Source organism: Numenius arquata, chromosome 14 (genome assembly GCF_964106895.1).
Source record: "Numenius arquata chromosome 14, bNumArq3.hap1.1, whole genome shotgun sequence".
Taxonomy (NCBI): domain Eukaryota; kingdom Metazoa; phylum Chordata; class Aves; order Charadriiformes; family Scolopacidae; genus Numenius; species Numenius arquata.
Window position 1 is genome coordinate 5,236,831 of NC_133589.1, and position 104,707 is coordinate 5,341,537.

Below are 104,707 nucleotides of genomic sequence, written 5' to 3' on the forward strand. Positions count from 1 at the left end.
CTGGGATGGAGGAGTGACCTGGGCAGGGTGCGGGAGGCCAGGGGAACAGAGCAGGCAGGGACAGCCCGCTCCGGAGGCTGCCTTTGGGGAGGGATGGGTGGAAGGTGCTGGGTGAGGACCAGCAATGCCTTTGGGCACCTGGCAAGGGGACTCCTGCCTCCTCTCCTCTGCTGGTGGGTGCTCCCAGCAGCTGAAGGGTTACCTCCAAGAAGCCTATAAATCCACTCACTGATTGCCTGCTTCATCATTTCCATAAAAATAACTGTCCTGAGCTGTTTTTTTCCAGGCTCGGCAAGCCTTGTGGTTAGCATTGAGGAGGTAAACAATGACTGAGCTGGATGAGGCCAGCCTGGGGATGGAGATAGCACGAGCAGTTCCCACTCCACAGGGCTCCCAGCAGCCACAAGAGACTTGACAACTCATCGGATGAAAAAAGACTGTTGAAAATGCTGTTGTGTTTGCTCTCCTGGTCTGCATGTCCTGTCCTCATGGGTGACAGCCGGAGAGCATTGAATAGAGAGGGACAGGAACAGGCTGTGTTGGCCGGGGGGAGCATGGCCCCAGCTCCTGCGGCAGCTTAAGGAGGGGGGACCATCACCCCTGCCCCAGGTCTGAAACCACCGCCCGGATCTGTTCTTCCACCACTGGAGGGAAACATCTCGCCACCACAGCCAGCTCTGCTGAGTCCTCCATTTAAAAGTGGAAACAGCCAACATATCCCACCAAAAAAAAAAAAAAAAAAAAGCCCAATGAAGTCAAACGAATGGAAACCTCCACTAAAATCCTTCTGCTTGGAGGTGTAAAAACAGCCCTGGAAATGGCAGGGCTGGTTCGACCGGCACATTTCAGAGAGGGAGGCTGTGATAATTGGAAGGGGAAGGGTATGTTGGAGGCTACGAGAGGGTCCCGGTGAGGACCAGTCTCTGCATTTCTGCTGTTCTTTTTAAGAGACACCGTGCTACGTTTTTATGAGCAGTTCTCCTATGAGCCTTACCTACATACTAAACACCCTAAATGTCTGTACAGCACATTGTTATCTATTACACCTGCAAAAGATGCAGCTGAAATCTACACATAACAATTAAAAAACCCGAAAGAATATATTTAAATAGAAACCATTCATTTCTTACATCTCAGCACATGAAGGGTTAACGGAAGAGGTTAAAAAACACACCGGAAAGAAAATATATTGACAAAATAAATATTTTAACCTAAAATAGGGTACGATTAGAACTTACAAAGGTCCCCCAATAATAATTTAGTGTCATTGCATCTCAAGCTGTGATTCCTAATATGCCTAGAAAGCGCTGGGATGTTATTTCTTATGGAAAGCGGATCAGGCTGCAGCTCCATTCCCTCCTCTCCCAAGCGTTGGAGCCACACGAGTCCTCTGCCCACTGGCACAGAGGAAGCACTTAAGAGTGAAAGCGAAGGAAGAATAAATCGAGATGGCAGTTTTCTGCAGTGAAAAACCCCTTCCCTTTCCCCCAAACAGTTTCCACCGCTCAGGTTTTCTGCAGACCACAAGAGGATGGGGAAGATGAGAGATCCTGATACAGGACATTAGGGAAGCTCTAGCGCAGCTCTTACATTTGCTAAAGATTTGGGCTAAACCACACACTCTGTCCCCTTCGGTGCTTCCAGGCCCTATGTGCTCAGCCTGCGAGAGGCATGTCTGGTGGATTTGGGCTCCAAGTTTAACTCACAGCAGGGCTGTGCTTTTATCAGACCCATAAGGGTGCCACCAAAAGGACGTTTAGCCATGACCAGGCTGAGCACATGCCTCCTGAGAACAGCATCTCCCGAGCGCTGCCCTACTTCCAGCAAAGCCACTGCTTGTGCCGACGGCACCTGCCACCCCCTGCAAACTGTGCCCTTGCTTTTCAGAGGATAACACAGGGTGTCAGGGGGGACCATGGAGTGCCCGAGGTCACAAGCACAGAGGACAGTCCCTTCAGTCCCTTGCCACACACGCTTCTTATCTCCCCTCAGCCCCAGCCTTCTTGTCTCATCTCTTTTCCTCCCCGGTCAGAGGAGCAGTCACAGACAGCTCTGCGAGACCTTCCTGAAAGGGACCAGATTCTCTCTAAAGCCATGACTTGGAAGTCCCAGGACAGATTTAGCATGACAGAAAGAAGCTACGTTAACAGCACACACACCCTCCACGCCCCCTCCCCTTTTGCTCAGGGATGGGGGGAAAAGGGCCAGCAAATCCACAGCAGTGGGACTCCGCGGGGGGGCTCGGTGACAGCACTGGTGATATCCTTGCCACTCAGCATCATTTGACAATGTCCCCATGCTTGAGCAATGCGATTATCTCCTCCGGCTTGGCAGGGAAGCTGGATTAACATGCTTAGAATCACCTGATGTGGCCATTTACAGGGTCAATGTGTTTCAAGGATTTAGAAGAGAACATACACACTTAAAACACCCACAGAGCTTTTTGCATTGACAGGAATACCAGCAATTCATTCTGTGCTGGCAAGACTGCTCAGGCAATCACCAGACACTGTCTGAAATCAAATCAGCGTCACAACAGAAGTTTCCTCGGGTTTCTGGGAGCTGGTGGCCACATCTGACGTGTTGCAGCAAGGCAGGGTCTGGCAGGAGCTGGCAGCAGGGTGTCTGGCAGCCAGTATCTGAGCATTGGGCTCACCTTGTGTTGAACAGCGAGGACAGTGGTCGAGAGCGACAGTGGATACGTGCAGCCTGTCCTGGCACTTCCCATTAGCCACAGAGAAGATGAAATGGAGAGAAACCCTCTGCAGACCCAGAGAGAAGGGCTACAACTAGGAAAAGGGCCAGCAAGTGGGGAGAAGAGGCAGCTTGATCCCCAGGCTCTCTCCATCCTTACACTGATTTTTCCCTGTCCACTTGCAAGCCCTGCTGCTTTCTGCACAGCACAAAGGTGTCAGGGACGAGGTGCCAGGGGACAGCAGGGCAGCCTTGCCTGGTCCCAACTACATATGATGAATCCTGAAGAGGATGCAGACAGGGCAGGACAGAGGCGAGGCTAAACAGGGACAGCACAGAGTGACATCTGACCTGGGATGGCCTGGAAATCCTGCACCAAACAAGGCTTCCCTCCAAAGATTAATGTGACCGCTCCCAAGGACCATCAGTGCTGCAATTGGGCCATTTGGTAAAAGGTTTTTTGTGTCACAACCTACCGAAGCGTGGCGTACCCTAGAGAGTATGTCATGAGCCGAAATAACTGTGCTCAGATAAAAGCTTCTATCTCGCTTTCACATCAGCTGTTTATAGCATGGCTTCTTGGTCTAGAACAACTTCTGAGAGAGCTCAACACACATCAGCATCCTGGGAAGCTCAGACATGCCGAGTCGGAACAAAGTGGCTGGTTGCCCAAGACAACAAACACCCCAAGGAAGAGGGGCTGGAGCGCTGCTGCCTGCATGGGCGTTCATCTGATAAAGTTCCCTTCTGTCAGGACAGGAGATTCTCCCTGCCATGCAGCGCCCAGCTCTCTCTTTGATCCTGCCATCCTGCGCCACTGGCTTCCTACCAAAGAACATGCTGGGGGATGCAGGGATGGCTGGAGCTGCCTGCTCCAGCTCCGCTTGTCAGCCCAGCAAGGCAGGCACACATGCTGGAATCCCTTCTGGCGGCTCCGGGAAGAGCAGCACTCTTGGCCATGCCTCTGGGCAAGCAAGGGAATATGCTTCTTTGCACAGACAGGAGGGAGACTGCAGCCCCATAGGAGCTGGGAGTTAATAAAGGGGCAGAAGTTACCAAAGGACACTCTAAAAATTACAACTAGCACGGCCACAATCATCCAATGCTTTCTCAGGCCCAAACCTAGAAGGAAATGAGGAGTTTTACCTCCAGCACAGGCAGACATGGCTAATCCCTCCACGGTAACCGTCTCCCTCAGCATTCTCGTACAAGCCTCTGTGAGGTTTGCCTCTTTTTCTCATTCCTACCACCAAGAACCAGCACGTCTATCCTACCAGGCATGGCAGGGAATCCAGGAACCTCAGTTCACACCCAGTCCGTGAGCAAGTCCCATCCATCTGCATGGATGTTATTTACATCCGCTGAGACAAACGCAGAGCTCTACAGTCACTGAAGAAGGAATCTAAGGTAAGGAAAAAATAACCTAGCTATTTTAAAAGGCAAACCCACTAGAAAAAATCCTCATGTGAGAATGCTCTCCCGAAGAGCAAAATGCTTCATGCGCTAACGTTACAGCATCCATTTAGCTCAGCGTTTTTCATTCTTGTCAACTGCCAGAGCTACTGGACATGGCCAACAGACTGCTTTCAAATTAGAGCAAGCCCAGATAAAACACAAGGAAAAAATACCCTGTGAGATTTAGAATACGAAATGCCGCACGAAGTGGGGAAAAGGGACCACCATATGGTACCGGGAGATGTGTGAGTGGGAGAGTAAAGGATTTTAACTTGTGAAGCACATGTTGAAAGGGGAACAGTTGTTCCTTGCTGTCGAATCCAACACGAAAGCCAATACATTAACATTTTATCTAAAAATAAAGACACACTCCTCCTGAACATTCCAGCTCAGTCAATTACATGCTGATCGACAGAGCAGTCTACTTGGCAGGACCTGCCTACAGAAGAGGATGATCCCTACATAAATTGAAGGGCAAGGCTGCTCTCTCCCCTCCGGGCTTTTGTTTCAACACAGTGTGACGTACTCATGCATTCTGAAGGGGTTTTCAGCATCAAGAGCTGGTTTTGTGCAGCTGGGATAGGAAGGAGGGGATTAAGCGAGTGCTGGAGAATTGTGGTCTGGCAGGAATAGTGTTGGACTTAAATAGAAAGAGTCAGCTTGTGGGGGTGGATTGTTTGGGGAGAGGGGGAAGAAGAAGCAATCTATGAAATAGCGGGGGAAGGGGGTCGTTGTTAGGCAAGTACTGTGAGAGGACGAAGTGGCCGTACAGGGACATTCGCCTGTGGAGCAGGGGGGCGGGAGGGAGGCTAAGAGCAATCTTCACAGTGCAAAGAGGGCATCCTCCGAGCGCTCCTGCTTTTTCCGGCTGGAAGGATTTGTCGGAGGGGTGGGGGCTTCCAGGGGAGGGGAAGGCAGATTGGGAACCATCTCCGCCGCTTTGGCTCGCTCTTCTAAAAATTTGTCAAACTCTGCAATGCAAAAAAAAAATAAAAAAATAAGGAAGACGGGTAAGAACTGGGGCTGTACATTCAGCCCTGGAGACGGAGATTAGCAGGGTCTGAAATTCCAGCGCGTGGCGTCCCGTCGGGCTGTGTTTGCAGGCACACACACCTGTACAGCCCGACTTCCTCAGGAAAGGGCACAGATGTCCTTTGAGACACCCTAGCTCAGGCAGCAGAGGGAATCAAACCCACGCTACGCCATCGGCTGTGACAGAAGCAGGGAAACATCATTCCAAAGGGCTGAGCAGCTCGGGGACATGGACACATTCCTGCTAGCACAAACACAGTGCACAGCCAAGAAGATGGCAGGAGAGCACTTACAGCCAGGAGAGCTCCTCATACCATAAATACTAACTTTTTGCTCTAAAATGCTCTCTTCCCACCTTTCCGATTGCAGAAGCATTTGCTGGGGAACATTAGTCTGGGAGAAGTCAGCACCTCAGCAGGGATCAAAGCAGATAATTCCGTCTGTGCACTAACCTGAGAACGTCTCATAGCCACAGGCATCTCTGCTTACCTTCACTGGTCACTCCTTCTTCCAGTTCATCTCCTTTCTGCAATTGGAACAAAAAGGCATGTGAACACACAGGCAGTGCTTCACCTTCACTATTATCCTCTACACATGTTTAATGCAACCGGACAGTTTCCACCACTTTTTTCCACATGTTAACTATTTGAGCAGGGCAACCTGGGGAAATGGCACGGCTCCCGCGTCGGGAGGCCAATGGTGACTGACACTTCACTGCGCTGCGAGCAAGAGGACGAGTGCTAGAAATACTTCTGAAGATTGCTGGTGGATACCTAAACTTTCCCCGTTGGACCTGAATGGCAGCCCAGCGCTGTTTCCACTTCAGACAGTAGGCCTAGTCAAAAACTGAGCTGTGTGAGTCACACAAACACCGTCTGAGATGCCATCTTTTGTCACAAAGTCCTTTAAATGTCAGGACTGCGGTTTGCATTGTGTCTTCAAATAAAATGCACTTCTAGCTGACAAAGGACATATGCCGCAAAATAGTTTGGGCCCAGTGTTCCTCCTGTGGGAGTTCATTTCTGACTTCATACAAAAATATAGCAGCTTTCCTGGTGTCTATGCTGTACAAAGCCAAGGCAGGGTGGGTTGGATGAAGGATGCTGATGGGCAGTTACAGTCCATCCATGAGATACAGAGGCTGGGATGCCAGAGGGTCAGTGCATTTCCACCAGCTGTGTGAATGTCAACATAAGAATTTCCAACAGTGTTTTAATAAGGAAATTAAAAGTCCACGGATGTGGCATCTCTTGTCAACCTATCAGGATGTTAAAAATGGATGAAAATAGTACTTGAAAACACATGCTGAACCTCCTTTGAAAAAGAAAAGTGTTTGTACCCTGCCTTCTCTACCAGGAGAGCGGGAACATACTGATTGGCCTCACAAAGGTTTTTAATGCCGAAGAATTAATGCCACTAAGCATCTACCAGCTTTCTACTGCACAGAGGCTCCCAAAGGTACACCCAGCAGCCACTGCTTCCCATGCAGAGGTACTGTTTGTTCCAACATACCCCAAAAAGGGTAAGGAAATTAATAACGATTAGCTAACCTAATCTGTAACTTCCTCAGCTGGGAAGCAGAGAACTGAAATGCAGCATTAACAAAAAAAGGAAGGGGACAACCCAGAGTGAAAAATAAAAATCCAGTCCAAACTTTCTCAGAGGGCATCTCTATGGCACACCCACAAATCGTCAGGATGGGGACCCAGGTACCCAGTACAGTCCCAGCTGCAGCGAGTGCGATCCCCAGGCTTGTTCAGGCATTTACACAGCCCTTCTCTGCTTTGCTCTCTTTGAGCAAGACTATCCAGGGGATGAAAGATGTACAGAGCTACCTCGCTATCTCTCCATAAGATCTTCTCTCCTGCTAAATTAATTTAAATGGCAAAGACAAAAGTTTATTGTTTAAGCAGAGTGGACATGCTACATCTACTGTATTTCTTTAACAAAATGAGGCCAGTTTGTAATTAAATTTGAAAATAACTGCCTATACCAAGGCCTGAAAAAAACTACCTGCAGCTGAAAACCAGTGACATTTCAAAGACAGGCAGTGGATCTGCCAGACTCGAACATCGAAACCCAGAACCTGTTTAAGCGCTTCTTAGGCTTTGGAGAGCAGAAGCGTTTTCTTCCTTTGAGTACAGTCAGCTCCTGCAGTGCCGGACCAGAGGGCTGACGTGCCGGAGCGTGCCTGCAGCACTGCTGCCAGAGCCGGGGAGCGGAGCCCAAACCCTCCAGCTCCCAGCCAGGAGCCCAGCAGGCAATAGCCAGGGGCTGGGGGAGACCTTAAGGAGCAGGGAGTTATCTAGGGACAATATCTGAAGTCATAAGAAGTAATGGAAGGAGATGATCCTTAGGGATAGGGTGACCACAAAGAAACAACTCAGTTCACCGAAACCATGTTTAAAAGAACAGTCTGAAATACAACCCACCACCCGTCCCCAAAATGCACTTGGTTAATTTGAGTCAGATGCTTACATTAAAAAAAGAGACTGGAATAAATGTGTCCTAGCTGTACCACAGCTTAAACCAAACGTGTACTGGTACAGCAAAACAAACTCCAGAGTGAAGGAAAAGCTACTTTTAGTTCTGTCGTTTGTTTGTTTGTTTAATAATTACCAGAGAATAATCATCTAGGAGAAATTGAAAGCTATAAACATTGAAGAGAGACTGTTATAAATTTTTATTATTACTCTTATGAAACGTGTCAAGATTGCTTGCCAATTTTACAAAGACATCTTGATTTGCAAGGAATCTAAGCCCTGATCCAGCATCTCTTAAAAGCATGCCTCAGCGTAAGCATGCACTTTGATCCTCTCAGAGCTAACGCAGCCTTAAACATGTGCTTTAGGTCCGGTGGAGAACACAGGAAAACTTCAGCACATGTTTAAATGCTTTCCCGTACAGGGACCAGAAACACAGGATTTCTGTAACGCATGCTATTCTGTGATGTAAACATGGAGAAGTGAAAATAAAACAACTCAGGAAAAAATGCTTTGATTGAATTGCTGACCACGACCTTATCTCCTCCTGCTGAGGGAGTCTCCTCAAAGGGAAATAAGCCAAATGATTCGGAAGTCTCACTGCCTCCCATTATGAGAAGTACCACTAACTCAGCAATGCATTGAAAGTTATCTGTAAAAGTGCTAGTGCCCATGTGAAAAATGAAAATATAAAGAGTCTCACCAAGTCGGTACTGAGCCACTCCTCAATGTCATCCATGACAGAGGACTGTGCAACAGGGATCTAGGGAGTGCAGCGAGAGAACAGCAAGGCAGGCAAAAACCAAAACACATCCACAATCATGGCCACAGAGCGATGGAAAACGCCAGAAATAAGATTAAAAACAAAACAAAAACAAAGATGTAAGATGTGCTGGAAAAAAAAAAAAAGGCAACAAAATATAAATGGCATTTCAAATAAAGAAACACTTGGAAAGGAAATTATGAACAACAAGGCTAAAAAAAACCAAGAGAAAGATTATGGGGAATGACGTGACTGGATGCCAGTGTAAGACGGGTAACTTCTCGACCACATATTAAAACCATCAAGATGGACTGATGATTCTAATCTTGATCGTGAAAAGCTTTTAAGGGTAGAATACTGGATATCAGTTAGGTTTTGAAATGTTAAATTTACACCTTTTATTTTTTTAAAATGGGTATTAGCCACAGTAAAGGGTTAGCAAAAAGAGGGGCTCAAAGTCTTCAGGCAACACTCCTACAAAAACAATTTGCTTTTCTCCGCAGGTGGAGGCAGTCAGAGCCCTGGGTACACAGTCATGTCTCCTTCCAGATCCTCCTTCCCACCACACCACCGAGCCTTGGCAAGCCCAGGCACACCGGTTTAAAGCCAAAAGGTCCCGGCTCCCTGTCCCCACTCCTCTGCCAAAGGTGGCCCTCTGGCAGCGGAGGCAGCAGAACCCAACGTGTGCCAGAGCAAAATGTGGAGTCTCAAAGGTGAAGGTGAGGAGGAGGATGGGGCAGCAGGTCCTGGGGCGGGCAGAGGAGGAGAGCACAGTGTGCGCTCATCTCAGCTCCTGCTCCAGCACGCTGCAGCGCTGCCGCAAGGCTCACGGGAGCCTGCCCGTCAGGCCTCCATGGATGGTTTAACAAAAAGCATGGAAGGTTTGCCTCTTCCCCTGCGATAAAATCCCCCACGTTCTGCTGTGCGATTGCAACAGGCAGCGCGGATGCGCCGAGTGCTGAACTGCAGCTTTTTCACAAAGTGCCACAGGCAACTGGGTCAGCGAAGGGAAATTACTGCGTATTAGGTGTAGAATTTCCTGACTTAACTCCACTGCTTGAATACAACAGAGGGCTGCAGAAGTAAACAGGAAAACAGCACAATAGAGCGCGTAAGGACAACCTGAAAAACATTTGGAAAGCAATGTCAGCCAGGCAGGTTGCGGGCGAGAGAACGGCAGCGGAGCAGCGGGGCTGGCAGGGAAGAGACCTCACAGCGCTGGAGAGGCTTCTCCTAAAGAGAAAAGGTGTCGGGGGCTGTTCACAGCTTTGCCTGAGACCTCTCACGGGAAGAAGAGCTGAAAGAGGCTCTGCAGCTGAATTCGCTGGGAGATGTAGTTTTCTCAGGGACTTCCAGCAGAGGAAGACAGACAGGGACTGAATTAGAGGCAGCAGCACAAGCTGATGCTGTTTAGCAGAGCTCCTCAAGAACTCTTTCTTCTAACCAAGCGGCCCTTTGCACTGAGGGGGTCAGTTAAGCCCTTGCCTGAGGTGAGGTCTGCTAAGGTGGGTTAGTTGTGTGAAGGACTGGAAACCCAGGGCTCAACCCAAAGCGTCTACCACCAAGAGAGGGATCGGGAAGATGGCTTGGCTCCGACTCTGCAGGTTGCTGAACAAAGTAGGCGTGACAAATCCAAGAAGGGTCAGAGGTACAAGCTGTCATCTTGCTTTCAGCTAATACATGAAGATCCCAAACAGAAAATAAGTTCCTGCAGTTTCCTTGGAATGGGCCAGATTTTAGGATAATTGGCTCCTTTTTAATTGGCAACGGAGAGCTGAAGCACGCATGTACAACACTAGCGCAGTGTGCTGAAGCCGCTGCGAGCTGGCCATTAACGAGAGGAGGGCTCTGTAGACATCTTCCAACAGGTTCCTTACCAAGGACAAGTTGCATCTTGTAGAACTGCCTTGTTAGTTTTACCAGCTTTGGAAAACACTGGCTTCAGAGACACAAAGCAACGAATTTATTCAGCCTACAGCAACGTAAAACCTACTGCAGAAGTTTCACTGCTGTCTCTCTCTTGCATTGCTTAACACTGTGGACAATAAGCAATGCTCTGAAAAGTGTAGCCTTCAGAGCTGTTGGCTTGTTTGCAGCTCAAAAAGTACTTACGTTTCTTTAAGGATAAGAAAATCTGTATGGAGAGGAGGAGCAAAATAGCAGGGGTTTTTTTTGCTTTTCTGTAAAATAAGAGCAGCTGTTCTAAAAAGCGTGGTGGTACTGCGGTCCCTGCTCTAGGAGGAACAGCAGTTCAAATCTTGGTCATGCTGAAAACACAACAGATGACTGAGCAAGTAATGGATTCCTGAGAATCGCAGGATTCCTGAGTTTACAGGAGTCCTTGAAGAACAGCTCAGCAGGATAGGAGTCTGTGCTACTGTGTTTTGTAAGATTTAATTTAAGAAAAAGGAAAAAAAAAAGGAATTCTACTTTCAGACAGACCTACTTTATATAACAAACAAACAAAAACCTCAGAAGTGCAAGAACACTTCTCGCAGGTCATATACAAGAAGCAGAGAGAGCTGTAAGATAAACATTGAAGCATGTCAGCCTTTTGCTATTCAGCACTGACCTTTTAAAAAGCTTCCCCCATCTCCCGGCACACTTATAGAAGAACCAAGCGTTTGTATCTATTGCTCCTTCCATGCTCAAACTTCCAATTTACTTTCCTCAGACTCTGAGCCCCATTTTCCCCATAAAACACGGGTTAAATGCATCAGGTTCAATTTGTTCAAGAATAAAGAGGGGGGAAAACTCTCCAGAGTAACTGGAAGTTTTAAAATATTTTGACTATAACATTGTACCATTTATATTTCATTTGAAACTGACCACACACAGAAATTTGTTTTTTGGCCAGTCAGTTGTGTATTTGGCATGTGCCCCCCTTCCAGAAGCCTGAAAAAAAAACGTGGAGGGGAGTTTTGTTAAAACTAATCCCCTAAAACACAACAGAAGCGATGTAAAAACAAATTAGCTAGTTTACACATTAAAAAAAAGACAACAGTTTCTGGGAACAAACAGCAGTGGCAGTCGCAGACTACATGGAAACGGCTCCAGAATGGGATACCGTCTTGTTAATACTTTGATTATGCAAACACACACGGTCTAGTGAAGCTCTCAGTCTTGGCAAGACAGCTCCCTAGATAGTCACTGCTGGCTGCAAGAGCTGTTTTTATAACGATATTGTGATTTCTTTTTTAAAAGTCTACACTCAAATTAAATGGAAATTAAGCCAAAAAATATTTTGGGGTACTTTAAGTAACTGGCTTTAAATAAAAGTTGGGCTCATTGTTCAAATTCCCTTTTTTTTCCAGTCTTTGGAAAATCCTACAAATGGGATCATCTCAACAGTCCTGAAAGGGAAATGGACAAGGAGGGTTGGGAGAACAAAAGTGAGCGTTCAATCCCACAAAACCCACAGGAACCTGGAATTCAAGTTCATACTTATCTAAGTTAGATTGTGTTGGTGTTCTCACTAGCAATCAAAAGCCAAGGAGTATTGCCAATATATTTCCTCAGAAGTCATAAAATCCAATATTCTACCCTTAAAAAGACAGTTTAAGGTTATTATTATCACATTTTATTTCTATTAAAAATGATCCCACTGGAAAAGAAGCAGGTATGAAATGACAATTCAGGTCTCTAGGTGAGCTCATTAATGTTCTTAAAATGTTTAACAAGGTTCATGCTAATTGTTGCTAGACTCCTGTCTTGTAGTAGCTTAGTTAATTCCACTTCTTTCTAGGTGTTTAACAAAGCTGACACCAATACTTGGGTAGCTGCTCTACACTCCCCCCCGTTAGTAATAGTAAAGAAAGGACTATTATTCCTACGGCAGCAGAATACGAGCTCTCAGCTGCACACTACCAGTCTGCTCCAGCTCCCTACTCCAGTCTTGCCATCTATTTAAAGCTGTTGGGATCTTGAAATAGCTGCCTGGTCTCGATATTAAGAGCACATTTGACTTTACATGTAAGGACTGAATTAGCTGCTTGACTACTCATAGCTGTGTTTACACACAGCACAGGGGAAGGCAAGAGCTCAGGTGTTCCCCAACACAACGCAACAACCGGCCAGTCTGGATGTGACAGGCACGTCCAGGCAGTGAAAGCCTTCATTCACGTGGGCTATCAGATTGTCCTTGTAAACTGCTCCATAAAATGCCATGGCTGGACAGGTAATGAAGCCCACGTGGTCTTCAGAACAAGGGAACACACCTGCTTGCCTTCAAAAGAGAGAAGGGTCCTACCACACAGAGGAAATCAGATCTTCACAAATTTATTTTCAGTTTGTCCACAATTCAAGCACGTTAGTCTCCAAGAAGATGACATATTTCAACAGTCTCATGTTACTCAAGGCATTTCCAAATCTTAGATCCTATCTCTCTATTGAAGGCATACATAGCAGCATCTCATTTTAATTAACAACATCTCAGGAAAGGTTTCATTTAATCTTTACTCACATATCTTTACTACAGAGAGGAATCTCCTCTCTAGCCAGCTATGCTTCTGGTGGTCAAGATGAAATGCAGAAAGCTGTTCGTATCGCTTTGGGTGAATTCTGGTTCAGTTCCATTCCTCCCCTGCCACTGTCCCAAATAATGTCTGTCCTGACGTGGTGGCTTAAGCAACACCTGCTTCTCGCTTTCATAACAAATATCCATTTGGCACGTGAGTGGGGTAGAAGATTATTCTAACAAATGAATAAATTCATGCAAATCTCAATAACTGCCCAAACTCATGAGAAGGGAACCGGAATTACCTGCACTAAAATGTGGTGGCCTTATGCTAAAGTCTGTGCCCAAGAGCTGCCGATACAGACCTCTGTATGACACAACTTGCAAAAACCCAGACTTTACGCTGCAAACAGACCTGGTGCTGGAACAGCTCAGCTAATACCAGTCACGTTTGAACTAGGAACATTTTTTTCACGTCTAATTTTGTCTACAATAGTTTTGAAGGCATAGCTGGAATGGATAAAGGTGTGGTTTGTGTCTCCGTGGTCCTGGCATCCCCTTGCCAGCAGAACCAAGCTGTAGATTAAGCTGAAATAGAAACAACACTGCCAGATTCACAGGGAGAACGCACACGGAGCGCTGAGTGAGCCTCCCTCTGCAGATGTGTGCTGGTGAACTGGGATGCACAGAAATAGCATGGGAAGAACTCAATCCTAAACTTATGGCAGTTTGGAAAGAACAACGTCAGGTCAGGAGGAATATGAGCACCATCCCTCCCAGAGCAACCCACCAAAGCAACCTCTCCACCAGGTGGAGAATATCCTTCCTGTGGTCTCAGTGTTGTACAGGCATGGGTAATGGCAATGTCACCTCGCCCCTCTTTGCACCCTCATCTCAAAAGTACAAAAAGTTCCCAAAGAACGGGCACATCAAGTTCATACCTGGGATGCCAGTTATTCCACTGGTATTGCAAAGGCTACAAAGTCGTATTAATAAATACGGTTAAGAACTACAGCCGGTTAAGAGAGAAACAGAGTTAATGATTAGTTTAGTTTAATTTTAGGTATTTCTCTCTCCTATTTAGCATACAAACAAGGTGACAGGCTTGTAAGAGCAGCGACTGGCTGGACAGCCAGACCCCCTTCCCTCCCCAAATCCGTATGCCTCCATGAATGCTGCAGTATCCTTTTTTCCAGACTGAATAACCACAAGCCAATGAAGGAATATTGTGTTTGTTTTTTTAATAAAGCAGTGGTGCGAGTGGTGTGAACAGCAGGGGTGCCGATTTCATGCTTCCCTGCTCTTGTAAACAGTGGAAAGGCAAAGAAGAGGAACTAACTCAATCACTGGATTATTCATTATGGATGAACATCTAACAGTGGCATAGTACATCTCCGAACAGCAAGAGCCTCTGCGAACCACAGTCAACAGCATCAGAGGCAAAGCAAGCGCTGCTCACTTTATGGCTTGTCACTCTCTTGTAATGAGCTGTGGGTCTCCGACAAGCCCTGAAAGGAAACTCTGCCTCCCAAGGACAGGTACCTACAGCTGGGCTTGCCCCGTGTGCCAGCAGCCACAGAACTGCCTTTGGGTGCTTGCACGGGCAGGCAGATATGACCATATATATATAGGTGTGTGTGTCCAGTCACTGGGCACCCACCAGCCATGCAAACTTCTGAAAAATTCACAAACTGGCCCTCAGAAATAATCTGGATTAGCCCTAAATCTAGAAGAATAAATGCAGAGTGTTTCACAGAGTTGGTGCATTTCAATATTACATGCTCTGGATTTTCTCAACCTTAATCTCTCTGGGATGTTTATCTCTTTAAGTACTGGACAGCTGAGTCTGGGACATTCGAGGCTCTCCCTGGAGTGAAGAGTTCCTGCTCCACGGGTGTCCTGACACCTAGCCCCACAGGCTGTGCTGCAAACGCACCCCATCCCAAGGGGAATTCTGCACTGCATCTTCCTGCACTCAGCTGCAGTCAGGACTGTCTCACAAGGCCTTTGTACAATTAGGTCCCATTAAGTGTTTGAGATTAGTACCAATAAAGTGATGGATTGTGTCATCCAAAAATACAAAATTGGTCTTCGAACTTGGCTCTAAGGCACGGCTGAGGCTGTTTCTGCACTTAAAGCAGGCTTTTGAACTTCTCTCTGCAAGCATGTTGATGAAGGACAACTTCAAACAAGGTCAAAACGTGCAGTCTCAGTGATCTTCAGAAGCATGATTTTATCAGAGCACTGGCATCACTAGACATGGGAATTAAATCCTTAAAGCCAGAAACACTATTGTACCTTCTGGAGTCTGAATCCTAATGGCAGTGGGGTGGAAGGTGTCAATCTGGGTAGCAGTTGTCCTACTCCCTTCCCTTCATAAAGAACTATCCCTACGTTACTCAATTCAATTAGGTATGATCCTACAACTTCCATGTGTTTATTCCAGACCATGAAGTTAAGCACTACCAGGAAAGACTGCTTTAAAGACACACAGAAAATGTCCTCTTTATGAACAAGATCCATGAGACTTGTGTTTATCCCTTGAAAAGTGGATACTGCATAAATAAATCAAGACAGTATAAGGAACCAATTGGATCCCAGGCCTCTTCTGAAGGTGATGTGGGATCCTACAAACAATTCAGTTGGTTACAGGCCTTTGTGCTGTATAAACCAGAAATTGGTGCAAATCTCTCCCTTTGCCCCAGGTAATGATGTAGGTGGGAAATAAACTCCTTGTACTGTCTGATTTCAAGTGGTTCAGTAGGGCAGGACGAGAGGTGAATGGAGGATGGTTATTCTAGGAAAAGGGACTGGGGTGGGCAGTAGGAATTGCTTCACTGGTGAAGTCCTCACCATTCCTTGTGTAATTAGCCACTTGTCTATGGGCTCCATGTCTGAGTTCCCACCTTTACCTCTCCTCTGTGTTGAGAACAGAAAGGTCCATAAAGAGAGAAACCACAGCAACAACCCATGATAAAAGCAAAAACAGCAGCAAGTTACAAACTTCACATACACATACACACACCCCGAGTTGCCTACAGCAGCTTCTGGCAGCAGCTGCATTTCCCTCTGCTGCCTGTCAGCTCTGTCCGTGGAGGGGCAGACCTCACCCCGACCTCTGCACTTCCTACAGACAGTTCACAGAATTTTAGCACTTCCTCCATGCTGATATTAAAAAAAAAAAAAAAAAAAAAAAAAAAAATCACTGACTAGTAGTGAGGCTGATGTCTGTCACCTTCTTAGAAGAAGAAAAAAGTGTAGGTTAGACAACCCACTAAAATCAGTCAGACTTTACTGAAAACACTAGTATTGCACACCGTAGAGTCTCCCTTATTTATGAAGCTGGGAGGTGCAGCACACCCTATTTACCTCCTTGATCTCAGCAGACAGACTCTGCCCCAAACTCCAACAGCGCGACAGCTCTAATGACGGCGTTGAGCAGGAGGGTAAGCAATGGCAGTTTGCTGCAGTGTTCTGGCAGCCTTTCAAACTGCCCCTCTCCACGAGCGGCAGAGGTTAAAAGGAACCGCTGATGCATCCAGTTCCTGGGAGCAGGCTGCAGACTGCATGGCACAGCAACACAAAGGCTCTCAAGATGGCTCCTTGTCCTTCAGCATCTCATCCCTGAACCAAGGACTGGATGCAGAGTCATCTCTAGCTCTGGGGGGGTTTGCTCGGGACCGGCAGAGCACAGCGGTTCCAGCCCACTGGTCCTGCCAGAACTGGGCTAGCTCAGCAGAGAGCCACTGGTGTATTTATGTACCTCCATCCAGATGCCTGTATACGTGGGATACCTCTCCTGTCCCCATTACACAGATAATGGAGAATCAGCTGTAATCTTTTATGTTTCATTTCAGTCCTTGTGCTGAGAAAAAAAAAAGGGGGAAATCACTCCAATTTCATCTACTATCTGTGGAACACTAGAGAATTGTTTCTTGGACACCTCTCCTCCCAGTTGTGATCACGCAACAACTCTGTGGCAACAAAAGCAATTCCCAACATGGAAAAGCAATATTAAGAAAGCAGTGTATTTTTAGCTCATCTTGTTTCCAGCTGCTAAATCATATTAAAAGACAGCTAATGCCACGTGATCAGCCATCTCTCTCCAGACCATTCTGAGAACGACTACATTAGAAACGTCGGATGTGCTGAATTTTACCACTGGACAACTGTGCTGGAACAAGATGTGTGTGAAGAATGTGTTGCAAAGCTTTTGGCTCCTCCCTAGAGCTGTTCTTAAATTAGCTCTCTACCCAAATGAATTTGTGTCTTTCGTTTCCTGAGTACTGCCAGTATTTTTGCTACACATGCTGGGGCTGGTGACTTTAGGAAAGCTTAATTTTTATTTCCTTTAAGAAGAGACACCCACGAGCCTCACAACACTTAACAAAAAAGTAGTGTTTACCAATTACCGAAAGACTGCATTTCAAAATAAGCTATTTTGATTACATGATACGGTCATCAGGACCTTTGAAAAGAGGCTGAAAGTCTCTACAACATCTCAGAGCCCAAAGTTCCACAACCCATAAAGCGTTTGCTCCAAAAAACTTTGACCGTCAGATTAGCTTAGACACAGCCCTTTGAACTGACAACACTTCAGGCAGAGCGGCAGCTACGCTGGTGTGATTGACACGTCGCATCGGTGCCTCAAGCAGAATTGGCTGAGAACAAAAGTGTTAATAAATAAGGACACGACCCTGTGGCCACCAGGGGAACACAGCCCCCTTGACCAGTAGCTAAATGCAAGGCCCTTAGCATTTGGTTAGCCAGGAACAAAGAGCAGAATCGCAAATCCTTTCCCAGGTCCTGCCAATAACACAGTTCTGTGATACCGGGGGGCTTGGACTGTCACACTGGCTTCAGGAATTCCTCTCTCATCCCCCTTTAATATATCTCTGCCCCTACCTCCCCGTGCTTCCCCCTGTTCTCTCAGTACTGCTGGGACGAGTTTTTCTGGGCTGAGCTTGAAACTGGACACAGGGATGACCTGCATTATAAATTACCCTTTTTGCAGGAGGAGAGGGATAGGAACAAGCAGACAGATTTTTGGGGTGGGGAGATGCTCCATAAGAAATTGTTGTTGAAGCCCTGATACCACTGAACTGTGGCCCAGGCAGGCAGGCAGCTGTGATCTGACCCCAGCTGGCTCTGAAAGCAAATTCCCCCTGGCTCAGAGCAGAAGCTGCCAGGCATGCCAGCTGCCCCCAGCGCTCCCAGTTCAGCTTATGAAAGAACCAGGGCGGGATCAGCCAAGGCATGGGGAGGCAATTCTCCACGGAGGGAGGTGTGCGCATGCTGCTCCAGCTCTCCCATGCTACACTGGCTCTGCCGTGCTCCCTAGTGGTCAGCACAGACCAAAATTAGCCCAGGAAAAGGCTCTGAACTTGCTCCGTCATCTAAAAACTTGCTCACAGCTGGAGTACAAAAGAACAGGACAGTTTTAAAAAGCAGGCTGGCAGGTCGAGGGATGATCTGAAAGGTCTTTCTTTCACTTCTGCCTTCATCAAGGTATGCAGACAAAGCTGGCCAAGCTTGCTCTCTTAAACACGTTTCCAGCATCAGCTGCTGTGAGGTGACAGTACATGGGCCTCTTCTGCCCACAGAAGACAGGAGGAGCCTGCCCTGGGACAAACAGAACAGGCTGGATGCAAGGGCAGTTATGGCAAAGCATGTAAAGCGTTAAAAATCTACATAATTTCTCTCCCTGTAACTTGCTTGTGTATCCACGCACTTAGAGCAAAGTCTAGTAGATCAAGACCGCATCAACTTTCGTAAGCAAAACCAAACCAAACAAATGCACACCAGTGTTCGCAAGACGCTCCCCACTTATTCTTTTCAGCTGGACCCCCCCCAGGCAAGTTGCCAGAACACAGGAGAATTTACCCACTATGATTTTGAGGTCTTTTAGGCTGGTATGCTAAGTAGCAGCTCTTAAGAAATCATTACTGAGCAAGTACGTGCTCCTAGATATCAATTTCAAAATAGCCAGTACTAGCGTGTTGCTGGAATACAGAATGAGAAGTCTCAGTCAAAGCAGCTGCCTACAAGCTTGGATTCCACGCACAGCTCCAGATAACAAAACACAGAGCAATGACCTACCCCTCCTGTGTTCTGTTTTCGAACATCCAGGGCAGACGCTAGTCCTTTGACAGCCTGTGGATCCTCATACGTCACGCTGAAAGAAAGGAACAAACCACAGAACTATATGGAGGCCCAGCAGTCACCCATGCAGAACCCGCTTGCTACTCTGATTTACTCCCCTGGAAATCAGAAAGCACATTCTTTTTCTTAACAAGACTTCAAGTGTACTAAGTGTATTCCAAGAAGAGGAGTGTGCTCCACTCATCAGTTTCAGTACACATGTTGAAGCAAAAGAGTAAGACTGGCATTATGAAAGGCAAGGAAATAGGTTATTATGAGGCACCATAAGCGGGTCCAAGAGGTAGCAGGGGACTACGAAAAGAGGCCTGATTACAGATTACGTTTTGCAAAGCTTTGAAGATGACATTTGGAAGCCTGACCTTGATCCGTGCATAGGGGAAAGCAGAGGGAGGCTCCAAGACAGATGAAACATAACTAAGCAACTACAGTGAAGCATACAAAGAAATGCACTTTACAGAGGTTGGATTTTTAAAAAGCTTCTTAAATGGCTATTCAAAAGGGACACGTAGCAGTCAGGTGACAGAGGCAATAGCATCATTTCTCAGAGCAGAGTGGTGAACCATGAGCTGCAGCAGACGCCAGCACATGCCCACAAATCAGCCCCTGGGAGGAGCCGCGTGTCGGAGCAGGAGGAGCATGTTCTCCTCCAGCCTGGTGGCTTCTCCCAGCCTCTGAACACAACGCCCAGGGGCTCTCACCCACACACCGCGCATCTCCACTGTCTCGTTGCTGCTCCATTTATACGGTGTGCAATCCAAGGGAGACAGAGCAATCCTCCCTCATGAAATCATGGGCTGATACATGCGCCTTGTTCCATTAGCTCGCAGAAGGAGATAGAGGTGCAGTGTGGGAAGACTAGTTTCATGCTTCATTTAGCAGAAGAGACAGAGGGACCTCCATTAGATCTCTCTGCAATGCATCTCCTTTCTGACTATACATTAGGGCTCTCAGCCTGAAATCTCCAGTGGTAATGTACGCCTCTACAGCAGAGCATGTCTTCTGAACACTGATCCTACAGCTGAGGCAGTACCAATAGCTATACTGATGACTGCAAATAAAAGATCCTAATAAATTTGCTGGCTCAAGTTTTCCAGAGCTGCAAAGTTTTTGATAATCTGCTAAGGTCTGAGTTAAACTATTTAGCAACTTTTCTTAGTTTGAGACAAGATATTGACGATGTTCTGACTGCTGGTAGCCACTACATCCTCTAGAATATGAAGCCGGAAGGAGGCAAGAAATAATATATGAAAGAAAAATACCTGAGTGTGTCTTTTCCTGAATCTCACTTGACAGGGATCAAAGGACTTCTTAATAAGTGCATAGATTTATTTTACATTAAAATAATTGGACCTGTTAAATGCCCTTGAAAGTGCCAGATCTGCAGCTCTAGAGATGCAAGCCCTATGCATATAAACAAATTAGGGATAGCATGGCAGCCGGACAAGCTACACTGCCTTGAGAGCCTGTGAGAATCTGACTGCTGGGCCAATGGGAGAGTTTAACTGGATGGTGATTCTGTTTCCAAGCCCTTGATGACAGTAATTCAGTCACCAAAGTACATCCATAACCTTCAGGTGAAGGACCCTTATGCTCCTGTATCTCAAGCACTGGCTGGGTGGACGGGATGACAAGCCTTTATGAGAAGAAGCATCTGCAGATGCAAAGGCAAGTTCATTTCCAAGTTTCCAGTGAGCTCATTAACTAAGACAGTCAAATAACATTACTCAGCCAGTCTGCTCTGCCCAGCAGCAGGAACTTCTCCACTTGCTCATACTAATAATGACTGACAGGATAGGGATTGGATTAGAAGTACAAAAACATACACCAAAACTACTTTTTCAGTCTGGAATGAAGTCAAGAATTTTCAGATTTATGCCCTTAGAAAACAGCAATGCCATGACTCAAACAGCACTAAACACAAACTCCAACATACTTCTTTCGCTGCTCAGCCAAGGAACTGCCTCTTGTCTGTGCAAACATGTCGAAGTCATCACGAGGATTAGGATTACTGTGTTGTAGGGAGCTGAGTGTGCCACTGACGCTGTTTGTACCCAAGTCTGCAACCAGAGACAAAAAAAAGCAAACCAATGAAATAGCAAACCATATGCAAGCACCACTGCCACAGCTATGTCGGCTACGGAGGAAGTCGTGAACAACAGAAGACAGCTATAGGTATCATCTTGTTAACAGTCATGGCACTGAGCACAGTTCTGTCCAAAAGAGGCTGGAGGCTGCAAATCACGCATTTCTTAAAAGACAAACGTAGAGATTTGTCTTATTCCTCCTGGAAGCACCACGCTGTAAGTAATCCTCATAGAGAAGCCAGCATTTGGGAATCGGTGTGTTCCTGCGGCCAAACTCATCCTGAGGTATTTACTATTCACTAACATGGTCCAAAATTTTGGGCCTAGATACTGGTCTGCGCCACAATGCTGTCTCTCAGCTATTGACTGTGAAACCAACAGCTTCAAGTCAAGTCATATGATACTGGGGCAGTGCTCAAAGAGGTGGAGAACTTTCAGTCAAATCAAGTGATCCTATCAAGCAGTCTGGTTTGATTTTATGTAAAACACTTAACAGTTTCATAAAATCCTTCACTGGTTTTATGAAAATTCAAATATTATTTGTATAAGGAGAATCAAGAACATTCACCAGACTGATTTGATGGAGAACTATACCTAAGCAGAAATAAAAGTAGTAGTACAAGTTTTACCATGAAGATGAACCTGCACCCTTTCCTTCAGTCTCCCCTTTGGTTAATAAATCCCTCCCTTTGTGCCACGCTAGTTCCAAATTACAGATTGCTACAGTGCAAGGGATTGGGAAAGCCTTCCTAATCCTGTAAGCCACATACCCAAACCCTCTGAAGGCTACATGGCAATATTAGTGAGGCAGCGGAGCGCCAAAGGGGGCAGAAACTCCCTGACGCACAAGTGAAAAATGGCTCCTCATAAATCCCAACAGCTCACTGCAATAAGGGCTTCTACCGGGTGTTCGGGTCGGTCACAGGGACCTCAGCAACTGCTCAAACTTGTTCCCACAATCACATACCTGTGTGATCACAGCCTCTGCATCCTGTTCAAGATGCACAGACTGGTTAGGCTTGAAAAAGCCCATGCATTGCAGCCTCGTGTTCATTGGCACTAATTAGATCAGGTACTCACCGAGCCCTGCCAGCTGTGAAGAAAGCGAAGACGGGGGCGCTGAGTTTCCAACCATTGGGCTCACTACAGCTGGAGAGCCAGGACCCAAATCTATTAAATTATCTTCTGTCACCTCGTTCAGTACCTGTTGGGACAAAAGAAACACAGCAAGTTACACATGCCAGAGATTTCCTCTTGCAGTACAATATTAAACAGCAAAAAATAATGGGTGCTTCCTAAAAAGATGTCTCTTGCATACTGCGAAACGGACCAGTCTCTTGGATACAATGGTGATGAGTGCAGTACAAAAAGGGTCAGCCACCAAAAAACCTCAGTTTGAGTGCTCAGCACAGCAGGAAACTCTCCTGGAGGTCATCTACATCTCTTCAGATTTAGCTGATGTGTTTGTGTTCTCCATCTCTTCTAGAATCAGACCAACATCAGATCTAAGTCAAACTGAATTTGCTACCATCTTCCACTTTAGGTATAAACTGTTTTCGGAAACAAAACTTCTTTGTTGTGACTAAAGTTACAATGCCTAGAGTCCACACAGACTCAAAAGCAATCAAAAAAAGTTAACAAAGAGAAGAAAATCCATCAAGGATCATAAACACGGTGATGTTTTAGTAGCAGTGTTTTCCTGAGCCAGAAGTTGTCACTTGCGGTTTGCCACATTCTTAGGCTCTTTTCCTGGTACCCACTATGAGCCACTACAGGGCTGGACAGGTGATAGCTCTGGTACCAGTGATATCAGTACAGCTAGAATGGTGTAGCTGCTGATACAATAAAAGCAATTAAGTACTTACTCCATTGCTGGCATTTTGTGTTGAACGTCCCGATCTGTATCGTTCAAATCTGTTTAGAAAGGAATCAAAAAAACCAACATGGACTATCATAAAACCAATACCAATAAACAATGACAAATACAAGTTTATAACAAAGCCATGACATGCTTGCCACTGAACTTAGTTTTTTTGTTTGTTCAAGACGGAACCCTGAAAGCTTTAACTCCAAGCCAGGACAAAGGGAGGATAGTTGCAGAAGTTGCATTTTTTGGCAAATGTGGATATTAAGTTAACTAATCGGATCTTGCAACACACAGGCCTGAAAAACACTGTAGGATTTGTCTTTGATTGGTGGTTTTGGCTTTTTTTCATTACGTGCTTCATGATAGACTATTCTGTTAGCCAAGGGGCAGGAGGAACTGCAGCAAGATTGGTGCTCCCAGGTAAATAAGCTGAGCACCACAGCAAGTCTTACTCCCATTTAACAGCTCCCTCTTGCTGCAATACATGTAAATTAGAAGCCACACACGTGAGCACAGCCCTACCCAGGCAGCACATGGCAAGAGAAACAATGATTAGCAAATTCATTTCTTAAAACATTCTGGGTCAGCTCAAAGATCATCAGGACCTATGTTCAAATAGATTGGGACTTTCCAAGAATGAAAAGTAAAGATGTTGGATAAAAATCCTCATACTTCTTAGGGGACAAAGTCTGGTTAGTCGAGGTCTGGTCTCTTTTCTACTCCTTCCCCAAGCAGCTGTGCATCTGGGGCCGCAAACCTAAACCCAGCTTTCATGAACTCAAAAAAGCAGAGGGAACTACCTCCTCTCAAGGCCTCTCCAAGGCCAGTCTGATCCCCTTCCTTACCAGGAAAAGCACCACAATTTCTCTGAGGTTAGAGTTTTTCCACATTTAAAAGTAGTTTCACATGTAACCTCGCTTTTCAATAAAAACCCTGTTATATTCATATAATCCTGTGGGTTTGCTCCCAGATGGACAAAATACAACAGGGAATCTCAGGCAAACTAAGATGTTTTCTAAATGTAACAGAGGAAAATGCAGACTTAAAGGGCAGTAAAAACAAATTAAGGCCCAAATTTCAATTTTAGGAATCTGTGGGTGTCTACTATTACTGGAAATCCAGCTCCCTTAGCTGGAAACCTGAGACACCTCCCACCTCATATTTCTCACCAAAAGGCTTATGAACCACACGTTCGTTTACATCCAAAGCTTCACAGTGAAGGCTCCTGCTTGAGTCACTGACAGAGCTCGGTACCCAAACGAGAAATCAGCGTGATGAACGTGGAGCTTTCAGAACAGCAGAGGAGGAACTGGAATTTATTGAAATCCTCAGACCAGTGCAGCTATTCTACCACAAACAGCCTGCTAACATCACTCAGTTCACCTTTCAGTGTATAATGGTAGTCATTAAATAAATAGATTAGCCCCAGTCAGCAAAGTCACAGATGGGGGAAAATAGAAAAAATATTAAGGGTGACCAGACTAAGCCTTAGTGACAGTTACACTCTGCCACTTGCAGAATCATGCTCGTGGCATGAAACACATATACCATTTCACATAAAAAGCCAGCATTTGTTTCAAAGTTTGCCCCAATCTCCTGTGAATGACTAAATCAAAGACAAAATCGAGGCCACTGAGTCTTCTTCCCAGCTTTTTCTGTGACAGCACAGAATCACGTACCTAGAGCCCAATTTATTTTTAAAGGCTTGAGAAACAAAGTCCTGTGCTAAGAGCAAGGAACAAAGGGTACTCTTTAGTGCCTCACTCCCCAGGCCTGTCATTAAGGGGAAGATTAAACTTTCCCAAGACTGCTGTATCACGTGTCGCCTACTGCAGCAGATGTGGCTGACAGCGCCTTTGTCTAACGTGTCCAAAGTCCTATGACCCAAGTCCCGCCCCTGGGGATGACTCTCGCAGACCATCTCTTCAAAACCTCAGCTCTGCACAAAACAGGCTTTTTTTTTTTTTTTTCCAAGATTTTAATTGTTACTTAAAAACAAAAGCCTTAAATGCATGAAGGTGACGCCCAGCTCAGGCAGCTCCCCTCGCACCAGTACTGGAACTAGAAAGCTCAGAGATCAGAAGACAGAGAGAGCTCACAGGAGCCTCCCTAAGCCAGGAACCAGCACAAGCATTTGTGCACAGCCTGAGTGAGCAAGGACAACCAGCCACTGTGGCTGTGCTATATTCAGTCCCAAGTCCCTACATCTGTACAGCATCGCATCACAGGGACTTTGCAGACTCAAGTCTCCGCTAGTTCAGAGAGTTTTGCACAAGGTTGCCCTGCATTTTACAGCTATGCCCCACAAAAATTCAATGGCTAGGACAAAAAAAAATAATTATAGTATTAAAGGAAACTACTGAACCCAGAATGTTACCATAAAAGCCCATAAAAAGACTCTGTAAATGCTTTCTGTGGTTTGTTTCTCTGTATTTCGTTATGTTGGACCATTGGCCTAGATGGCCAACTTTTGTCCACTGACCTATCCTACACTTAAATGAAAACCCAGAGTGAATGTAAATAGTTGATGGAAAATGTGTCCCACCTTTCGTATCGGAGGAAGACATTATTTAAATCATCATTCACATGCAGCAGCTCCTCTGTGACTTCTTCATTGGACACTCGTGAGATAAGCTCCACAATTCTCTGCTGCATAGCTCTACAGGTTCGGTTCAGTTCCTAGGAGGAATGCATTGTGCACACACAGTCTGATAAGCAGGTAGCAATAAGTAGATTTAGCTGAGCTCTGTTCACAGCCAAACATCTCCCCCAACTGAGAAACACTAAGACAAGTCTATCTTTGCATGATTAAATGTCACCCAAAAGCACATCTAATCAAACATGCCCTTCAAGAGACGATGGCATAAAAACTCGAGAGCCTATTTACAATTCAACATCCTGATTCTTCTTTAACTCTGAGCACTTCAGAAAATAAATATCTCTATTTTAGTGATCTGTTTTAAGAATAAAACATGTTAATACAACAACTTTCCAGAAGAGAGCTTTCAAGGAAAATTCAATCTGGTCTTTTTGGCAGTATCATCCTTAAAATCTAAAGGATGCACGTGGTAGAGCAAGTAGGAGGAAAGTTCATCAGGGCTAACACAAGCAGCTAAGGATAACTGTTCAGGACACAGAACTTACCAACTACCGGGAACAGGAGGGTGAACACAAAACAAGGCGCAGGAGCATGAAAAGACGAGCACTCCACGCACACTTCAGTACTGAACTATACAGAGAAACATTCCCTTCACCTGAGCAAGTCTAGAGACAAGAGACTGCAAAAAGGCAGTGGGGAGTTCCAGAAGAAAATTTTAAAGAATATTGAGTATTTTTTATTTTAGAAGTGTCTCATGCCAAGAAATCTGGGTTTCAGTTTGCCTAATCAGGAGTTCTCAAGCTTCCAGGACATCTCTTCCATCACCAATTACTTAGCAGAATTCCTTACTCCTGAAAGGCCTCAAGACCAAAGGTCAAAACTGGTACGTTGAGGAGGAACTACAAGAAGAAACGTGACATATTGCATGGTGCCACTGATTAGGCCCACGGTTTTACTTCAATAAGCACTGACATTTCAACTAAAGCATGTCCCTCTGTCATCTTCCACCCCCCCCAGCTCCATTTCACAGCAAAAATTCAGCACTAAACAAGGATGACTTGTTGGTACACAACCTTCGGGATGAAAGCAGAGATGTGTTTGTTTTCCTTGCATGGTCTGACATCCTAAGCTCTGGATAAATTTCACCTAGTGCAATCCAGCTGCCTTAACAGCTTGAGGAATGTGTTCTCCAATGTCAGTTTTGATCCCATCACTTTAGAAGCAGATTGTGACATTTCAGAGGTTTGTTTGCTGCCTTTCCGAGAGGGCTGACAGTACCTATCTATTCTGCTCAGAGCTGGCTCTCCAGCAAGCTGTTTACATTCGATTGTTGGAGAAAATGTCAGGAATTATTTAAGGAGGAGGGCTATATAAACCTCAAAGCAAGGAGTCCTTGCATGCAGCACCCGGCTCACAGCTTTCAAAAGACCAACCATCCTTTGTGATCAAAACCGGGTTCTCCCCAGTTCTGTGACTCAGATTTAGGATGCACTGGTCAAAGAAAGGAACCCGTTGGAATAAAGAATCGTTGCTGTCACTCCATTTTATGATCAAGTTCTTTCACCTTAAAGATACGCTGTAAGGTTACACTGTCAAGATGTTAGTCGTTGTTTCTGAATGTAAGCAAACTGTTTTACGCTGTTTTGGTCTGCTGTGCTTTCCTGGAATCTTCTTTTGTTTTGAGCAGTCCGACCCAAACGGGCAGTAACTGAAAGGCTCTTTATTGCAAAGCCTCTCATCAGCTGCCATGATGGCTCCGAGACAAACACACAATACCGCTGCATGGGAGAAACCAGTTTTTGGATGGATTTCAAACTCTGATGTATCACAGAGAGCAATTCCCTGCCTTCCTCCAAATGTACTGTTGTGAGAGCCCATCCTCCCTGCTGGAGGATCAAAACAGAAGCCTATTCTGAAGCTCTGGAAAGGCAAATACCATGTTAAGGGCAGCAGCTGGAATGCTGGATCACAGTGTTCCTCATCTGTATTGCATGTGGCGCTGTTTTACTTTCCTCGGGCAAAAGGGCACATCGCTACCACTGGCCTGAGGAAACGGGTACAAAGCCTGAGACATCAGCTCAACTAAAACTGTTTTCCCTTTTGAGATAATAAATCCTGCACCGGTTTGAGACTTTCCAGCAAAGAAACCCCTTCTGATTACCCAGTCTACACCTCAGGACAGCATGAAACTTCACCCGAGTGCCTGCCTTAACCTTCAGGAGAAGCTACAGCACATCTTCTGGAAAGACAGTAAGTTCATATATAAGATTTCAAGTAGCAGAGAATCCACAGCCCCTTGGCAATATTTAGTTCAGCTGGAAACATGGAGTGTTTTTTTCTTGTATAGTGACCGGGAATGTTTTGCCACTGTACGAGTGATGATGGAGGATATAAAAGAAGCAGAAATGCTCAGGGCTTACAGAGCCTATTGCAATTTTAAGTTGCTCTGCGGTAAAGTAGATCTTACATTCAACATTGGGAAAAATTTCTAGCTACACGGACAAGAAAGCACTGGAACAAGTTTCAAGGGAAGTTAGGAAATCCTTGTCACTGGAAGCTTTAACAAATGAAGAACATCAAGTGATGAGACTAACCGGGGTCAAGCACAGTCCACACTGATTTTGTAAAACAAGCGAAAACTGAGGCTGTGAAGTGAACTACAACAAAAACCATCCCCCAGAGAAACTCAAGCACAGCAAGGATCAGAATCATATGTGCTAGGAAATTGTTACCTGGAGTAACTCAAGGTCTGAGGAATCCTCTTGTCCAGGTACCATTTCTGTCAGCATTTCAGACATCACTTTTGTATTCCCACGAACAATATCCAGTTCACTGCGCAGCCGGGCAATCTAAATTGGGGTAAAATATAGCAAAATACTGCATAATCTTTTGATTTAAGCAGATTGTTTTCAAGAACTGACTTTGTGATACCTCTGCTTCTGTCTGACTTGATATCTGAGGCTCCAGACATTCTAGCAGGGAAAAAAAAAAAGTAAAGATAAAAAGTTTACCCAGGAGAGAATTTTAGAAAAGCAACAGAAAAAGAAAAGAATTTTGTAGAACCACTCGCTATCATCACAAACCCAGATGTGCTACGCTTGTATGGAAGGGAAGCAATTGAAAACAGCAGCTAAAAACAGACCTCAGCTGCAGTACACCTCGCGTGCCTCACTCAAATGTGGGGAAGGATGTACAACTTTTGAGCAGGGTCTTTGGCTCCAAATCAATTATTTTTGCAGAGGGAAAGTAAGGTCCTATATTAGGCATTTGGAAGGGGTTTAGGGATGCAGGCTTAATTCCTTGTCAGAAAGGCTTCCTGCATCTGCAAGACATTCTACGCCTTTAAAGAAGGGAGCTAATGAGAATAACTGCTATCCTGCAGTTGAAAAAAACCGCACCACCACTGAGTGGACCGGTATATCAGATTGTGAAGTTTCGTAACTACTGCCATTAGGAGGCCATACATACAAATCTAAAGCCCAAATTTTACTGTATAATGGGAGGAAAGACTACTAAGTAGAACCAGATCTAGGAGGCAATTAAAGTCAAAAGAGTTAAAATTAAAGTTCCTTTGCAAATTCATTTCTATTTTGATCTGCTGAAAGAGTCTCACTCAAAAGAATCATCATTCCAATACCTGTTCGGAATTAGCAGTGATGGGACCAGTCACATTCAGAGCTGGGGCCTGAGGAGTGGAATACGCCGTTGGAGAAGATGAAGAATAAGAACTGGTGCTCATCCTTTGCTGAGACTGTGAATTGTGCATATTTGCTGCAGGATCAACTTCAGGAACACTCTGCCACATCAGAAAGAGAAGAGTTCAAAAGCTGAATTGTGACAGCACTTGCTTTGTCAGCAACTTCAGGCCAAATACGTTCAAACATAGAACATAATTGCACCTTGTGGAAAAGGTCAGTGTAGTTCCGAGAACAGACTGGCAGGCCAGCCCATAAACAGCCAGCTGCAACAAAAAATGCATGCCTGTAGCTTTTGACCCAACCCACGTGCACTGAAGTCAACTTACCTTTACAAGAAAAATGAGAAGCAAAATAAAAACGAGCCAAAGATAAATAATTATAAATTATTTAAAACTTGGAATTAAGTTGCAGGCTTACAAAAAATGATGTGATACATAGATACTGGATTTAATTAATCTTGATACAAGAATTGTAGTTTTTCAGTCCTTGATCACCTGCATGTACCACTTCAAAGATTCATTAACTTAAGCTTTCAGAGAGAATAATCAGAACACCTGTGATCATTAAGTTACTTCCTAGCAGCAGTTCTGTCAACTTTACAGACCTAACTTTTCAAAGGTGTAAAGACTGCAACATTACCACGGCACCAGTGAGAGATTCAGACCCTGTGCACCTTTAAAAGACAAGCAGGCCTTGGTCCAGGGTTATCACCAACAGAAACAACCACACTTTTGAGAAAAAGAAGTAAATCGCCAGCATATATCCTGCTGGACTCTCTCTGAACAAATTAGCTGCATTTGTCTGGTGGTTTTGTGCTACGAGACAAGTGTGCAAACCTCCTCCAAACTCTTTTCTCAGACTGATGTTTGACTCGAGGGAGGAGACTCCATTAGCTTATCGGCATGTCAAATGCAGCTGCATTACGCTTCTCCTACATGCCCTTTTTCATTATGAAAAAAGTCCTTCCAGAAGTGAGAAAACGAGCCAAATTCAGAGAAACAGGAGGGGAAAGAAGAGTAGTTACCAACTATTTGGACGTCTTGGGAAAACACCCCCACAATTGCAATGCTGCAGCTTACCCTCTGTGGTGTGTGTATTGGAGACAGAGCATCAAGATCTGCCATGGGAAACTCTATGCCTTTCCTCTTGAGTTCTTCATAAATATGCACTACTCCAGTTAAATCAGGGCTACTTCGAAAGGCATCAGCCCAAGCCTGGAAAACATGAGGGATTATCCATAAATCTTCCAAACCAAGTTCCTGCTCCACCCTGACCTCAAATACTGACTATAAAAGCTTTCATGTAGTTCAGCTTCAAAGGGAAGCTGTAATCATTAGACCTGGTCTAAAAGATCCTGCAAATATTATTAAGACAGTCACGTACGTGTTTTATTCGAATATAAAATAAACAGGAACCCAGTGCATAGTAGCTATGTCTAACCCCTGACATCATCACCATCTGTAAATGCAAATGAAAGCCTCTTCCAATCTCCTCTACTTAGCACTAATTGCATGCTGATCTTTTCTTGCATATCCTATGGCCAACGACCCACCAAAAATAGTCTGTGTGCAAGATTAAGATCTAAGCAAAATTCTGAAGTCACCCAATAATCTTAGCTAATCTCAATTTACTTTGTGAAACATCCTCATTTCTTGCCAAAGAAAAAACACAGCTGTCAAGTCTTCTTCAGGATTTTATTTGGGCCAAACTTAAATAAAAAAAGGTAGTTTCTGATGCAGTCCCATGAGCAGCAGAACTAATGAAGCCTGGGTTCTTCTTACAGAGCGTTTCCAACACTTAGACACCCCGGTGTGTCAGAAAGAACAAGTTTAAAGGGAGAATTTCCCACAGCCAGAACACTCATAATATCTCTCCCGCATGAATTCTCTTGGGTCTAAAAAGACTTCAGTTCACATTTGAGCTTCTCCTTCATTGGGAGCACTAAGTGTTTCTCTTCGCTAGCCAGCCTCCTCTACTCATGACGCTGCCAGGAGCATAATACCTTGAAAGCCTCTAGCCCTTTCACTTTTGCTGGAAATTATCCAAGTATTAAAAATTTAGGGGAAGGAAAAATTGAAATATTATGACTCAATTAAAAATGAAGCGTTCCCCAAACCCCCACATGTGTGAGGCGAAGTATCAGTGAGCTGGATCCAGAACTACTGCGAGACGTGTGTGTGGGCTCTGAACTTAATTCATTTAGTCATCACTTTTACACTAGTTCTTTGACTATTTTTACTTTAAAAGCTGATTTTACCCACTTCTTATATCTGAGAGGAGAGAAATCAAGGATAGCAAAACAAGATAAGAAATAATATTAATATTTAACTTACACTCCTGCTCAATTCCAAGAAAGAGCATTTCCTACCCTACGTGCCCAGGAGACAATCCATTATCAGCTGCAGGCTAAAAATTCTGCGTTTGCTTCTTAGCTTTGTTAAGAGTAAATTAACTGCATCAACTGTTCTGATGAAGTGCAAGTCCAAACAGCCCTGTCTGAGCCAGAGAAAACAGCTCTGACTGCAAAGAGCTGTTTTGTTTCCTTGGAACTGACCTTCCAAACCATCCCTAATTCTAATGGAGATATTGAGTGTACAAGTAATTCTACCCTTCCACTTTCTCTGCATTTTCAATTTACATAAAAAGTCATCTGAATGATGCTTCTACATAATGGTGTTCCCCACTTCAACCCTATTTGAGAGTGAAAAATGTTAGGCAAGGGATGCTCTCTTTAATAATTACTCGAAACTTAGAGGTGAAAGTATGTTGCGTTGCTGCCCCCAACTTTTAATGAGGCTGTTTGCCCAGGAAGAGCTACTAACGCATCCTTTCTTTCACTGGCTTCCTATAAATTTTGTTGTAGGCACTAATGACAGCGAATTCACTTCATGTGCACTCTACCCTTTTTAATATATTGTTTCTTCTGCGACTCTCTTCCCTGCAGAAAGGAGACACCTTCATTTGTATTCTTCTGCCCGAGCTGGCAGCATTATCTACATTAGTGTGTGTCTCAGAGGTCACAAGCAGGACTGGGCGCTATTGTCCTAAGTGCTGTCTACACACATCGTAAGACAATCCCTGTCCTAGACAGCTTACAGTTCAACCAGGCAAAAGTGATATTAGCTCTGCTTTACGGATAAGGAGCTACATCCAGAGCTTAGGAGACTTGCCCATTGTCCAACCAAGTGTATGACAGAGGTGAGATTGAATTCAGATCTTCTAAGACTGTGGACCAGACTGACAAAGGTAGATACTTAAGGATGCTGCTGTATAAATCCCAGTTGGCACCTCAGTGTGCCCAAACAGGTTTATTAAATACCATTACAAATCTGGCCCCTAAAACAGTGACCATCACAAGACAATTTTTCCAGAGTTGGACACTTTTTAACACATCTACCCTCCAAAGAATTTGCTGTGCCACTAGAAGTTTCCACATGCTTCATCTTTGGTGACAGTGCTCAGCTACTGGTCATGAACTCCGAGGTGATGTGTCTGCTATTACCAGAGGGACAGCAATAAGGAACACTTCCAAGGCCTTCTAGCAAGGTGAAGAAGGAAGGATAAGTGATATGCAATACATGCTAATTCATGGACACTGGGAAATAGGTTGAGAGAGTGAGACACAAGATGGCCAATATCTCAAAACAGTCAAGGCTCTAAGTAAGAAATTGGACATCACAGCTTCATCTACCCTTGCTGTGAAAAGGTCCAGGAGTAGAAGAGCTGTATGGTTGGAGATGTATGCTCTTTGCACAGCTTTTTTCCATGCTTGCAAGTGCTATTAATCCTCTCATTTCTGTTCTTATTAATTCCCTGCTATCAAATTGTAAAAAGCCTACAGAAGGGGATAAATGTAACGTTAGTGGAACAGAGCTGAGAAGAGATCAGCACCCTAGAACAGAGTTAGCTCCAACTGCGGGAAGCTCTGAAGAGGAAAGTTGAAGCTGAGCAAAGTGGCCATGACGTAGGGGATATTTTGGGTGTGTGTGTCCACAGGGCAGCCAAAATGAGTGACTGCAATCACTTTTCCAAACTTGTCATGCAATCTGGAAAACAAAGTCCCCTACCACCTCCAGCTAAAGAGACACTAACAGAACCCACCCACAGGCAACTTTCAGAATTCTCAGGCTTTTTATACCAAAAGGCATTTAGTACCGAGAGTGAGGCTTTTAGCTCTTCTGCACCAAGTCTGCTCAGATAAAGCTCTGTTTAATACACTGAGGCAATGACTGCGGCTTTTTGGTTATGTTACAACTACTTCCATCTTAGTCGCACTGATGACTGGGAATCCACTTAAACCCAGGACCCAGCGTAAAACACTGTAGCAGAGCAAACAGTATGGAAACATACAGTTTCTCCTTATGGGACAGTATTTAACCTCATCGGCTGGTCACAGCATGCATCTTCTCTCCCACCAAAGCAGGCAGCCACCGAAGGGCTCACTCAGATGCACAATAATTGCTTTATAATAATTTCATTAATTTTGTGCCTTTTTTTTTTTTAAGCCTTGAAATCAGAGACCAGAAATAAAAGGGACCCCACAGACGCCAATGCAGTGCCCACCTAATTCCCCCACCCAGCGTATTTTCTGTTCAGAAATCACTTATTTACATTGTTATGCTCTAACGATGCCCTCCTATCTGTGTACCCACATAACAAATAAACCAGCAGAAATTCAACTGCGTGCATTGCCACAAAATCCAGAATTATCTCTGGAAAACTATGCTGTGCATTTCTAAGTACCTTCCCACAAGAAACACTGCAGCAGGTTTATATCATTTTAAATACACAGTGTCTTTTAGTCTCTGGTGTATGCAATAGCCTGTAGGAGCTTAGTGATAAAGCTTCCTATAATTGTCAGATTTCCTCCAGGCAGGCACCAGTGCTTCCTCATGTGTTGCTAATGGTTTGTGGAATTAACATGGCTGTTTATTGTTATGCTGCACAGAAGGAGAAGTGGCAGACAAGCCTACATCTGAACTTCCCCACTGCAGGCGAGGATTTGACAGTGCACTTTTACTGCACAATAACCAGAGAAAAGACACCAAACCCATTTCAACTCCTATATGGTCATTTAGTTTCTATAACCATCTTTAAAAGGAATTCAGAATGCTTTCTAATAGAGGGAAACAGCTCCATTTTGCGATCAGGGAAACAGACACAGAAAGGTATGTGTTCTTTCTGTAACTGACAGTGAAAGTGTGATCCTCTAAAATTTCCTGGCCTCAGATGACAAGCCCATCGCAGAAGCAGGTCTCCAGCTTCTAGATTTGACTGTTAAATTGCCGAGCCATCCACTTGTTTTAGAGCAGAGCGGTGCCTCTCTAACTAGAATCCAGGCATTTCTCCCTGGATAAAATATCTATGCATGTGCACGCCTGCTCTTCCCTGCCAATCTGGATATATTGTTTGTTTTTACATATAAAAAACTTGCCACATTTTTAATGATGACAGCATGTTTAGCGATGCGTAGCACTGAAGCAGACAGTCCTTATTTCAGGCAGCAACATATGGAAGCAGAGACAAGCTGTGTACCTGAATCAGCGCTAGTACTTTATCCTGTACAATAGTGGGGGGGTTATTCTTGGGCGAGATGATTTTCACCAGAACACCATCTATGAAGTCACGGTTTGCCACTAAGACATGAAAGCGATGGCCACAGTTCTTCACACAGGTCTCCAACACCTACACACACACAAAAAAACATTCGTTGTTGGAGCAAAGCTTGATCACACACACAGCACCTCTGGTTGGTTTCAGATTTTGTTTTGTTTTAATTTTAAAACTTTTGATGGGAAGGAGAGCAGACAGAGGAGAAATTACACTTTTAATTCGTCTTTTCTTCCCCAATTTTAAAAAAAGCTTACTTTTCTACACACACATTTAGATGTACCTCACCCACAATTAACACAGTGGGTGCTTTTTTCATCTGTGCCTGTTTTCAAGGTAAAAAATATAAACTTTCTTTGTCTTCAAAGCAGAACTTTCCAACCTGTGCAGCTGAAGAGCTAAGTACACAGCATCACATCAAGAGCAGGTAAGACAGAGGACACCCTGTCACAGTGAGATATTATCGTGCTGTGGCACTCCACCATTTCCTATGTACCTGGAACACAGCTGGACCCACTTGCTCTGAGCTATAAGCCATGTTTTAGAGTTGGGAATTCAGGTGAATGATCTTCACTCATTCAAAACACTCCCTTGTGAATGCTCTGACAGGTTATACTTTGACACATTTTTCCCCTGCAACCTAGCTGGAGGCACCTTCCACTTGCCATTCAACTGCCATGGAAGAACAGCTGTTGATTTTTCTCTGAAGAACATGATTAGCATGGAGATAAATCCAATGCGTCACTTCTCCTTACAGCCATGCCTAATAACCACTGCGACTTTCTATCTGAGGAGTCGGTAATTACTCTCCTTCTTCAGCTACCTTCATCAGCCCTGATGACACAGACTCACTCCTGATGAATTTTGCTCTTCCCTGCACAATGGATAATCTCATGGTTTGGTCTTTAGTAATCTGTCAAAGTGACAATCCAGGATAGGAAATGGCAAGAAGACAGAAAGTACAGTCATGCCTCGCCGCAGAGATGCAACAAGAGCTGTGTGAAAGGATCGTACAGATCACCTACCCATAGCTCTACAACTCGATCTAGTCACTGCTGCTCATTCCTCAGATGGCCACGGCGCTGAGCCTGCCCAGCATCACGCGTTCAGGGGTGCTGCATTACCCAGGAAACCCCCAGCTGAAGTCATCAGCAGGAAAGGTCACTGGCAAATTATTTCACACCTTAGCAGTGCTGCCTAAGTGCACAGACTATAATTTACACTTTATTGAGTGAAATTAGATCAGCATAAATTAATTCGAGTTTCCTATGGAGATTCATTCACATGGGAAATTGTGCATCAGCTACTTATGAAGCTGAAAATATGGCAAGTTCATCATCCTCACTTGCAGATATGCCCACAGCTGTTGTCTTGGAGTGGAGAAACAGCAGGACACAGGGAGATGAGTAAAAGGGAAAGCCCCAAAGTGTACACAGACCCATTTGGGCTACTTTACTTTCCTCCGTCAGTACTTGGGATGAATAAGAGCCCAGAAAAAAAGCAGAAATCAATTGAGTCAGAAAAACGCTATGCAAAGCTTCCAGCAGCTCTCCCCAAGGAAGTGAGGAAGCAACTGGAAAGAAGAAAAGGGCAGAGCTGTGGCTGTTAAAGCAAATAGTGTGTTCATTCAAGAGAGTGCCAGGAAAAGGAAAATGACCAAAGGGTTCTGCCCTTTCGAGGCATTCCAGCCTGCCCCCACTCACCGTCAGCGCCAGCATGACCTCTCTGTAATTTTTGTTTCCATTCAACCTCTTCTTCAGCGCTCGAATGGCATCCTTTGGGCTGAAGGAGAAATACACCATTTTTAAAAGACAGCTCAGACACTTTTCACGTGCCATACATATACTGTGGGAAAAGGAATCCTTTACCATTTCCAGCTGGACACAAACGTGTTAACTTCAGATTACTTGATGACAAGCAAACTAGGGTCATGTAGAATTATGTGAGGAGACAAGATATCACAGAAGTCAAGACCAGAGGAATGCCCGGGGCCTCCAAAAAGACAGGACATTGATCAAGCAGGAAAGATTGACAGCCACTCAGAAAAAGGCCCAGGGCGTAAGATCAGTTTTCCTGCAAACTGCAAGCAGCACAGCTTTTCTGATGCTGAAGGAGATGTATCAGAGAAGCTCTCTATTCAAATAGCTGAAATTAATAGCTTTACAGCACTGCAAAGAGATACGCCTGCTGAAAACAAGAAACCCAGAAGTACAGCTCGGCACCCTCTCCAACAACGCATTTTTCATGCCAGCCCTCCCAAGCACAGACCAACCATGGAAACTGCTGCATCATACAGTGGTTTTCTGAAATGTCTAAGGAGCAGGAAAACAAAGCAACTCATATGCAAATTACATTCAAATTATGAGCATCTGCCCCCAGACTCCCTGCACCTCCTCACATGCTGAGTACGACTGGATGAAGATTGTGCTCGTGAATCTTTTGAAGTTTGCTGAAATAGCACATACCCTTCTTCTGTCTCGTTGATAATGTCACAGATCTCCATGTTAAGTGTCCAGTCTTCACTCTGCAGAGAGCCATCTGTGGCCTTTTCTGTAAAGTAAAGAAAAATAAATCTTTTCATATCTTCCTAATTAGGTACTATACTTCAATCCATCTTCAGTTACTCTGAGCTGAAATTATACAGTAAAAGAAAGACAGGAAAAAAACCTTATCCTCACCGACTGTAAGCAATGTCAAACTTTCCCTCCTGGTTTTAGGGATCAGCATAGAGATTTCCAGACAGAATCAACTACCCCGCAATCTCACTACCTTCAGCCCACATAGATGGGCTATTCTTCAAAGACTCCTGAATTCCTGGGAGAGTAGGAAAATGTCAGCTAATTCCATTTTAAACTTCTCAGATGCTGCACTGCTGGCAAGTTATGAGGTAGGAAAATCTCCCTAAAATCAACACGACCTCCTCCCCGTTTTAGTAGATAACACCGCCACATGAATCGAGGGAGGAAAGATAGTGACTTGTAGACAGAATTCAAGGAAGCCCAGAATTTCAGTGTGGAAAGAACCACCAGCATGGGAAAACATTTAGCACGTGTTAATTGAGGTCACAGTATCATTCATGGGCACCCCTTTTTGCCTGGGACTCTTTTACTCCCGTACCGCAGTCCCTCGTATCTGCTTGCCAGGGGGCTGGGCGCTGCTTCCCTCTGTCCCATGCTATGTCCCCGATCTCCTCTCCACGCTGGGGCTATGTACACATCTCCCAAGTACAGCCTGCCTTCCTCCTGACTCCCAAATGCTCCCTCACTATTTGTGTGGCAGGTAAGTCACTCTGCCATCAGACTAAATTCTATGGGGAGGATGACCTACAGCACTGTGACAGTGGCAGATGCCAACTGTTGGCAGTTTAATTTATAGACATCTGCAAGAGTAGCATAACCATAACTTCAAGTAATCAGTTGACAAGAACTATTTCCTCCTTGGGATTTCCTCCTAAATCAATATAGTTCTGTCTAGTGGTGCCTAGAACATCCTCTGAATTTTTCACACTCTTCACTTGCAGTGTTCAAACCCTATCTGTGTTACACTACCCACATTCAGAAATGCTGTCAAGTTGAACGTAAAGCCTTTTGCCAGAGACACCTAAAAAGGGGACCTTCACGCTGAACATGAGCTTTGCCTCTAAATTAGTCTAGGTTTTTCTACAGATCCCTGGCATTCAATGTTGGAAGGTAAACAGGGTAAACAAAAGCATTTTTAAAATTTAAAATAAGCCAAAAAAACCCCATCAACTTCTGCTTTTTTTAAAGCACAAACAAAAACACAGGTAGCATCCTTCTGTCCTTTACATCAGACCTCAATCTGTCCCCCAGAACAATGCAGATTTTGTCTGAGAACACCAGGCTCCAAGGAATTCACACATCTCTTTTTCTGTTTACCAACCACGTTTTTCCCATTAACATTTCTATCACTGTGAGGATATAGATGCCCACAGGCCATAATTATGGGATATTATTTGGAGAAAGACTATATGACTGGGTAATTCAAGTTTCAGTGACCTGTCTACACCAGAAGAGTGGCTAAAGCAGCTCCACCAAGGACAGTAATTACAGAAGTCTGAGACAAACCAGACAGCACATGCAAAATCCAAGCAGAGAGTGCTGAAAAGGAGCCATCTGTCTCCAGAATGGAGAGGACCCTGTGGAAAAGGAGATTCTGGAACTGGAGATCACTCTTTGCAGGTCTCGGTTACCATTCAGAGAGGCAGTTATGCGAGGCACGCAGATCACTGAGTCTCACCCACCGGGGAGGAAATGGAGGTGGCAAAACTTCCAGCTGTGCCATCTTCTCCTCTGGGTCTTTTTCACCACCTCATGGTAGAGTTCACTCTGGCAACGAACACTCTTTCTGTTTGAGGAGGAGCCTCAGAGAGATGCATGGCTTCCAAAATGTCCAATAAATACCGGACAGGATATTGAGCATTTTTAATTTACATCATTTTGGATATGTTGGGCAAGGATTCTCTTAAGGAAGTGTGCAGGCAGAGCTGTTTAATGCTTTCTCGGATAGAGCAATTCATCTTTGTGCACAGTTACTTGTAACAATAGTTTTTTTAGTTGCATTTTGTTCTTCTACTATACATAAGGCTTTATTGCTATAGAATGGGATCCGCCTTCACCTCCATATAGTACTTGTTTCTTAGGAAACATTTTATTTAATATTAGAAAGAAAGCCTTAACAGTCAGAGATATAAAAAAATCACTGCATCTGCTCTGCTGGAGAAGGTGATCTCCAAAGCTGCAAAGGATTTATAAGCACAGTGCCGCAAAATGAGAGATTACGTCTTAAACAGAGGGTATTCCTTAAGCTGGCCATATGATTTATTTCCTTAATCTAAAAACTACATTAACAAATTTGTGTGCTCTTGACAGCATTTGGCGTCAGGCAGCAACTTAGCAATGTTCGTACTCTCTGGTCCGCTATAATCACTTTTTATAAATGATTGTGGAAAACGCTGATGCTGCACAAAGTTGTGCTAGCTGCCACTTCATTCACTGCTCTTGTAAAACCCATTTAGTTAAGGTTTATTTTGACAAAACGTGTATATGGCAGTACTCCACAGCTGAAAACTGGTATTTTGGAGACAGCAGAGCAAAGCTGCAGCCCTGTATGGAGGGTAGCACATGAACACTCCCCTGGGGTCCCCAATAACCTCATTAGTATTTCCCTTCTGTGATATACTAGGGAAAACGAAATCCCCTTTCTCCCAGAAAGTTTGGTTACTGCCTTTTTATTGTTGCCTTTCTGTTCTTTAGTTGGAGTAATAAGTGGCTGAGACTGTGTGGGTTTAAGACGCAACAGTTGTCTTTTTGAGAATTAGTTCTTTTCCCCTGGGGTAATTTTTAATTCGAATAAGAGTTGGAAGCTAATTTTAGTCTCTTCTTCAACAAGAGAGAGCACACAAGCACTTGTCATCTGTAGTCGTTTGTCCTTTGTAAGGTGTGTGACCCAGATTTGCTGCTGCAGCGCTCTCTCAACTGCTAGAAAGGAGTTAACTGACTGCAGAGCAGGCACACGAGTTGGTGTGTGATTTGTTTGAAGAACAGTATTACGCTGCAATGAATTGAAAGCCTGTAGAGCTCTTCCAGAACCAAAACGCAGCAGGTCATCAGTTCCGGATTTCTGACGAAATGGCTCTGCCTGCACTCCTCCTTAAGAGATTCCCTGGCCAATATATTCAAAATGCATTAAATTAAAAATACTCAATAACCTGCCCGGTAGTTATTGGACATTTTGAAAGCCATACATACCTCTGATGCTACTCCTCAAACAGCAAATAGATATGACTGACAAGATTAAACAGATTTCGGAAACTATCACAGAGCTGTGAGGGAATGGCATGCAAATCATGCAAATACCCTTTAAAATTAAAGCCACCCGTTCCTCAATCTCTTTCAAGCTCATTAAAAGGCATCTAAATGGCACTAGTTCACACAAGGACTCTGGAACATGACCAAAGAGTTCCAGGGTGACATAAGAAATGTTAAATCAAACAAGGAAAAAAGCAATGAGCAGGAGACCCTCCTGCTCCTGCCCCTCCCCTCACTGAACCCAAGAGTTTATGGTGTAGTTTAATTGTCTAACGAAAGGGCTGGCGACTCCCAGCTCGGGTGCCAGGGATGACTTGCACAGCTCCTGCCCCGGGAGCAACTCCCAGCGCTGTGTTGCTGCCCAGTTTGTCACCGCAGCAGGGGCCAGGAGTTATTGCCTCACAAGGAGACGTGATACCAGCAGTAAGATCATCACAAAGTCTCTCTCAGAAACAAGATGCTATCGGTTCCTACCACGTTTCCCAAATTAAAGCATAAATGTTCTGGTAGAAAGAAAGACAATCTGGCACTCCACGCCTGACAGGCTGCAGACCTTGGGCACTGCATATGCACACGCAAGCATTAGCTTATCTCTAGTCTGCAAAGAAAAGGAGAAAAAATCATGCTATTTTTTCATTCACACCTTCCCTCTGAGATCTAACTCTGGTGGCCGCATTTCCACACTCTGCCAAATGGCAATATCAGTATTTCCCCACTCACACTGAAATCGTGTACGTTTTATGATGTTCAGAAGGCACTGTTCAGTAGGATAAAGTTTTCAGTGTGAAGTATCTCAGTGCAGACACACTCCCAGCCAAGCCTCTTCCCAAGCAACCTGCTCTGACCGGAAAGAGGTCACCCAAGGAAATCGAGTCAGAAATGCCCATGTAACCCCCATGTAATAAACAGGCTGTGCAGGGCAGGACAGGAATTCTCTTTTAAATGCAGGGCAAAAACCAAAAGAACTTTTACCTTTACCTTTATCTTGAACCCAGCGCAAAAGTCACCTAACAAGGAAATGTGAACACTGGTGGTCCTCGAGAAGCTGCTCTCACAGCCCTTTCCAGTTCACACTACTTTTGCTTCCAAGTTACAGTTCAGTGTTGATCACATTCTTAAAATTTGACTCTGTTCACATGCCGAGGAGATAAAGTAGAACTCCTCGCTCTTCCCTGCTTCCCCCTTTCAATCCTTGCCTCTGACCGTTATGTTGAACCTGCCGATGCAGAGGGCCTGAAGATCTTCATCAGGATTGCAACTGCACCAGTTGAAGTCTGTATGTTCTTTAACTCACGTGCCATACATATGTTTGTGCAGCCAAGACTGAAAAACCGACTGCTGGAAGCACTGAGAACATCTACTCTGGCTGAACGATGACAGCAGACACGACCAGGATAAAAATCTCCCCAAAAGGTCTATCTGTAATCACCAATAAATGACTGTGGTGCTGCGTAATGTTCTTGGCAGAAAAGGCAAAAGTGAAAGCTAAATACTGGACTAGCTACAAATCACATTAAATGAAAACGGGAGAACTGCGCTTTTTTGTATCTGAATACCAGAATCTCGTGAATGAGCACATCTTTGCGCTCAGAGAAATCACAGTTTTCTGTCTTGGGACTTCTCCAGATGTTGCTTCAGAGACTTTTGATTCATATGTTTGGGAAGAATTACACACACAAAAATCATCTTCTGTTTATGCAAGAAGCATGCACATCAATGCACTATATTAGAGAGATCCAAAAGCAAGAAAGTTGAATTCCAAATGTCTCCCCTTCCCTCCAACAGCCTTTGGTGCTCAAGCAGCATAAACCATCTTTTTTTTTTCTTTTCTTGGAAGTTCAGAAGATCTTAGATCTTTGTCTTGCCTCTTAACAGTCCACCTGCCTACCAGCTGTGCTCCAAGACTGAAATTAGCAAATCAAACAGTCAGATGTGTTATATTTCACTCTGCATAATATGTGACAGAGAACAGAAGAAGCAGGCTTTTACTTCCATCCTGCTGGTCTCCCTCCCTTCAGCTCAGTGGAGTTCTCTCAGAAGCAAGGGCTATCAGCTGAGGTCAAATGTAAAATGCTTTTATAGAATGGACAAAGGTCTTTCAGGAAAAAAAAAAAAAAGAAGAGTTTTGCAAGGCAATACAAACCACACAAGATAGCTCACAAGGGAAGATAAGCTATTGAAGGAGACGATAACATCTCTCCTCTAAGCTGCAGTTATAGAATTGTTTTGCTTTAAAGCATCATTACGTTTTGTGGCTGCGGTTGTCTCTCTTGGATTCAACAAATCATCAACGACCTGCATTGGCACCATCAATAAGACCTGGGGAGAGACCATACAGAGGCCATGGAAACATATTTCAGCCATCCAAGCAAAATGAAGATAAGACTAAAGATCCTCAGCATTCACATGGCTGCTGAGTTTGAGACATCTCACTTGGAAGACAGAGATCCACTGGAATAACACCCTTGGATACTGCTGGACCAGTCAGTCTATTCTCCCTTTCTCTGTATTTGCTTTTAGAAAGACAGTCACGGACACTTAGACATTATGGTAACCAACAGGAGGTTTTTTCCTTTTTATCAAAACGCTGCTATTAAAAAATAAATGTGACTCATTCAAAGTTCAAGATCAAAACTCAACTCTGAAGTGACTTACTCATAAAAACCTGCCAGTTTCTTTGTTAGAAAGCACGGCTCCAATAGCATTTTTCAATTAGCCACCTCACTGCTCTGAGTCCTTTTTCTACATTCCTTATTTCACACTGCTCTGAAAATGCTGAGCTTCACACTTCCAAAGAAAAAGCCAGTCAGCTAGAACAAACGGGCTCAATCTGAACTGCAAGACATTACAGAAAAACGTGATTTGGGTTGTTCTGCTGCAGCACTGGTCATCCACTTTGACCGTTGTGATTTTTCAGCTGATTTTAGCCACACTCGCATCAAAACTCTTTGGGATGAAGTCATCTATCCTCCACTCATTGTTTTGCCAAAGTTTTTGTGGCTGAAAAAATGAATAATCATCATTCATAATGACTGTGGAGTCTACGTTAAAATAAAGTAACAAGAGAAGCTGTGGACATGCCCATGTGCAATCAAAAATGAGTATTTAGCTGGAATGCTGTTTGAAGGCACAGCGGCAAACTGGGAACTGTCATTTTCTCCAATTAACTTTCAGGTTTTCTTCTTTTTGAAGCTGCAACCCAAATGCCAAACTTCTTCAAACCTGCTTTCCAGATCACACTTACCTGCAATCATGAATATGTAACATGCAATTACTGTGCCTTTTTAAGGACCACATGGTATTCACAGTTATGCTACACCATTCCTGTGCTTTAGATACACTACAGAAAAGACATCACCCACCATCACCCACAAATTCAGCCTCTCAGGAGCAAGAAACTACAGCTGATTATCGGAGCAAAGCTGCACAGCAGCTTCAGAAGCAGAGCAAGGTGAATGGATTAGTATATATTAAACAAATATTAACAGCTGTATAACAAAGAAAATTTTTTCTTTCATACTCGGATCACAGCTTCACCTGAAAAGGAAGAAAAACAACATAGAAATCCTAATAATAATAATAGCCGAGTAGGCAAGAGAGCATATCAGCCTGATTCGCTTAGTTTATCACATCTCGCAGGTCTCGAAGCACTTGCAGGCTGTAAAACCAGACTGACCTTCCAGTATTGCACTATTGTATCGTACAGAAACGTCCTGACAGGGTAACATAGTCCAAGCAGTCTCTGTACTCAGATGTCATTTATCTCGGGCACAAATGATGGTTTAGTCGTAGTCTTTAAAAGCATTGGAATCTGGATCCCAAGCAGAACAGCATGTTTCTTTACAATAAAGACTTTTGTTATGAATCTTCTCCCCGAAGTTCCCCCATCAGCAGAAATTGTCGCTGCTGGCAGCACGCTCCACTGAATGACATGTGTCTATAAGTTGCTCTCTTTCAAAACAGATGGCAGAAAGAGACTACTGCTTCTTTAAAACAAAGCGAAATCCCTCTGACTTCTTCATTCTACACAGCTTTAAAAACAAAACACAGAAAACCGCCTTCCTCCCACGTACTGCACACTCATTAAAGCTAACGAGTTGACCCATGTACCGTAAATAGCTGTCCTTCAGAGCTAGGTCATATGGCAGCAGGTCCCAGCTCATCAAGTCATTTGCATGATTCAGAGGCACTTTTCCCTAAAACCGAGCCTGCGCTGCACATTTCTTCACCTCTTCCAGCAGTGACCTTGGCCAGATTCCCACCTCACTATAAACCCACGATATTCAACGTATGGTGCTACTTTGCAATCGACAAACCCAGACCTGCTCACGTCGGAAATCAATACGCTAAAGCCTTCAATCAGAAATGTCAAAGCAGTTTTAAAATATATGTCCTGTATTAATGGATTTTAATGGATTCGAATGGAGATGTTTACTGTGTGATTTACTGTAGGGGAGCAACAAATCAATGTTCCTTTATGACATGTCACATCTCATGACAGACTGTCCCCCCGTACTGTTGTATCGGTGGAGATGATGGCTCGCCACTTCACAAACATCTGTGATCTATTAGGCAACACTTCCACTACTCTAATATTATCACACTCTGAGTGTCCATCTTTCTTCTCTAGATGAGAGGCACGAAAGCATAAATTAAAACCTTCCGGGTGACAAAACGTTCTCCCTCGGATTTGCCTTTCTGAATTAGACTGTGACTGCTGTGACTTGTCCGTATGACTCCGTATGGGAGAATTTATCAGCACAGTGTTGTTTAAACGGGTCACTGACTTGGGATGGTCACCCAAATCTCCTCTTCCTTTGCTCACGGTAAGGCAGCCGGTGCTGGATACCAAATCACACCACCATTTAGTCATTTCCATAGGCAGAACCTGGAATGTACCCTACTACCTGCCAAAGAGTTTTTATATTGTTTTAATTTCTCCAAGGAATTTGGATTATTTGGGGGGGGAACAGAAACAGACAGACGGACGCACGACTAACCTGTTCCTTAATTAGGGCTACCAATTCCTTAACTGAGAATCTCAGGTATTAAGACACTGACGTACTGGATTAATAGCATCTGTTTACCAACACTAGAAATACAAAATTTCTTAATAGCTGAGTCTTTGGCTCTCCCTTACCCCAAAAACAACCCAGACAAAGAAACTAGCCAAAGAAGCCAGAAAAATAGTCTTTTTCCAAACACACCTTAGTAGGTGTGAAGCTTTTCTCACCAGAAAGACAACTGACAATAGACAACCCCAGTATTCCAAAAAAAGCTGTTAAACAACTATCTAATACATATACATGAATTTGTCCTAATGCCAAAAAACAACCGCTAAAAAAAAAAAAGAGCAGACACCATTAATTTTATTAGCCTTAACTTACAAATCTGAGAGAATGGGCAGCTGAAAGCAGTGATTTATTTCTCAACTTCTTTGTTAACAAGTACGCCTAAAGGCTCCATTACAGTGGGGTTTTATTTATAAGAGCCACACAGAACATTAGTATGACAGTTCCTTATATAAACTGTTGCAAATTGCTTTTTAAAACATTCCCCACAAAATGCAGAAATATACCACCACAATACAAAACAGAAGAATGTATTTTGACCAGTAAGATATTACCAGGAGGTGAGAGAGAGAGGAATATTCTATGCATCCAGATGCAGTTTTACCACCCAGAACCACAGGCAGAGCGGAATTACAATTCGGTATCTCAGCTGCACAAAATGCTGCAAGCAGCATCATGAGCAAGAAGGTGGCCTGGTCTGTGACCAGCTGCCCTGTTCAGGACTTCGACAGCATCCGGTAATTACAGGTGAGACTGAAAAAATGTCTTTATGAAAAGTTATGGATGATCAGTGTGTCAGTGAGCTATATTTGAAATCTATCAGCTCTTGATGGCTAATTTTGTACTACATGAGTAAAGCAAGTTCTAATAACTCACTTGGGACTTCACTCCAGTACTTACAAGCTACGTGCTTTTCATATTCATAAAACAAAACTAATTGCCTTTCATGGATGAAATGTTCTAAGAATTTTTAATCCACGTCAGCTGCAAACTCTAAAAATCCATCCCCATATATTTAAAACTCCCCCTCCCACCCACTCACATAACATGTTTGCTGCAAACAAACTATAAGGCAAAGATAATCCGTCAGGCTCCTACATTAGTATTATTTATATTATTTAATTTTTTACAAGTTACTTCTAAAGTCAATTGCCCACATTCTCACACGCTTAAAATAAACTGAAAACACTAATTACATTTAGTGAGGGAAAAAAGTCAAAATCTTTCATTCCTACAAAAAAAGCAGTTACAAACGACTTTACTCCTTAGCTACAGCAGATTTTTAAGTAAATGTTCATACACGATAATTAAAATTTATTATGAATGAAACAACTCTTGCAGTAGACAATTCCATGTGCATATTCCCACGCCCAGCTCTCTTATATATCTACAACTACGAAGGTGAGAACTGTGTCCTCTGGAAAACCAGAATTATCCCACACGTAGAAGCAAACGAGACAGGGAGGAGCCTGCAGCTTTTGAGGGCTGACAGCTCACGTTTTTCTAGTGTGAAATGCTTCGGTTTGCTTTGCAATTTTCCAGCCTTCCCTCGCACTGCTCTACAAGATGACAGGAGGCCTGCGCAAGAGGCCGCAAGCTCCGATCCCATTCCAATTCTCCAAGGTCTCCGCGGCTCGAAGATCAGCGTCTGGAACACACTAAGTGTTTTCGCCACGGGGAGAGGGGAGAGCTGGCGCCTGTTCCAGTAGGTAACAGGAATCGCTTTTGCCAACGCTGCTGTCATTGAAGGGCTCTATTGCCAGCTGCCCCTTCCAACCAGCCAAGCTCGCTATGCCGGCAAAAGCTTAGCGGCTAAACACTTCCAAACGATCCTCTCAGGAAAGCCGAGTGCAAATCAGGCAATGCTAATAACGAGATACATGCGTGCAATTCCATCCTGTGCGGGCTGAGAAATGCAGATTTCTTGGCCTCTAATAACCCTATTAAAAATTCTGCTCCATTTCTACAGCCCTGTTTCTCATGTGTCACTGGCGTAGATAAGTCTGAAAAAGACTGGTAAATAGAAAATGTAAATACCGTAAGTTTAGATCAAGTATGCAAATGCCTATTTCTGAGACTGTCATTTTAATTTTCCCGTAAGTCCCCATTCACCAGCTTGTGTTATCAAGTCGAAAGACTTTGTAAAATCTTCAGGTCAGGAACTGTCCCAAAGCATTTCACATTCCACTGCAATCGCCTATAGGACACGATACTATTAGTGTAGCAAAATTAAAAACAATGTAAATGTATCAGGGGACTGCAGCATCCTTTTGGAAAATAACTATATTGGTCCTTGGACAGTTAAAATTCTAACTAGAACACAGATCTCGAGCATGGCTTACAAACAGTTTGGCTTATTTACCATATGGAGCAGGGAAGCAAATCCTGGCAAATGAAAGAGGCTGATCTAGGGCATTCTGGAAACTGCAGAGGATGGAGGGGAAGGGAACCTTCCCAGTGCGGACACATACGATCTTCTGGAACCTACAGAGAACCACCTCTCTGGTCTTTGCTGCTTACAGGTTGTTAAACAATCGCACAGGAGATGTCACAGGATACCAAATAACAACTAGAAAACCTACTTAAGCCTTTTTGGCAGTGTGACACCAATAGTGTCACTGCTCCTGCTTGGGCAATGAGCACCAGTGAAGGCACTAGCCTGGCCCTGCTCACTGGTGGCCAGTTGAGTGAGCGTCACCAGCTCCGGCTGAGGTTAGCCCGTCCTGGGAATTCCCTTATGTTCCTGGGTGAATCAAGACTTTCTCAACTTCTTTTGGGTTTTACGTTCACGCACACTGTGCACGTCCTTCCTCTCAGCCAAGCAGCAGCTTCCTAAGCAACCAACAGCAGTATAATGATGCCTTTTATGAAAGAGTGCCCTTTAGGGGTGCAAAACTCGCCTAAGCGAGGCTGCACCATTTCATCTCCCTCCTGGTGAACATCAAGGGCCTGGAGGTGCTTCTGCAAGCCAGCATGAAAACTGAGGTTTGCTTTAAGGGATGCTACATGTGGAATACCTCATTAGCCGCAGCAAGACTCAGGGCCAATAGTCTTTAAGGAACCTGGTTGGAAGAGGGATTTTTCATTATTCACTGGTTATGCCAAGTCTGTGGCATAGATGGGGATTTTAAAGGCAGTTTTAATTATAGTAGGTAAAACCCACACATGATCAAGCTGCAGTGTCAGAAAACCACCAGAACTGAACACTGACCCATTTGGGTTGTTTGCTGAACTTTAATCACTTTCCAAGTCTGACAGCTGCTCAAACTTAATTGCTCATTATGCTTGTAAATAAAAACTGATCTCACTCTCTGATTAGCCAACCATCTTATAGTTGCCATAACAACTTCTTGTCTAATAAGTGATTTCAGATTTACCATTATTTGTACTAGCAGAAAATTTCACAAAGGTCTGAGATCGCTCTTTTCACTAAAATACCCTTCTAATTAGAAGAACCGAAAAATCAGCACAGAAAGGGCAGCTCAAAGATAATGAAAAAACAAGCTATTTACTACAACAGCTCAGACATGAGATAAGGGTACCCCAAACCCAAATATATGCTGGATCCTGCTTAACCCCCACCTTTCGCTATCAATCATCTTATTATCATACCTATATCCCATAACAACTGCTCAGAAAAATACTAGACAGCGTTCAGGTCACAATTACTGGTCACAACGTGAACACTGATTTCAAGATTCACTCCAGATTAAATATTCCAATAAAGTTTGCATATTTTTCTCTCCTAAGCTTAAATTAGGAACCCAATTAACTGGTTACATTCCTTAATACCCTGTTAAGGAGCGCTTTTTGGTGAACACAGGAGTTCAGATTCTCGACAGCTTCATATAAACAAGGGAAAAATGTTTGTAGTGAGCCCAACAGATGTCCATTGCATCAACTGCAATGAAAGATGTTTTGGAGGAAGAGCTACAATATAGTATCTCACCTCCGGATCACCTCAGTCAAAAACTTATTTCAGGCTTGACCTTTTGGGCAAAATTACTAATTAAAACCTTGCAGAGGTCTGGAAAAAAAATAACCTGTCTTTAGTAAGTATTTGGTTATCACAGCTTAGTAAAATGCCTTTATTAAGCATACAAATGTATTTGTTAGTCTGAGAAGACAAAGTGATGTGGAGCTATGAAATGCCACTAGCCTGTGGGGCTAGTACAGCATAAAGATCTTCCAAAATTTGCTGGCAAAGATGCTCAAGCTTGCTATTTATTTAATCTGTTCAAGGTAGCTTTTTGTGTGTATAGGCAAAGGAGGATGCCCTTTTCCTTCCAAAAGCAAAATAAATGCAGAAAGCTATAACTGAGACAAAACTAAAGTTAAAAAAAAACCCTCAGGAAATACCAGATTTTAAAAATGGATTTTTTTTCTGCATTTACTCAGCTATGGAAGAAATGTGAATTTTTTGTTATTTGGGTCAAATACAAAGCTGGTCACAGTTCTTGCAGTAGATGTATCCCATAAAAATACAGAGGATGTGACATGTTCAAGTTAACAATATCTTCAACATTCCTGACCACATCTGAGATGTAATAAAAGTCTTTCTTGCCTTAAGACCAAGAAACCAATGCTCTGCAAACTTCTTGGGGTTCAAACACAGTTTATAACACCAATCTGGGCCTTTACTTTGTGTACATTTTCTTTCATCTGAATTTGAACAAAGAATTTCTTCCCGAAGTAATCTAACCCAGAAGGCTTCTGAGGACCAGCTGGGGAACAGACTGGCTTACTCTCAAAGAATAAGCAGGCTTACGAACTAAGCAAACTGTTCAACAGGTTTCTTCTGAATATCTTCTCATTTTTGAGTCTCCTGATGCTCTCTGAGACTACGTTGCAAACATTGAGCTGCCAAAGGGTTTCTGTGAACCGAGATATACAGAAGCACGGGTAAATAGTCTATATATAGCCATGCCAGGAATTGTGCTAACAGAGTGTATACACACACAGACTTCTTTTTTCTTCCCTAATCCTTGATTACTACATCATGGGGCCTGCCTTATAATTCTGGCAGGTACAGAACAATCAGAGAGCATACATTTAAATTTAAAGACACTGATGCCAACAACAGACTGGCTGAATTTATTTGCACCTCCCCTTCTTGAGCAACGGGGAAAGTACCCACAGATTGGAAGACCTGTTTACTTGTAGCAAAGGACCTGCTCCTAAGGGAAGAGGGACCAGGCTGTAGCAAAGCCTTTAGATCAGCATCTTTTGTGCTCAAGAATCATCAGTTTTAAAAGATACCTTTCGCACTGACGATAACTGAAACAAATGAGTGAAACAATGCTGAACTGTCAGCAGACTGACTAAGCAAACACAGAAGATAAGGCCTATCTATACTAGATAGGATTTTTATATTCAGCAACAAGTTTCTTTTATGTAGAAACCCAGTAATTCCCCAGGTAGATGCAAATGACAAAGCTGAAAACTAGTTCTGGATGATCTGTGCAGACTCATCATACGGGGAAAAACTGTTATGCAGGCTGGCCTTTTGGGCCACTTTCTAACTTCTCAGGGCTCATACAACTCTTCTTTCTCCCCTGTGTTCTCCAAACATTTATGCTTTTTTATCACCGATACATTCACAGATTTTTAAACCAAAACACAAAGCGTGAAATTATCTACCCATAGTAAAATATGAAATATGAGACAAGGAAAGAGACTGCCAGGCCAAGCTTGAAGAGCACCAGCCCTGCAGGTACCACGCAGTTTCCTTCCCCACGAAGGATCATGTCACCAAAATTTCTGCAACTGCTGTGGTTCTTCCATTGACCGTTATCACTGAGGATACTACCAGATGCCTTGATCACCTTCGAAGAGTGCTTAATTAAAAATCCAATGTGGTTTACAAAATCAAAGGAAAGTCTGACCAGTTTAAAACTGGTTTTAAATCAACTAAGGAAAACACACAATACCTCATTTTTTGATGAAAATTGTTTTGGGTGAAATACGAAATCAGCTGGAAGGGTCTGTGGGGATCTTCTATGTTTTTAGTCAAGCGTATTTTAAATATGCAGTTTAGAAAATCTGCCGGGTACACGAACAGAGCAGTATCAAACTGGGAACGAGCTGTCCTCACACTGCAACCTCTCACTTATAGATTATATTAGAAGCATATGGAATATACATTTAAGCATCCTGTGCTGGAAGAGATAAAACTGCATTACTCAAAAATACATGCTATAATACCTTCATGAACTACAATCTGCTTTTGTGCCTATAAAATAAATCCAGTCTTAGAAACCTAGTATTAAATGGTATTATACTAATTATCCAGCTTCACACATGTATGTAAGTTTCTCGAAGTTGCCAGATTCATGACTCAGTATTTATTTGCTCCCTTAAAAGCAAAGATATCCATTTTCATATTTCATGGAGATTTTCCTTACAACATAATCCATTGTGATGAAGTGAAAGCAGATCCAAATAATCTTATAAAACTAAAAGCACTTTATCAGACTCTCTTTTGCTTGACTAGCACAATTCTACATGAACAGTGGGGGGCTGGATTTTTAACAGCTGACCAGCTACACGAGTACTTATAAAAGTACTTAAACTCTGAGGAGAGGAGTTCTTGTGCCCTCTTCATTGCAGGCAAAGACAAAATTCATCTTTTTGATACAGAATATGCTGTGGGCATCCGATAGCAAGAAAAGTTACTGCTATCTTGTACTGAGAAAAGCTTCCCTTAGAACAGGGCACAAGACTTCAGCGGTTATGGGTAAATGCAAAGGCCTTTTTATTTTATTACAATGCAATGAATGAAACGAGAGATGATTCAAACCCCAATAGCATGCTGCAAACACGTCATTTTATTGGTACCAGATCCTAAGGTTACGGTGTGCACTTTAAACGCTGACTTCTGGCATTGAGAAAAGGCATTTCTGTAAAAAAATGTTTTCCTTACAGCACAGCAAAGTAGTAAGGTTACTCCAAAGGGAACTTAGGCAAATTGTGTATGTGGACAAGAAAGCCTGGGTTAATTCCTCCTGCAGGATTACCACGGGCTGCTCACTGTAATACATCTCTCTATTCTTGCACGTAGCCATCAACTCATTTATTTAGGAACCTTTTTTTTTTTTCCTAAGACTCATAAAAATCTTAAGATATGAGAAATCTGAAGAAAGGTCTTAAGTGCTTCTTTATGGAGAGGAAAAAAAGAGGGGGGAACAAAACAGCAGCTCTGGAAACAGACCCTGTCCACCATATTTATTATCATTTTAACAGCCTTGAATGGGAACTGCAAGTGCTTTGATAAAAATCAATTGAAAAGCTGTCTGCCTCACTGTTGCTTCAATAAAGTGCCTCTGTATCTTTTGCTGAAACCCTGTTTTTGCAGCCTCCTTAAACAATACTCTGCATTAAATCACCGCACTGTGCCTCCTCTGAAAACAGACTCCAAGGCAAGCACCCAGACCAGCACCCCTCATTCAAACTCCTCTTCATCAATGGGGACCAGGGATGTAAACCAGCATCGCCTCATCAACACCCCCAGTTATACAGGATACCTTAATTTCTACTGTATTGTTAAAAATTAACTTTCAGGGCTCTGTGCGTTTAACTCAGGTGTTGGACCTCTCTCTCTGGAAGTCTTTGGCTCAGAATCAAGCAGATTTCAGGCTGTGGCAAGAATGGCTGACTTCAGCAGTACACAAAGCCCTGACCAGAGCCCTTACCAAAACAGACCCTGACGCTCCCATCCATCACCCCATGAGGAGCCCATTTCACACATCGCTGCCCCAACTCAGCCCTTTGCACCTGAGGGAGCCAGGGGTGGGGTGGGGTGGAGGGGCAGCAAAAAGACTTGGTTTGGATTCAAACAAATAAACACTCTCCTGAAGCCTTTGCAAAGTCTCCAGAGTGAAAACCAAAAATACTACAAAATGTTAACTGGTTTTACTGTGTTCTCACGTGTAAGCCATATGGCCTATATCAAATAAGCAGAATGAGCAAAAAAAAAAAGTCACCAGTACTCCGCATTCTTGTAATTCAATCAGCTTGAATCATCCAAGATGTTTTCGCTAACCTACGGTAAGGGTATTTGTTCTAATAACCTTGAATAGAGTGGTGACACTTTAAAGATGGCTCCCTTGAACAAAGAAAGATAAAAACGCATTTTATGGCAGGATGTTGAATCTCAAGGCAAATTCCTGCTACTGCAAATTGCAGCTTTTTCCCCATGTCAGCCCCTCTCCTGATAGCAAGCAGTCTGTCTTCACCGTTTTACTACACATCTTCCTGTACTACTCCTCACTGGTCAGGAGTATTCTTCAAAATAGTCCTCCTCTAAGGATCCAGTCTATTGCATTTACAGTATTAACTGGAAAAAATAAACAGTTCAGTTGTAAGAACTGGGCCAACACCCAATGCCACAGAGGATCTGGTCTGTCCCAACATACATGGCAGCCTGCGAAACCCAGAGCACTCAATTCCACCCTCTAGACTCCTTTGCTTTCCACCCCTCCAGCTTTCACAAAGACTTTCTCTAGGGCTGGTGGCACTTCTTCTAAGTCCTGTGGGATGCTGAAAAGCATCGTTTGCTCACAAAGCCTTTGGGAAGCAACGGATTCTGCCACACAATCCTGGATGAGATTTTTAGCTTACATGTAAAATGATGCTATTACCTACCTCCCTTCACTGCAACTTCCAGGTGAAAAGCAATATGTATCAGGCAAAACAGATTTTAATTGCAGGAATCTCCACAGCAGCTGACTGCCTTCCACACAACAGCCCTGTCAAAAACCACACCCTCAACCCCTCTGCTCGGGAGAGGACCTTGCTAGAGACATATGGACAGTTCAGTGCCCACGGGTCAATTGAAGTATTAAAGAAAAATTAAGTGAGGTTTGTAATTAGTAGCCATGGTGATGGCTTATACAGTTCCTGTTATGCCACCACTGGCAACTAAATAGAGGCTACCATATAAGCCAGTCAAAAAATCAGGTAGCTTTCAGCGATAAGGAACCTGGCTGCCATTTAAACTGGCACTTTAGATGCAGGAGACTCTATCCATCTCCATTACAAATCCTCTGAGCTCATCCTAGCATTACTTTCCCACATTAAGCAAAAGAGTTAACATAAAAAGCCTGTCTAGCTTCAGACATTACCCAGCTAAAGAGAAGGAGAAAAGAGAAAATCCCTTGTATTACCTCTCTCTCAGCTCTCCCCAAACCTTCTCTGACATCTTTGTTCTTTCAGACCTGGCATTTATCTGAAGACATTGTCTAGCCCTAATTAAATCTTCATGTGAACCACTGCTACTTCCTGGCAGAGAACATGCATTCTTGGTGTGCTGATGGACCTACATAATTTTCTGCACTTCTTCCTTATGGTGAGTGTTAGGCCTTGCTTGAAAACATCACAACTGTGTTCAACACAATATGTTTAAACAGAAATACAAAATTATTCAGTTTCTTTTAAAGAATGAAAAGAAACATAAGTGAAAATTACATTCCACAAGCTCATTGAAAAAAAACTGTGGAAACACTGGGCAAATAGCACCGTCTGAGAACAAGGCATGCTTTTGTTTTACTGTTGTCTCGGAAAGGGATAACTGGCAGTGATAGGAGAAGCAGAAAAATTTTTCTTCCAAAATAAAATCTGCAGCTATCTCCTCTCCTTGGGGATGAAAAAACACTCTTAAAAGTGCAGCTGAATTTTGTATTACAGGAAGTTGCATTATAAGCCCCTCACACACACCTAACCTTATCTGATGAAAGCAGCTCCTTCAGAGCATTGTGTTTGAAGCCTCTAAATTGGCAGCGATTGCTCATTCAAAGGGAACAAGGGGACGTAAGAGCTATGAAAATCTTTGCACTCCAGAGTCAGAACAGCAGAAGGCTAGAAAAGCAGATTTTACTGCTTTACCCCCCCCCCCCCAACAATTCTTAAGTCTTAAGGAAACCCCTTTAAACCACTTCCTGATGCTAAAAGAAACTGACAACAAATAGATGAGAAATTATTGCCTTCCCTTAACAACGCTCATTGTCAAAGGCTTGTCCAAGCAGCAAAGCAGGCAGCTGTCCTGGCAGATGTGGTCAGATGGCCAAACACAACAAAGCAAATTCACTTTAAAATCACGTTTAACTTTCACTGTTATTATTATTATCCTCCAACTCTCGGCACTTCTCTCCCTAAGCAGAAGAAATAAACACCCCAGATGGCTAAAGAAAAACAGCAAGCTATACATATGCTCCATATAGTCTGACAAAGCAAGAGTTCGGCCATTTTCAAAGCACAGTGCGAGACTTACCCATTTAAGGGCCTTTTACCTCTACAAGGGGGTGTCTCTGCACATGTGGGTGAGGAGACTACTATAAAAGAACTTCTGGGGTTTGAGGCCATGACCGAGTACTCTGCAAATATTTTTCATTTTAATTTCTAAAGGCACAAATCTTCCATCATCCCATAAATTAATGTAAAATAGCTATAGACTAGACTATACGTAGCTATACGTTATACTATATATAACCCTTAAATAAGGCATCAGAATTACTGCTGCTTATGAAAAAAATCAAGGAAACTAAGAGTGTGGTTTCACTGGAGAGGGACGCTAGCACAAGTATATTCAACTGAGTATCGCCTTGGCTTCTGGGACCATACGCCATGGTCCCCACACTGCAGGAACCTCAGCCAGTCTGTTTTTCTTTCCCACCGCAATGCGAGAGATCTTGTATTTCTTCAGGGCCCAACAGAAGAACGTGGAAGGCAATGACAGCCCACCCAACTGTGGGTAAGTTATCAAACTCTGCAGAAGTGGTGCCCAGGCTTTCTCCTGTGGCCCTGGCCACCCACACCAAAACCAGACTTGCCACAGTTGAGAGCGAACACATCTGTGGGAGGGAGAGAGCAGACACAGCAACCCACACAGACCTTGGCTAGCCACGCAGTGAAAGCACTCTCAAAATAACCTGTCTAATGTCACCAAAGCATTAGCAAAACCACAATTCAAGCTCCAGGCTGAAAATGGAGCACGTACTTGTATCTCTAGACCACATCACTGTCCCTGCATATGCACAGTCCAGGGAGGTTTCAACGCTTTGGGAAAAAGGTGGCTGAACGACAGGGGTGCTCTGTACCAAGGTGCGCACATGCCAGAAAAGGAGCTGGGGGATCCAACAACTTTCCTTCATCCATCAACCATCTTGGAGTCTTTCCTTCCTCAAAGCAAACAGCCTTCCCAAAGCCACCACTACCCCACAGGCCTCTGCTGCCCACAGAGCCCTCCACAACCCACACTAACCCCCAGAGACCCCCCACTAAGGCCTACAGCACCCACAAACCCTGAAACACCACCACCACCTCCAGAGCTCCCACCAACCCAAGATCCCTGCTACCCCTTCCACCTCCCATACCTCCAGAGCTCCCCACTGGCCTCCACAGACGCCTCACCACCTCCAGAGCCCTCCATGAACCTCCAGAGACCCCCCACAACCCCTAAAGACCTCCACTAAACCCCGCGGGCCCTCACAGAACCCCCACAGCCTCCACAGCACCTCACCGACCCCCAGACCCTCCCGCTGCCTGGAGCCCCCCACCCCCTCCAGAGGCCCCGCTGGCTCCCGGGGCTCCCCCGGAGTCCCCGGGCCGCCTTACCGAGGCTCTGCCCCACCGGGGTGCTGAACGGGTTCCCCAGCAGAAACTCCATCTTGGGATGACAACAAACAGCGGCCCGGCGGCCCCCCCCTCCCCCACCCCGCCCTGACTGGCACCCGCACTCACCAACCGCAGCTCGCTCTGTCAAGGATGGCCCGCCTCCTGGTATTCGATTGGGCAGCGGCTGGACGCCCCGTGCAGTCATAGGTCAAAAAGTGTGCCCATCACTGTCAAGCGAGGGGCCCGCCCCCGCGGTAGTCCCGCCCTTTCCACGCCCTCCGGTTGATGGACAGCAGGGACACCGCTACCGGCATTCTCCATTGGGCAACGGCCAAACCATTTTCTAACACTATTGGGCAAGAGGAACATCAATCATACGAGCCTCCTCCCGCCCCGAGGGCACGGTGCAGGCGCTGATTGGCTGACACGGATTTCTCGCGCTCTCATTAGCAGGCAGCCTTCCCACCTCCTCCCTGACCATTGGCGGCTGAGGGTGTCACGTGGCCTCTCTTAGCAACGCGCCTGGGCTTCCTTAGCAGCCGGGCCGCGGACCGGTGCCGAGGCGCAGGTGGGGGCCGGGCACGGTACCGGGGGCGCGGAGTGGGCCCGGAGCCGAGGGGACGCGAGGCCTGAGGGGTCGGGATGCTGGGGTTTGGGTCTGGGTGGGTCTCGGGGGGAAAGGCGGCAACCCACCTGGATCAGAGGTACCCTGACAGGCAGAGTTAGGGTCCCCGTCCCGGGCCCTGCTGGGCCTAGGGGAGTCAGGGATGGGGCCTGGGCTCCGGCTGGCTGTGGGCAGCAGCTTCTCCTCTGGGTGTCAGACCCACTGCTCACCCTGACACCCGTGTTGTTCTCACTGGGTACAGTGAGGTGCTGGCCTCGCTGTGTGATTCATAGAATCATAGAATGTTTTGGGTTGGAAGGGACCTTAAATATCACCTAGTTCCAACTCCCTGCCCTGGGCAGGGACACCTTTCACTAGACCAGGTTGCTCAAAGCCCCATCTGACGTGGCCTTGAACACCTCCAGGGATGGGAGCTTCTCTGGGCAAACTTGTCTATAATGAGAAACTTACCTTTTAAAACTAGATTAAATGGTGCACAGAGCCTTGAATATGTGAAGAGGGGCTTCAGCAACAGGTGGCAGCCATGCAACGGATCATTGCAGTTCACAGGTGCCGCACAGAGTCTCTTTTCCTTGTCTATTTGTCCAGCCAAAATCTGATATTCTTCATGAAAAATGCTCAAACATGGTGTGATTGTGCATGGCCATTTTACAATGCTCAGGCTGTAAGGCTGTGCTTAGAGTTGCATCAGTGCCTGCAATAAAAGTCAATTTTGTCTTTGATACCAGCTGTGAGGCACTAGATCTTCTTAGTGCTCAGCTCTGCTCTTAATTCCTTGGAATTGTCATGCCTGGAAATAGTAGCCAGGCAGTGATTTAATTGCTTTTTCTTTTCTGTCCTTTAAGGTTGATACTGTCTAAAAATGAGTGACTTATACAACGATATTGAGCCAAATGTTATTGATGATGAAATGGTTCAGAAAGCCATTGAAGAGCAGTGTCCAGAGGACATCAGAAAGCTTGCCAAAAGGGAAGGGATTAACTTTAAAGACGTGACGGAGCTACAGCTTAGTTTTAGAAGTGAGTATCAGAATATATATACTTTTTCTTCCTCTTCTTTTGTTAGAGGATAATAGAATTAAGCATGAAGCGGCAAACAATCATGATTAGTTTAGATTTGTTATGGGGAAAGTAATGTCTGGATTTAGTTGTTTTTAGTTGTACCTATATGAAGTAGTTTCATTAGAGAGAGCTGGCTGCTTTTCCTGATGGGTAACTTTAAAGCTGCTTAACTTTATGCTATTATTGTCACTGCTATTCTTATTTAACGTTTATATTGTGGTGACACCTACAGGCCACAGGCCTATTGGGCCCTTTTGTATGTGGACAAATCAAACCCTGGGCAGGCTCCGCCATCGCTGGCGATTATGTGAGAGCTATTTGGTAGATTATGGTGATTACAGTCCAATTCGGTGGCTTCCTCCGGTCATCTGTAGCATTATCACAGCTTGCCTCTTACTGTCAAACCAGTCATAAACTTGCATTCAAAAACTGAAAAGGAAGGATATTTGGTTCAATATTTGAGTATTTTGGGGGTATATAATTTCATGGGCAAAAATCTGCTTTTGATTATTCATAGCGTGGTCCAGTAAAATAATGCATGTATTGGTTGAGTTCCTTAGAACAGACTCCCTGTTACCTGATCCTGCATGTATTTGTTTGCAAATACAAAATACAGACCTCTGTGAATATTGTGTGCCTTCAATTCCTTGCTTTGCACTGTGCTCGCTAAACAATAACAGCAGCATAGCAGCTAATGAAATCTTCCGGGAAGTCATCAGGAGGCAAAAGAGAATTGAGAATGTGACTGTTCTGTATTTTCTGTCACCTTGGTCCTAATGTTTTGCTGTAATGCCAAATGGCCTGCCCTTGTGATTCTGTTTTTGGAGAAAGCTAAATGCAGGGATATTGATTAGTTCTAAACTGCAGCCTTCACAGAAAGAGTAGACCCCCAACTTGCTCTCCTGTGATGAGAATCCCAGGAGCAGGAGAGTAATTTACAAAAGCAGAAGCTGACTACCGCTAGCCTGCAAATGCGGAGAAAAGTGGACTCTCATCCCAAACCTCCCTTTTGGAGCTGAAAAGGAAAATGAAGGTCAAGGCCTCCTAGTAGCGGATTCATAAAGCCACTCTTGACTGCAGGGCCGTAGTCAGCATCCCCTCAGCGACTCATTGGCATCGCTGATGAGCAGTGTGTGCTGGTGCAGGACACTGAGGTTAACTGGGCTGTTTCATTGAAATCTCATCCAGCCAGTGGACCTCTGAGCTCTCTAGGGCAGTCATCAAACGCTATCATAATCTGCTGAAAATCATTTTGGAGGTAAGACTGGATGTGTTTTCCTTGTGCAAGATAGCATGTCTGCTAAACTGAAAACTGTCTCACATGAAAAGCTATTTTATTTTTTTTCCTGTGGCTTTAGATATTCTGCAGATTGATAATCTGTGGCAGTTTGAGAATCTGACTAAATTGCAGCTGGACAACAACATCATTGAGAAAATAGAAGCTCTGGAGAGTCTGGTTCACCTCGTATGGCTTGGTAAGATACAGGCATATGAGGTTGGATGCTTTCACAGGTGCAAAACAATCTGCAATAAAGCCAGGATGTTGCATTCCTTCTCAAACACAACTGATAGGAGATTTCCTAGGGAAGGCTGTCAGCTGTCTGTGTGTTTCCTCATTTGACTGTCAAATGTCAAAATGCCTGAGTATCAGAGCTGCAAAACAATCCTTCAAATGCTTAAACACTGGTTTCAATACATTTGGTGTGGCAGCAACAGGAAGCTGAGATTTCAAGGTTGTTTCCAGGGTTTGTACTTGTATTTGGAGGTGACTTTCAGAAACATTTAGGGAAACACCTCTGTGATTTAGAAGCTCGTATTCTGTTTTCAAAGCTAACGCAGGCATTTCAGAGCCTAGAACCCACATTCTTATATATATATGCTTAAGGGCTTGTCGTCGTTGCTGTCGCAAGAAGTGCCCATGCTTGTAGTCTTATGTGACTACTTTCAACTAAAAACTCAGGATGCTGATAGCAGCATCACACAGTGGTGCAGGTTTTGACGCTGGGCAGAGCAGCGATCTTGCTGCTACAGATGCATAGCTTAGAGCATTCTCTGGGAAGTGCAGGCACATTGCTGGCTGGCAGCATAAATATATCCTCAGCCGTCTTTGAAAATAGCATGAGGGGCTTCAGCTCATAAGCACATCTTGAAATGTCTAATGGGTTCTTCCGCCCAGTTGTCTGCACTGTTCTGCTGCACGGATGACTAACGCACTTGTGAATCAAGAGCTGATCACCACAATGTAAGCAGAGTGTTTTGAAGCACACTCATGTGTTTCGTTTGCCCAAAGGCCGCAGTGGTTCAACAGCTGCTGCGTGTGTCTCTTAGCCATCCGGGGGTTGGGGTAACCAGCCATCCAGCAGGTAACCTCATCAACCATCTTTGGACTCCTGAATCGCTCAGTACTGGCCTGAGGGCAAATACTGCCCTTAGTCACCATGAATGTAGATGTTAGGATAGATGTTCTGGCAGGGTAAGAGGAAATAACAAGTGAAATAGCTGAAGTGAGTAAATCCCTTTGCATTCCTCCACTGACAACAGGGTGATTTTGAGCATGGGACTGATGTATGTTGGTCTTATGGAAATGACCATGACATTAGGCATTGGTATGGCAGGAAAGAGTCTGCAAGAAACAAGGCAGAGAGTCAAATTTGTCACAGAAATACCCCAAAAGGGGTGGGGGGGTATTTTCCCACCACTTTTCTTGTATTTTGGGTTTCCCCATAAGGTAGAAATCGCTTTCGGGTTGTGTATGTGGACCCCGTATGGAATGCCTTCAACTGTTCTTCTCATTGCAAAGAGGAGATGTTGTCTCAGGTTTCCTGGCCTGGAGAATGAGGATTTAATGCCAAGCCTTTCCTGTGGGACACTGAACACCCCCAAGGAAAATATTGTATATAAGCTCCTAAATCAAGAACCAAGCTAAATGCAATATCTGAATCAGGGTGTTCTGCTAGAGATAATTTAACTTTTAGTTGTAAAACTTTTGGTTTCTAAACTCCTCTCCAGACCTGTCCTTCAACAATATTGAAGTAATTGAGGGCCTGGATACCCTTGTCAAACTGCAGGACCTAAGTCTCTCCAATAACAGAATATCTAAAATTGAGCACATGGACGCGTTGCAAGAGCTGCAGATTTTTTCCATAGGAAAGAATAACCTGACCACTCTGGAAGATGTGAGTGCTCCCTGTCTTTGCAAATGTTTCCTATAAAAAGATCAAGTATTCTAAAAATGATATTTGCCACTTTGAACAAGCCCCTCCTTAGAGTAGAAAATTCTCCTTAGGCTACAGAGGAAGTGAAATCCTCAATTATGGTTTTGGTAAGCTGTCCCAGTGTTAAGTACTTACTACAGCTATTTCTCTTTTCAATTATGGACATATGAGGGCCTGGCTCTGTTATTCCTACCAGCCATGGCAAAATTCCTATTGGTTCCCATGAAAGCTGGGAAAGGATTAAGTAGCTCCATATGAGAAAAGGAGGGAGTGGAGACTAGGATTTATTTCGGGTGCTTCTGAGGGTACTTTGCCAATCTAAGGTGGTCCCTGATTTATCCACCCCAGCTAAAGGCCGTCTCTCTACACCCATTGTTTATACATTCACAATGTGAATTTAAGCATTGCCTTTCCTGAAACCATTAAAAACTCATAATTTAATGTCCCTTGTGTTTGGCTGCAGAGCAGGATACATAGTGCAACATAACTGTAGTAAGAGCAATGAATTTCAAGGCTCTGTGTTTCTCCCAGCACTGGGAAGTACAGCATTTCTTTCCTCTCGGCATAGGTGATCTATCTCAGGAGGTTTAAAAAATTACGCACACTGAACCTCATGGGGAACCCTCTCTGTGATGATGAGCGTTATACACCATTTGTTGTTGCTTATCTTCCAGACCTGGTATACTTGGACTTCAGGCTTGTGAGTGACACCACGGTAAGTGTTTCTGCTTGTGAAATAAGGCAACAGCATCTCACAGAGCATTTGCTATATTGGTATGCCAGCAATATTCTAGCATTCAGAGCAGGTTCCCTGCAGAAATTAGGCTTACGGAAACACACACAGTGTTTATTCTGCCTCCACCACACAGCTGTGAACCTGTAGGCCAAATTCTATCAAATCTGACAGAGAGGTAGAGGTGTCAGAGGCATGACGTCTTCACAGGCTTTGTGAAAATCAGCAGCTGTGTGTGGGAGAGAGGTCTGGTTAATGTTGCCACAGAGAGGCTGCAGAGTGAGTGCAAGCCTTCATAGAGATCAGAAAATCTCAGAGGAAATCAGTCATGAGACATGGATCCAGGGGAAGGGAGGGTTGGTGGTCCTGCTGCTCACTGAGCAGTTTGTTTCGGTAGTGGACTGACAGACTGTCTGGGCAAGTAAGTGCCATCGAATGTACTTCCCCTTCTAAATGTCTGGAAACAGGACAGGGCATCCACACCGGTAATCTGTGGGACTGCTTTTTTATCTCGGAACTCAAAGGAACAAAGAAGGGTTGGGTTTGTTTTTTTTTTAATGGTTTGGGGGAATTTTTTGTGGTGGTTTTGGCTTGCTTGTTTGTTTGTGGGGGTTTTCTTTGTAATCAAAGAACATGATTAATTGTAAATTTGCTTGGCACAGAGCAGGAGCTGTACTTGAAATATACATAACTCTTATCATAGGACTGGAAGGGCTTTCCAGGTCATTGAGTCCAGTCCCTGCTCATACAGACAGTATGTCATAGAATCCCATACTTAATTTGTCAAGCTTCAGTTTCAAGCTAATTAGGTTCTTGCCCCTGCTACTACCTTGATATCCGCTCCTCTGGAGAGCCTTTTCCTTCTAGTAAATGCATTAAACTCACTAGCTGATCAAATCAGAGCTCAAATTCTAGAATTCAAAACAATGCCTCCTGATAAAAAAGGGAAAAAAAAAACCAACAACCGACAATCCAAAAACCCAAAACCGAACCAAAATCCAAACCACCTAAAGATGAGGAAATGGGAGAGAAAAGTTTCCCGTGACTGAATCAGCTCAGATGGATTGAATGCAAAGGCAAAGTAATATGCCGACAAAAAATGGGATGAGGAATGGATTCGAAACTTGATAGGTAATTTAATAAAAAGTCCACAAAGAAATAGAGATGCAGATGTCACTTAGGTGCAGATGCATGTTCTGGAAAGATTGAGTGCTTACGCCCAGATCTGTTGAGCAATGGTGGATAATCTAATAAAAATATTTTATTTCTCCGTATTTCTCAGCGAGAAGCTGCAGTTTTAAAGTATCAAGATTTTACTGAGCTGTTAGAACATGAAGAGGCTCAGGCCTTAGCTCAGCTGGAGGAAGAACAGGCAAAGCAGAAAGAGCTGGAGTACCACAAGGTATGTTTTCTTTGGCTGGTTGTATATTGTCTCAGGGAAAGAAGGACAACAGATATTGACTTCTCTTTTACCTGCCCGAATCGACTGTGCTAAAACTGAGGCCGGAATTAATCTCTGGGATCTCTGAATCTCATCCTTTGAATGAAAACAGGAACTGCTGTGGAATACACATGACGTGGGGGGAACATAATTCTTCTGGCTGAACAATGAAACTACAGATACAGATCCTGTGAAGCGAAATAGTAAATCATACCCGAGGATATTATCAGCCTGACGTGAGATTAAGAAAATTACAGGGTCTGAGGGAACTGTTAGCATTTTCAGGGTGCAGTGACTTTTTTTTCTCCTTCACACTAAGTTAATGCTTTTCATTAGTTTTACGGTTAAAGTCTTCAGGGCTTTCAGAGATCACTGTAGTCCTGTGAACAGACTGAAAACAAGACCAGGCAAAATGGTGCTTTTAGTTATGGCCTGGCTCTGTATTCCAGACCTCTGGAAGATCAGACCAGCTGAAGAGCAGGAGGTGGTTAAGTGACAGGGAGGACACCTGAAGCTCTTCCCTCCATCCCTCCCCAAAGTCCACTGACTCCTTATCTGAAAGGCTTAATAGCCGTGCAGTATGTGGCTGTATGTAATAATGTTTTGTATAAGATTAAACAGTGTTTTCTATCCTTAGGCTAGAGGGTTCTAGCAGCAAAGCCACATGTGAACCCAGATGTTTTTGACTTCAGTTTGCAGAATGCTTACATGCCTTGGTTGGTGTATCTATTCTGTCGGTATCACTGTGTCTGCTCCAGTCTTCCTCTGCTGGTAAAGTGCTTACAGGAGAGACACATCCTGAGGACTGGCAGCAGGTTGGCACTCTTTGTTTTACTTATATTGCTCTGATTCTCTTCAAAGGCAGCCTTCGTTGAGTACCTGAATGGATCGTTCCTGTTTGACAGTATGTATGCAGAGGATACAGAAACTGCCAAACTGGCTTCCCTCCCTGGAGTGGGTGACCTGCAGGAGGCATATCCTTCCTGGGTTTAGAATACCTACAGCTAAAATGTAATGCCTTAAGTTAAGAAGGAGGTACATCCACAGGGACTCTTCATCCGTTGCTTTTGTCCAGGGCTGAAAGCTACATTGATCTAAGATCTGAGACAGTCTGTGTTTAATTTTGGAATGGTACCAAAAAAACCACTGTAAGACTGTGAGACCACTGACAGCTTTAAGGCTTGATATCTCGTGAAATATGAGGGCTACAAACAAATGGTTTATATTACTGGCAAGCTGGCCAGCCCAGCTTGAAACATCCTATTTGTAAAAGCGCTCGTTTCTATCACCAAAAGGTCATGAGACTCCAACGTTTTAAATTCTCACCAATGTAATTACCATATTCCTTTTCCTTCACTTGAATCAAACACAATTTTGGTAGCCGCCTTCTCTGACCCTTCAAGAATCAAGGCTTTGTACTTTCTTTAAGCCTGGAATCCACTTAAAGTTTGAAATGAGCTATAAGATAAATCTCTGTCAGTTAGATTGTAAGAGCGCAGTCGCTAAAATCATGTCGAAATTGAAGTGGTAGGAGATAGGGACAGACTAATCAGAATGATATGAGTCGCATATCTCACAACCTGCCAGAGCTGGCAACATGAAGTTTTCAGGCCGGCACTTCTTTCTGATCCTTGCTCCTACACGGGGGATCAGAAAGCGAACACTTTTTTTTTCTTTTTTCTTTTCTCATTCAGATTAATAGAGCATTGTCAAGGCCAGTAACTTGACCTTCCTTAAAATTGCATTACACTGTTGGGGAAAAATGCATCATGGCTTAACTACAATAGACTCTAGAAACCATTCCATTGCCAAGATAATAGCAGAAGAAAAATTGACGTTGTTTTTGTGATGCTACCAAGTCAGTAGTTTATTCTGTGCCCTGGCTGTAGGCTCCAGAGCCGTATTTATTAACTACACAGACACCGTATTCACGCTTGTGAAGACAGATAGGGTTGTATGCTTCGTTCCACTGCTGTGTCAGAAAAGAGTCAGAGAAGTATATGTATTTCCTTTTTTCCCTCAAGGCCTTTTCCCCCCTCAAGTTACCACAGTTTTCTCCATACCCTTAAGGTAGCAAAATCTTATACATAAAATGTGAATGGCTGACCCAGTCCTGCTACAGAGAGAATACTTGGCAGCCTGCTCCCAGCCAGAACCACAGAGTTTACATCATGGTAGCTTGTAACTCCTGTTACTCAAATTTGCAGAGGTAGGAGGAACATAGCATGTTGCTCCACTGAACAAGCAAAATACCTTGACTCTGGTGTCACGTACAGGAAGGAGTTTGTCTTAGTTTGTGAGAACCTATTTAACTATGGTCTGCAAGAGTATGAAAAACGAGAAGCTGAAGTCTCTGATTTCTATGAAAGCCTTCATGAAGCATTAACCGCCAACCAGCAAGAAGGCAGGAAATTAATCCTAGACTTTGAAAATCGGAACAAAAGGGTAATGTTGTTATGCTTTGTTTGATATGTGGTTTCTCTACATCATATGCCAGCTTTTAATTTCACTGACAACAAGGGCGACTCCATTAAAATTAAGAAAATTCTTCTGGATTTACACTGCTGTAATAGGAATCAGTACTTGATCCCTAATGGCAGAATCACAGAGTGGTTGAGGTTGGAAAGGACCTCTGGAAATCATCTGGTCCACCCTCCCTGCTCGAGTAGGGCCACCCACAGCAGGCTGCCTGGGACCACGTCCACATGGCCTTTGAATATCTCCAAGGATGGAGACTCCACAGCCTCTCTGGGCAACCCCTTCCCGTGTTCAGTCACTAATCTTTCTTTACATGTTTCTTACAGTATAAATCTATACCAAGAAAAATTGTTGTTTTAGCTAATATAGTATAATTAACTAACATAATGTTAAAAGTTTTCTAGTACTTTATGTAGGAAAAGAATTTGGGGATTGAAATTTAAACCCTTTGGGCAAACCACAACCAGCTAACACTGACAGCCTTTATCTATACTGGAAATTCTGCCTAGGACAAAATTAACATGTCATAGTGTTATCTTATGGTCCAAAAGGTAAAGGTCCTTCAAGGCTTTACAGAAAAAAAGTGGCTAAACATGGTGGGTTTTTTTTACTTTTTTTGCCATCCAGAAAAGGTATCAGTCCTTCAGAAAATGGAGATGTTCAGCCTTTCTTTTAGTTTAAATATTTTTGATCAAGTTGATGTAAAATATATATATATAGCCTTGTCAGATTTAATGCTACTCCCCTTCTCTTTGAGGCCTCCAGTAGCTCTTCCTTCATTGAAAAATGTGGAAGAAAAGGAAGGAGATTGCAGTGTATTCCGTTTGTTTTCAAGTAATTTTCTGCTTCAGTTCATTTTGTCAACAACAGCTCAAAGAACTTTAACAAAAAAATCAGATAAAGTTATTGTAATGTATTTCTAGGCTTTTTAAAGCAGAAACTATCTTTTTTTCATTCTGCTCAACTACAGCCACCCATTGTGGCTGCTGAGGGCGTAGCTTCTCGCTGGATCCCTTTCTAACCATGTATAATAGACGGATCATTATTTTGTTCCCACAGAAAAAAATAAGGGGGGGGAGCTAAAGCCTGGTTACACCGTCAGCTGAGCGGATCGAGTCCCTGACAACTGCCACCAGGCAGAGTCACGAGCGCTGGCTCCCTTTGAAAACAAGGTCACTTTTATTTAGGTGCCTTGTCACGTCAGGCTGCTGAGTCACTCTGCGCCCAGGTCCTTCAACTTTGCTGACTCATGGTGGAAAACTGACCCCATCAGCTCTGGTCAGGACAGGAGAAGGCAACACATAAAGATTGATATGTATATTCAGTTATCTTGCACCTGAATTCCTAATATATTTTTCCATTTAAAAGGGAAAAAAAAAAGCCAGAAAACCAAAAAACCAACCCAAAAAACAACCAAAAAAAACCCCAAATCAAACCCAAAGAAACACGGGTGAAGCCAGATTTTGGCCCTTCATCTTTGTCTTATAACCTGCAGGCTCAGCTACACACTGAGCTGCAAGAACAGGACACACAGTGTGACAGCTTTCTTATAAATACTGGGGGGAGTTGATGTCAAAACCGAACACCATATTTTAACAGCATTTCCCCATTCATTTAAAATTGCCAGGGGAGTTCAAAAGGTGCAGAGGTCCCAGCAGCCTGAAATCTGTGAGCCGTTCTTTGGGGCTGTTTGTCTCGCTGCAATCCTTTCATGTAAGCTTGGGTAACCCGTAAAATAACTCCGCTCTCTGAAGTTGCTTAAGGAGGAAAGAAGCATTAAAGGCCTTGAACTTTGAAGTCATCGCTCCCAGAGGTGCGGCTTGAATGGCTGGGGAGCTTTTTGAGCCTCCTGACTTGTTTCCATTAGAAAAGAAAATACCTTTCTCTCCCCTTTCCCCCTTTTAGTTTGGGTAATCTAGTCCATTTTCAGCCACGAGCCTTGGCAATGATTTTTGTCAGAATTCTCTATTTTAGCTTGTTCCATTCCCTCTCAGGAGAAGTGGATTACACATCTTAAAACACGTATCATGTTTTCCCCTCTTATTATTGTCTGATTGTTAACTTATTTGGAACAGCCATGAAAATAATACATTGCTCAGCACAAGAGGATTTTTTTTTTTGATCCAAGAAATCATAAATCTTGTCTGATACAAAACTGACGTCAATATTTAATTCTGAAGGGCAATAAATCCTTGTTGTAAGAGGAAGGCAGGCAATGATAGGTGTTCCATATTCAGAATACTAAATCCTGACCCTACGGAAGTCAATCAAGACTCTCCTTGACACGAAGGGGATCAGGATTTAGGCCTGCATTTCTTTCTACGAAGTAATTGTTAATCTCTTCTTCGTGGCCAGCAATGTCAAGAATCCATTATTCATTTTTTTAACTTGAAATGTGTCAGAAGGGGAACCAAAGTTGGAAGCGTAGAAGGGGGCAAAGTCTTCTGCTGACTGGAGGATGAGGGAGCATTTTCACCGATTTCCCTGCATTGTCCCCGGCTCGTTAGCGCAGCAGCATACCTCAGCACTGTTGACTACCCTGTATTTAAATCTGGAGACTTCCTGAATCATCACATTTCATTTCAGCTAATCAGCAGCGGGAACTTTTCTCACGCATGTAACAAGTTAATTAAATTGCAATGGAGTGCTGAACACAAACTATAAGTAATTTACGTATCTCTGTGTTTAGAGGCTGGATGAGATTCATAATGCCAGCAGTTATGATATCGCTGACTCGAAACGAGATGAGTACAGGGAGGACATACTTCAGCTGTCAGACGCACTCATGGCCTTGGAAATGCTGATAGCTGACCAGCTGGAGGTAAGGGTCAAGCACATACCTGGGAGAACTCACATCCAGAATGGGTGTGTGTGTGTCTGTGCAATTTTTTGTTGCTTTACTCCTCTGTTTAGTAGCCCGTTGCCCAAAGAAGGGGGCATAGGTCTTCCAGTCAGGCTAATGTTTTGTCTCCATCTTAGTCTTTTCTGCTCAAAGTTGATCTGAGCGAGGTCAGGCCCAGTACGTCCTTCGCATCTATCCAAGCTGATTTCCTAGACTTTAGAGAAAGGGACTTGAGGTCATTCAGTCGTTTTATAGGTGTGCGTACAGACCTGCATGGGGTATGCATTTGGGGATTCTAGAGATGTAATTCTTTGAAGCTGATCTTTGCTATGAATAAGATTACACACATTCCTGCTCAGCTTACTGCATTTGCTTGCATAATAGCTGCCTTTTTTTCTCCCCAGACTTTTCCTCAAAAACTAGGGCAGGGCTGCTAATGTGCATCTTCATTAAAAAAAAAAAAAAAAAGCTATTTAAAAATTAGCAAATAGGAGCTGGGGCCTGTGTGCAAGCAGATGCAGCAGTTTACTTTTGTGAATGTGCATGACAGAAAGCAGCAGCTCAAAATGGATTCCTCACTCCATCAGGATTGTGCCTTTTAGTGTTTTCTGAATTAGTCCTCATGTATCTGCAGTCGCTGATGGAGTGAGCAGAAACATCCCTCCCTGCATGCCCTTCTGGATTTGCAGGATTTGGGTGGCTGTATTTGAACTGTTGTATGAAGACATTTAAGTACAACTCTTCACACATTCGCCATCAACCGTTTTTGAGAGAGGGCAGTAGCAATTTTAGTTTCTGAGGACTAAAACAAAAGCTGCAGTAAGCCCAGGCATTGGTTACGCTTCTGACAAGAGGTTCTTCATACACACAAGGAGACTGCAGTGTGGCAGTGTGAGGGAACGCAGCACTCTCCATGCATTCCTTAGGTGAGGGTAAAAAAGGATCAGCTGGCGTGCTCCAGACAACAGGTAAAGGTATCAGTCAGTCAGCTTCCCTCCAATAAACTAATTATCATTTTCTGTCCCTGAACAAGGAAAGAAAATCTTGCAGCACTTTCAAAACACTTTAAATGCTTGAGGCAGTGCAGTTTCTGACTGTGCTAATAACAGCAGTGAGTCCAAATTATAATCAGTTGTTGATTCTTCCTAGACTCCCTGACTCCCTTTTATGTTTATGCAAGTTTTCATTGTAATATTTCCTCTTTTTCCCTCTGTTAAGGAACTAATAAAGGATTTTAAAAGTAACATTGCTGTCATAGCATCAACGTTCATTGAAAATGTTAAAGGGATATATCCTTTCGATAGTATGTTGGCCTGGACCTCCCAGTGACATATGTATATCTCACTTCTAAATCCAGAAATGAGCCATCAGTATAGAATTTGATTATTTATTTTTTTTTAATCAACAGAAAAGGTCTTTTCCCGGCTTTGCAGGAATGGTTAAGGTGCCCAGCTTCTTTTTGTTGAGACTCTGGAGAGCACAAAAGGATCTAAGTTCTCCTGTGCTGGAAGTCTGTAGGACTTATGCATCTTTCTCTTCCTTGGGAATATTCCTTTCCTCTCTACACAGCCATGACAAAACTCTGGGAAGAACTGGTTAGACTTTTCTATGTACATTCTTGCCATAGCAGGCAACGAAATACCTACAATTCTTGTTGAAGTTTCTTTAAATTGCTGTGTTCATTTTTGTGTTGTTGATATCTTCTGGTACTGAGATGAGAATACCAAAGCACTTCAGTGACAGGTTACACTACTCTAAATATAGAAATCTGTTGTCCTAGTGCAAATAATTGCACTGTATTCAGAGAGGCCTCCCGCAATTTCCTTTGCAAACCTAGGCCCACTCTCAGTTCTGCATAATATATGGTAGTGAGGATGAGACTCGATGTGTGTGAGGTTCAATGAAGAGCAGAAAGTGTATATCCTGACATCACAGTAGCTTCTGGCAGCAGCCAGGCTCTTTCTCATGGAGGCCCACTGTGTGAATGCTCAGTCTCTGGTTACAGGAGGTTATCTAATCTCTAAAAGTAGAGTGCTGTGGTCAGCCTTTTCCTTAACCATCTTCTCTACGATGACCCAGTGCCGGGACCTGGAAAACCGTCACCATGAAGAGCTGCTAGAGATCTCCATCACTACACTGGAGAAATCACTCAAGAACAAGCTTGACGAGGATTTGCCAGCTGATGTTCAAATGGTGAGGGCACCAAAAAATTAATCTCTGCTAGGAAGTTGGCAAGAAGAGGAGGCCACAACCTCTCCTCAGAAGGGACAGGGTTTCCAGAAAGCTCAATATTGCTAAAACCAGGGCGAAACCAGAGCATTACCTACTCCTCAGAGGTCCCAGCCACTTGGCTGAACTGCAGTGCTGCCGGACATCTCCGCTGATGAGGACGGAGGGTATAATTGCACTGCAGGTTTGCCAGAGCTGGTGGCAGCAGCCCAGGAGAGGTGCTGAGCAAGTCTCTTTCCTGCCTCCAGCACAACTCACTTTTCTGGCTGATTTCCAGGCAGCCCCAACCCAGCAGGCACTTAAGCAGCATCTTTGCTGCATTCGCAGCTGATTTTATTCAGATTCTCCCCACTCCCCCAGGAGAACCTGAACACCGCACTGACTTCCTTGTACTGGGGCTCTGTTTGCCTCGGTGATTTCAAAAGCCCTTCCTAGAGCTCCCCATGAGCTGATCTGGAGGCAGGACATGACATTCCAAACAGCCTTCCACTGAGCCCTCAGTCTCGCTGTGATATCAAAGATCCCAGGAGCCTTTCAGAAGGCACAAAGATCATTGCAGTGCTCCAGTCAGCAACGCTGACCTCTTTGCCTCCGTTATTCCTTCATTTAGTGACTAAATGACTCGAGTTTTGCATTCGCTGTGGTTTTGCTCTGTCCAGATTATCCCAGCCCCTGCGTTACTCCAGGTAATCAAGAGCTGACAGACACAAACCAGAGCCCTCAGCCTCCCCGGGGGAGCTCCCTGCTTTACGGCCTGTGCAGATGGCAGCAGTTCCGCACCGTTGCTGTGCACCCATTTTGCCTCGCTGCCATCCATTTCCACAGAGAAGCAATCTTCATTTGTTCAACAGCTGCACTTGGCTGCAGGAGGAGAGTCATTACGGTTTAGCGAAGCCACCCTCTATTTACAGCCACGGGGGAAGTCACTGCTTCGATTAGAAGCTGGGACTCTCCAAAAAAATGAAGATTTACAGCCAATGCCACCAGCACAAGAGACCCTTCCAAGAGCGATTTTCCACTTCCCGCACCTGCTGGGCCAGGCATGATGGAGCATATGTCGTCTTGCTCCAACACCAGCTGCCCACAGGGTCTGCCGTGCGCTGCGAGGCAGCCTGCCTGCAGCACAGCACCCAGCAGCAGCCGTTTGCTCCCTGCTCCAGCAGGTGAGGCCACGGCTGCTGCCTCAGTTTCCCCACCCGCACTGGGAATAACACTCCGTTACACCACAGTGAGGCCCAGGCGCATCCTTGCGAAGGGTATTCTGGTAACTAGGGCTTTGTCAGGCTGAAACAAGAGGGCTGGTTTTCTTCCCCCCCCAAGCGCTGCAGTTACTGTGCTGATAGTTCCGAGCTCTGCTGCTTTTGCTTCGCGCTTGCCCCCTTCCCCTCATCCGGTCACGTTACCTCCTAGCTTTTCGTGGACAAAAACACCATTGTCAATGCAGTCAACGCATCCCATGGCATCCGCCTGCTGAAGATTGATAAGCGAGAGAGCGACATCCTCAGCAACATCTACCGCTGGCAGACCTCCGTGACAGAGAAGGTAAGAAACCCTCCTGCTCAAGGGGACAGGGCACAGACAGGTCTGGCCTGAGTGGTGGGGACACCGCTACGAAAGATGTTCCCTAACCTTTTGCTGGAGCCCTCTGTGACACAGCAGGGGACCCTGACAAGCCTGCGGATTCACTGCTCGGTTTCAATCTGTTCAGGCTGTCCAAAACGAGATCGACAGAAACCGCGAGCGTATCAGAGAGATCGTTCAGTACATCGACAATCTCCAGGAGGAGCTGGATAACCTAGAGATCACGGAGCCCATGGTGTAGGTCTGCTGTGAGCTGGGGGGGCACACAGAACAGCCCCAAGCAGCAGCACACCCAGCAGAGATGGTTGCCTCTCTATGCCTGAGCTGCCTGGGGCATTTCAGGCCAAAGGCATACTTCCACCTCACTATAGACTGCAAATAAAAAGATACTTACTGACTCTGGAAAAAGCATATGAAGCTCTGTCTCTTCCATCACGTTGGCACAGAGCTCAGACCTGGCCACAAGGGGTTATGGATCAACTGTGAGCTGATTGAACCAAACCATCGTACCATATCATCCCTGAAAGCTTTAGTACCTGCAAGCACGGTGGTAGGAACCTGTGAGCCACGCGGCAGCAGCCTGGGAGAGGGCTGCTCTCCATCAAACCACCCCCAAGATAACAGCGGGTTTCCAGCTCAGCAACCACAAGGCTGGCGGGGGCTCTGCGTGCCTGGGAGCCTCGTCTTCTCACCACCTCTCGCAAAAGCAGCTTTCTGCAGCGTGAACAGAGCAGCCCCCAGCTAGCAGGAAGGGAAATCAATGGTTCCAGAGGAGCTCACACACCGCCGCTCGCAACAGCCAAGCGAGGAGTCATTAATTCCCCTCCTTGCTCGGTGACAGCAGCTGCTACGCTCACTTGTGGGCAGCTTCTGAGGAACGATGCCGGTTGGGGCGGTGCTGCTTCAGGCAAGCAGCAAGGAGAAAGGTGGGAAGGTTAAATGAGAGGGTGGCTGCATACGCACGCTGGGGAGAGGCCGGGTCTCTCCGAAAGCCCTGTGGCAGGTGCTGCCTGTCACACACAGATTTAGCTTGTAGTACCCTGTGCTTTTGAAGATGGCAGAAGCCCAGTTTCCTTCCCCCCCCCCCCCCCCCCCCGCCCCACTTCTTGCTCCAGGACTGCACAGTCGGCTCCCTGCTACTCCTTGGCTGCAAGGACAGGGCACCAAGCATGGAGAGGCTCACACAGAGATGCGTGGGGAGCAGATCTGTTTGGTAGTTAGTGTCTACTCAACTCTGCTCCCTGTTTTTTCCTGCCTACAGCCATCCCAGCACTTGCCCGGAGCCTGGCAGCTCAGGACCTACACCACGGTTTGGTGATTAAAGCAAAGAAATACTCAGCAGCGTTGGCTTTCAGTATCTCGCAGGGGCATGCCTTTAATCAAACAGAGAGACCCTGGTGTTACATACAGGCACACTGAGGGATGAAGAACAGATGCAATGGAGTCTGTTTTCAGATTTCCATAACAAGTGTGTGTCAGGAGCTGGCAGCTATGAAGACATGTGGCATATGCTGGGTATGTCTGTACCGCGCCCTGCCCAGGAAGCTGTTTCTTTCGTGGGAGCTCCTCTGATGAGTTCCAGACACCGGGAATGGACAGAGCTGCTGTCTCAGGGATGCAGAGGAAGCTCACCTTGACCTTTACTCCTTGTGGGCTCAAAACTGCTGGCGCTGCACTGCGGCAGGCAATCCAAGCAAGGAGATGCCCACAAAGCCACAACTCCTCAGCACCAGGCTGATCCCAGGGAAGGCGTGGTGACAGGAGGGTGGTTACCGTCCACTGGGTCATGCCGTGGTGACAGGAGGGTGGTTACTGTCCACTGGGTCACGCCAGCGATTCACAGCTGGACATTTTCCTCCTGCGCCCAGCCCAGCAGCCTCAGTCCTGCAACAGCTTGTGTTTTACGGTTGAGCTCTCTGAACAGAGGTGAACAAAGAGAGTCCCAGCTGCCGCGCGAGCACGCAGCTCGCACAGGTCATAGTCATGGGCCCACTCCACATTGCCCCACCGCTGAATCTGAAGGAGAGGAGGAACGTGAGTCAGTTCAGAACTGGATTATACACAGAGCTGCTCAGCAACTCTCAGCCTCCCTTTTCATGTTTGTGAAACACGGGTAACCCCCCAGGAGCTGTGCCAATCACTGCCTAGGGGTGTAGGGAGATCTCCAGATGAGTATGGAGGATTCGCTTCATCTGTACTGGCATCTGAGGCAAAGCCCCTTAAAGGGAGGATGAAAAGATTCCCATCAAGTTCAGCCACTTTTGGGTCAGGGAGAGCTTCACGCCAGGCCAGTTTCCAGCAAGCAAGCTATTATCTTGGTGTCTACCAAGGCCTCCAGGCTGGATAACCCCCAGCAAGAGAAGCCAGCCACGACTTTACACTTCAGATTAGAGAGGGAGAAAGTCAGTCATCTGGGCTCTGCAAAAAGAAAACTGGCAGCCCCGGGAGCACTCTGGGCTGTTGTGCCCATGATGTTGCTCTACAGCAGCGCCCTCCAAACTCTCAAACGGGGAGACTGGCAGAGTGGAACCTCTCCTGCAATAGCAGGCACTTCCCTTGCCAGTTATTTGTGGTGGGAGATGCATTTGTCACACTGAGATTATTGCTATTTGAATTATAGGGCTGTTCTGCAACATCATTTACCTGGTATTCTTCCTCCAGGCGAGAGAGAAGCACAGCTTTCTCTACTGTAATGTGCCTGTCAATCAGACCCATGGACAGAATCAGAGATTTCAGCTGGGTGATTACATATTCTATACCTGGAAGAGAATAACCCAAAACAAACAAGATTCATGGTTGTTTTCTGCAGCGTTGCAGCAGCGTCTTCACTTGCTCTGAAGAGACAGTCGGGGTGTGGTACCTCCTCAGGGACAGCGATACCTCCCGCTTGCACCTGGGCAGTTAAGCATCAGATCTGCAGTTAACAGCAGAGACAAAGCGCTGTTCTGGCCACTGTCATCGCAGTGACAAAGTGCCTTTGAAACTGCCTCCTATTATTCTGCCACAAACCTGCCCTGTGCGAAGGGAAGGGATATCCACCCGTGCCCGAATATTCTGGAGCTCAGCTGAAAGTCCAGGGTGAGAGGGACTTGTATACTGTTGGGTGATAAAAGAGCTGCCCACATCTATAATCACACCTAGAAAAACACTGTGCAAACGTGCGTGGTATGCTGTGCCCCGTGAGAACTGTGTCGGCAAAGGACACAGCTGCTGGGCTTGGCTGCTAAAACAGCAGAGCTCTTTCCTGCCACACCACCAGCTACTGGCTCGAGAGACACCCCTCTGCAGAGGAGGAGAGCGAGTCCCTGATGGCTGAGGGACTGGAGCAAATCCCACAGACATGCACAGCCAGGAGGAGGAGGAAAGAAGGGCTCAAAGCTCTGAGCTGCTGAGCACCCACAGACCAGCTCAAGCTGATAGGAAAAGGAGGTGACTGCGTAGGGACAGCATCTAAGGAAGGAACTGAAGTCAGGCTTGTCCTGTGCTACGCCAAACCCTGAGTTTCAGATCTAAAGTTAACTAACTGGCCAGAGCCTCCCCTTCCCCAGGGGAGGCACATGCCTTTCCCTTCCACCCTGCCTACCCACATTACAAACTATGAATAAATTATTAATCAAATAATATGTTTACAGGGGTAACAGGAAGGCTTTGCAAGTCCTGTCTCAGGAATCCTGTCCCAGGAATCCTGTCCCTGATACTCTTCCTTAGCTGCTCAGCTAGTGTCATCTCTGGGTTTCACTGCTGCTCATTCAAATTTTGCATTTGAGGATTTGAGCAAAGCAAATATTACTTAATTTCTTTACCTTTAAGTGTCATTCAGCACTATCAGGTAAGATCAAGTGGGCTATAAGGGTGAAAGTGTGTGGACAGTGCACAGAGCCATGGCACTTGGAGTAATAAACCTCATTTCTCTTCCTGGTAACAAAGCCGGGGACTACACCACTAGAAAGTTTGAGGTTATTAAAGAAGTTATTTGTGCCCGGGTAGAGCAGACAACTCGCAGGCCAGCAAAGCCAGATCCTGAACATCAGTGGCACTAAGGCGAGAGTCCCTGTCCCTAACAAATACAGCCAAGGGACTGGCTTGAAGTTTTAAAACATAAAACCTCAACGCTCTGATTATCTCAGCATATCAGTGCGAGAGGAAAAACATGACAGTCACTTTTCTCCCCTGTGGAGAGGAACCGCCTCCTCCGCTGGTACAGCCTCTCTCACCTTGCAGGGCCCACATGTTGTAGGACGCCAGGTGGCTGACGAAGGTCTCCTTGGTGCTGGCTGGGATATTTGGTCCCAGGATGCTGGTCGAGGAGCCAATTGCCACGTTGTACCTGAAACAATCACCCGGCTCCTTAGACAAGCACAGGGCTTGTGGACCTTGCAGCTCCGGCAGTCACAAGCACTAGAGCTCCTGGTCTCATCAGGGCAGGGCAAAAGCAGACAGAAACATCTTTAACCTCTTACCTTTTCTCAGCCCAGGCAACAACAGGATCCCATTCATTCTTCTGCAGCTCTGCCAAGGCGGGCGGCTCCTCCACACGATAGCTGGGACGTTGCAGAACAAAACTACACTGGATTTGCACTCCTGGGCTGCCAGACTGCTCCCTGCCAGGCTGGGGCACACCTCTGGGAAGCAACCTTTCCCCCCGAGACCACAGCAAAGGAAGCAAGGGCCTACTGTCTACCCAGGCAGTGGCAGCAGTGACTGGGAACAATCCCCCCACTCTTCTCCAAATTCAGAGCTTTTTGTTGTGCTAGGAAGTTTGCAGAGGTAAGACCGGCCTAAATGAATTCAAACCCTTAGGTCAAAACCAGGAGAGATCAGAGCCCTGCCATGACTGGGTTACAGTACACATTTTCCCTCACTCCCCCCAACCACCTTTCCAAAAACCACATGGTGACAAGACAACCTCGCCTCTGTGCCAGCAGGGCCCCCATCTCATACCAGATAGTGTCAGTCTCCAGGAACTTCACAGCCGCACGGATCAGCTGCGTTTTGTTTCGCTGTGTGGGATTGTCCAGTGCCGTGTTGCACAGCGTGGTCTGTGGGATAAAGACAGTTTAAACCGCTATTATTCAAAGCTTGGAAAACCCATCTTTAGCCCCCAGCATTTTGATTCCCTATCTTTAATCCCGATTTCCTTGACCTGACTGCTCCCAGCACGCTGCATTCTGCCCTGCCGAGGTCTCAGCATCCCAACCTGCCATGCTCACCAGGTGCATAGTGTAGAACTTGATGGTGTCTTTCTGGGAGTCCCACTCTGTTGCCACTGCAATGGCCAAGGCCTCACTGGGGACAGTGAAGAGCTTGGCCTGGGGTGTTTTCAGCTTTCGGTGGTCCAGGTTTATTTCAAAGCCTCCTGGGGAATCAGAGTATAAATCCTGGGGAATCAAAGAGGAGCAGGCACTAAGGAACAACAGACAACCCCACAGCGGGAGCAGATTCAGAGCCACAGCTGATGGGAGCACGGGACCAGGGATACTCAAGTTTCCCACTACCACTTTGACATATTTTTCCCCCAGTCTTGGAAGCTGTTTCCCACCACACAGCTTTGCTATAAATGAGGAAAGGGCACAGCAGGCTGGTGACAAATACCCGACTCGCACAGCCTGGGCTACGGGTGTGCTGTGCTCTCGCTGTACCTGCATGGGCTGATAACCCCCCCTCCCAGGGACCAGCCCCTCTGTGCTGTCCCTGCAACCATACTCACCTTCTCCTTGAGAGATGCTCACATTCTGGTAAAACCGCTTCCTCTCTGAGGGAAAAAAACAGAGCCATTCAGAGGACAGTCAGAGGATTTTCGATCCCTTCCCCTACTCCCCATCCCAGCCTGGAACAGATGGAGCCCTTGGTGCTATCAAGGTGGCCTGGCCACAAAAAATCCAGCCCATTCATCCACAGCTTCCAAACACTACACCATTTCAGTGAGCTCCACTCAACTGGGGAAGTGCCACAAAACTGGTGAAAATCACAGTGTTGCTGCGCACAACCAGCCAGCGAATGGGACCGGCTTCACTTCTGCCAGGCTGGGCTCTCGGCTCCCTTCGAACAGGCTGGCACTGAGCCTCTAGAGTCTGGCAGGGGCGGTTTCCAAAGCAGACCTGTCCCAGCACTCCTCCTGGAGTTTCACTCTGGGCTCAATCTTTCAAGATTCTCCCAATGCAACCACATTTGACAAATTTATCCCTGAACCGCCCTGGCTAACTCTCTCTTCCTGCATGTTCCGTCTCGGAGCAACCAGAAACCCAGCAGAGCTGGGTTAGAGACAGGACAGGCCACAGCAACTTCTCTTTCCATGCCCGATGATGACAAACCCACTCGATGCCAACCCACACGCTCTCCCTCAGTGCATCTCGCTCATTGTTTCCTTTGACCTGCAGCCGATGCACCCTCTGGAAGAGCCACAGCTGCCGGGAGGCTCGGAAGATGAAGGGAAGGACACTGTTCCCTCCACCGCGACCACCCATGGGGGCAGGTTTATTGCAGGCACACGCGGTAACAGCTGGATGGTGTCGGGGACACACAGCAGCATGACACTGAGTCACCAGCGGAGGAATCACCTCCCACAGCTGCCTCCAGCCCACACACCCCGCTCCGGCTGGGGAGTAGTTGACTCCACCAGCAAGGGGAGCCTGAGGGAACTGCAGGTCTCTGTTTTAAGAGCAGCCTCCTGTGAAACCAGCACTGTACCACGCAATCCCAGCAACCGAGAGCCAGATTACACACGTTGCAAAAGCTTGTATCTCTCACACAAGCTGTTCCCCCTGATGACAGCAACCAGATCATAAACCCCAAACCCATAAATCTACCTTGTGAGGTGTGAAGCAAGCAGGTCAGCCTGCAGGTCTGTTATTCTAAGCTAAAAAAAAAAAAAAAAAAAGCACATTTCCACTGGGGAAATGGAACAGGATTTACTCAGGTTCAGTGACCTGCAACTTTCGGGGCCTCAATAAAAAACCCACACTGTCGAGGCACAGTTCTAAAAGGATTAACATGTGTGTACCCCTGAGGAGCCCTGAATCACGTCAGTGGGCTCCAACACCCCACAACGAGTCACCACGACTCTGCAGCCTCACCTCAGACAGAAGGAGACTAATTTTACTGTCCTCAAACCCACATGTTTCCAGCAAAATCTATGGAAGGGATACATGGCCCGGAACGTGCCTGAACCACACCAGCTGGGTCCTATCCCCCCCCCAATCCCGAACAAACACCAAAACACAAACGCAAAATGGTGTGCTGGGGATTTGGCCGTGCTGCCAGAGAATCCCCCCGTCGAGCCCCCACTAACACCAGGGGAAAGGCGCTGGGGAAGGCCCAGCAACTGGGCCATGTCGCCGGAGATACTACAAGCCCTTGGGGTGGCCAGGCCCGGCGGGGCTGTGCTGGCACCGCTCCCGGCCCCGCCGCGGGGGGGCGGTTTGACCCTTTCCCGTGTTTCCACCCGCCCCGAACCCAGCCCTCCCCTGCCCCAGGGTGACCTTGAGGGGTGTCACCGAAGGGGGGGAATTCCCCCAGCGGGACCGGCCTCGCCGGGCCAGGGAAGGGCCCCCCTCCCCGAAGGGGGCTGGAGAGACCCCCCCCGGGCGGCCCGGCGCTCCCTCACCTGCCGGCGGGGCGTAGGCCCGGCCCCCGCCCGACCCCACCGGGCCGCTCCCGGCAGCGGCGGGAGGCGAACGGGGGAGACGGGCGAGCGGGGAGCGACTCCACAAGAGCTGGCGACAGCCGCGCCACATCGCGACGAAAGACGAAGAGGAAGCACCACCGCCGCCCTCCCGCCTCAGCGCGGCTCCGCGGGCGCCGCCATGTTGCCGGGGCGGCAGCCAATCCGCGCCGCGAACGCGTTTTGCCCCTTCGCCCGCCCCGTCCCTCCGCTGGTGGAGGGGGGAAAACTACATTTCCCAGCAACTATCGCGGCCGCGCCTGCCGGGAGGAAGCGCGTCCCTCGCACCCGCGGCCAATCGGTGCCCGGCACCACCCCTCCCGCAGCGCCCGCGAGGGCCAATGGGAGCGCGCGGAGGCGCTGCCGGGAGGCCCCTGAGCCAGGCGGCGGCGGCGGCGGCGGCCTCGGCGTGAGGGAACGGAGCGGAGCGGGCGGCGCCCCCGGCCGCGCTCGGCCCCGGTCCACGCTGGCGCCCGGGGACCCTCCCGAGATGCCGGTGCGGAGCGAGCGGTGCCGCGCGGGCGGAGCGGCGGGCTCGGCCTCTTCGCCGGCCTCCGGGGCGGCCGCCAGTAGCCTGGTGCCGCCGCCCCCCATCAACACGGCGCAGCCCGGCGTGGCCACCTCGCTGCTCTACAGCGGCGCCAAGTTCCGCGGGCAGCAGCGCAGCAAGGGCAATGCCTACGAGGTGGAGGTCGTCATGCAGGTGAGGGGCTCGCCGGCGGCCGCCTCCCCTTCTCCGGGCCCCCGCTCTCCTCAGGCCGCGGTCGCTGTTCCCGCCCCACCGATCCCCTCAGGCCTCGATCGCCTCCCTCTTGTCCCCTTCCGGTCCCCCTAAGGCCGCGGTCGTCCAGTCTTTCACCCCCTCAGGCCCAGTCGCATTTTCTCCTCTCCCGGTTGCCGGCTGCTGCCATCCTCCCTGCCACCATTCCCCTCAGGCCCCGGTTACCGGGCCCCTCCGGCTCGGGTCGGTGTCAGCCCTCCCCCGGTTCCCTCAGAACCCAAAACTTGTTTCATGTCCTGTTTCCTGAGCCCTAGTAAGGCCTGTGGCTGTGGTGAGGGAGACCCTTTTCTCTTAGTCTCAGCATCCTTGTTTCCCTCAGCCCCAGTGAGGTGAGACCAGAATGGTAGAGGCCTCAGAGGGATCCTTCCCCTCAGGCCCGATCTTCCCTACCGCTGCTTCCCTCTGAGCTGGTGGTGCCTCCCTGTGATTCCCCTGGTTCCATCAAGCCTGGTAATGGCTGTGAGTCCTCAGGCTCTGGAGAGATCTCTGTCCCTGTGCGCTTTCAGGAAAAAGACCCTGTTCTGTTCCTCACAGGTGCCAGGAGAGACCCCTTTCCCTCAGGCCCAGGGCCACCGCCTCCTTATTCCATTTGCCTCAAACCCTGAGGAGGGCCCACTGCACTCAAGCCTTTCCTTCCCACCTCTTTGCCCCATTCCTTTCAGGCCTGGTAAAGTTCATAACCCGGGATCCCTTCTCCACTCCCTTCACCCTCTGAGGTGGCCGTGTACCTTCTGTGCCACAGGGTGGAAGGGTAAGAGCCTGGCTTAGAGTGGGTGTTGTCCTGTGAAGTCCCTACCAGTGGGACAGCCTGTATTTCAGGCCTGGCTGGAAATTAGCAGGGATCCAGGTCCCAGTCCCTGGCTGGCAGAGCATGGCCTGGCTGAACCCAGGGTTCCCTGTCCCTGGGGTGTCAGAGGCTCCCCCAGGCTGATCAGGGAGCCTGGGGCGAAGTGCAGTTGTTTGTCTGTGGCAAGAATGCAGCCAGACAGCTGTAGTACCCAGCTGTGCTGGGGAATCAGGACACTATTCCTCCCTGTAGTCATTGTCACCCTGCGTGCTTTATTTTTAGTCCTAGGGATTGGCACGATTGCTTTGGGCAGAGCTGGCGAGGTGTGGAGTCATTAGTACGCGGACAAGCCAGACATCTGATACACGCTTTCCTGTAGAGCACCCTGCGAGTCACAGCTTTGTTCCTAGTTTGGTGGCACGGGATCTGGGGGACTGCAGTTGAGCGTGTAGCAAGCGCAGTGATGAAGCTTGACGTGTGCTGGCGTTGTGGAGTAGTGTCAGAGCCCCAGGGTCAGCAGATGGGGTAGCGTTTGAACCGACTGTCTGTTTTCACATACAGTCCTCCCCTTGTCAACTGCACAAGCGTACCTGGTATGGTTTGCTGTGGTGGGGACATCCTATGGCTGATCAGCTTCGCTGCACGCTGCCTTCTCGCAGGGGCTGGCTGTGGCTTTGTGCTAAAAATGCTGCTGTTTTGCGCGTGTCAGCTGAGAAGAGGTGGCTGCCTGCTCTCCCTGTGCTTGAGCGCAGAGAAGCGTTGCTTTTCTTTGATCGCAGCTGGGGAAGATCCATCTTCTCACAGTTGATGTTTGCACTTCCCCAAATAACTCGCTCTTTGCTTTGAAAACAGAGCTGGAGATGTCGGGGAAAAGCTTGGAAAATCCTCTGGCTTTAAAAGGTGCTTGGAAGAGGCACAGCCCCCCTGCCTAGCAGAAGCACCAAGATGCAGCCCCGTAACTCAAAAGAAGGGTGGCTCAAAAGCGTTACAGCTGGGAGAAAGGCCTCCTTCAAAAGACACAAGACATGATTTGGCTTCTGAGCAGGCTTTGGCATGTGCCAGGCTGGGTACTAGGCAGAGAGTGTGGGTAGTGTGTTAGAGAGGTCTGGGTCAAGCCTGTCAAATAACCAGACAGCAAAGCTCAGGGCCGTGCTTTCTTCCTCTAGCCTGAATTATCTCCAGTAAATAGATGGTTTTTACTCTTCTCTCACCTGAGCGCCAGCTCGCTGGTAGCGGTCGACTGGGAAATGTGGGGGCTGGGGGTGTGGGTGATTCTGCCAGTGGTACTCTCACTTGGAGAAAACTGTGATTCTGCTTCCTTCTGGGAGGAGAGGGGGGGTTTGTTTCCCATCGGAGACCTCTGGGCAGAGGCTGCTGCCTCAGTGTGATGGAGCTGAAACCACCCAGGGTGTTGTCAGGCCTGGGATGTGGGAGCTGTCAGAGGTGAGCTGGGCACCTGTAAATGATCTTTCCAAATGGTTCCCAGCTGTGGGGAAGGGCTGCCAGTGTGAGCATTGGGCAGTAAGGTGGGAAGTCTGTACCAGCTGAAGCTGAAATTATCCTTGGAGGGGTTAGAAGTTGCTTTGTGTCAATTGGATGCCTTTGTGCATATGCTTATGGTTGGACTTTGCACTCTTTTCTAGCATGTGGATATGGAAAACTCCTATCTCTGTGGATACTTGAAGATTAAAGGCCTTACAGAGGTGAGTGTTAACTGCAAAACAACAAGAAAAGGTGCTGTGTAAAGGGTTTTCTTTTTCCTGGTGGAGTGGGAGAAGCTGCCACCAAGAAATAGCAAGTGGAAGGACTGAACATACACTAAGTTTGACCATGAAATAGTTTAATTGCTTCAGTCTGTTGTTCTTGGCATGTCAAGCAAATATGACACGCCTTGATGAGAGTCCCGAACAAGGGAAGCTTATCTGGCATCCCATAAGGTCTGAGCAGAAACAAATCTGACTCTGCAGTCAGCTTTAGGCCCTCTACCAGTGGTGCCGTGTTGCTGAAACCAAATAAACCCAAACAGCCAGATCTTTACATACTTCCTTCCCTGTCCATCCTCTAAGATCGCTCACGGTGTTGGACAGTTGGTGAGAACTGTCTGCCAGGGTTGGTGCTTCTTTCAGCTGTGGTGCACCATGTGTCTGTCATTACATGGGAAGGCTTGGAGAAGCTTCCTTGCCCTTATTCCCTGCCTGGGTTCTCCTAATTAGGTGCCAATGCAAAGCTGAAGGGGAGCACCTTCTCCCTGGTGGGGTGGCTTTATCCAGCCCTTGGGCTTTGTAGCCCTGGGTACCAGCTGGGGAGTGGTGCTGGCTGTAACCAGTCACTTGTGATTGTCCAGCTGGGAGATTCCCCACAGTCCAACTCTGACACAGCTCCTTCTGATTTCTTCAACTGAACAGAGAGAGGCTGGAAGAGGCTGGAATAAGAGGGAGGAAAGTTGTGTGTACGAGTCAGACTTTAAGAGCTGTGGGGCAGGACAAGTCCATGTGCTCCTTGGAGGTTCGGGAGCAGTGACCTCAGATTGTCTGGAGCTTTTGCAGCAAGATGGTGCTTTTTGCTGAGCGCATACACCTCTATCTGCGTTTGAGTTTCTGTCTCTGACCTCTCGTTTGTCTCTCTTCTCTCCTAGGAGTACCCAACCCTCACTACTTTCTTTGAAGGGGAAATAATCAGTAAAAAGCACCCTTTCTTAACGCGCAAGTGGGATGCTGATGAAGATGTGGATCGTAAACACTGGGTAAATAAATCAGAGGGACAGAGGCAGTCCTGGCTGAGCAGCTGGTTTGGAGATGAGATGCAGAGGGTGTCTGTGCAAGAGCTGTCAGAAGGGCCTCGAAAGCTCTCCTTTTTGGGTGTCTTCCTCCTCCTCTCCACTGGGAACTTTGGAACTAGAGGTCCCTTCAGGCCGTTGGCTGTGATCCAGGAGAAGGGAAGGGGTGTCTTGCTTTCCACTTGCTGGCCCTGGGGTTGGAAGGGAGCAGGGGCAATCCCTGTCTCTTGCACCCCTAGGAGAAGACACTCCTTGATTTGAAGGTTTATCACAAAACAGAGTGGAGAAGGGGAGAGATGCCCCTCTGGCACAGGCAGGGCAGTTGGTACCTGTGTCTCAGTCACGCTACCAGCCACCTCAGCCCTCTGCTCAGGGTAGGGTGTGTCTGCCCTGTGCTCTGGATCAGGGCCATAGCAGCCAGCTGATTGCCTCGCCGCCTTGACCTTTGCTGCTGTTTGCCAAACTTTGACGTTTATTGTGTTGTCTGTCAAATATCTTCCTCTGGAAGTGTAGGAGCTTCTCCAGCCAGGCTGTGGTTGTCTGGCAATCCCCGGTGCTAGTCCTGGGGTGTGCGTTAAGCAACTGCTCCAGGGGAAGAGCAGCCCCTTTGGTGAGGAGGTCCTGTTCTGTAGCGGTTTTTCCCTCTTATATAGCAGCTGGCGCTAGTGAGCTCTACTCCTGGAATAAGCATCCTGGGTTTTTTGTTTTTTTTTTTGTTTCAGGGGAAGTTCCAGGCTTTTTACCAGTATGCAAAAACATTTAACTCTGATGACTTTGATTATGAGGATCTGAAAAACGGGGACTACGTCTTCATGAGATGGAAGGTAAACTCTGCATGTCTCCTTCTCTGATGAGCTGCTTACAAGCGACTGACAGAGGCTTGTGGTGCCTGAAAGCTTTTTCAGCTATGCTGGTTTAATGAAAGATCTGACCCTACCAACCCTGTAACCCACTGTACTTTCAAATTCCTATGTGACTCCTGTCTAGCCAACTAATTACGTCCTTAAGGGCTGCAGTTGCAGCTAAAAACACAACAGGAAAATCTTGCTTGGTGATGCTCCAGAGGATGAGAGAATTGGTGTCTCTGATCCCTCTGTGGGGCCTGTGTGTTTGATGCAGACTGGCCAGTCTGCACCCCTCTGCTCTTCATCTGGATTGATTCCTCCCTCTTTACACAAGCTTTGTGCAGCTGTGATGGGAGGAAGTCATAGAATCACAGAAAAGTTTGGGTTGGAAGGTACCTTTAAAGATCATCTAGGACATGCCCCCTCCCCTGCTACAAGCACGGACGTCTTCCGGTTGCTTAAAGCCCCAGCCAACCTGACCTTGAACACTTCCAGGGATGGGGCATCCACAACTTCACTGGGAACCTGTTCCAGTATCTCACCACCCTCACAGTAATGAACTTCTTCCTTATATTTAATTTAAAGCTACCTTCTTTTAGTTTAAAAACCGTTACTCCTTGTCCTATTGCTACAGGCCGTGGTAAAGTCTCTCTCCATCTTCCTTATAAGACCCTGTAAGCACTGAAAGGCTGCAATAAGGTCTCCTTGGAGCCTTCTCTTCATCACCTGGCAGCTCTGATTCCTGATTTTGCAGTTGGGCTTCTGATCTGCAGTGGGCAGGTGTTGAACTGGAACTGACCTTGTGCACTCTATAAAACTGGTTCTGTTCTCAGTTGCCTGCTTCCCTGTAAGATGCCTACAGTGGCAGGTGGTGAAAGAACACACGGGTCTCTGTGGCCTGGGCTGCTGCGAGTGCAGTGAATGCTCAGCCAGGAATCCCTTCGTGTTAATGGGTGCCAATATTCAAATTGGGAGGGCAGATTGGAGCAGGGGAGCAGTATTTGACCGGCATTTTAAAATACGGTCTGTGTTTTCTGTGCAGGAACAGTTCCTAGTTCCAGATCACACTATCAAAGACATCAGCGGTGCTTCCTTTGCTGGTTTCTATTACATCTGCTTCCAGAAGTCAGCAGCATCTATAGAGGGCTATTACTACCATAGGAGTTCAGAATGGTAAGGAAGCTTCCTTCCTCCTGTGGACTGAAGGGTGGCTCCTCAAACCAAGCGGTGACTCCTCTTCTGCTTGTCTGCAGCCTTGGGAGTGTCCAGATGGTGCTTCTCTGGGCTGGGAAGGAGGTTCAGTGCGGCGGCTGGACCTTGGGGCAGAAGGGAGGGCGTGTGTGCTAGCACAGAGCCAGGCTAGCACAGCCCATTTGTGTGGTAAAAGTGCTGCCCTTTTTGCATGGCTGGGGATAATTGGGCTGGCAATGTGGCACGGGAGGAGATACAAGGTGTGGAGACACGCTGTGGCCCAGTGAAGCAATTGTCTGGTATGCTGGGAGGCAGACGCCAGCTGTGGTTCACTAAAAGTGTCCCTCCAGAAGCCTGGTCTCCAGTGCAGATGCTCACAGGGCTTGTCCTGCTCCTGCCCTCCCGTGGGGACAGGCAAGTGTAATGCAGCCTGGCCTCTTGTGCAGGGTTGTGCTCCCTCAGTTTGTGCTCTGAACAGTGATTCAAGATTTGAGCTTCTCCATGCCTTGGCCCTTCAGAGGATGTTGGAAGGGCCTTTGAGAAGGAGCTCGGTGTTTTCTCACATATAACAGCCTGGCTGTTGCTCCCTTCACGCAGAAATCTTGTTAGGCCAGTGCTTTGTAGTCCGTGGTCCTTGGGGTGTTGCTGTAAGACATGGGGAGCAACGTTAATTGGTTGGTTTCTTGTTAAAGCCGTGTGATAAGTAGCTGTGGAGAACTCTTTTCTCTCTGAGAGCCTTGGATGTTTGTCACACGCAGCGAGTGAATCTGTAGGGTGGCTGGAAGCTCTCAGGGAGGGAAGGTACCCAGGAGGCTTTCAGACGAATCCCCTCAAGCTAAGCTTTGAAAGACCTGAGTGTAATTTGCAGTTGTAGCAAACACCGTTGTGAACATGAAAGCTGTTGAACTTCAAAAGGTGTCCAAAAACCACAGCCAGCCCACCTCGAACGCAGCCTTGGCTGCAGGTAGCTCAAAGGCCGGGGAATGGAAATGAGGAACGATGCCAAGTCCTCATGGGGTTTTGGCACAGCTGGCGATTGGGTGTTGGGGATGCCTGAACACCTCTGAGGCTGTAAGAAGGAGCTCTGTTGCTCTATACAACCCTCTCATCTGTCTTTTCCCTCTCTCCCAGGTATCAGTCATTGAATTTAACTCACGTTCCTGAGCACAGCGCTCCTATCTACGAATTCCGATGACAACTGTCCAGAACTAATACTGCACGGAAGCAAACCGGGCAGGAGAGCATGGCCTGCCAGGAGAACTGTGTCCCTGTCGGAGCACGGGAATGCACGCTTCTCTCCTGCCCCTCGGACTCGCAAGAGAGAGCCTGAATGTTAAACCCACCCAGCCCAAGGAGCGTGGCTGCTGGAGCTTGATTCTCCCTCCTGTCGAGTGGCGATTTGATCTTTAATCTGGTTTTAAGCTACCTTTAAATGCACTTTCTTATTGCACAGCTAGTTTCTCTGTCACTGAAGTTCCTCCCAGCTCTCCTCTGGAAGCTGTTTCTCAGTAGCTGGAATCAGTGGTCTGTCCTCTTGAGTAATAAGAAAATATAAGCTCAGCGCTTATATTTTCCTTGTTACAGCTTGATATGGGTTGAGATCGCCAGGACTCAGGTTTGTTGCCCAGGTTGCCAGCTCTGATGCTCCCAGAGCCGGGTCCTGCGTGCGAGGCTCTGCTTGGCAGAGAGCTGCTGGGCTGCAGAGTCTGTTGGGGGAGTGTTGGCTGAGACAGATGAGGCTCGAAGGAGTCTTTGCTTCGCGCTGGCTAACGAGGTTAGCCGGAGCTGCAGATCTTTCAGGAACGCCAAGCCTTTGGAGCTGGGAGCTCTTCCAGTGCCTGGATACGCCACTGGAAATTAATTTAATGTACGGACTTCCAGGCTCTCAGTAAAGTGGATCTGAACTCTGCTTATAGGTGTATATTTGCTCTTTACTTAAGTTAAGGGTAAAAAAAAAGAAAAAGAAAAAAAAAGGAAAAAAAAAAAAAGACTTTTATTTAAAAAAAAAAAAAAAAGAAAGATATTTTTATGGTTCCTTTTTCCAAGGACCCTATGGCAAATGCACAAGTACTCGATTACATTTTACCGTTTTCACATTGAAAACCGGGAATGTCTGCGTTAGTTTTTATATCCGTGTATGTAATCAGCAACCGCTTTGGGAAAGTCATGGGGGTGCGAGTGTTGGGCAGCGTCACAGGAACAGCTCTGGGACTGTTCAGCATTTGTACTTGCCTCTTCATGCTTCACCAACACCGCTGCTTGATACCTTTTTACAAGGCAAAAAAAAAAAAAAACAAAACCAAAAAAAAGGAAAAAAAAAAAAAAAACCCAACAAAAAGACCCCAGTAGCTCTCCTCTGACTTTGAAATGTTTCAAGTGACATAACTTAAGGCTTGTGTGCCAAAGCGTGCGTGTGTGTGTGTGTGTGTAAGAGCGTGGTTTGTTTTTTTTTTTCAAAGACATTTTAAAAGTTGGCCTCAGTTGTATATTTAACGTGATGGTCCCACCCGTGGGGCTTTTGTGAGAGTTTAGTTTGCGTTGGTTGTTTTTTTTTGTTGTTGTTGTTGTTTTTTCTGGCTGTTTCAAAAGCTGTCCCCCTTCAAGCAGGCTCATGTCACGCGCTGACCAGGGCTGGGTGTTGGGAACGGGTTGGAGAGGAAAGCGAAGCCCCCCCCCGCCCCCCCGCTGTGTGCCTCGCGCCAAGCTGCTTCGGGTTTTCTTCTTTTTTTTTTTTTTAACTAACTTTCTTCCTTTGGGCAGCACGTCTGCCTGCTTTATTGCAGCACCTGAATTGCTAGTTTAAGCCTTAAAGAGAAAGTATTCAGGTCTCGGTGAGCCCACTTCTTAGAATTCTGAGTCGGGATCTGGCGTGATGGGAGAAGGGCTGGTCTCGGGAGATGATGCGGAAAGCACCGGGCTCCTGTGTGCTGTTTGCCGCGGATAAATCCTTTTTCCCCAGCACAAATGGAGAGAGACCTGCTTATGAGAGAAAGCTGGGGGGGACCTGGTGGGACACCCCACCCCCCCCCAGCGATGGAGGCAGCGTGTGCCGATGTCTTGGCCGTTGCGGGTAGATTTGTAGAGCGGAGGTAGGCAAGCGGGAGAGCGACTGGAGGCATGGAGGGAGAGCGGCTGCGAGGGGAGCGGTTGGGAAGCACATTCCCTGTTTTTGTTTGGTTTTTTTTTTTTTGTTTTTTCTGCTCCTCTCGGAGATGCTCGTCCCCTTCGGTGATGGGGAGAAGGGGTTTCCTCGCAGGCGGTGCTGGGGGGCGTCCTGGTTTTAGAGGCGAAAGCCAGCGGTGCTGCTGGGCTGTGACCAAGCGTGGGAGCGAAGCCTCCTCCCAGGTGCTGTGTGGGCGCAGGGACCCAGCTCCAGTGACAATTCGCAGCCCTCCAGAGCTGTCTGTGCAATATCGGTGGCGACGCCGGTCTCCCTGCGCTCCCCGGGGCAGACACTTTGGTTTCCGACGTGGTTTAGCTGTGAATTAACGCTGCGGTCGTTGGCAGAAGCTGGGATAGGAAGGGTCCTGGGGTTGTTTAATATGTACAACTACCCCCAAACCTCTGAAGTTTTTATTTGAGACTTGATATGTTGTGAGAAGGGTGGGGAAGGAGCATCCCGCTCTCTGCCTGTTCTCCTTCCCACCTGGATTTGAGCCAATTTTCGGCTCAAACCCAGAACGGCCGGGGTGATGGCAGCCTGTGGGACGCGGGTGGTGGGTGCAGAGCAGGTCGTGGAGCCGAGAGGTTTGTCGGTGTTGAGAGCTTCCCTCCTCTAAAAGCTTCGTTTGGGTTTTCTTTCTTTCTTTGACTGGTTTGATGAGCGAAGGAGAGATGTTACGTATGTCGTGGTGTGGTGGAGAGAACTGACCGGGGGAGGATCTGGGGTGAGGAGGTAAGAAATGGGGTTTTTTGGTCTTGGAAAGGGTTGCAATGTCTCTTTTCAACCGCGCTGGCTGCAGAAGGGGGTGTACTTGCGGGTGAAGGACGGAGCAGGGGATAAGGAGGTGTTTTGTGGAGCGATTAACGTCCAAATTAAACATGAAATGTATTTAAGGCACCTGTGTCTGTGTGTGTTTATCGACCAAAGCGCTTCTTGGTTTTGGGGGGAGAGCTGTGCTTCATCCCCCGCCTCGAGGCTTTCTCCAGGAACCCAATAAACTGCTGATTGCCTTAAATGCGGGATCTGGCCTTCATTAGAGGAGCAGGAGGGGACAAAGCCCGGGGGGTGGGGAGGCTCCCTGTGAAACCCACCAGGTTCTTCAGCCCTTTCCCTATAAGCAGTTCCCATTACCCCTCTCCTTGGCCGCATTTCCCGGGCAGCCTGTGACACCCACCCGGGAACACCCACCCGCGGGCTCCCCGGGCAGCCCGGGACACCCACCCTTAGACACCCACCTGCCCGAGGGCTGGCGGCGGACGGAACGCGGGTGGCGGGTGGCGGGAGGCGGCCGGAGCGGCGCGGCGGGTGCGCGGCACCGGAGCGGTGAGGGGGACGGACGGACGGGCCCGGCGGCGCTTCCGGCGTGAGGCGTGCGGGGCCTGGGGAGCGGGCCCGGCCGGCCCCCGCCATGGGTATCCTGGAGAAGATCTCCGAGATCGAGAAAGAGATAGCCCGCACGCAGAAGAACAAAGGTCCGGGGCCGGCGGGGGGCTGAGGGGGCGGGCGGGGGCTGAGGTACCTGGGGATACCGGGCGGGGCAGAGCCCTTGGCGGGAGGGGAGCGGGGGTGTGAGGGGCTATGGCGGGGCTGGGAGGGTGAGGTGACGGTCTGGGCCGTGTGGGAGGCGGGTGTTGGGGGTACGGGGGGCTGGATGGGGGTGTGTGAGGGGGAGCCCGGAGGCTGGGGTGGGGTGTAGGGGGCTGCGGGGGTCGGTGCGGGTGGGAAAGCGGGGGCCGCAGGCCGGGAGGAGGCGAGGTCCGGAGCCCCGGCAGCGCTCCGGCTCTCCTGGGAGCTGGGCCCCCGGTGCTGCCGGCGCAGGGGGGCCGGGATTGTCCGCTGTGGGGGTCCCCCAGTCGGTGTTTGAATGAATTAACTTAAAGAGGGGACCTGGGTGCCCAGCACCTTGCTGCTTCGGGAGGCTTTAGGCTGGGGTACGTAATGGAAAGGAAAAATAGTAAATCCCATAAACTCCTGGTTTTCTTGCCCTTCACTGATAAAAAGGGAACAACCACCTTCTGGGTTTTTTCTGTATCAGGACAAATTCCAATGTTTTCACGGAGTTGTTGGAGTTGGAAGGGACCTTCTAAAGATCATCTAGTCCAACTCCCCTGCCAAAGCAGGGTTGCCCAGAGCACATCACTCAGGACGGCATCCAGGCGGGGCTTGAAAATCTCCAGAGAAGGGGACTCCACACCCTCCCTGGGCAGCCTGTTCCAGGGCTCTGGCACCCTCACCCTAAAGAAATTCTTTCTCATGTTTGAGTGGAACTTCCCACGTTCCAGCTTGTGCCCGTTCCCCCTCGTCCTGTCACTGGGAACCACTGAAAAGAGTCCGGCTCCATCCTCCCTCAAACCGCCTTTTAGATACTTATAAGCATTAATAAGGTCTCCCTTCAGCCTTCTCTTCTCCGGGCTAAAGAGTCCCAGCTCTCTCAGCCTTTATTTTGCTGAGAATAAGTCAATAACGTACTTTCACACACATAAGCTCCAAGTTAAACCTGTCTTTAGAAATTGACAAGAGCAGGGGTAAAAAAAAAAACAAAACCCTTGCATTTTTGCCTTGCTGGATGTGACTGGGGGTAAGGGGGGGCCTTTGCCCCAGGGGTGGCTGTTCCCCCTGTTTTCCCTCCTTTACAGGCTCCTTCACCCATTAATTCCTGCACCCGCTCTTAGGTCTTGGTCACCCTCTGCCTTGCTCCTTTTACTCGGTAATTTCTCAGCTGTTTGTTTCCTTCAAGTCTGACTTTCTGTGCGGGATACCGGAAGCTTTGCCCTCCATTCCCAATATTTCAAAAGGTTACAGAACGCCTGGTGATAGCTCGTGTGTGTGGCAGTGGTTAAGATGTTGACCAAGATCCATAGCGTTTCTTTTTAGGAAAGTTCTTCTTTCTAGGAGTGAATTATCAGCAACTTTCTGTCAAGCCGTTGTTGCGTTTGTGTTATTCCAGCCACTGAGTACCACCTCGGCCTGCTGAAGGCAAAGCTTGCAAAATACAGAGCTCAGTTGCTAGAACCCTCCAAATCCTCGGCCGCTAAAGGGGAAGGCTTTGATGTGATGAAATCTGGAGATGCCCGGGTGGCACTGATCGGTTTTCCTTCTGTGGGTAAGGTCAGTGAGTGTCTACGTTCACCGCGTGGCGTGTGTTTTCCTGGTTTGTGGTGAGCGGCGGCTGTAAAGCAGATACCCATCTTCTCTTCGTCTGTCACCTTCTTGCCATGAGTGAACAGAAAGTTATTACATGCAGAGAGCTGAAAGTTAGAGTGAGGGGAAACGCTCCTTCATCCGGTGTGCGGTGCCCTGTGGTAACAGCCTGAGACTTGTGCTGTGGCTGGGTAGGACCCGCTGAGAAACTAGGTGAGAGTACAGGATCTCCCTTCGTTCAGCGAAAGCGCTGGCTGTCCCATCGCCGCTTCAGTCCCTGTGCCTGGAGCAGCCGCAACACGACTTCTAAAAGCTGAGGAACGCTTTGGTGTTGCTTCTTTTGCTGAAGATTTACCGATGCTTCCGTTTGTGTAACTATGGTGATTCTGATCTCTTGCATTTCAGTCCACGTTTTTGAGTTTAATGACCTCAACTGCCAGCGAAGCTGCGTCTTACGAGTTCACAACCCTGACGTGTATCCCAGGAGTCATAGAAGTAAGTAAGGATTTTCCTCCCTTTGGCATAGTAGTGGTAAGAAAACACAGACGTGTAAACGTGTCTGTTTACACCAGTTACACTTGTGCTACCACTAAGAAGCGGCGATATCCCGAGGTCCCTGCTGACTTCTGCTTTAAGCTTGAAGGAGGTCTTGAGTGCTTGCGGTATCAGGTCTTCTGCAACCTGCAGTGCTGATTTAGCACTTCCCTCGGCTACATAACTCTTCAGGATTGACTGCCTGAGTGGGGGTTTCACGTGCTGCTGTTTGACTGACCAGAGCAATACGACAATCCTCAACTGAATTTTTTATAACCGCTATTGGCGCCATTGACCAGATGGCTGGAAACCTTGACAGATTTGTTTTTAATGAAGCTTTGAAAGAGGCAATCTGTACTGTGATCAATTTGGAAAGAAAATACAACTACTCCTGTCCTTGAGGAGTTTTATTAGTGGTGGCCTAAGCGCATCCATCAGTAAAGCAAATGATAAAGGGCATCAAACTGAAAAGTGTCCAAGAGTAATGAGAAAATTTGGGTCAGAATTGAAAGCGGAGTTAAATAATGAAAGTAACCGTATTGGTGTTAAAACGAACACAAATATTGAAATGCATCCAGACGCAGCCGTGAGCTGCAGTCACTCGTTAACGCCGTTGCTGAGGACTCTGCTGCAACAATAGCGTGAAAGCTAATGCCCCTGCAGATCCGATGAATGAAAGTCTCCCCTTATTTCCTCATATTGTAAGACCTGCAACACATCTTAATAGTTCTGGTCCATCTCAGTAAGAGCTGGTGGCACCCACTCGTTACAGTGCTTTCTCATTAGGCCAAGAATGTAAGTTTCTGCGTTTTTTTTTTTTCTTTTTCCTTTCCATTTCACCAACTCAGGATAACGCTACTCTTGTGCTGTTCTCCTGGTGCTTTGTCAAACTGCTATCATGCGATGCTTTAGGAGGTCGGGACCTAATGTACTGCAGTTATGTGATGTTGAATGCAGCTTCAGAGGAAACACTCCGGAGGTTACCTCAACAAAACTGAGCCATCTCAGCTTCGTGTGAAGTTGTCCTGCTTGGTCGGGTTCATTCAGTTCCATTCTCTGACAGCTTTGGACCCCAGCACACGCTTGGGGCTTTCGGGGCAGGTCAGGTGCCCTGCACAAGGCTCTCAGCTTTCCCTTCTTCTGCTTCCTTTTCAGTACAAAGGAGCCAATATTCAGCTGCTGGATCTGCCTGGAATCATCGAAGGAGCAGCACAAGGTTGGCTGATCTCTTTGTTCATGTGAAGTAGGGATTTGCCCTCAATAGCATACCTGGGTGTCTCAAAACATTAGCAGGTTTCCTGGGCTGGTAGTTCCGACGTTGACTTTCCAAATTTTAGAGTCCTTGATCTTATGTGAGGCACGATTTTTATGCCTGAGCCCACGGAAGGTTCTATATGTAGCAGAAAGATGCTTTTCTGGAGGTGGGAGCCAAAGCAAGCCAGTCACTTCTCACCTTCTTGCGTGAGTGTTATCTTGCTCATCTGTTTTCTGGTAGAGAGGAAATCTAAAGAAAGGTGCTAGAGAGGCGGAGGGGGAAATTGCAGCTAAACAGTAACCTCTTTTGACTAATTTCCTGAGTTCCTACCAGTCCTCGCATAACTCCCGATTCTGGGAAAAGGTGTTGGCTTTGTCCCTCTGCTTTGTCATTGTCCAGATGGGCTGGTTGTGTCAGAAGATGCCTTAGGAAACTTTGGAAAATCTCCTAATTGTCTTTTTTTGGGGGGGAAGATCATGGCCTGATTAATAAGGTCTTTTTCCTTTTGACCAGAAAGTGTATGTAATGTCTTTGCACAGGGGCCATAGGGTGACATCACTGTTCTGGGTAACCTGTCTCTGCTGCCGTCGCGCATGTCTGGGGATGTCTGTCCTGCTGGTAGACGTGTCATTTCCACCCCTGCAGCCGTACTCAGACAGCTTTACACACACTAATTCATGTAACTTGTGGTGGAGGAGCAGCAGCAAAGAGTATTTGTTAGGGCTCATGCTGGACATAAGACATTGTGTGGATGGACCAGATACGCTCACTCGGGGCTCCTCCAGCAACTGACTACAGCCAGTACAGCACTGCAGGGTCTTTTTCCTTGCTTCCAAGCAGCTGTGCAGGGCAGGGGCTGTCACAGAGCTCGTAGATGGTTTCTCTCTCTGATGTATGGCCATCTCCTCTCTTCTCAGGAAAGGGCAGAGGTCGGCAGGTGATAGCTGTGGCCAGGACAGCAGACGTCGTTATTATGATGCTGGATGCCACGAAGGGTGAAGTACAGAGGTAAGTGTGTGCTTCTGGGGCACATGGAGCTGTGGGGTGGTGGGCCAGGTTCAGCTCCCTCTGTGTCCTGTGCATGTTGGGGAACCAGTGTTTAAGCTGTTGAGCGGGAGACTGAGGTCGTGCCCCACTAGAAGCACGCTAGCTAACTGGGAGCAGCATTTACAGAGCTCTCTACAGATCTCCACTTGGGCTTCTCAGCTGAAGGATCATTCCCACCGGATGACTTTTCAGAGACGGGGATGTCAACTTAGATTTCATCCACAGACTCTGTCCTGCACAAGATGTGGTTTTTAGGATGTCATGAAAGCTTATGGCAGTGCTGTATCTGCGATAGTCAAAAAGGAAAGGTGTTGGTGTCACCTGAGTGGCCCAGTCTCACAGATACTAATGTACAAGTGTCCCTGCAGGGCCCTGCTGGAGAAAGAACTGGAATCTGTAGGAATCCGGCTGAACAAAAGCAAACCAAATATCTACTTCAAGGTGAGGTTTCCTGGGCTGCTGCAAGTACAGCCAAGCTTACTGTGTGCTGCCCCTCGTCTTGGACAGACTGAAGGGGGGGGGCTGTGGATTTTGCAGACTCTTCTTAAGTTGCCTTACTGCCTCCCTGCAGCCGAAGAAGGGTGGAGGTATCTCCTTCAACTCAACTGTCACATTGACTCAGTGCTCCGAGAAGTTGGTGCAGCTCATCCTCCATGAATACAGTATCCTTTCCTAAAATGGGAGACCCTTAAGTCATCATCAGCTCATGAATCAAGCGGTACCTGCTGTGCGACAGCCTTGCTGTGTCTTTGGTGCTTTCTGGGTTGAGAACAGGCTTTCACAAGCAAGCTCAGCCTGTTGGCTCACAGCGACGTGTAGATGTGTTGGGATTTGGGCCTTGACGATGTTCACCTCAGAAATCTTCAATGCTGAGGTCCTCTTCAGAGAGGATTGTTCCCCTGACGAGTTCATTGACGTGATTGTAGGCAACAGAGTCTACATGCCGTGCCTCTATGTGAGTATCTCAGAAACAGCCTGCCTTCTGCTGCACCGAGCATCTCCATTCATTGCTGAAGGAAACACTGGTTCCTAAGGCGGTAATGATTTGGAAAGAGGTGGAAAGTGCAGCTCAACAGGGAGCTTTTTATAAGCTTTACTTGTGCTGCGTGCTCTGTGTGTGTTCCCTGTGCCCTCTGGTGGCTGGCTGCTGTGGAGCACCAGGAGCTGCGTGTCCTGGTGGCACGGGGTGTGCTCCCACGGTGTGGAGCCTTCAGTTCCTGCACTGCAAGCTCCATGCTTGGGTTTTCACTACTGGTCCCTTGTGCCAGAGGTCACTTACTGGTTCTGTTTGATAGAGCGACTGGGTCTATAGTGAAATCCAAGATGCTGGAGAACACGTTGTAAGTCATCCCAAAGGCAGAACTTTAAAAGGCCCAAACTTACATTTAGGCTTCTGAATTTTGATGGTTTATTTTACTAAGCAGCTTGGCCTGTCCTCTGGCTGACAGGATCTGAGTTCCCGTTTCAGATGCTGGAACTACCACCTTGTTGTACCTGCATGTACGTGTCTTACTTCCTTGCAGCGTTGCTGAATTCAATTCCTAAAGGGTGTGTTGTTTTTCCTTTGACTTAGGTTTATAACAAGATTGACCAGATATCTATGGAAGAAGTGGATCGTCTCGCTCGGAGACCCCACAGTGTTGTAATCAGGTAGGATTATGCTGCCTGATGTACTGGTCCGAATGGTGTTGTGGTTCATACACCTTTCTCCAGCTTCTCCTAAGAAGGGGCTTCTCTCAGGGCTGCCTGCAGCTGCTGGGGTGAGAAGCAGAGCCACTGTGCAGCTTTTTTCAGGCTCCCGTCCCCTGGAGAGGCAGGTGGTTTGGCTTCTCCACGCTGTCTGCAAGCCAGAGCGAGCTAGTCTGGCTTGTTTCCTTAGAAGTGTTGATACGTCCGATTGGGGCTTTGCTGCTTCAAAGCTCCTTGCCCTTTTGAAAGCCATATTTATTTCACCTTGTGTTTTTCCTTTGCTCATTAAAGACTTTCCCCCTTGTTTCCTAGCACTTTATTAAGACGTTTCACCTTGTCCTTCTGGATCTCTAAATCACAACAGTAGTAATCACAGAGATGTTCCTGGTGTTTTGCAGCTGTGGCATGAAACTCAACCTGGACTACTTGCTGGAGAAGCTTTGGGAATACCTGGCACTTACCTGCATCTACACCAAGAAACGAGGGCGTAAGTGACCATTAGCTGAGCAGAAGTTGTTTTGAAAGGCAGAAAGGGCTGTTGCTCATGACAGGCAGACAGGCTACCAGTGGGGCTTAGATGCCTGGCTGTCAGTGATCTCTTGTGTCTTGGAAATGCTGCAATTACACTTTCCCTAATCAGCTTTCAGCTCCTGGGACATGTTTTCTGTTCCATCTGATCCAGCCATGTGTATATCCCATCACAGCCCTCCCGTTCTCTTTGCACTACAAGAGCTGAATTTTCCTAAGACTTTGCATGATGATATAAGGAAATAACGTTTGCGAGTTCGCAGCTTGCTTCCTTACTCACACCCTGTGATGAACTGTTCAGCCCATCACTACCCAGAAGAGGTCTCCTGTTCCCGCTGTGAGAGGTTTGGTGATTCCCTGAGGCTCGGGGGTGCCTTTGATCCTCCTTTTGCTTTACAATTCACTTGCAGCTTCTCCTGGTGATGAAGGCATGTCTGTAACTCGTTCCTGTTTGGTTGTGAACACCCATGACTCTGAACTTGGGTGGATGTGAGGAGATTAAGGAACTTTCTATGAGCTTGTAAAGATACGAAACCTTGGGGATTTTACAGAAAACTGCAGTGAGGTTTGGTTTTACTTGAGCAGGTGTGTTTTGAGTTGGGTGGTTTTGTTTGTCCTAAGTCAAGTATGAACTGATTTGATGCTTCCAAGTACCCAGATACCTGTCCTGTCTGGGAGCTGGCAAGTGTAACAGGAGGAGGAATTTGGGAGTCGCAAGCACAAGGCAATGTGAGATGATGTCAGCATGTTAGAAAACACTTGATGGAAATCCAATACATTTTTCCTCCCTCTCCTGCTTCTCCACAGAGAGACCAGACTTTACAGATGCCATTATTCTACGGAAAGGGGCCTCTGTGGAGCATGTGGTAATTTCTCTGCATCTTTTACATTTTCTTGTCTGTAGAAGGCAGATTCCTCTGGAGCCTGCTATGATTTGTGCTTCGTAAAGCTCGGGGTATGTCAGTGTTTAGTCGGGCTTCTCCTTTTTTTACCTTTACTGATTCTGTCTGCCTCAGGTTTCTTTCTTAGCTGCTATGAAAGGTTAAAAATAAATTGCTTAATGCAGCCCGGTGGTAAAGCACATGGAAGCAGTGGGAATGGGGCTTTATGTGGCCTGGTGATTCCTGTGTGCCTGTTCTCCATTCTTCCAAGTGCCATTAACATTGGCACTGGCTTCTAAAAGTCAATCTTGACTCTGACCTACGACAGAAATTACTCTTCTAGTTCCTAGATACTGAGCAAGTTGTTTGCAAAAGCGGTGTCATTGAACTGCCTCACGTGCTGTCTGTCTTGCAGTGCCATCGAATTCACAGATCATTAGCCAGCCAGTTCAAATATGCCTTGGTGTGGGTAAGTGTTTAACAGCAAATGAAATCCCTGTCCTCGGGTGTCTCTGACTGGTCTCCTAACCCTTCTCCCCCTTTTGCTTTAAAGGGGACAAGCACAAAATACAGCCCTCAAAGGGTGGGCTTAACCCACATGATGGAGCATGAAGATGTCATTCAGATCGTGAAGAAGTAACCGTCTTTGCTGGTGCCTGGCCTTGTCTTTAATCACTAGAATTGGAACTGACCACATAAAAGCAAAACAAAACAAGAAAAAAAAGAAAAAGAAAAAAAAAAAAAAAAGGAAGACGTGTTCTACAGCCAAGAAAGCTTCTGTGAAGCTCCTTCTCTTGGAGAAAGGCAGAAAATGAGGCTACTGTACTTGCAGGTGGGGACGGGGAAGATGGGTTTCCATCTTGCAGTGTTTCAGGCGGAGTAATGTTTCTTAAAAATAAAAAAGGAGCAAGTTCTTCTAGGACACAGTTCGCACAGACAGCAATGTCCTGCCCCTAGTAGGGTTTGCACGTGGATCTGTGCTTTAACCTGCCAGTGGCTTGCTTACCCAGTGGGAAGTTTATAGGTTTGTGTCAACAAATCTGGCCCTGTGCTTTGGGACAGGGAAGCCGGGGCTGAGAGAACGTTGCTGATGCTTTGCAGCTTATCCATTCACTTAATTTCAGCGTTGATCTGAAACAGAAACAAAGTTCTCCCTCCCCCTGCTTATCGGGACACTTTGTCTCTGCAGCTTTCACCGTTGGAGACTTCAGTCTCTGCGTCAGAGACAACCCCTGGTGAATTTATAATGGCCCCACCTCAATTAACACTAAAACGTGGCACTCTGTGCCTCTCCTTAGCTCTGCAGTAGGGTTTGTAGGACATCCCGGTCCAACTGGTACTGAGAGAGATGAGAAATGGAATCTTGTTAATGAGTGATTGGCCAAACTGCAGCAGGGTACGATGAGAGAGCCGTGGTCTGCAGTGAGGATCCACTTCTGGCCTACCACTCATCCGAGGAGCTGTCTTGGGAGCTTCCTCCTTTGCTCTTGTCCTGCCCGTTGGTCCCCGAGAGTATTGCTGGGGATCTGCATCTTTCTCAGTCATGCCCCTAAATTCCAGTATCAGCTCTTTGAGCTTAAAGTACCATCCCATGCCGTGGGTTTTACCCCCCAGCCCTGTTAAACATTGCCGCTTGTCTGGCTATTTTTCATCAGAAATCTGGGATTTTTCTAATCATGCTTTTTTTTCATTGAATACTGACGCTAAACAATTCAGAGTGCCTGATAGAGAACAGCTCTTCCCTTCTGGGATTGAGAGTTGCCAATAGCTTTTATTTTCTTTCATTGAAAAAGGGTTCGGTCTGATGTGGATTCTTAACTGTGGGGATGAGTCTGGTCGCAAACTTGTCTGAGCAGGGCTCCTTCCCTCTCCTTTGTGCTCCTCCCCACCCCTCACAAACTGATCGAGCAGAAATGGAAGGATTATTTTATTTGAGAAAATAAAAGTTGCTATTTCATGTGAACTGTAGGTGTCTGCCTGCAGTGGGTAGACGGTTTGGTTTGTTTTCTGACTCTTATTTTTACCTTCGGCCACCTGAGGAATCCTGGACGCTGTTGCAGGAGGTTGTAGAGGGGAATTGATCGTGAAGCAGCTGCGAGAGGGCTCTGAGGCTGGAGGGGACTTGATGAGGTGTGATGGGAGATAAATAGATATTATACACAATACCCAGGCTAAGAAGGTGACTTTGAACTCTGTAAGTTCCCTTCCCTGTCCCTGGCTTTGTTCACAGCTGGAGTGCAGAGCAAATCCCGACCGCGGTGACAGCTAGCAGGGAACGAGCTCCAAATTAGCCGCATTATGCCTGAGCTGGCTGGAGAAAGCAGGCACTTCTCTGTGTGAATTGGGTGGGATGCTGTTCCAGCACATTAACTTGCCCTTTAAATTTCCTGGGAAGGTTGCGCAGGCAGAGCTGCCCGCACAAAGACTTCTTTTGGTTTCATTCTGTCCCTCAGCTTCTGACTTTTTCAGTCCAAACCCAGGAGCCTGCCAAGCCCCGGCACGGGAGCGGGCGGCCAGAACTGCTGACGGGGCTTCGTCCTTAGGCCAGGGAGTGTGCTGCGGAGTTGGGGAAACGGCTGACACTTGCGTGAGGCTGAAATGCACGGTATTGCCTGCTAAAACACGTCGTTGGTTGGTTAGTGCCTACCCCTTCGTGTCTGCGGGTTTGGAATTAACTAGTCTAGCGTGCCATCGTTAAAAAACCCTCCATCTAATTAGTTTGACTCTCTTCATGTAGGAAATTGGGCATGTTATCCTGTTCAAAATGAACTGATACATGATTAAATTGGGAATGGGGATAAAGTAAAAATAGTTAAGCCAGAAGCAGCTAACTTCTTTTTTTTTTTAAGTGGGAGTAGCTTTTTTTTTTTTTTTTTTTTAAGCAAGTTTATAGCTGGATTTGAAACTGCATGCGTTTAATTGCAGCGCTCATTCTTCCACACGGCTTCCCTGATTGTTCTGCACTAACGGTAAAAGCTGCAGACGTTGCAGTTCGGTGCAGGAGCGGGTTTGCCTGGAGATCTCTCCGAATCCTGAGAAAGCAAGGTCCTAAGGTCGGGGGGAAATCTACTGCAGCGTTAGTATCCTACCGGATACCAACAACCGGATTCCACAACCTTCAGGAGGTTTGTGGAATTGGCCAGACCCCTTGTTGGCTCCATGGGGGAGTGATTTAAGGGAGATATGCTCAGAGAGGGAGGATGGGGGGGGCTTGCAGGGCAGGAGCTGTGGGTTTGCCCTCCACAGAGAGTAGCATGCTGCATTTTCTCCCCTGTATGAGGGGAAAAAGCCTCGGAAAAAGCCGCCCTCAGTGAGTGTGGCTCATGGTCTGCTCTTCTGCGCTGCAGCCCCCTGCTGTTCCTCTGCTCTTCCAGCTGGCTCCGCTTCCATTAGCACCGAATCCCACTCCGGGAGGACTGGACCCATCCTGCCCAGTCCCTGGGCCTTCAGAGCGTGGCTGTGCATCGCTGCCGAGCCGTGCTCCAGGTGTGAAACGGGGTGGATCGGCTTCGATACAGTCCATCAGCCACCCTCCATCTACTCCTGGAAACAGCGCTGGCCCCAGGCGTGCTCTGTTTAAAATGCCTGTTCCAGGCAATCAAGCAGGTTTGATTGGCTGAACACTCCTTTTATAATTTAATTTAGTCAGGAATCGTTTGCAAAGTAATAAAAAGAGACTCTGACTCCAAATACATTCATTTAATTCAATGAGAGACAGTTACTGCGGCGGGCTCGCCTCAGCCAGCTTCCCTCAGCCCATCACGCTGACATCTTAAAGCGTTCCTCAGGGCTGTATATAAGAGTCACGATCCGCAGTGACAGCTTAATTGTTTCAAATGCTGACAAGGGTCACCCCAGCCAGGCATCGCACATTGTGCGGGGCTGGCTGGGGAGGCTGCGGCGAGGAGGATTTATGGCTGGCAAATAGTTTTGAATTCCTCTGGTTGCGCCTGCTTAAATGATGAACCTGCCCCTTGGGGATTGGGGCTATTGATTGTAATTTGCAGTTAAGCCCTCGCTTTCTGAGGAATCAGCATAATAAATACCCACCGCATTACGGCAGGGACGTGTCTGCAGGGAGGAGAAGGGAGCAGAGGTTTTCTCGGCTGCGGTGCCGGCAGCAGGATGCTCTCGTTGCCCTGGGGTTTGGGAGAGCCCGGGGGCTCCATCCCTGCGGGAAAAGGGTCCCCAGTTTGGTGTGATGCAGGAACCCAGGGCTGGAGGAGGGGAGGGTGAAGCTTTGGGGCTCTTTGCTGATCTCGGATGCTTTGTGATGCAGATGGAAGTGCCCTGCTCTTCCCCAGGAGGAGAGGGCAGTCTGGTGGTGTTGGGGTGATGGGTGTCTGGATCCTTTCTCTGTGCCTGGCCTGGGGAGCTGGTCGGTCCCAGCTCTGATGTGGAGAGGGGTGTGAGGGTGGGGGTGTGTGTGTGCACCTCCATGTCCATGTGATTTCTCCTCCTAAACTTGCCTTGGCTTGGGGACAGGAGTGAGTCAGGGCCATTTACCAGCTGTTCGCATCTGGGGTTCATGACACTGAGAGGTGGTGCTGATCTGTGTCCCGGGAGGGCTGTGGGGCTGTCCAGTCATGTCACCAGGGCAGGAAGGGACGGGGACAGAGCTGGCTGCTCCTCACCCCTCCAGCCGCTCCTCCCCTGCCGCTCCCCAGCTCTGCGGAGGGAAGATCAGCTCCCGTCCCTCCGCTCATGAGTAGAGATGAGAATAATAGCAGTCATCAAATATGCATTGGGTAGCAGCAGCCTGCAGCTGCCGCGCAGCAAATATGGTCCTGCGGCTGCCGGGGGAGTGACGG

At 46.6% G+C, this 104,707-nt stretch overlaps 5 protein-coding genes across 5 annotated transcripts; 3 read left to right on the forward strand and 2 right to left on the reverse strand.

The window, feature by feature from the left end:
* Nucleotides 1–4,971: 4,971 nt before the first annotated feature.
* Nucleotides 4,972–57,504, reverse strand: TOM1L2 (target of myb1 like 2 membrane trafficking protein). Its single transcript, XM_074158304.1, has 15 exons — nucleotides 57,414–57,504; nucleotides 37,369–37,453; nucleotides 36,607–36,685; nucleotides 34,829–34,978; nucleotides 30,373–30,507; nucleotides 29,233–29,391; nucleotides 28,328–28,444; nucleotides 25,542–25,675; nucleotides 22,995–23,043; nucleotides 22,210–22,333; nucleotides 20,979–21,102; nucleotides 18,983–19,058; nucleotides 8,368–8,427; nucleotides 5,671–5,707; nucleotides 4,972–5,120 (listed from the first exon to the last, which is right to left on the reverse strand). Exons 1-15 carry the CDS (start codon nucleotides 57,463–57,465, stop codon nucleotides 4,972–4,974), a joined length of 1,530 nt encoding a protein of 509 aa, XP_074014405.1. The 5' UTR covers nucleotides 57,466–57,504.
* A 1,396-nt stretch (nucleotides 57,505–58,900) lies between these two features.
* On the forward strand, nucleotides 58,901–73,859 carry DRC3 (dynein regulatory complex subunit 3). Its single transcript, XM_074158739.1, has 12 exons — nucleotides 58,901–59,057; nucleotides 60,458–60,574; nucleotides 62,109–62,275; nucleotides 62,883–63,029; nucleotides 64,330–64,449; nucleotides 65,350–65,462; nucleotides 66,759–66,933; nucleotides 69,656–69,787; nucleotides 71,027–71,097; nucleotides 71,878–72,001; nucleotides 73,448–73,579; nucleotides 73,746–73,859. Exons 1-12 carry the CDS (start codon nucleotides 58,901–58,903, stop codon nucleotides 73,857–73,859), a joined length of 1,569 nt encoding a protein of 522 aa, XP_074014840.1.
* Nucleotides 73,860–74,964: 1,105 nt separating this feature from the next.
* On the reverse strand, nucleotides 74,965–81,425 carry ATPAF2 (ATP synthase mitochondrial F1 complex assembly factor 2). The gene is made up of 8 exons (XM_074158576.1): nucleotides 81,222–81,425; nucleotides 79,326–79,370; nucleotides 78,829–78,974; nucleotides 78,560–78,657; nucleotides 78,079–78,159; nucleotides 77,833–77,945; nucleotides 76,262–76,377; nucleotides 74,965–75,634 (listed from the first exon to the last, which is right to left on the reverse strand). Exons 1-8 carry the CDS (start codon nucleotides 81,349–81,351, stop codon nucleotides 75,497–75,499), a joined length of 867 nt encoding a protein of 288 aa, XP_074014677.1. The 5' UTR covers nucleotides 81,352–81,425; the 3' UTR covers nucleotides 74,965–75,496.
* Nucleotides 81,426–81,619: 194 nt separating this feature from the next.
* GID4 (GID complex subunit 4 homolog) lies at nucleotides 81,620–89,606 on the forward strand. Its single transcript, XM_074158688.1, is given in 7 exon segments — nucleotides 81,620–81,649; nucleotides 81,652–81,981; nucleotides 84,490–84,549; nucleotides 85,482–85,589; nucleotides 86,345–86,446; nucleotides 87,510–87,640; nucleotides 88,790–89,606. Coding segments are annotated over 7 exon segments (825 nt in total). The 3' UTR covers nucleotides 88,854–89,606.
* Nucleotides 89,607–92,178: 2,572 nt separating this feature from the next.
* On the forward strand, nucleotides 92,179–101,856 carry DRG2 (developmentally regulated GTP binding protein 2). The gene is made up of 13 exons (XM_074158285.1): nucleotides 92,179–92,293; nucleotides 93,769–93,929; nucleotides 94,368–94,457; nucleotides 95,652–95,712; nucleotides 96,669–96,759; nucleotides 97,167–97,239; nucleotides 97,370–97,460; nucleotides 97,656–97,753; nucleotides 98,372–98,448; nucleotides 98,886–98,974; nucleotides 99,823–99,881; nucleotides 100,312–100,365; nucleotides 100,450–101,856. The coding sequence occupies exons 1-13, from the start codon at nucleotides 92,230–92,232 to the stop codon at nucleotides 100,534–100,536; spliced, it is 1,095 nt and encodes a 364-aa protein (XP_074014386.1). The 5' UTR covers nucleotides 92,179–92,229; the 3' UTR covers nucleotides 100,537–101,856.
* The last annotated feature ends 2,851 nt before the right edge of the window (nucleotides 101,857–104,707 follow it).

Coding starts and splice junctions, on each gene's coding strand:
- ATPAF2 (XM_074158576.1), bottom strand. CDS start 81,351: ATGTGGCGCGGCTGTCGCCAGCTCTTGTGGAGTCGCTCCCCGCTCGCC. Junction 78,658..78,828: donor AGTTCTACACTATGCACCTG/GTGAGCATGGCA, acceptor TTTATCCCACAG/ACCACGCTGTGCAACACGGC. Junction 75,635..76,261: donor GCCTGGAGGAAGAATACCAG/GTAAATGATGTT, acceptor CCTCTCCTTCAG/ATTCAGCGGTGGGGCAATGT.
- DRG2 (XM_074158285.1), top strand. CDS start 92,230: ATGGGTATCCTGGAGAAGATCTCCGAGATCGAGAAAGAGATAGCCCGC. Junction 93,930..94,367: donor GTTTTCCTTCTGTGGGTAAG/GTCAGTGAGTGT, acceptor CTTGCATTTCAG/TCCACGTTTTTGAGTTTAAT. Junction 94,458..95,651: donor GTATCCCAGGAGTCATAGAA/GTAAGTAAGGAT, acceptor CTTCCTTTTCAG/TACAAAGGAGCCAATATTCA.
- TOM1L2 (XM_074158304.1), bottom strand. CDS start 57,465: ATGGAGTTTCTGCTGGGGAACCCGTTCAGCACCCCGGTGGGGCAGAGC. Junction 5,708..8,367: donor AGTGGCTCAGTACCGACTTG/GTGAGACTCTTT, acceptor TTCCAATTGCAG/AAAGGAGATGAACTGGAAGA. Junction 5,121..5,670: donor AGAAGGAGTGACCAGTGAAG/GTAAGCAGAGAT, acceptor TTTGCATTGCAG/AGTTTGACAAATTTTTAGAA.
- DRC3 (XM_074158739.1), top strand. CDS start 58,901: ATGAGTGACTTATACAACGATATTGAGCCAAATGTTATTGATGATGAA. Junction 64,450..65,349: donor AAGAGCTGGAGTACCACAAG/GTATGTTTTCTT, acceptor TTCTCTTCAAAG/GCAGCCTTCGTTGAGTACCT. Junction 65,463..66,758: donor GTGGGTGACCTGCAGGAGGC/ATATCCTTCCTG, acceptor CTCTGGTGTCAC/GTACAGGAAGGAGTTTGTCT.